Source organism: Cygnus atratus, chromosome 5, assembly GCF_013377495.2.
Source record: "Cygnus atratus isolate AKBS03 ecotype Queensland, Australia chromosome 5, CAtr_DNAZoo_HiC_assembly, whole genome shotgun sequence".
Classification (NCBI taxonomy): domain Eukaryota; kingdom Metazoa; phylum Chordata; class Aves; order Anseriformes; family Anatidae; genus Cygnus; species Cygnus atratus.
Window position 1 is genome coordinate 30434940 of NC_066366.1, and position 105533 is coordinate 30540472.

Below are 105533 nucleotides of genomic sequence, written 5' to 3' on the forward strand. Positions count from 1 at the left end.
CTGGGCTCTGCAAAAACATGCATCTATCCCCCTTAAATAACCAATCCATTCAATACCCATATTCTATACTTTGTGTACTCATAGCACCCAATACAAGCAGAATAAGGAAAAGCTCTTGTCTACAGAAAACTGCAGTGAACTTAAGCCTCAGAGATAATTTTTTCCCTCATTCTGGGAAAAAAAGAACCCACGTAATCCTCTCAACATTGTCTGGAAAAAGTAATGCCAAGCCTGCTGCAGGTTAAGCACAAAATAAGATTTTGTTTTGTCAAGCAACACTGTAAAAGAATCAGCTCCAGGATAATAAATCAAGAGTGGACTCTGCATACCAGCAGGCTGCTAAATTACTAAAGGTAGCATATACACTAAAAATGTTTAGACAATATTTTCACTTAGACTTCGTAGTAAATATGTCTGTGACAAGAAAAAAGTCAGACAAGGTGTTTAAACAGATGCCAAAGATTTTATACAAGGAATGTCATGGCTGTTTTCTTTGTGCATTAACATGATAGTAAAGCCTCATGCATAAACAGCACACAGGGTACAGCCTACAAACCAAGAACACATTGCTCACCTGTTAAAAAAAATAAAAAGACATTGAAGCACAGAGTTATGCTGGATGTGCAGAATGTCTTTTAAGAGAGGATTTCTACCTGCTCATGCCCACCCTTGGGCAACTGTCAGTTTATGGCAGACTTCGCGTATAAAAACATGAGATAGTCCCCAGCAAACTCGGCCAGAACAGAAGGTATCCTGGAATGTCTTCCAAGTCTACTTCCATGTGCAGGCTGGATGTAGTTGCGAAGGGGCAATCGCTTTGTGTGCTCTTTCAGAAACCAAGTGAGAACTACATGTTACAAGGAAAAAGTCGGTACACTTGCTCAGAAGATAAAGTCTTTTATAGTAGTTAATTTAATAATACAGTCCTAAAACAGGGTCTTGGGCACCCATCTACACAAGAGCACATTTAATAAGCTGGGGAAAAAAATACCACAGTTTCAGGACATTGCATCAAACTCCAAGAGGAGACAAGTCTCCTGTTGTGGAAGAATTCTTGTCTATGTAAGCCAACAAGGGAGAATTTTAGGCAGTTCAATCCACAATGGTCTCTTCTTACAACTGGAACCACAAGTCCACAGTACAAGGCAGTATTAGTTAGGTTAAGTGGTGGTTTTGATAATAAAAAAAATAAATCAATGAATTCAATGCAGTCCTTTAATAAAAGGATGAAGTCCAGTGAATGCCAGTTGCTAGGAGCAAAGAAGAAAGGTTCCCATTTTCCAGGTGGATTTGAAAGTTCTTATTATTAGAAAAAAAAAAGATACGTCAAATCTGTGCAGTTTCTACGCAACCACGTCTGAGAACACAGAGGCTCCATACACTCAGGGATCACTTAAAAAGTGGGAGAAAAGTCATCACAACCCAAGCAACTCAAACTTATCTCAGAATTGCCTACATAACTTGTCCTCTTGTTCTGCTCTGGACAAAACTTTTAATTGCAATAAGCTGGCAAAGGAAGCTGAAAAAAACCTGAGTACATGAGAACATTGCCAGGGAGATGAAGACCCTGTTGTTACCTTTTGATCTGGTATTGAACTTGAAATGGCAAACTCGGAATGCTTTGCCTTGTGCCATGATTTGCTTTACCTTTAAAAACTCTACTGGTCTCTCCCAGGGGGGTTATTTCAACTTAATACCTCTTGCACTGCAAGACCACCGTTCATATCACAGTTCAAACAAACTTGCTAAAGAATCTGAGTTTAATCTTCCATGGCCAGAAGTATGGCACCTCCAGATGCAGGGCTGCTCGAATTACCAGGTGTAATTCATATAACTGACACTGGAGAGGCCTGTCGTTTCCTGGCAGCACAGAGTCCAAACCTTCCTCACAGGACATCGTGATCAGCGAGACGTTCCAAAAGAAGAATCAGAAGGCCATAAGTCTGATCCAACATAGCAAAGAACAACACTATCCATCATTTGAACTAGGAATACTCAATGCTTCACTAGCCACCTGCATTCTTAATATACTGAATTATACACAGATATATATATAGAGATATATATATATATACTTAAATTGGACTAAAATACACTGGATTTTGGTTCACTCATTTACAAGGGAGTTCCCTCCCTTCTCCAGTTAATTTGAAATTAAAACCTCAAGGCTGAACTTAAGCTCATTCCCAGCGTTCCAAGATGGATATAACACGAGAGGAGGCCAGAAACTGGAAACATGCACTCTGGCTGCAACAGGTTAAGAGGTGAAAGGGAGACCAGATATTTTCATTTGTAACCCTGAGAACATAAGGAATTGCAAAGATTTGGAGAAGAGCCTGGGGTTAAAGGTCACCAGGCTTTTTATTGCAGTTAAAGCAAACTCGGACTGGGTGATCCCATCCACGAGAAGGAACCGCTCTGCGGTCATGTGAGCACTCGTCACAGAATCCCTGGCCACAGGCCCGACAGTGGTGTTTGGAGAGCTTGATGCTGAATTCCTTCCGGCAGTTGTGGCAGTGCAGGATTTCATGGTCTGGTACCCAGTATGCAGGTCGGGCAGCATCTTTTACCAGACCTATGGGGGAAGCGATGGGGCAGGGGGAGAAAGATGGAGAAGAAAATTTGTGAAAACGAGCATGTCAAGAACGTCTACATTCCTTCAAAATTCCTCCAAAGGTGGAAGGCCTCACACACTGCAAGCCGTAACACTGCCATTAAGGGGAAGACAACCTTCTGACAATACTTCAGTGTAACAGGCTGACAGAATGGATGAAATGGGTAATGACTTTCTCCCACATTCTGCCTCTCGTCAAAGGAACAGATTGTTTAAATTGGGGCATCTTCCCTTACTCATACTCTTCCAGAAGGTGAGTATGATGAGACAGTTGCTCTTCCCTACCTTCAGTTTCAGCTGTGGCCAAGAAAACACAGTCACCAAGCCAAACATTCAGGAACACTGAACTGAGGAAGAGATTTATTCTTCCTTTCATTAAGTTGGGCAACAAACAGCCCACAGAGGTGGTGGTGGGACACACTGTAGGCAAAGCAACAAAACAATGATCTGAGCAATGAGGAGTTCAACTCCAACAACAGAAGATTCAGACACAAAGCGTTTGCTGACATACCTGAACTACTACCCAGCACATGAAAGAGCAGTAACCTTTCCCTGTACTAAGCTCACCATTAAAGATGACATTACTGATCATTTTCCATCAAAACCAACTTGGACAGCTTCAGATTCTCAGCCCTTCCTTGCAGAAGTACCAAGTGCCAGCAGTCTCCATGAACATACTCAAATGCACTCAGCATCTCTGGGAGAAAACCAAGCCTGACAAAATGCTTTCTAATCGGCCAGTCCTGAGGGATCTTCAACTGGTAGGTCACTGAAGTGATGCATCAGGGCAGCATGAACTACTTGCAGTTTGGTGCACACAAGTTTGAGGAACAGGTAGAAAATACGGAGTGCAAAAATAGCATGCTGAAAATGAAGAGGAAACATCAGCTGCAGGGGGCTCTAGAACTCTCAAGTGGCATCATAGTGGAGTTAACAGTCTGTCGTACCACCTCTTGAAGTTCAGTCAGAAGTTCTGCCCTGTGAAATCAAAAACACCTCTAGACAAATCCATCAAAAGAGAGCACAGCTCACCTAAGGGAATGTCCATGGCTGTCACCACTGCTCCAAGAGTATTCTGTACAGCTTCCCCCACCTTCCTGGCAATAAGCGTCCCCCCTTCTTCGTCTGAAGGCAGCTCAGCCACATCTGCATGACACAAGAGTTAAGGACTCAACACCTATTTCCAGTACAATTTCTGCCAAATCTATTCTTTTGCATTAGTAAAAACCCAAAAGCAGCAAACCCAAAAGACAGATTGGGACCTCTCCCCAGCCTTTATCTCCCACGTCCCCAATCTTCAATTGCAGGGTTTTCACTTCATTTCAGAAATAAAGGACAAAACAAAGGTTGCTGAAACAGCAGCATCCCTGCTCTGATGCCAGCTCCACACCACCAACAGGTGTTGGGAAAAAAAGTAGAGATCCAATTAGAAAATAATCCTATCAGGGAGTCAGATATCTGTTAGCTCATTGCAATCTTCCTGCCAAAAAATACCAAGCTCTTGAGTTTCACTAGAAAAAAAACTCTAAACTGAAGCCCAACTTGAACATTGCTGTCTACACCCAGTGGGAATGGTTGCAATCCAGGAGCCAAGGACAAAGACTTCAGACTATTACCCAGGGATAATTCTGTCACAGTCAACTCGAAATTACCTAACTGGATGCCCCTGTTTTCATAGCAGTTGTCACACACGCGCACTGGTGCTGGTCCCCAGCCTCGCTCAGGCACAGGACGGGTCTTGGAAGAACAGCCATCACAGAAGCCCTCTCCACAGGCCCGGCAGTGATGTTTAGTGTCATTATCTTTAAAAGGCGTGTTGCACTTATTACAACTCTGATCAGGACAACGTAGAAAGAAAAACTGTTAGCTCGATCTTCCTTAATGGTCTCATAGCAGAAAAATAGAGCAGAATTCCAGGCTGGCATCACTCAGACTGAGATTGTGAAAACTATAGTTACACCTGAGACTTGGGTGATACCACCCCCATACCTTCACCCCAAGGAAGTGACTCAGGTAGGTGTGTATATAACTATACACAAATACGGGGGTTAAGCCAATGGATTGCTGTGATCCCTTCAGTCCCAATCACCAATAATTACAGCCACATCATGCAGGACTGAATGGTGGTTATTTGGTCTTGGTGGGGTTTAAGATTTCAGAAGGCTGCTTTCCCTAAAGAAGTATCTGTTTCCAGCAAGACATATGGAATTCTTTTCTAGTTCAATTGTTGGGTCTAGATTTTGGCATCTGGTATGAAACCAGAGTTAAATCTCTGTACCTATAAAAATACTACTATCAACCACAGAAACCAGACATAAGATGTAGATTCTTTGCTTCTAAGAGCAAGTTCATGGAAACCAGGATTTTCAGTGGTGATACTGCTGGGAGAAGAGGTAACAAGAAGCAGGGAGGGAACAGTCTATTTGGCAGGGCTGGGCAGAGTCTCTGTTCATTCTTACACTAAGTCAAGAATGGGAAAAGCTGAAAACCACTCAGTTTTGTCAAAATTGTAGGAGAAGGGCTTGCTGCAATAAAAGAAGAAGCATTTAGAGTCTGCAAAATCCTATATTACTTAAAGGGTGAGGAAAGATTTTTAGCTATGCAAAGCTTTTCTCTACAGTATGGAAGTACAGTAGCAGCTATTTACCAGGATCTGAGAGTTGGGTCTCCAGTAGGCTGGGGCGATCTGGTCCGTCAACCAGGAGGTCACAGCTTTTGTGGGTCCCAGGCTAAGTTCAGATACTGATTGCGCCATGAAATTCATGCCATCCAACAAACGCTGGGCTGCATTGTTGTTGTCTTTCAGAAATCCATCAGTCTGAAATAAAACGGGCATTCATTTGAGAATAAAAACAGGAAAACCTGATTTTTCAAAAGCAAATTGTTCTGTAACCCCACTGCTCTTTGTTAAACTTGTTAAACTGTTAAATTTCACCAGCCCTACTTTGAAACACAGGGGTAGCTTTCAGTGGTGTAATATTCACACAAAGATTTCATGAAATGGCTGAATTGCCAGTTTAAGAAAGCCAAAAGATGACCAAAAGCCCTTGCAAAAGTTCTTTTAAACAGCAGACAGGGGACCTGCTCGAATCAAAGTCAACCCATTTTCTCCATCAATGTCCAGAATAATTGACACTCTTGTGTGGATGCACACATACACAAGGACTATCCAGCAACCAGACTTACCCCTGGCCAGACGTGCTCAATTTCTGTCCTCACCACAGTGTTCACAGGATCTTGGTTGCCAAACCAGTACTGTCGGCTGCGGTACACCACCCCACAGTTGGGGCACTCAATCACATATCTGCAAGAGAGGATTAAAGGAAGACAGGTTGCCTCAGCGAGATGCTGGAAGTCCAGAACACTAGAAGCAATAGAGAACAGAACAAAGATCTTAGCTGCAGTACTCACCCTGACCAAGCGTATTTGGCAAGGCCCAGCCAAGGGGAGTCAGTGGAAGCAGAGGTTTTTGGCACCACACTGACCTCCATCCCTCGTTCATAACAGGCCTATAACACAGTAACACAAAGGATCAATTAAAAACACATTCTTGGGAATCCCAGGCTCCAGGTCTCGCAGCTGTTTGGTGACATAAAGCATGCAATTGGCATACAGTGGTCTCCACAGCAAAGAAGCCACTCATCAAAACCAAATAAAGAAACCACTACCAATAATTACATCTGGTAAATATTTCTACCATACTGAATACCATGACAGTGGCTGAAAATGTTCCTGTCTCCTGCACACACCCCATAGAAAAATCAGCTAATATCAAGCAATAGGCGTAGGCAAGTACAGAGAGTAACTGCATCCAGTATGTAGAAAGTCAACATCAGCCAAGTTAAGAGCAGCTGAGCTCACAGTTTAGCTAGCAAGTGACACACAGCCCGTAGTGGAGAGGACATCTCCAATCAAAAAATATAAGTTCAACAGGGATTAATTTTTCTTGCAAAGGCTAGAGCACCTCTCCCATTTGGGAAAAAAGCAACAAAACAGGCACATGCCTGTGATATTCCTCATTCATTGGGCCATCCTTTCCTTCTTCATTCTTCAGATCTTGTCCTGGTGTGTCTCTACTCACCTTGCAAGTATAGACTCTGTTATCATACTGGTGAGAATATCTGCATCGACTTTTGGATTCATGAGGAACTCCTTCCTTCGCATGATTCATGCTCTTCTTACAGCCACACCTGAGTACGCAAAAGCAAGCCATGAGCTGGTACTGTTAGATATGGGACAGATGTCACTAAGAGTTCATTTATGTTACTATCTTGCATTTGTGTAGGCGTTCTAACCCCAACAACTGTACATAAAGCAATGATGTGACCTATTACTGAAAGGCAGGCTCTTTGGAAAGAGTTGTAGCAGCTGTTTCATAGCACAAAGCAGCACTACAAAACAACTCAGTGTAGGAAGTGATCACTGTAGCCAATTTCAATTTCACAGAAAATTTTAAGTAGGACTAACCAAGCTTGGAAATTTGCCAGAACAGCGTTAACAGTGCAGCCTTTCCAAGAAGCTCATAGGAATTTTCTAACGAACATGAAAGAGCATGAACATAGCACTACAGCGTATTTGGGAGAGAACGTTTGCAGAAGCATAATCAGCCCTAACATCCTGCTGCTATAGTACTCTACAGACTCAGAGCACTTGCAGGCTCAATCTCTGGGCTCTTCCCACAGAGCTACAAACCAAGCTCTAATCAAACCTGGGGGTCTTCTTGGAACTAGTCACAGGGCACAGTCCGGGCCCATAACATGTGCTTTAGTACTGTTTATGTAATAAATACAGCAGGTAGATATCATCATAAAAGACTTCAGGCGATTTCCTTAGACATTCCCTTCTTCTAGCCCTGTCTGCAATTTTCAGCCAAGTTATTCATGAACCATCCAGGGAAAGGATATGGGCAGAACAGATTCACAGCAGTACACAAAAATAGAGTGGGCAAAGGCCACATATCTAGCTGGGACATGATAACAACAGCCATCCAATTCCACATAGGAGTCTAATTCCAAGAAAATTCTGCCTGGAAGTACTACCTGATGATAGATGTCAGGTGTCACGACATCACAAAAACTTTGTTTTACTGCTGTAGACCAGAGCAGCACTAACTTCGAGAAAGATGAGGGTACATTTCTCATCCACTTACCCACAACTGAGGCACACAGAGGAACATGTGAAATATTCATCTGGAAAGAAAGAGCTGTGAGCCATCTGGTCATCAGGGATCTCCCCACTAAACCGGTCACTTAGAGCCTGGGAAACAGAAAAGAATGAATTAACTGAGCGCAACGCAGACATTCTATGAAAGCTTTTCCAAGCAAAAGCATGGGTTCCTCTTCTGGAACCAGAGGCAGAAAGAGGACACACAACTAACAAACAGCATCTTGCAAACCTGGAAACCAAGACAAAGATTAGAAACTAAGTAAGACAGACAATCTTGCACTTGTATGGAAATGACCTGAATGCTTGTAAGATACTTACTTTTCTCCTCTCCTCCTGCCCCTGCCTCGAATTTTACAGCAGAAACAGGTGGTTGAATCTCTTTAGGCAACCTGTGCTCAGTCACCCTCACAGTGAAAAGGTGAGGTTTCCTGATGTTCAGATGAAACCCTGTGTTTCAGTTTGTGTCCATTGCCTCCTTAGCTAAGAGAGGGTTGTATTCTGGAAACCTCTAGAAGGAGAGTTGAAGAGCCATTTCACACAGTACACAAGGACACATTCTTTGCCCCTCATTCAGGAAGTGCTGCCAAGTGTTCCTCTGGCTGTGTGAACAATTGTTCTTCTCTACAGTGGTGAAACTGCAAGCCTGAGACAAAGGGTTTTGTTCCCTTTCCTGGGAGCATCTGTTCTTAGATCAATTCAGCCCTTAACCCTGGCACACTTAACTTTTTCAGTTTTTTGCGGTGTTACGGTAAAAACAATTAGATTGGTAACCTCTGAAACAAAGCACTTTTTTTTGGTGGAGATCTTTGAAGACATGAGGTCTATCTGAAACTCTTCCTGCAGTTGAACTAACTATAATTACTACCTTTGTCTCCTCCTTCCTTTTCCCTTCCAGGACAGGCGGGGGGAGGAAACATCTCTGCTGTCTGACAGGGATTGACAGTGCATATGCACACACATACAGATATCTCTCACCACAGCTTCTCTCAGTTAAGATGTCTACAAAAAAAATCTGATTTCACAGAGCTCCAAGGAAATTATCTTTAAGATATCTTTCAAGCTTGACTGATACTGGCCAATGGATTCAGAAGGCACATGGGATAGACAAAGGTGCCTAGCAAGCCCTAAGTCCCCAGCAAGAGAAGCTAAAATGTTAGTTTGTATCCAGTAGTGATCTGAACACAGCAACCACCTTACTGGAGGTGAGCTGATGTATAGTGGTAGCTGTATCTAAAACTTCCTTACTTAATTACTGTGGTAAGTGTGTGGAAATTAAACCTGAATTAACCACTCCAGCTGTTTCTCCCATGCTACCTGTCTGCTCCCAGTGCAAGGAACTGTGTACCCGCTACCCTGACACCTTCTTCTGGGCTTCAGTTACCCCAAATACAGAGCAGCTGGAGTCCTCTGTTCCAGTGGCTGTGACCAACATCAAGAAAGGCTGCTAACACTGCCACCTTCTGCAAATAAGCCCCTGCTTCCTGCTCCCGTAGTGAGACAGATGTTTTTCCAGGCCAATGAAAACACGCTGCTAATCAGGTAGTGGTAAGCAATGCATAGAAACTCAGAGGATGGACTGCAAATTTTTAAGACCTGAAAATCCCTCTGACATTCTGGTGAGGTGAAGCTTAAAAAATAAATCACCAGCTGCTCTCTCCACCAATTCCTTTTCATCAACCTTCTGATCTGATGCTGCACCTCTGAAATGATACATCATTTGGCTTGATCCCATCTGGTTCCCTAGCTACCAACACATCTCTTTCCTCCTTTTCACCTCATAGCCCTTTGGCTACACTATGCTCAATGTCAGGTTTGCCAACCATTAACTACCTCCAAGTCTTTTGCATTCCCTCCCCTTGCACTGAGGGGCCTCCTGTTTGTAAATCACTGTCATCAAGTGCTCACCACTCACAGCATTCATTATTTTTTCTTCCCCAGTCAGTTTCTTCCCAACTCACTTTTTTTTGTTCTGTTTTGCTCTTCAACTTTTCTTGACCTTGCAATATCTGTTAAGGTTGTTTTTTTTGTCTCCTTTTTTAAAGTAAAAATTATCCAGCTTACCCAGTTGTTACACAAAATCATTGTCTTTGCCAAAACTTGATTTATTTCCACATATCTGCAATTCTGCTCACTGGTTCACTTGCTCCAGCTTAGTTAGCCAGAATTGATAGTTGCTAGTAACAGATTGTACTGAACTGATCTCCAAACCAGAGGACTTACCTTTAGTGCTTTGTAGATAACCCCAGGCTGTCTAGGTGACCGAGTTGTATTGTTCTCCAGCTGCTGCTCTACAGCTCGCCTAAGTCCAGAGAAATCTGTTGGAGGATTGTATGTCCTTGTTCCCTTGTAGTGGATTGAGCTGAAAGCCTCAGGAAAACAGCTTAGCTTCCGAAAGCGATCCTGAATGAGCTTCTCAGGAACCTCTGAAGGATGATCTGTATGTAAGAGTATCAGGAAGTATATAAACAACTGATGGTTTAAAATAATATTTAAATTGCACACTGCTTTCATATGCCACTCTGTGCTAGTTTTCTTAATTCTTCTAATACATCCAAAATGCAGCTATCATTACATTTCACAAGCAAGGAAATAAAAACTTTTTCCAAGAGCAGTCTGGGGTTTTTTTTTTGTTATGCAGCTTTAGATCCTAATACCAAGTTTTGTAGAGACTGCAAATCCACAGGTAAAGCTGGAAACATGTAGGGTTGGAAATATAAAAACAATTTATAACATATGGCAACTCCATGTCAACACACTAGCTAGCTCTTCTCACCAGACCAGAACTTGGTATAGTTGTCCTAGCACCTGATAAGTGGAGGACACAAACCTTACATGGGCTGCTTACTCTGCATGCCAGCTCTGTAGCAAGGAAGACCGAGTCTGTTAATGCCTTGTACAAAGTGAAGCACTCTAACTGGCCACGTACATTTCAGAATTTCACGTACATTTCAGAATAACACAGGCCTCTTCTTCCCTGCCCTAAAACTACACAAATACACTCATCTCACAATTACCTCCCAAGAAGGGTGATTGCAACTTGATGCAAATCCACGTGCTAAAAGGTTTCTTCCCTATTCGTACCATGATCAGAAGGGATCATAAAACAGATTTTTTTACTACCCTGATTTTGCACACAGGCGCCAGTATCATTGTGGGTCACAATCTGACTTGCTGAAATAGCAAATTTCAACAGCTATAGGAAACTCTCCATTGCTAATCAGCAAATTGCTATGGAAGAAAAGGAACTGTCATGGCAGGTAAGTTAAAAGTAATTAAGAAGGCACTCTAATAAGCAGCATAAAGAATGCCAAGTTCTATTAGCTCAAGATCTCACCCATTAGAAAGGCAAAAAATGAAAATACGGGCCAACAGGGTGCTACCGTGGTATTACACAGAGGGCAGGACTGAACCTTACTTATTGCAGTCCATTCATTAGGGCTTTTGCTCATCAAAGAATCTGACAGAACGAAGGAAGATTTCATCATGCCTTTTGAAGCATGGAAAAAACAGGGCCAGGAAAGAAATTTACATCCTGTATAGCCAAAAACAAAATTTGCCTTGACTTCCATAGGACAGTGCATTTCACTCAGATGTGCAAATAAACCACACAATTTAAATTCGCATAATCCAGTATGACATGAGCCAAGTTAAAAGCATTGGCGAAGAACACTGGAAGTGATGGCAATAATACTGTGCCAGGCCCGCTGCTTTGTCTGCATCAAACCTGGGTGCAGAGAAAAGCAGTGTCAGCCCTGTTCCCCCCGAGTCTCAGTCCCAACCCCACACCAGCCTCAGAACAATCAGGTCTGCAGAAATTAGAAGAATAGCTTGAGGGTACTGTGAGCATTGATGTTCATCAGTTTCACTATTCTTGCTCTTCCTAGTTTCTACATATATTCTGTTTCTGTTTTTTGTTTGTTTTGCTTTGCTTCTCGCCTCCTCCCCCCTCTCTTTTTTTGCAACAGGACTCTCTATACCCCTGCCAAAATCCCATGGTGTCTCAGCTTTCACCTTCGTCTACCATATCGCCCATACTCATCATCCTGTACAGTGACCCTCCCTAAGGCTGGCACAACTCCCATGGTGACCACTCAGTGCCAACACCCAGCTGGCTAAGAGGATCATTCCAGCTGATCTAGAGTAGTCAGACCACCATCAGGGAATGCTCTGCTCCTTCCACAGCCTGGCTCACAGACTGGAACAAGCGAGAGCAAAACTCAAACCACATCTTTTACACAACAGCAAAGAACACTGAATATTCAATGCAGCCTGATAACCTGGAGACAGCAGTTACACATCAGTGAGCAGCTTTTACTGCCTACTTACCAGAGCCCAGTAGCTTGGTGTACACAGTCTCGTGGAAGATGATGACACCTGGACCCAAAGTTGACAAAGGAACATCTAGGCCGCATCGGGCTGTAGTAGCTTTTAGTTCCTTAGTGAAATGTTTTAAATAAGCCTCCGAGGCATCACCAAGGAATTTGAAGAGATCGTTGTGGAGCCTGTCAGCACGAGTACGGTAGATGACAAGGTCAGAGATGGCCAGGACCTTCAGCAGCAGCCGCGTTCTCTGGCTGAGGTTCACAGTGGCCCCCAGGAGGCCCTCTGTGTCGATCACCACCACTTTACGGACAGGGTCATATGCTGCCCAGACTCCGACTGTGCAGGACTCTTGTGCTGGAGATGTCTTGAAGACTTCTCGACCATAGAAGAAAGTGTGGTTAAGGGTGTGAGACTTGCCATCCCCCGTGTTCCCAAAGATGGACACCACCTTTAGATGCTGGTCAGGACTGCAGTCCAGTTTCTTGATAAATTCTTCCTCATTCCTTACCTTGAGGAAAAAGAAAAAAATAATAATATGACTATGCAACTGGAGTAGACAACTCAGAACACAGCTGGTTTCAGGATTCATAAGATTAATGAGAGCGATAACTTCCTGTTCAGATTTTTGCAATAAGTTTTTGAAGCACCAAGAAGTCCAAAGCAAAATATTAGAAAGCAGCTTTCTAACACATACACGTCAATGGGATGCAGGCTGGTCCATCACGTAGCTGTTTTTGGAAGCGATACCTCACTGTGATTATCTGTCCAGTGGAATCTCTTCTATAATGTTACCCAATTCACAGAGGCAATCTCTTTTAGAGAAGAGCGCAAAACCCTACTCATGTCTGCCAGAACAGCTACTTGGAGTGTGGCAGACACTCTCAGTAGCATTGGTCTCCCTGGCAAGTCTCTGAACTCAAGTGCAAAACAGGTGAGTGCTTTTGTCACCTTAACTTGCATCATGCACAGGGTCTGAGCACGTGCTCAGAGAAAGGCTCCTCTCTCCAGCAATGGTGCATCCATCCCACAGCAAGGGGCAGTCAGACACAGCCTGTCCTGGCGCACCTCAGGGGACAGAGAAGAAAATGCAAGGAGCCAAGTTATGTGCTGAAGTCAGGCGACTGAAGAAGGTCAAACTGCCTTTTACAGAAGTGCCACAACAACCTCAATGATTCATTTCATAATTTACTGTATTGTGCTTTCATTTAAAGAACAAAAAAACACCGCACACAACAACAAAAACAACTTCCCCCCCAAAACAAACACACACAGCCGAAAGACAGTAACAACCTTCAGCAGATCACCTTTCTTTGGCTTCACATAGATTAAGTGACAAGCATCATGCTATTTAGAATAGAGAATAGGGCATTTTCTGTTCAGATCCGAGAGCAACAGGGAACAGATACCAAGCAATGCAACAGGGTAAGGCTCTGCATGACAGCCTATCTTGCTTTCCTTGCAGAACGCAGCCTTGGCTATCAAATGTTTCATGCTTCTGGTTACGGTTGCTTATCACTCGGTTTTCTGTCTCCCAGCAAGCTTTTACCCCAGACGTTATGTGACAGAGTAAAACAGGACAGACACTTTTTGAGAATTAAATCCACTCCCTCCACCACGATCCCCTCCTTGCAGAATCCCTGAAGCCAAAAAGGAAGGGGGCTTCCTTTCCCTTTCGCCTGCCCCTCGGCGGCTCGAGGCAGCTTGGCTATTCACCCTCTGCTCCCCAGCAAGCACCGCTGGCAGGTCTCAGGATATAAGATCCAGAGAGGCCATGAGGTAGCAAATGACTTCTTCGAACAAGTTTATTCTTAGATCAGTAAATTAGTTTAAGGCTCATCCAGTCTCACTGGTCAAATCTATCAGCAGTCTCCAGACTTGGAAGGAAAATAAATAGCCAGTGCTCCGGGCTGTGGTTGGGAACAGTGCTCAGAAAGAAAGGCTGGGGACTGTGGGGCTGCAGTACCTACTCGCAGGCTCAAAGCATTCAAGGCAGCCTCACAGTGCGGAGAAAAACAGGAAATATAGAAATCAGAATGCTTTCAACAGAATCGTTTGTAGGAGACCGTCAAGACACACTCAAGATCTGTGCGCACAAGAAAGGGTCTGCCTTTCTGGTAGTTGTGATTATCAGTTTGTTGTCAGGAAGGTAGTTTAGATGACAGACTCAGTTTCAGTTAGTGCCTCTGGAGGCGAAAGCAAGTTCTTGGTTCATGGGATAGCAGCCACTGATTACATAATGATGTTGCACGTATGTAAACAAAAAGGAAAATGATTTTTTTCTCCAGATTGTTTTTCTTTATTCTACTGCCTCCCAAACTTCTTACCATAAGGGTAGCAGCAGACTCTTTGTCAAAGTAAGTGCCTGATCAGACCTAATCACTCCAGTTATGCACTCTTGACAGTGCAAGGAAGTATCAAACAGTTGCTCAAGTGTAGGCAGAGCAGCTAATAACTAAGATCGTTTAAGCAGCACTGCTTCATATTCTGGTATCAGTTTGGGAGAGCATCTGCAAGGGGCTGCGTCAGTATTGGCAGAAGATACAAAGGACAACAGGGAACACAGGGATAAGGGTAGCTCTGCAGTGCATTCCCACCAGTGAGAAACAGGAGTCAGCTCATACAAATTCCACTGCAGCTGAATTTGTCCCAGGCTGAGCTTCCCAGGTTGACAAACGTTCCTTTTGTTAAGGATGCTTGTAGCTCGTGAAGTGTTCCTTGCTCTTGTGCATTTATCTTCTTTAACTGCTGCTGAGCACAGGGATGATACACTCAAAGAACCATCCACAACAACCCCTCTATCAGTAGCCAAATTTACTTCCCTCAACCAAGTTTATTTAAGACAGTTAAAGACAGGCTGGGAGTAATAAGTGTGCTGAAGCACTAAACCACTTGGGGCTCATGTCCTGCTTCTTCCCCCCCATCTCTAAAGCAGTTTGTTTGGTACCGCCTTCTGCTGCACATGCAAAGGATTCACGTTTCGCCTTGTACGCTCCCATGCTGTCCAAGAGCTCCACATCTCTGACATGAATAGCAAAGGGCAGATATGAAACCTTCCTTAAATCACATCGCAGTGATGATTAAGAATGAATCTTCCCTAAGAGGCATATTTCTCCAGCTCCTCCTTTATTTCCCTGAAGTATTTTGTCATTTCTAGTATCAGAGACTCATTTACACTTTTGTTATAGATCTCAGAAAAAGAATTTCATCTAGAAGAATAGTTTTTATTCCACTGTAGGTTAGAATCCTGACTAGCCTAATTTTCCATTTTAAACTACATTTCTGTTAGCAATTGTCATGCACCCCTCCATACAGTCATTCCACTTGAGCTGAGCTGAACTGAAGGTGGAGGCTTTCAGCAGGAAGAACTAAAAGCTTTACAGCTAGAGTCCTCTCTAAAGAGGACACAAAAACTCACACCACACTGCTGTGGAATGCATGTAGATGTCCAGCCTCCTTGTCACTCATACTCTGAAACGTACCATACCTAACATAACAAGTTACCCAGATCCAAGCCATAATAAAAGTAGAATTGTTTAGGAAAAGTCTAGAAACAAGAACTGATAAAAATGACATTCCTGCCTATGAATTTCTTGGAAACAATGTTATTCAAACAATAACATATTAAAAGCTTAGAAACAAACCCCATAAAACAGAATGGAGTTTCCAACAAGCTGTACTCATACAACTTTAACTTCGCCTCCAGGCAAAACAAACACATTAAGTGAATCAGACATTTTTTAACCACAGTTTTCTTCTTTTAAAACTATCCATGAAACCTTTAAGGCTGGCTAGCATTCATGGAAGTGGTGCACAAAGCTAAAGCTGTGCCATGATGACAACAGCTGAAAAAAAAACCCCAAAGTGCTTGGCATAGGATTCCTCAGAGTGCTTTCATTTGTTAGTCTTACACCATCATTATGAGTTATGTTGGTACTTTTGTTGGTGTATTTTGAAATCTTACTCTTCGCTTAACCTAATTTTAACAGTGTTTTTAATAACAAAAATACATTTTCTGCAATGAAGAAATAAAGATATCATTATATTAATCATTAAATGTATGAGTCACTAGACTTGTCTGACCACCAGAACACCACAATATCTGATGTTTTGTATCACAATGTACACAGCCACTGTACACAGACATAACTCCAAGGGAACGCAAAGGAGCACAGCTGGCTTATCCCAGAAACTCAGGTGTGACAACGCTATTAAAAAAGCTGCTGGAAACAACCCACTTCTGCCTCAGAGAACCCTTTGCTGATATTCCCAAATGCTTCTTGCTACCAAGTGAGAAAAAGGACTGTGTGGCTCCCTGTGGGGAATCTACTGATGTTTCCTATGAAACATCAGTAGAGGCATGAGAAGCGCCTTAGACTGTCTTGACTCAAACCCTGTTTCCAGTACGATCCTAGACTAATTCAGGCTGGAAGAGGTCCCTGCAGCAAAGGATAGAGGCTCCCCACAGGGGAAGCCCACATCTATCATTTATAAAACTCTTTCCTGAAAGAGACAAAGAGATAAGAGTTGAATCCTGTTTATCAACCCTAGCTAGGGGGATAGACCCTATTTCAAAGGCTGTAAGACAGAATACACTGGGAGGGGTGGAACACAACATAGGTGGATGGGAGGTAATCTACTCTGAGCCCTCCCTAACCCAAGAGACAATATTGATTGAAATATTTTTATTAGCAGATAATCCACCCTTGTAGATGACAACCGAGCTGAATGAGATTGCTGAAAGCCAAAGACTAGACACCTCCCTAACCTGTTTGCTAGCTGAAGAATTACATTTTCCCCTCTTCCTTTTGCAAGATCTCAAAACTAACAGAGACTTCAAGGCATATGCAAGTATAGTTGTCCTGCTACTTTATTCTAAGGACAGAAAACCAGTGCACTGAATTGTAGGAGAGGGAACTGCAAAATTGGTAACAGAGTAGGATGGGAAGAATACTCAAAACTAGCAAAGCAGTAAGAAAAATAGTCCTGGAGTGTAAGACAGCAAAGTACTTTGGCAAGAAAACCTCTCTGAAGCACAAAGAGGAGGAAAACTCATCAACAGTACAGCAACAGAAATCAGGGACAGAAATTACAAACTCTGATCCAACAGACCACACTGACCTAAAAAAACCTTGGATGTTTCAACATTTCTTCTTCCTCCTTTATATCCATAGAAAATATACCAGCTGCAACTCTTCAGGCTACAGGGATATGAAATAAAATCCCAAGAAATTCACAGGAGGCAGTAAAAAAAAGCACAAAACAAAAACATTCTCCCAACACCAAGTCAAGCAAGAGCGTCATAGAAACTAGTAGTATTTGTTAGACAAATGCCTTTATTTTTTTTAAACTACAGAGGCAAGCAATGAAATTTAAGAGATTGTGATCTTCTCTTAGAAGACATGCATTAGCTAGCATTGACCCACAGAAATATTTAATTAGAAAAAGCATTCCTAGTGACTCTCCCTTCTCTCATCCCTAGACTTTGGCCAAGCTCAAGTCAGCAGGTAATAAAGAAAAAACCACAGCACTTTCATCAGGCTTACAGCAGAAGTGACAAAAGCAAAGCAGCTACCACTCCTGAAGAGTTATCACTCCGTGCACGTAACTTTTAAAAAGAGGTGACAGAGGAGGACACGTGGACTGTTACACTGTTAGAGGCTGCTTATCGCATCAAGTGGTCTACATTTCAATAAAGGCAGTGGGTCAGTCTCAGTCATCAACTGGCTGTGGAGCAGTATATACATAGATCCTGCTCAGTACTGGCTGAGCAGAAGAGCTTAATAATCCTTTAGATATCTAACCCTGCTATCAGGAATATAAAGAACGCAAGGAATGGGGCTGGGTTTAGGAAATGGAGATGTCTATTGGCAAAACAAAAAAAAGCCCTGCTAACCAACGAAAAACAGATCATAGTGGGTATCACAGTGGAGACACAGAAATAAATGTATGCCTCTCTCTCCCAAATTAAATTATACTGCTTGGGACATTCATTTTTGTACAGTGACTAGCTTCAGAGGAAAAAAAAAAAAAAACAACCTTTATTTTCTTCCTGTCTCCCTGGTAAGACAAGCTACAAAGTCAGTTCATTTTTATTTTTCTTTGAAACCCAGAGAATGGATAATTTCTTGTGACAGAGAAAGTTTCTGGTCAAATATCAGTGAATTCGAAGACAGACTTGTAACTATCAAGCATTTTCCCTGTCTGCTGGGGTAAGTGAAAGACTTCCTCCCCTTGCATAGATTCTAAGTGTTAAGTCCTCAATTACAGCTTTGGACAAAGTGTTATCACAGAAGCCACTGATGCCACTAAAGCGGAGTTCTGACCCTGTGGTAACCCTCAACATCTGGTCCCCAAGATAACAATATCAAATTGTGATGCCTTGTTAAGCATTTCTCCCCTACCTCAGAAGTAATAGTAAATAGAGTTCACCGTACAACTGATGGATAACTCTCCACTCCGCTGCAAAGGTTGCGTAACAACCAAGCAAAGATGGCTGCTGTTTTACAAACTGAATAAACATTAAGTACATGAAAATGCAAAGACAGATACAGACCAATGGAAAAATTCGAGAGAGAGTGAGAGAGTATCAGGACTCGAACCAACTATCCCAACCCTAGTCGTGCTTTCATTGGTGTGTTTTGGTATGTTTTTCTTCACAGATCCAAGAGTAAAGGAGAGTTTTAATGAGATCAATGAATTGTTCTCTAAATTCCTAAGAGAAGTGTCTTGCACATGCAAGGGACAGCACTAGTGATAGTACAATGGTGCTTCTTTGGAAATTCAGCAGGTTTGAGGTAGGAAAGGAAAGCTGACACCTTCTCAGAACAAGATCAGGAGATTCGGCTGGGGGATTTACATACATAACAAAAGAAGACAGTTTTGGGTTTTGGCCTACCATGGCAAAGAAGAGATGTGGAAGATTAATGACAGCAGTGACAAGACCAGAGCAACTGGCTGAGGAAATAATCCCCACAACATCATTCTCAGTAGAGATAAGCAACTAAGACAAATATATCAAAACCATTTAACAAACAAATGCTACTGTTATCAAGAACAATAATAGCTGATAGACAAGGCAAAAGTTTAATGTGCAAAGAAAAACTGTAAAACTATAACATAGCCTGAGAAAAAGGACCTAGAACGGGGTCTAAACTTCAGGTGATGCCAGCTTGTAAAACACCAGCAAGATTTTTTATTTTTATTTTTTCAGTCCTGGAAGAAGTGAAGGAAAAAAGTCTGTGGAGTAGGTCAGGATGGCTGGGGACTAAGCCACAAGACATCATGCTATTTGGTACGTGAGACAGCAGCAGTTGGAACTCCCTGAGGAACAACCTCTCTCTCTGCTTCTTCCACAGCCTTGCAGTGTGAGCTTGGATTTAACCTTTAGCAGCATTTTCTTAATATGAAATAACCTCTTTTTGAGGTGCTCAGATACAGTGCTGCAATGATGAACATCACAGAGAAGCCTGCATTTCACGGGGATGAGCTTAAGCTACTGTTGGTTCTCTACAAACAACTGCTGTACAAGTGGTGGCTTAAAATGGGACCTTTCCTAACTCCAGGAAAATCTGAAACAAGCCTAAGTCCTCAGCTTTTTGAGCTTATGGTTGGTTATGTCTGCAAAGGGCAAAAAGCTCCAAGCTAGCTCTGAGCAGGCCAGCACATGGCATAAAGACAATTATGAAGATTTCAGAATTACCATAGCTGTAACAGTGCAGTGCTGAGCCCAAGCTAAGAATCTCCACCTCTCAGCTAAACTAATTTGCTGAGGCACAGTTCCTTATGGACGAAGCTACACTGCTTCTGGATTTGAAGCTAGCTGCTGTTGCTTACACACTATAAACATCCTTGAGCTTCAGAACTACCAGCTCCTGAAGCCAACAGGAATTATGAGATGACACACAACAACCACACGAGCTGAACAACTCCAAGTTTCACGTGATAATAAAAAAGTCTTTGTCCCATATTCCCATCTCATTGTACTACTTCCAAGTCAGACGTTAGCAAGCCTGTATACATCAGCAAGCATCTTGATCCATAACTTTTGTTCAGCAGCATAACCTGTTCTGCCTAATTTTGTAGGACTAGCATTTAATATTGGTAGGGCTGAATGTGCCACTGACAGCAATTCAGCAGTTTTCTCTCTGATTTCCTAACCAAGATAACAATCTTCAAGTTCCAAAGGTCAGAAAACAGACGCTTAAGGATAGCTGCACTCTCTAACTCTGATTAAGCCTTCTCCTGGCTGCTCAAGCTTAAAAAGCCAAACCCCCTCAAACCCTGAATCTTCGCATTTCAGGTTATTACTGCTTTGGTATTTTTTTGGACAATGAGTCTGTTTAAATAAGGAACTAAAGATTTCTTCCTAAGTAATCAGAAATCATTTTGCTAATGATGAGCACAAAAGACTTAATCTTTCTTATAGCTGCATTGTCTGTTCAGTATTTATCAAGAGCAAAAGATGCTACAGAATGTCTTGAGAGCTCATAATCTGACAATGCTCTCTAAATAAAGGTTCTCATGCTCACTAGCAGAAATATCACCATAATAGCAAGAACTCTAAGTTTCAGCTGCCAGAACATACTGTAATTGAAAACTCTCAAACTGCTCTGAGACTGCCTGTGAGTTGTCAGGCAAGTAGTCAGCTATGAGGAAGAGAAAAATCACTTGAGATGGAAGAACTCTGACTCAAGCTCTCAATAAGAGGAAAGATCATTTTCAGAGAGCTTTTCCAACCGTGTTCAGATCAAATTGTTATGATCTGATAAAGGACCACTACAGTCCCAATAAGGAAGCTGGCTTTATTGCCCATGATATTTAAATAGTAATGCACTTGCTTGCAAGAGGCAGCCAAAAGTCTGCCCCAATAAGGCTTACAGATTCTAGAGTATAAAAATAACTTAAAACTGTACAAACACATGCAGGCACGGCTTGTGAATAGCCTTCTATGACAGCCATGTTCTGGAACACTTCAGAGCTTGCTCTAGTGGTCAGGTGAAGATTATTGAAGAGCCTGCATCTTACAGCAATAGTTGCATCTGCCATGCATTACATGGCAACACGTGTGCTGAAGGGAAGCATACAAATTTAGTACTGCTACCACACCTGAAACTGTGATGATAGTTCACAGTCACCATCATCCTTTCTCCCCTTTTGCCTCTGTACAACTCTTCTTTACCACTGGCAGCATGAATGTGTTACATTAGGGCAACCAGATATTGAGCCATCAGTTGATACACATTTTCTTCCACTATCTCCTGAATAAGATTTAACATGAAAGCTGCAAACTGGAAGCCCAATGATGAAACCAAGTTTTTAGTTGGATAACTAGTCTGCTTTGTGACTTTCACATGTTGCTGCTTTTGTATACACAGAATATTTTTACATTTGTGAAGTGCTTATGCTTACCAAATATAAAGGCCAGCAGAAAAGTTAAATAAATGCACGTACTGCATGCTAGACTCTAAAATCAAGTCTCCTGAGACGCTGTTCCTGGTCTGCAAGTATTTCTATCATTATTACCAGCAGACCTATCCCAAATTGATGGCCTATGTCCCCCTATCTTGGTAGAAGGCTAACATGGAACAATATCTGTGACTAGCAACACCGCATAACCATGGTGTCTGTAGGACCTGGATGGCATACGGTCACGATTCCTTAAAAAGCCCTTATTTCTACTTTATCCTATTCCTAAAAAATCATATGGATTTACTGGTGGTGAAGGAAGGTAGCAGGGGGCTTTAGTCTTCCCATTAGCACTGCTTGGTACAGTGCCCACTCCTGGTCATACGGTAGGAGATTGGCAGCCAGCACTCCCATTTGCAGGATACCTACTGCAATCCTCTCAGTTCAGCTTTGTTCAGGAATGATCAGCATCCCGTATACTGAGCTCTTATCTTGGTTGTGCGTGTCTCAGTACAGTTTATTCTTTCACCAGCTTCACTTACCAAGCCTCTGGGAGTAGGCTCTTGCCACACAAGAGGTCTTAGCGAACCTCCCCTTTGAGGAACTGGTGAGCAAGGCCAGTCTTAGTCACTGTGTCTTTTTGGCCCGAGATACTTATTTAGTGCTAAGAGTCCCTATTCTCAATTTGTTGCTGTCAGTTACACTTTAAGTGTCAATCATGCATCCCAGTAATATGTTAAACTAAGGCAGAAACTAAAGATCTCACCTGTCAAACAGGCCACAGCAGTTCTTACCTGAATCTCCTCAGTTTCATCCACCAAGAGGAAACTCTCAACTTTCTCTGTCATCTTCCTTCTCTTGGTCTCCTCATCCATCCCTTCCTCCTCTTCCTGCTCTTGGGCTTTGCCAGCATGGTACACGGTGACAGGGTGCTTCCTCCTGTTCCCCCCAGCATGTGTTCTCTTCTGACACTCCACACAGAGGTTGATTTTACACACCTGGCACCTCACCGCTGCTATCTGTCTTGACCCCGTCATGCTGGCATGCATTATATTCCCATTGGCACCTTTGCAGGAGTCACAGTAAGGGACATGGCCAGGTTTTATACGGGTCCGTTCGTGGTTCCGTAACCTTTCCGGCTGATGCAGCTCTTCTTCACAGCGCTGGCACTGTAGGCTCCTGCACTCGTCACACTCAAAGATTGCTTCATCTGTCCCACTGCAAACATAGCTTTCCTGGCACAGGAGTGTCGTGTTTTGCCCTTTCTCTGCAGTTTGTGTGTGGGCGCTCATCTTCAGATTTCTTTAAAGCAGTGTTTTTCCCTCCTGGTTGTGCTTTGACTAGCGATATGTGTAAAAGTTGGTTGCAAATTTAGTATTTTTCACAGGAGAAAGAAACACAACAGGAGTTCTGTCTATACAGAATTTTAAATAATTAATAGATGTCTCTGTAAAGTTTACACACTGACTTGCCTCCCTGACAGAGCCTTGCTAGCCGCAGATGAAGTTTTCTTTCTGTCACAGAAGCTTAAGCAATGTGGCTGGTTTCACTTATTGTTATACCCCAAGGCCGGCATCCATTCCTTCTCTGTTCAGCTGTGTGATGTGCTTTCAGTGATGAGAAGAAACCAGCCTGGTGTACTTCAGCAGCTTAGGGCACGTATTTTCCTAAAGCAGGGAACAGACGGAGACAGTTGGTAACCCAGCAGGCAAAGAGGCATCACAAGCACACGAGTGCTTATAGGCGTGCACACACACACACACACAGAGGATTGTGTCAATACTAGAAAATTCTCCGCTTTCACTCCGCGGCTAAGCTCCTCCTTCGGAGCTCGCGGTGTTTACTTGCGGGGAATTTCCGAGGGGCTCCGCCGGGTAAGCCGGACCGGCTCTGGCCGCACGCTCCTCGGGGCAGCGCCGAGCCGCCCCGCCCGGCCGGGCCCCTCTCCCCTGTCCCCCTTTCCCCCGTGCCCCACCCCGGACACACGACTCCCCCCGCACCCACCTCGGGCCGCGGCCGGGCGGCGCGGAGCAGCAGCCGCCGTTGACCTCCGGCGGGGCGGCGGCCGCAACAAAGGCGGCCCCGGGCCCGGCTCCGTGCCCAGGCCGGCGGCCGCCCGCCGCCCCTCCCTGCTGCCGGCACCGGTGGGTGACTCAGGGCTCGGGGCCCGGCCGCCGCCGCTCCCTCCGCCCCGCTCCGCTCCGCCTCGGCGGCCGGCCCGGCTCTCCTCCCGCGGGGCCCGACCGTGCAGGGCCGGGCCGGGGCCGCTCCGCCGCCCGCTGCCGCCGCTGCCGGCCGGGCCCAGCTGGGCGCCCCGGGGTTATTTGCTTACCGCGGAGCCGGGAAGGCGGCGGCGGGCGGGGCCGCGGGCACGCCGGGAGTTGTAGTCCGGGGGCGAGGCGCGCTCCTCGTCGCGGGGCCCGCTGGGAGCTGTAGTCTGCGGGGGCCGACATCTTGGGGCCGGTCTGGGGGGGGTGTTCAGCGCCTTTCTCTGTCCCCAGGAAAATAAATAAATAAATAAATAAATATTATTGTTTAAATAAATGTTTATTCTCCCTTTGCCTTATTTTCGTTCTCCACCCCAAGCTGGTGGCTCTCCTGGGTGGAAGGCATCCCAGAGGGGTGGAAACAGCCCCCAGCAGGTGTGTGAGGGACAAAACCCCACAGCAAAGCTCGCATCCCTGCCGTTTCTCGGGGAGCAAAGCTCTCGTCCTTTCCGCTTCTCGAAGAGCGATCGAGGGGCCATTTCTAGGCCTTGGAGGCCCATTTGGTCTGTCTGAGAGGGCTGGGTGCCGTGCTGGCCTGGGCCTGGTGCTCGCTGAGAATAAGGCCTGGCAAGGAGTGCCACCATTCATTATAATTATCAGCACCCTCTCTTTTATTTATTTATGATGGTAGTTACAGCCAATGTGTGAGCCGCCACCACTTATTTTAGTGGAAAGAGACCATGGATCCAAAACTGAGGCACGTGACTGCCAAAAAACAGCAGACAGGCAGTGAGAAACCAGAGCTGTGGTAAACAGGTGGTGTGGAGACTGTGCACAGGGTCGGAGCAAGAGGTCCCGCGGTGAGGTATTAACCTCAACCAGCCGTGTCCCTGCAAGCTTTTGCTTGGGGTGCTGGCTGGAAATGGCAGGGTGCTACACGGAAGCACGTCTTTCAGTTGCTGCATACTTACGGAAGGTATATGATTTAGGTAACACGCAGAATTATTTTTGTAGCAATATGGTCAGTGCACCAACAATTTCCCTTTCTCTTCTAAAAAATGTTTTTGGCTGGCTGGCTGGATCAAGTGCTAATGGCTATCTCACTGGGGGAAGACGTGCTGTTTCACTTCAGGGGGGTTACACATCAACAGCCATAGAAAGGCAGCTAGGAAGTGCTTTGATATTTGGTCCCCTGGTTTGGTTGTCTACCAATAACTTCAAGAAGGAGGCAAATTACTTAACTGAATATCTGCGAGATACCAGTGATAATGAATTTACCTTTTGTAAGGTGAAGTACCCTCATTTCACAAAACTAAGTCAGCAGGTCCAACTACCACTAAAAAAGAAGCATTCCTTAAGTTTCTAACACTAGGAATAGCCAAGGCCCTGTCAGAATTCAAGTGTATTGCTGAAGTATTTTTATTCTACTAGATTCTACTATGTATTTTTGTGTAGCTAGGCATATATATGGTTTATCTATTTCTCTTCTATGCAGTTTAGTGATGTGAATGAGTAAAGATTGGCATGGTGGCCGTCTTCCTTATTCCCAATCATACTGTTACAATGATGTATTTTTATTCAGTACTTTGCAGATAAGAGTAATCAAAAAGATTAAATAAACTGATGTCTGGAAGAATAAACTGTTGTGAGCCAAATGTCTTCATAGCGAAAAATTTCTAGATAGCGCATATAATCAATACACAGGAAGTAGAAACTTTTAAATCTCACAGTGCTATTCATGGGGAGCCAAGGAATCAAATCACTGAGAGTTTGGCATCCAAGGGATCTTCCTCAAAGTGTCTGTATTGAGACTGGTAATGTGAGAGAGATGGAGAGATTAAGTGGCACAAGGAAGAGAAGACAAAATGTAATTATTAGTTTGGCAGTATTAAGGAAAGTACGTTTGAAGGGCTACATTTATTTACAATACTACAAAAAGTAAGAAGTTATACAAAGTCACTTTGCACATTTTTAATGGTCTTTTAATGTCTACATGCTGGAAGTAGATCAGGAAAACTACCAGAAGTAGAGCTGGACCAGAATTCTGTTCCACCCATAAAACATTTAAAATGTTGCACACTCGAGAAACAATCTGACCTTTGTACCCTAAGATTCTGCCTAGCCTGTTTGGAATGATTTCTCACACTTGAAATGCAGAAAAACCTGCAGATGCAAAAAGTGCCTCAAAATGTTGGGCTTAATTTTAAAGGCCACAGACTGGACTTTTCTTGACTGACTTGAGCATGAAACTTTGGAGACAGCAGCAAGTAACTAAATCAGGTTAACTGGGATCAATGACTGGAAAGTAGCATCTCAGTTTCATAACTGAAGAGTAAAAAGAAAGCACAGACAGGTTCAGGGGTAGTTAATTCTAAAATTCAACAGCAGATGGAGTAAAGATGTGGAAGTAACTACTTTCACTGGATGTTTCTGATGTTATTCCTCCTTGATTAGGAAGGATATTGGAAGCTAAAGTTCAAGATTTGTATAAGGAGAATAAACGCAAAGTCCTCTTTGGCTAAACAAAACCAGATGAAGTTACATCAGGATAGCATTAGTGATTTTTCCTGTAAATAAAAGGGCTAGTTACCACAATATTAGTGACTCTAGATGTCACATTTCTTTTTTCAAGCAGGTAACAGTTTCAAGCTGAGAGAATTGCATAGGAACAGAAAACTCAGAAGATTTTTCTTTTTCCTTTTCCTTGTTTTTCCTCCAAGCCCCAAAATGAGTGCCATTTTTATCTACATAGGTATAAAGATTTATAAATTATTTGAAAGATTAACTGTAGTCAGTATTATAGAATAATAGAATGGCTCAGGTTGGAAGGGACCTTAAGATCATCTAGTTCCAACACCCTGCCATGGGCAGGGATGCCACCCACTACTAGTACTGTAGTTACTAAATTTGTATTAGTTGAAGTGAATAATGCAGGGTGTATGGAATGAATTGCAATTAATAGAACAAAGATACCGTTTCTTAAAGCAGAAGGAATTGCATTCTATCTTCAAGTACTCCCTAAATCTGCTACTACTAGAATACCCTTGCACATCAGCGTGTTGTACAGCAAGGTGATGAAAAGGACCTCAGTTCCAGCTCATTTGTTGACTGTTCAGTAACATATATGAATTCAGATAGGTAGATTTCATCTTCTTTGTATGGAGAAGTCAACAGTGTTTAATGTTTTTCTTTCCAATACAGGTGGCAGGGATTGTTTGCCATTAGACTGTGATCCTTTGAGTGTTTTTCTTTATACAGTGTATGTAAACATTGGAAAACGTGGCATAGGTAACAAGATTTTCTTCCCCTAGCTGATCCAAAATGTTCTAAACAGCTTTGTTCACATATGTTCACATCGTGGTCTCCACTGCAGTCATCTGCAAGACCACCTTTCTTCCACTCACAGCTACTTCCTCGTTCCATTTGCAACTGCTTCCCATCATTGTGGCAACTACAATTACTCTCTCATATGTAACCTGTAAGTATGGGGAGGGGGACCCATACACTTTAAACATTTTCTTTTAATGTAATCTAAATGCTGGAAGTAGACCAGGGAAACTACCAGCCATAGATCATGCCTAGACCCAGTTTCTATACATCACACATTTTTTTTTTTTTAAACTGAGGATGTGGCTGCCTAGAGCACTAGCGCTTCCTCTTTTTGTTCTGTAAATCCTTACAGATACAGTCTCCCACGTATCTTTATACCTACTAACTGCTTTTTGTTTGAGCTTTTCAGGCCCTTAACACTCGCCCAGCTGCAGCACACCCAGAGCCCCGCTCCCCCCCCGAGGAGCGGCCTGTTTTAGCGCAGCCGGCGCGCTCTCCACCGGGCCGGGGCCTGCACCTACCCCGTCACAGCTCGGGCACAGCCAGCAGGGCCCAGCAGAGCTGCGAAACGGCGGCGGGGGCAGCCGGGGTCCGGCAGCGACGGGAGAAGAGCCGAGGGGCTCCTCCGGCCCCCGCCGCCAGCACCTGGCCTCAAGATGGCGGAACCCCGCGCTGCCCCCACCAAAGATGGCGGCCGCCCACACTCCTTTTGCCTCACGCTGCCCTTCTAGCCGCCGCTCTATGGCCTGGCGCCTTATTGTCCGGGCGCGGGAGCTGGGGGGGGGGCGCTCTGGCCCTGCCACCTCTATGGTGAGGCGGCGCGGTGCACGCCGGGCCGCTGGCGGAAGGGGCGGCTCACGTGACCCCGCGCAGCGCGGCGGCGGCTCGGCTCGGTGCGGCGCGTTCGCGGCCTAGCGGCGCCTCGGGGCCTCCCCGCGCGGCCCCCGGCGGCCTCCCCCCGGCGCATCCCCGGCCCGCGCCCCCCGGACGGGCCGCGGCGGCGCTTCGGACGCGGCTCCCGGCCTGCAGCGAGCGACGGTGAGCGGCTGAGGGGCGGTGGGAGCGGGCGGGGAGGCGAGGCGCGGCGCCCGGGCCGCCCGCTGAGGGGAGGAGGCCGCGCCGCTCCGCCGAGGCCTCGCTCTCGGGGCCCGGCCCGGCGCGGGCGGCGGGGAGGCGGCGTGGGACGGGGGGCGGGCGGGCGGCCTCGGGGAGGCGCTCGCGGGGGCCTCCCGCTTCCTCCGCCGCCCGGCAGCCCCGGGGAGCGCCCGCTGCTGTCCCCCGGCCGCCGCCGCCTCGGCGGGGTTTTGTTGTCGCTGCCCGGCCGCTTACCGGCTGCTGGGCGGCCTCGGCGTGCTGCGGGGCGCTCGTCCCGAAACACGTGTGAGGGGGCAGCTTGCGCTCAGCGGTCGGCGTGATTCGTGTTGGCATGGCTTTCTCATGGTGTCTTTTCTTCCTTTATAGCCCAAGATTTTTGTCTGCCCGAAGGAAAACAGTTTCGCTGGATTTTATTTTTTACTTTAGGTACAGACCAGCGAGCATTGCGATCGCAACTAGCTTTTTTTCTTTCTTTTGTAGCATGCCTTACATAGGCTTGCAGAAACTACAGCCTAGAAGTTGTATAGTTCATTCTATTCCGGTTAAAATGTTTACTTACCGACTTTTAGTTTATTTTTTATTTTTTTTTTCGGGGTAGGAAAGCATTGCTCCAAGTATTGCATCAGCATTTACAGAAGGTGGTCCAGAACAGACTAGAACAAGGAAGCACTTGCCAGTCATACATTGCCTGTGAAGGAGTTGCCTCGTAGGTAGTGCTTCACATTTCTCACTTCTGTCTCTGGACATTCACTTAAATTTTGTAATGCCACAGCCTTGTTTGTGTTTTGAGAAGAGACAATAGCAAAGTTAGGGTGGAAAGCCTCTTATTTGACTGACTAGGGCTTTACATGGGCACAGAATTAGGAACAAAATCAAAGATCTTGAAGTCTTGGTACAAGTTTAGTAGAGCTGTAGATAAGGAGTTCTCAGGCTGAAGCTTTGGTTTGGATAAGGAAGTTGCTTTTTAGTTGCTATATTTTAATAATTTGGGATGCAACTTACTGGATAGCAGTTAGTGAGCTTTCTAGATCGTCTAAAAAAAACAGGCTTAAACATGTACTAGTTTTTTTCAGAAATATCTTTACAAAAATCTATTTTTTCTCTCCATGTGGCTGTTGTGTTTTCTACAGATGCCTTGCTTAGCTTGCAGGCTGTTTTGGAGAAAACTGTAGGGCTTTATATTTTGCATAAAATTTTCACGTAGAGGATCTATTGGCTTGAAGTAATAGAGACTTCTAGGGATCTGTGTATCTCCTTGTGAGATGCAGTATCTCCAAGGGGTGACTAACTGTAGGGTTAGTTTTATAGTGGAGTGGCTTAAAAGTCCATACACCATATGGAGACTGAGGTAAAAAGCCTATGTGACAGTAATGACTTCAGTAGGTTGGATTTTTGCATATGTTTTCTCCAGTTGTTTCTGAAAATGTTTGTGTTGCTCAGCTGCACCTGTCTTGACACAAAATACAAAATAATTTGTCATGAATTAGAGGCAATTATACCTAGGCAGCAACAAAGAGCGAGCACTAGACATTCTAACCAAATGCAAAAGCCTCATAAGACTAGTAATATGGGATACTCTCATCCTTAAAAAGCATTAGAAACATTAACTTTATTTATTAAGTGTGCAGGTTTTTCTGTAGGGAAGTTTCAGTGAAACATAGTAACACGGACATTCAAATCGTCTTCATCAAATGACTTAGTGTAACATCTCTTTAACTGGGGTGCTACTAAATAACATGATGTTACCTCCTCACAAGAGGCATGGATTTTGTTAGTTGTTTTGTACTCATCTAAAGAGTAAGATTATAGTCAAAGCTACATTTTAGTTAATTTTTTAAACATTTTTTGCTTAGTGCTCCCTAATTTGAGGGACTAGCCTGTGTAGCTACTTTGTACAACTGTCTAGAGTAAGTGTAATGATTTTCTTGTGGTGCAGAAGAATGGTATTAGGAAATGTAGGTGAGTTGATTTCAGACAAACTGAAATCAAGCTAGGTCAGTCATGCAGTTGCTGCTATGATACTACATGTATTTGTCCCTAAAATGCATTCAGTTTATGCATTAATCCTTCAGGATTTCTGCATTAATCGTAACTTTGGTTAGTTAACGGTACTTCGACAGTAAATATTGTCACTGTTTCATGGGGAACGAGAATGTTTTGGAAATCATTAAAACATTTTGCAGATTTTTAAATAAATGTTATAATTTGTAAACACAGTTATAAATACTAAGGAGATTAATTCTGTGGCTCGTAGGATGCTGCTCTGAGTAGGTGGTACAACTGTCAGTTGTACCTTTATTAAAAGTCACTGGTAACTTTATTAAAAGTCACTGGTAACTAGTGTTCTGTATAACTTATTTTTTCATACCTTTAATTTTTAAAAAAAGAGTAAATAAAAAATAGGCTGAAAGAATGCTATGGTGTAGCTTTTAAAAATTGCAGTTCCAGTGCAGTCATGCCAAACTATCTTCTCGTATGTGGGGAATTGTGGGAGTCAGAGATCATTCAGATACATGGGACAGTGGCGTCTGAACAACAGTGACTGTTGTTTCATGGCACTTCTGAGCTGTGGTGGTTCCAGGCACTGGGGTCCCGCTGTCCTCAGGCCTGCCCCGGACACTTGTTGAGTTTGGTGTCAGAGCTAGCACGCGGCTGGTGCACAGAGCTCAGGCCTGGGGGGATAGCACTGAGTCAGAATTAATAAGTCTCAGTGGAATTTGCCAAACCTTAGAGCCATGAGGGTAAGGTTGGTGCAGTCGATTCTGCTTGACGTTTGGTTCCACCAGCACTTATTAACTTGGAAGAGCAGTAAATGAAAGCAACCAAACTCCTCCTAGGCCAAAACTGAACCTGAAATATTAAAGCAACTGCTAGACAAGCATAGCTTTAGTTAATAGCTTGGGCAGGATTTGAGCTGGGTCTGCTTAGAGTAAGCTTAAAAGTTTTGCTATCCATGGCATTGTTAATCTGCAGCTTATAAAAATTGTCCAAGGGTAATAAAGTGTGCACCTCCGGTACTGTGTTAGTTCAGATCAGGACTGCGCAGCTGAAGCAAGTCTCGCAGTCATACCTGCTCAGGAAACTATTTCACGTTGGTTGTACTGCTGCACTGGATGAACTGGATTCCCTTCAGGTGAAAGCACTGAACATTTCCCTCCTTACCTGTAAATGGGCATTTGGACCACCGGAGTGCACCTCCTCAAGATGTGTAGTGTGGGCATCGGGCTCTCAGCTCCGTCAGACTTAACAGACCTGCTGCAGCTTGCTGACAGACACGAAAGTGACTGCACTTCCAGTCTGACGCAAGGCCGTCATTTGGGGTTTTGTAGATGCCATTATTTCAGTGTTTTTAATAGTGTCAGGCTAGATGCTCACTGTTTTTCTTATACCTGTATTTTTGTGGTCACTGTTAAATTCATACAAATGACTGCCTCCCTTAAAGTGCTGCTAGGTAAGCAGCATTCTTGATAGCTGTGTTATACATCTGACTTTGGGAGGGAATAATTATGTAAATCAAATGAGAATTTTAAAACATTGCAGGACTTTAGGTCCTTACTTGCACATTTGAATATTTTGGGGAAATTTGAAGATCACTGCATACAATGCTGAGACCACAGTGCGTACATCAGGCAATGATCGCTGAGTTGAACTTGTGGGGTTATAAGACAGTCTGTAGAGAAATTAGATGCTGTTTCTGAGATTTCTACAAGGGTATTTTCCATGGACCCAGCTTAGAATCTCTTAACTTCCCATATTCAGTGCCTGGTTTGTAATTGCTTATAAATTTGAGACCCCTCTGAGTGCTGGAAGAGCATGTACTTTTCTCATTCTCCAGCTGTTGACAGCAAAAATTGCTGTTTGGTTTCCTTCGTTGCAGCACCTTGGCTACTGCAAGGAACTGGAGGCATCTTCCTCTCTCATCTGGATCTCTCACTTCTACATTGAGCAGTTTGTTGGGCTCCCACCGATTCTCAAAGTTTTCATAACGGAAACAGGACTAAACTGCTTTCTCTGTTGGTTTCACACTTGTAGCTGCAATAGCAGGAAAGAGACCAAGGCTTTATTTACTGTCGATCTTCAGTGTCATAGACAGCAGAGGTACTAGTACTGGTTCATGCAAGAATAAGTCAGCAGCAGAGCAGCTTTCTAGCTGTTTTGCAAATAACTGTACAAGCATGGAAGAAAAAATGAGTGCCTCAAGTAAAAAAAAAAAGTTGTTGAAGCTCTGCAGGTAACAGTATGTTTCCATCTGACTAAAAGACAAAGACTAAATTTGGTCTCTTCTTACAAACTGCCTTGTTACTTTTATGCAGTAAGGATTACTTGACTGCTATTTTTTTTCAATCAAAAAAAACTTCAGTACATTTCAACACTTTTTAATTCAAGGAACTGTTTTACTTCTTAGTCCTTTTTTTTTTTTTTTTTTTCCTTTAAGCTTCCCCAAAATGGTGTCTCAGATGAAGTGCTTCTCAGAGCAAGAGGAGGGACTGCACCTACTGGCAGCCTGGAAAATTACTTCCCCAGTTCTTTTTTGTTTTACAGCTCACTCTTTAATGTCTTGTGGACCTCAGATTGTGTAATGCTGCTGTAGCCCCTCTGGAACCTTCTCAGAGTTAATTGTACCACAGGTTAATTGTGACATCCTGTCCCTAAACTGTTTTGAATTTTGTTTAGTTAGCTACCAGCGTGCAGTATACGTAAGGGCTGAGAGACTTATAGATTATAGATTCCTGATTCTGAGAGACTTAGATCCTGATCTTTCCTGGGACCCTTGGCTGGTTTGGTTTTTGTTGCTGTTGAAATGGTTTGGAGTAGTGGTACAGAGGTAGGTCAGGGAGTCCTGGTCTCGGATTCTAGAGGAACGTTGGCTGAGGTGCATGTAGTGCAAAGAGTCTATTAACAATGTTCCTCCAAATCAAAGCTTTTGGCAGTACACCTTTGCTGCTTTTGCTTGCCTATTCAGTTTAAAAAGTCAAGGATGACAGTAAGGAGATAGTGATTATAAAATACAAAAAGGCTTTCTGTTTGTTGTATTGTATAAAATCTTTATAGAACTGTTGGAGGAAAGCTTGCATTTGCTCTCTTGTGTCTACCACCAACCTAAGCTGGTGGGGTGGACCTTGTGTCCTTGTGACCCTGTGTCCCAGGAGTGTTTCTCTCTTCTCCTGGTGAGATGATGATGCTCTTTGGGCCCAATTAATGAATGCAGTCATCATGAACCTCTTGTAACTGATGTAATTGTAAATATGTCTTTGGGTGAATTATGCTATAGGATCATGTATCCGTTGTTACACTTGAATATGTAATTTCTGGAGTTCAGAGATATTACCAAATACATAGGGGTTTCCCTTTCATCCTCTCCAGTCCACTGTATGCATTTATCTCAGTTGTTTCCCCACTCCATGGGAATAAAGTTTTGTGCATGATTCTGTTATAATTTTTGAACTCTTTCAAATGCATCTACCGTTACGGCACAGTACTGATACCAGCTCTTAGCTCTAGTGTTTAAGACGGTCGTTACCTACTTGCTGTTGCACATATAAGGAAGGCACATCTCTCTCCAGCAAAGCTCGTTTCCTGTTCCAGTTGTGCTCGGTGCCAGGAAACCAGGGCATGCATCATCCAGTCTGCAGGTCTGTTTTAGTTGTTAGAATTTTATTCGTAATAATCCTTGTACTCAAGGCCTCGGATTTGACTTGCGGTTGCATGTTTGGAAAACAGCTGCAGTGAAGATGCAGACTGTGCAGTAACCTGTGGTACTGTACGGTCCTTTGAGAAGGGAACATGTCTGCACAGAAGGCTAACTTGGCACTCGTTGCTCTCTGATACTCGGTGTGATTTGTATCTGCATAAACCAGCGTGTTTGAAGTTCCTCTTGTGCTTCCTGTCTGCAGGATGAATGTACCTATGCGCTTGCGAGGAAATAACAGGTGTGCCAAGTTGCTACTGAGTAATTTAGTGTGTTTTCACAAGCCTAACTGCAAAGATTGAAGCTGGGTGTGACCAATTACATGCGTGTATTGGTAACCAGCACTCCATTTCCTCTTTAGAACTGAGGGCCAACCTTTTTTGAAGACATAACTGTGTAAGGTTGCTGTAAATATACTGGAAGCAAGAACGTTATTTTTGTTAAGAGTGATCTTGAATCTTATGAGGCAGTGTCTGTTACAGGGTCAGTAATATCTACATAACAATAACCATTTGAGCAGCAAATTACGTTAAAACAGCTCTTACTCTGTGATAGCATATTGACCCTTAGCTCATGGGCTATCATCTAATTTGAGCTCTAGAAGGTGTGTGAACTGGGATGTTAAAAATAGATCAGAGAACCCTCTTCTGAGTGTTTAACTGTCTCTGTGCTGGAGTCTGGGGGTTTCCCCCGTGTCTGTGTTACGATCCACAATTCCTGCCGGTGCTGAGCATGAGGATGTCCCAGTTCTTTCCCTCAAATTGTTCCAAAGTTAGATTGTGTGATCACTTCTTGTTCTGGAAAGCTACTTTATTGAAAAAAAGTTACCAAAATTAAATAGTTCTGTTTCCAGATACTGGAAAAAAAACCAGCTTCATTTTAAAGAAACTGCCAACTATCAAATGCTGTTTAATTCACATTCTTTGTAAAATATTGGTATGAAGAGTCAGGTATAGTTCTGTTTTTTAAGTTCCTTCTGAAACACTTTTGTAGAAGTACTATTTTTTCGTTGTGAGGGAAGATTTACTATGGAGGAAACTTAATGATCAGCTGGGGAAAGAGGAAATAAATATAGTTTTAATTTGTAGTTGAATGTCCATATAGAGGTTTAAAGTCATAGATACCTATAATTTGCACCCCTTTTGTAATATGTGTTTGGGAATTGACTAATGCAGTTTTCCTTTTCTATCTTTTTTGACAGATTACAACTGTAAGAATGTCTTTTCCACCTCATTTGAATCGCCCTCCTATGGGAATCCCAACACTTCCCCCTGGGATTCCACCTCCACAGTTCCCTGGCTTTCCTCCACCTGTGCCCCCTGGTAAGTTACGTTAGTACGTCAAACTGTTGTAGAAAGCAATTCCTCATTATTCTAAGCGGTGTTATTTATAAAAGTTACTGGGTATTAATGTATTTTAGTAACACTGATCCATGTACATTGCAATTGAGTTTCTAGTGCACCCATGCAGGAATTCATGTGAACAAACTGTTTGGTCTGCCAATAGCTGGTTACTTCTGACCAGAAATCAAACCATTAGAGACAATACCGGATTTTTTTTGTCCTTTCTTTCAAGACTGGACCTATGTAGTGATTTTGTTAATCTGAGGTATTTTAATAGCCACTGCTTTGACGCTAGACAGGTTTTAATTCCTTTCAAATAAACATTGTAATAGCCTTTGAAAAGACTTGTTTGCACTGATAATGTGTTGTGTGAAAATAGAGGAGCAGCTTTTGGAGAAGCTCTAACTTTTCACGTTGTTTTCTCTCTTTTTTTTTGTTTTTTTAAGTCCATCTCATCCCACTTTCTTTCATTCTACTTTTTACATGCTTTATTCCACATGTCTTGCTAACTTATTTTTCTCATTCTTTCTAATCTTCCCAAAACTAATTCCACCTTCTTTTTCCTTTCTTCATCTTTAAGCTTAGCCTCTGTTTTTGTGTTGAGACTTGAATTTGTCAGTCTGGAACCACCTTTTTTCTGTATATTGCCAGGATTGAAAGTGACTGGAGGCAGGAGATGACAGAGGGAGTGGGAGAGAGGAATACTTTAGAGAATTACCCCTTTAAAATTCATCTTAATTTTAGGGCTGCAGAAAATTTCTGACTGTATGGTCTTGAGCTGTGTTGTGCACAAGTATTTTGTAGACAATAAAGGCTTTCAAAAACCAGATAGCTGAACTCAGAAGTGGTTTGTGCACATCCATTCATCATGCTAAGCCTTACTTGTGGGTTCACTTTTCCCTCCCTCCCCCAAGATCCATGAGATGTTATCTCTACCTATGATCTTTACTAGTTATGATTTATGTAGACTTCTGTGAAAAGCACTAGATAATTTTAAAAATACCTTTCTGAAGAATATTTTAAAATGCCAGATACAAATTTCTGCTCTGAACACTTAATTCTTAACATGTACAACAAAGATCTTTTTGTGCTCTCACTGACTTTTTATAAAAATAGTCTTGTTTTAGTATTAGTAATCCAAATAGACGGTGGATTGGAGGAGCCTGGTGTTAGGAGAGAACAATTTTTCTCTGCACACTAGAAATATGATTTGCTTACATGTAGAGATAATATCTTATGGCCCTTTGATAAGGATCTCTCATTTCTCAGCCCAAGTGTGTGAATAGAGTTGAAAACGCCACAATGACCTTTTGAAAGTCTATTTTGAAGTTACTCCATGTTATAAGATCACAATTTTACTGGTTTAAATATTATCTTTACCTAGCTGTTTGGCAAAAAACGCATTCCAGTTATCCAGCCTCTATTTTTTTTTATTGAAGAATTTTGGCTAGAACAGTCTGCTTGTGTAAGAATTAAGTTAGGAAAAGTGTTTCACTTTGCTTAAAAATATGGCTGTTAAAATAAAAATTCTGGTGATTCTGGTATCTCCTGTCATTTCTGAAGAGTAATCAGATACCATTAAGATATAAAACTCAAATTAATTTTTATATGTAAGAAATGCTCTGTTAGGGTCAGATCAGCAGTCCATATAGCCTGATGTTTTGTCTGGGCAATGGGAATAGAAGATGATTTTTAGGGTGCACATTTACACCTAACTGCTTTCCAGGTCTGTTCCCTCATATAACTCTGGTTTCCACAGCTGATATGTTAAGGATGTGTTGTGATCTCCTGCACTTCCTTTTTTTCTTCTTAGGGACTTTATGATTCATGAGCATTTTAAACTTTTGAGCCTGCTGATACTGTTGCCACAGTCACCTGTTGCATCAGATTCTAGAATTTCATTACAATAACCATCATTTACTGTGAAGTGCTACTTTCTTATGTCAGTCTTTAAAACCCCCCGTCTCTCTGAATTCTGATGTGGGAGTTTGGCAGATGTCATTCAGTGGTCTTGTAGACCTCAGTCGGGTTCCATGCCTTGCAAACCTCCCCATTTGAAGAGTCTCAGTGTAAAGTCTTTCCTTGTAAGGCAGCTGCCTCAAAACTCAAGCTATGTAGTTGTCTTCTCTAAGGCTGCATGCTCTTCTTGCTTTGCAGAGTTTGGGTCTCTAGGCACTAGTCAAGATACAGGTGCACTGAGTTTTTATATAGCAGCAAAATGACTTCCATAGTCCTGACCGTCAGTGTTTTCCCTGATGATGCCCACCATTTTATTTTATTTTTTTCTATCAGCTGGCATGTAAAGGTAAACAGCCTTTATTATGACCGAATATTAGCTCATGTTATAGTACTTAAAGCCATCAGTGAATGTTGTAGTGGGAAGGAGGATATGGCATGACTTCACATGATTAAATACTGTTTTAAATTAAATTCTAAAGATTTCAAGTCAAGTGTTTAAAAAAGGTAGAGTGCTTCTGGATTGAGGTTTTCTATGCAACTTTATTAAGCTTTTTCATAAATAATAGGCATGCTATAAAGTTTCATGCTTTGGGACCTTGGCCCTAAACTGTATGCAGGATTGATTGTGCTATCAGAATTGAGCAAGTCAGGAATGATTATCATCTATAGGATTTCAGCTGTTTTTTTATCTATGGAATTTCCTGCCTCATTCATCACATAACTATCTTCTAGAGCAATACTATGGTTTCAATGTGCTTTGAAAATAAATTCATTTGAAGAGCAAATGTGAACATGCTAAAATTGATCAGGACATTCATGTTACGTTAGTGTGCTCAAACTGTGCTTGAATGCTTGGGGAATGACTGGTAATCAGTACACTAAAATTCTTGTGACCAAAATTGCTCACTGGTTTGAAAATCATGCATGCAATCAGTTCATTTGTATTCATCAGTAATCTCAACAGAACAGATTGATATCAATGTCTTATCTTTCTCAGGGACCCCTATGATTCCTGTGCCAATGGGCATTATGGCTCCTGCTCCAACTGTAAGTATTACAGTAGGGATGAGAGGCAATAAAATGAAAAGTAAAAATTTCATAGGTAGTAGATACCAACAGTATTTTTGTTTTATTTCATCAGAATTCATACCGTGAAAGGAAATACTTAGTTTTTATTGCTGCTGTTATGTTAATATGCTAATTAAAGTATGAAGGTTACTTCTTGATGTGAAGGTGAATTACCATTCCTATGATTTTGCATAACTGAAATCTCCCCAAAATACTGAATTTTTCATGATATTCATGATAATTGGTGTATTTAAGACAAACAAATACTGGAACAAATGCATTATTCACTTTCCTGATAAAATTATTTTTAGTAGAAGTGACGCTTCTTGAAGGGGTTTTGAGAAGAGATACTCAGTGCGTATTTACCATTAAATCCTAGGATTAATTTTAGGGTTTTGCTGCGGAGGTGCAGCAAAATGGAACAAATGACTGTGCCTAGCTCTGTACAGCCTATTTCACAAATGGTTGCTCCTTAACTGAAAGCAAGTGGCTAAGAGCTGTTTATTGACTGACTAAAACAGTAGCATTTATTCACTCCGTGAAAGCCTTAAGACCTGTTATTTGTCCATTGAAGCCTTTTGAGGTTTGAGTCAGAGTTACTTCTCTATTTGCAGCTTGTTGTTTTTTTTAAGAATACAGTACACTGTTAGGTGAGATGCTTCAACTTGCGGTGGCTCAAATGTTGCAAATGAGTAATTTGTAGAACAAGTAATACTTAATGTTACTGTATACTCAGCTTGAGGCCTTTGAGTAGCCATATTCAGGTACACCTTTTTTCTGCCTTTTTGCCAGAAAAAGGCATTCTCTTTGTGTTGTGTGAAGTATTAAAGTGTGAACTACTTATGTCTGGCTCCATAAGCCTAACTAAGGTTCATATGAAAAAATATTTTTCAAATATGTCTGCTCATTTTTTTTGGTTTTACAGATTTAAACACAGAAAAACACACACACTCCCTTTTCTCCTCTTTCTAGGTATTAGTTCCTACCACAGTGTCTATGGTTGGAAAACATTTAGGAGCCAGAAAAGATCACCCGGGCTTAAAGAACAAAGAAAATGATGAAAACAGCGGTCCCACTACCACCGTTTTTGTAGGCAACATTTCTGAGAAGGCCTCAGACATGCTCATACGGCAGCTTCTAGCAGTAAGTACAGTGGGCTGCTTGTTAAATTTCATCCCTGGCTAATGAATGAGGTTGTGACCCCCAAATAGTGAAATTGAAACTAAAAGCAGAATTGGTCCTACTGACTGGAATAACAGTCAATTAGGTTTGAGTTTAAAGTCAGTAATTTAATGAAGAGTAAATCTTTTTTTAGTTGTATGTGTCAGTGAATGTAGACATGTAGCTTATTTTTAGTAGTGGTTATTCTTTTTACCTGTCTTCCTTTGCAATGTATTATAGGTTTTGTAGGGTTTCAAACAGCAATATTTAATAAATATTTGAAAACAGTGATATTTAATAAATATTGAATATATCTAATACAGTAATAAAACGTGCTAATACATAATGAATATTAAATATAAATATTTAGTCAATTTTAATAATGGCAAAAGAAAAAGATCTGGGGGTGTTGGTCAGCGTTCACCTGGACATGAGCCAGCAGCGTACCCAGGTGGCCAAGAAGGCCAACGGCATCCTGGCTTGTATCAGGAATAGTGTAGCCAGCAGGACCAGGGAGGTGATCGTTCCTCTGTACTCTGCTCTGGTGAGGCCGCACCTCGAGTGCTGTGGTCAGCTTTGGGCCCCTCACTACAAGAAGGACATCGAGGCCCTGGAATGTGCCCAGAGAAGGGCTATGAAGCTGGTGAAGGGCCTGGAACACAAGTCCTATGAGGAGCGGCTGAGGGAGCTGGGGTTGCTTAGTCTGAAGAAGAGGAGGCTCAGGGCAGACCTTATTGCTCTGTACAGGGACCTGAAAGGAAGGTGTGGGGTGCTGGGGGTCGACCTCTTCTCGCAGATAACTAGTGATAGGACTAGAGGGAATGGCTTCAAGTTGAGCTAGGGGAGGTTTAGGTTGGAAATTCTGAGACATTTCTTCTCAGAAAGAGCAGTCAGGCATTGGAACGGGTTGCCCAGGGAGGTGGGGCGTCTGTCCCTGCCCCACTGTCCCTGGGGGTGTTCAAGGAAAGGTCGGATGTGGTGCTTAGGGACGTGGTTTACTGGGTGATATTGGTGGTAGGGGGCTGGTTGGACCAGATGATCTTGGAGGTCTTTTTCAACCTTAATGATTTGATGAAATTTATCTTTACTGCAGAAATGTGGCTTGGTTTTGAGTTGGAAGAGAGTACAAGGGGCATCCGGAAAACTTCAAGGTAAATGTTCATGCTTTTCAAAGTCTCTAGTCAGACTACTGTTTTTATTACTTGACAGATTTTCAAATGTCTGACGCATTGCTATCCTAATACTTAACATTTTAAGGTACTGTATACAATACTTAACTGATAAATGCTTCCTAATAAAGAGTTAGTATTTTCTGTCCTTGGAATCAGGACAGAAAAATAAATACAAAAGTTTATTTGGTGGACTAACATTGTTCACTTTTCTGTTCTGAGACTGACTCAAGAGTTTATAGACCATCCCCAAGAGATGTTTACTGGTCTGGACTTAACAGTGTTGCAAATTCGCTCTTTTGGACAGTAATTGTCTCTTCCATTACTGTTAAGGAGGTTTTCCTGATTTAAAATTTATCTTCTTTCCCTATCCCCAGATTGAAATGATTTATTTCTTCCCATAAACTTTCTCTAGTGGATACAGGAAATAACATTAACAGTGAAGCATAATAACAAAAATTGTCTTCCATAGGTTGTTTTTTATTAAGATGTAATTTTCTTCATCTGTGTCATATATCATTCTTCCTTTATTTTGCTCTCATAAGGTGTTTGTCTCACAACTTTATGTACTTGTTGTGAAGAACCTAGTTTGAAATACTCATTTAACAATGAAGTGTTGATTGACATCCTTGGTCCTCAGACAATTGCAAATCTACCTGAGACATGTCTTTATATAGATTGCATTCATTAGTTAAGGTCATGTCAAAAGCGATATAAACATAGTGTATTCATTGCTTACATTTTATTCACTGGGCCATTAATTATACCAAAGATTAATGCAATGAGTTATCTTGCTGACTTTTTTTTATGTGTATTCCTGGTTTTAAATAGAGAAATGCCTGTATTCAAAATGTATTGACTCAGAGCACATGGGTTGTTTGTTTATTTAAAGTGAATTACCTGAAGAGTTTTAATGCTTCTGCTTCTCATTTCAATCATTCATTTCAGCCTTTGGATTTTGTGAGTACAAAGAACCAGAATCCACACTACGGGCACTGAGACTACTCCATGACCTCCAGATTGGAGAGAAGAAGCTGCTAGTCAAAGTTGATGCAAAGACAAAGGCTCAGCTAGACGAATGGAAAGCGAAGAAAAAGGCCTCTAATGGGGTATGTATATAACGTATGATTTGTAGTATTTTGGCAGGAGGCCAAAGTAACATACTTGCTAGATCAGACTGTGAGCAGGTCTCCTGGTTTCCTTTTTTGTCTCTGCTGTTAATTCACTTTAGGTTTTGCCAGAATCACATAAATGAGTCTAAAGAAAAGTTGAAAGGCAGTGAAGTGTAAGCTCTTAGTTCAGCAGCACTCTTGAACAATTTCACTGTGTTTACTATAAATGTTTGAGTTACTCTGCATACATGGTTAATACGTTTTAAATAGCTCTATCTCTCCCATGTAAACTTACACAGCAGTGTAGATTTTAGAATGTCAGTGCACAAGTTAGCTTCATTTAACTTTTACAATCATAGAATCATAAAATACCCTGAGTAAGAAGGGACAGATGAAGATCGAGTCCAATTCCTGATTTTGCACAGGGCAACCTAAGAGTTAAACTATGTATCTACAAGTGTTGTCCAAATGCTTTTTCAACGCCAACAGGCTTGGGGCCATGAGCGCTTCCCTTGAGGAGTCTGTTCCAGTGCCTTACCCACCCTCTCAGTGAAGAACTTCCTTTCCTAGCATCCGATCTGAACTTTCCCTAATGCAGTTTTAAGCCATTCCCTTGCTGGTCACCAGCAAGAAAAGATACGTACCTTCTTCTTTTCTCCCACGTGTAAGAAAGTTGTAGACAGCAATGAGGTCACTCCTCAGGCTTCACTTCTCTAAGCTGAACAAACCAAGTATCCTCAGCTGCTCCTTCATAGCAATGCCCTCAAGTCTGTTCATCATCTTTGATACCATCCTTTGTACACATTCTACTATTTTCTATGTCTGTTCTATATGGTACAGAATAAAAGGGTGAACAGTACTCGAGGTAAGGCTGCACCAATGCTGATCATAGTGGGACAGTTGCTTCTTTTGATTGGTTAGCTAGACTGTGCTTAATGCACCCCAGGTTATGGTCGTCTCTTGGCTGCCAGGGCACATTGCTGATTATGACTGAAGCTTAATGTATTCAAACTTCTTTGTAAACTACTACTGGATATCTAGAATTAATTTCTAGTTCATTCTAAAGTTCAGTAATATGTGCCATACCTTATTGTGTTGCTTCAGTTTGGTTTAGAAACTCTTTAAAAGTTTATAAATGCTAGAATTAGTTACTCTTCCAGAATTCACAAAGTAGTTGTTTGTTCTTTCCCCTCTGCTGATGATCTTCTGGAACAAACTAATGAAAAGGAAAGAAGCACGTCATTCAGTAGAAGATGTAGTTACCAGGCAGTGGGCAGTCAACTGCCAAACTTGTGTTAAAATGAATTTTATCTATTTTTGCTAAAATAATGTATCGCACATCACAAGTTGTTGGGCTTGCTCTGGAACTATTTTAAAGTTCTATAGATGCGTTAAGGTATTCGGTACTTAAAATAATTACCAACTGTAAAACAAAAGTGAGAAGAGGCTCTTGTTAAGGAAACTGAAAATACTAATCACACTAGCAAGTCAATTTTTAGAAGTCTTAGACTTGCTTATAGTGGTGTGTAAAGTACAGTGTGAGCACGTGTACTTCCGTTTTCTTTTATTTAGCCAGAGCTAGAGGCATAGTGATGACTGGAAGCACTTGGTGCTTTTGCCCGTGTACCCAGCATATGGTATTAAATGCAGTACCTCAATAAAGGAGAGTACTAACTTCATGCATTTTGAATGGCTTAATATATTAGGTGTTATTCTAGATAGCGGTTTGGTTTGGCTGCAGGCTTCCTTTTTTCCTGTTGGCATCACTTCTAATACCGTGCTTCACAGCTGAAGCTTAAAGCACCAGTGAAGCTTTTTGTATGTTTCATGAACTTTGTTTTCTGTGAGCTTCTGGGAGTTGTTGGGCAATTGATGTAATAAAGTAGAGGGTACTGTTTGTGGCTTTGAAGTTGTATTTTGCAGAAGACATCAATGGATGGTGATTGTATGGAAATGTAGAATTAGAGTGAGATGAGCACCATCACCACCGAAGAGATATTTGGAGCCAGGAAAGGATGTGAATTGCTGAGGAATTTTGATAAATCGTGTATTTTAATCATGCTGCTTGTAGTTCCTTTCATACCATCATTAGTATCCTGCTGCCACACATCCAAAAGTTGCGACATTTTTCTTTAATTTTTTTTTTAAGAAATAAACGTATACGACAACGCGATTTCTTAGAAGCACACCAAGCAAACCTTTATCAAATTAATTCCTCCCTGTGATCACTTCTCCTTGGAGCTCTACAATTCCACACCCTGTCACTGCCTTCTAGCTCTTTTCAGCCTGCTCCTCCTTGGCCTGGCAGCCTCTTAAATACCAGCTGAACCCTCCCTTTCCCCTCATTCTTAGCTGCTGCTCTATCAGACCTTTCCCTTCCCCTCACTCCATCTACCACCTGTTGCTTGACAAGATACCCAGCTGGATTCTCAGGTGAGATTCCATTTTTTTTTTTGAAAGGTTGAAGGGATTGAGAGGTGGGTTACCTTACTTGGTATGCAGATCGCTGTTTTACCCTTTCAGATAACGTTTAGTGAAATGCATGTCTTGTTTGTTCCCTTTCCTTGCTACAAGGTGGAAAGGGTCAAAAAGATGAGAGGAACTATGAAGTAATTGATCAACAATACTAAGAAAATTATTTGCTGTGGAGGAATAGTTTCTCTAACAATGTTTCTTTGATATAGTTCTCCCTTTATAAGTTGCAATTAAAAAGTTATAGTTAGACATTTGTATTGCATGGCGCTTAAGTAGTAGGCATTGAGGAACTGCTATTGAAATGACTTAAAAGTTCTGAAGGAAACAAGGCAGAAACTTTTGATCAAGGGTTGGACTATAGTCGTTGCCTCTCTCTGTGCTCTCTTTTCCTGTCTTCCTCCTTAATCTGTTCTATTTTAGTAAGCAATCTTACAGTTGTTCTCTCCTGTCATTCCACATGTAAAACTGTGGTCCCTGTGTTACTGCTTTTGTGAAAATATCTGGGTAACATAATGCAATTGATAACTACTTGTAGAGTCCTTATTTAGTAAATGCTATAGGTGAACAAATAATGATGACCAAAGGTGAACTTCTGAAATAAAACTAGTATTATTCTTAATTTGTTGATTTCTGTTACTTTGCCGTTTTTCCTTAGAACTCCAGACCAGAGACCACAAATGATGATGATGAAGCACTGGATGAGGAAACGAAGAGAAGAGATCAGATAATTAAAGGGGCCATTGAAGTCTTAATACGAGAATATTCCAGCGAGCTCAATGCCCCCTCCCAGGAATCTGACTCTCACCCCAGGAAGAAGAAAAAGGAAAAGAAGGAGGACGTATGTGTTTTGATTTTGGACAAAACAGATTTTTCTTCAACTCACCTTTATATAATGGCCAAACCTTGTGCAAACACTTTAACCCTAAACTTCTGATGAGAAAACAAATCAACAAGCTTTGATGTCAGCAGCAGTTTCATGTTTTATGCTGAAAGCTAGTCAGTTATAGACACTATCCCTTTGGGATGGTTTAGGGATCTTAGCACCTAGACTTCTTGGACCGACAGGTTTGAATCTGGGCAGGTTTGAATCAACCTTTCATCCCTCTGAAGGTGGAAATGCTGAATTTAGTGCAGTTTAAACTGTATGTGCATGTAGGCTTTTTGGATGAGAACTTTTAAAAACAACTGTAAAAAGTTCCTGCATACCTTGTGTTTCCATTGAGAGATGCCAGGGCACTTTTGTAATGGCAGGGATTTGCTCTGGTAGTTTTTGATGAAATTCTTCCTCTCTTTGCTTATAGTGTGCATTCTTGTAGTGCGCCTTGATCCAACTGTCTGCAGCTGTCTCTCCAGATGTGGATGAACTTCATTAGCTGTATATATGTATGCCTCACAAACTCTGGAGGGATCCTTCAGGGATGAAAGGCATATTGCTATCTTCCTATTTTACAAAATTACTTTTACACGCATGTGTCAATTTGGCTGGATTTGATCATCTGGTTTTCCTATATTGTGTAATGCGGAAAAAAAAATGTTAAGCAGGAATGAATGTTCTGGTTTCGACCTGCTTCTGTGGATGACCTTTTTATGGATGAAAACAAACTCTGGAGAAGAGGGAGTAAGAATGAGCAAACTCAGACTTAGCTTTTCCAGCCAAATTTCTAACCGTGGGAAAATGGGCTCTGACACTTGCCATTTGCACCTAATATGAAAGATTGGAAAATTCTTTGACCAAGATATTTTCTTACTAAAGTCTTCTGCAAAGTACCTATTCGAAGGCAATAATTCAGTTTCAAATGCTTATGGGGTTTAAGCATGGTGCAAGAAGCAGTATCTCCCTTAGGGAGTGAGTATATCTGCCCCACAGCATTGTTAGCTATGGCTAACCTGAAGTACAGGAGTGCTGAGCTGAGAATTTGTCTTTCTTTTCTCTCCCTTCCTTTGGGAGAAGATGCTCTCTTGGTTGAGAACTTACAAATGAGTCGCTGTCTAATGATATCAGCTGTGTTTTTTGTTACAAGCATTGTTAAAATGTTTATTGTTCTGTGGGTACATATATGGCCATGAATAATGACAGATAGTTAAATACTGTAAGAGGCCATCACAGTCTTGAAAGAACTGAGTGCTGAGTATGTCACTGGGACGGAGAGAGTTTGTGCTAGCTCTGTGTGATGTAGAATTTGACCCATCTGAGCTAGTAAAGTAGACAAATAACGCTCTTAGCGAATGTGGGTTGCAATTATACCCCATCATCCCTCCCATATTGGGAAGGAGGGAAAGGAACTTGAAAGTTGCCATCTTTGGCCTGTGTGGACAGAGGTGGGACTGAAGAGATGGTGCTAGCTCATTGCTCTCTTGGCCATAATGGGGAGAGGAAGAGGAGGACTGAGGGGTGGGGGGAAAGGGAAGATGGATGCACATATATATGTATGTTAGGGGGGTGGAGAAGCTCGCTAGCTTTGGGGCTGTTGTCCCCTGAAGGGCTTGGGGGTGAAGAAGACTCCCAATGGTGTTAGCAACTGAGTCTATTGTTAGTTCTTCTGGATGAAGGCATGACTGATGTGGGGGAGTTGAAAATGCGTGTGGGGAACAGAGTGAGTGGAATCTGGTCTTCTATTTGAAGCACGGGGGAACCTCGCTAATTCGCACTATTAGTTAGTAGGTGCAATTTACCAAATTTTGCGAATTAGCGAGTAAATGAAATCAAGACTTAATGCACCACAAGTATCCTGATTGTTTATATTGGCAAGTGTAGCTTAGTCTTGTTTATAATGTTCTCATAGCATACTAATATCCTCTAGTATACTTCACAATTCAGTGAAGTCTTCCTAATATGAGACCTCACTATCTATTGAGGTAGTTCAGAGAAGGGAGAATTAGCGAGGTTCTTCTGTAATTTTGTTGAATCAAGAAATAAGATCACAGCAATACAATATTGCTTTATAGTACAAACATACAAAACATTGTTTTTCAGAGTAGTGTGCAATCTATTTTTAAAAAAAAAAATCTCCGTGGATTTTTCCGCAGATTTTCCGCAGATTTCCAGTGGCCCCACTGATACCTTATCCACTCATCACCAAGGTTCGTTTACATTGTAGGCTTTGACAATGACTATGTTTACTGCTAGTTGCCAGATTTGTGACTCTTGTCCATCTGATTTTTTTATTTTATTTTTTTTTCACTCATTAACATCAGACTGTCAGGTTTGGTACTGCAGAAGGACTTTATTTATCTCTTACAAGACTGGTTGAAAACTTCTAACCTTCAGCTTTTCTCTTGTTCTCCTATGTCTTTACAAATGGCTCTTAATGCTTTTCCTCCTGTCCCCCTTGTTTTTTAGGAGGATATAAATGCTATAGAAATGGAGGAAGACAAAAGAGACCTGATATCAAGAGAGATCAGTAAATTCAGAGACACACACAAGGTAGTATTCTTGTTTTTGCGCTTAATACAAATTAGGCTTTTTCAAAATCCAAAAAACCACTATTATAAAAATTTAGCCGTACGTTGCAATGTCACTTAAAATGATGTTTATATTAGGTTTAATATACATGTAGTTCTTTACCAGTCAAAAGACAAATACCACGTTAAAGTGGCCCTTGACATCTTTATGCTAAGACTTCTGATTGCTACTGATTATTTTGCAGTCTTCTCACTTTATCATGAATAAAGGCAACTTAAGTTTCTACACATACATTAAGTCAAGATATTTATAACTAAAGGCTAAACGGGGCTGCAGTATAAGACATACACTTGAGTGTGTTTCTGTAGGTAGATTTATAACATAATCCAAGATTTTATGAAGAATTGAAACTTGAATAAATTTAAGTCTTTTATTTTAATAGTTCTAAGTTTAAGAGTGGGGGAAGATTAAAACTAGGTCAGTGGTTACCAGACTTACCAAACTTTAGATGCATGGAAGAACTGTAAATTCCCATAAAGCTAATCTATTCATTGACCCCCACCATTATGATAGAGATCATATGGTGACTAATGCAAGATGAAACTCACAGCTTGGAAAGTAACATGGAATAGGATGTAAGTATGAGCTTCTGTTTTTTATTATACTTATGGATGCCCCCTCAGAAAAATATGCAAAGGGGTAACTGGCTTGGAAATGTTTGTGCACATCAAATCCCACCTCAGTTCCCACGTACAGAAGTTTCCATTAATGCTATTGCATCTGTGAATGTTTCTGCTACGGAAAATAGCACTTATAGGTAGTAAGGAAAATATGCATGTAATGTTCTTGTTTTAATGTTTAGCTTAAAGTTGGTATTATTTTTCCCCAACAAGACTGGAATGGTCCTTGGTGTAGGGAAATATCAACAGGCTCCTCTTTTGAGCACATGCTTTTATTTCAAAATATCCCTAAATCAACGTTAATGAAAACATTGAAGCTACAGCAAGGTGAAGTATGCCCGTGTTATTCAGCTTTACCACATGCAGTCACTGGGGATGGTACTGTGTTTTCACGCAACTTTATCCATGTAAACACAAGCGACTACACGTTGTTGGATGTATACATATTCAGTTTTTCACTTGACTGAAGTTGTTGGAGATGAAAATGTGGGGAAAAATTCTAGAAGAAATCATCTGGAGAAGCTCAGCAATTGAATGCAAAACTGGTTCATGGTGAAACTTCAGTAGAATTGTGTTAAATTCTAAGCCCTGGCAAGTCACTGGTATTAACATACAAACAAGTTATATGCTTAACAAAAACGAGCAAACAAAAACCCAAAACAACAACAAAACATGCTTCGTTGTTTCAGAAGCTTTTGGGCATTTTACTGCCTTTAATCTTTATTATTGGAGGGGCGTTTTGGGGTTTCTTAACATCAAAAAATCAACTGGAAGTAGTCATTGTGTATATTGGATATGTTTAAAAGGGGCTGAATCTTTAGCAGCTGGCTAGTGAGCACAGTGAACCTTTGCATGTTTTTGGTATGAGTTTATAAAACAATAACCACAGACTGTCAGGGTATCAGCATTGCAGGGGGCGTCCATTTACAGCACGGACGAGTCTGAAGAGAGCTCAAGGTAAGATTTATAATTCTTCTACCTGTTCATTTCTGTTCATTACTTCAATATATCTGATACTGTTCCCATCCCATTACCCTTTCAGATCCTCTTGTTTAGGCTGATAGAAGTTGATGAGGTCAGATTTTGATTACAAAGTAGACAATTTTCTTTTGATTGGATTTTAAGAAAGCGGGCCTACAAAATGGATTTTAATTCAGAACACTTTGTGTATTTACGCCTGTGTAAATATATTTTTTTAAAAGTAAAACAAACAAAAACAACCTCTCTTGAGAAATTCTTTTCTCACCACAAAGTTTTTGAGTGGCAAAAAAGCAGGAGTTCTACCAAAGAAATTTCTATTGGAACACCTAAGATAACCTGTAAGTATCAACGACTTCAGTATATAAACTTTTCTTTAAAAGTATTTGAAATTTGAGGTAAGTTGTATTTTTAAAAGTTGACAGCCTAGGTTAGTATCTGACCATATTGAGGTTTAATACCGTAAAGCTCCTGTAAAATACAGTCCTTTACAAATTGGTTTTCAGCCCCGTGTATCTTATAGAATCTAAGTTTTGTTTTTCATATCAGTTTTCTACCAATTTCCTACCATTTTTAGTCCCTTTTTCCTTTTGTGATTTCAATGTATCCAACATTGGTTTGCCTGTATTGTTCTATCAATGCAGTGTAGTTTCACTGGATACATTAATCACTAGTGAATTAGCTTTATTTCTGTAATCCTTTGTCGGTTCTCTGGTCCCTGTGCCTATGGCAGAAGAACGCTTATCAGGTAAGATTGCTTTTTAAAGTTGTCTTAAATGCTTTGTTTAAAAGAAAAGAAAAAAAAAAACAGAGAAAATGCTGTATGATTGTTCCAGTTTTTAATTTCATTTCAGTGGTGGTAAACGTGGAGCCAAAGGGGATAAACCTGTTTATTCTGCTCAATATTTGTTCAAAAAAAGTGGTATTCTGGCATCCGTCAGGTTGAAATTTGGTATATTTGGTTGTTATTTGGTATATTTGTGAACCGTGTACTTGCTCTTCCTCCCAGAAACATAGCTTATAGGCAAGGTTAATCCAGTGTTGGCGGTCCATGTCCTAGCACAGCATCTGTAAGTTAACACATAACAATTGCTTCCAAGGATGGATTTATCTATCATTCTGTTGATGTATTTTCTATTGTCTTATAGGAATTCTGGTCATAGGAACTGTTTCTAATTGAAAAAAAAGTTGCAATTTTGTACAATTTTTAGTAAAACTGTAGCAGGTAACCCTTTAGTTTCTGTGTTTAAAAAGAGCTATTTCCAACCTTTTTTTTGTAACTCTCTCCATCTTGCAGTGGTGGAAGTTAAGGATTCCATTCTGCAGAGTCCAGTTCTTACCAATGAACTGTTAGAACTTTTTTAGGGAGGGAAAAGGGGAAAGGTTGCAGCTCTCTTCACTGTTAAACCACATGCACCATGTGTAAGTGGATAAATTTCTTTACCCAACTTTTCATATAGGATGGTTTTGGTCTGCCAAGACTTTTTGCGAAAACAAAACAAAAAAAAAAAACCACACTGTCCAGTAAGCATTCCACTGAAATATACTTTTATAGATGAAAGTTCACTTCGTTTGTACCCCAGTGGCTTATAGGGCCAATGGAATCTGTGGCCCACTTGAATCATGACTGGCAGTGCACTGTGTATGTGCAGTTTAGTCAGCTTATAATATGAGGCCAGCCCTGCTCTGCTAAGGTTGGAGATTGCTGGTCTGTGTAGATCTATGCTTTTGCACGAAATCTAGTCTTGTGATTGCTGCATTTTGATTTCATACTTATGAGTTCCAAAAGATACCCACCAAACCCTATTTAATATTTTAAAATCAATGGGCGGTTTTGGTATTTCCATTACCAGCCTTGTGTGTTGCGCCGGGAAGATCCAGTTCCTATAACTGCGAAATTAACTATGAAAGTTCTCTTGTTGGTTTTTAGAAACTGGAGGAGGAAAAAGGCAAAAAGGAGAAAGAAAGACAGGAAATTGAAAAAGAACGCAGAGAAAGAGAAAGGGAACGAGAGCGTGAACGAGAAAGGAGGGAGCGTGAAAGAGAGAGGGAGCGTGAACGTGAACGTGAGAAGGAGAAGGAACGGGAGCGTGAACGGGAGCGAGATAGGGATCGTGACCGAACTAAAGACCGAGACAGAGACCGTGAACGGGACAGAGATCGGGACAGAGATCGTGAAAGGAGTTCAGATCGCAACAAGGATCGGAGCAGATCAAGGTAAATACGCTGGAATTGCTATCTATTTCAGTTTTTTTCCTAGTGCTCTTTTCTGAATGTATATAGTTCACGACATCAGCTGCCATTCAAAAAAAGAATGGTCCTTTTGGTGGAAGATCAGTGTAAAAAAGGAAATCAAAATTTTAGAAAATACTGTTTTTACACAAATCAGAATACTTTATTTCCTGTACAGCACAAGAATATAAGGATTGTAATGTGCCATAAACAACCCTTCAACCATGGCTTGTATGCTGGTTTTATCAAGAATTTTTTATCAAATTTTTTTTTCAATTTATCAAGATTTTTTTTAATCTCTTGGTGGGTAGTTTCATTTCTCCTTGAAGTTCTCCAGTGTCTTTACTTCACGTTTTTTAACCTTTTTCTTGGGTGTATTTAATGCAAGGGGATTCCTCTTTCAGTCTTAAACTATGTCTAATTGTGTTGGGCTCTAGATGCTGCTTTTTTTCCCTCTTCAGTGTAGGAAAAATAGCTGTTTCATGTTAAGTTTTCTTGTAGACAGGGTTCATGTTATCTGTAAGCTATGTAAATATGAAGGACTTGTTTAAGCGTACCCTTTTTGTGGTATTCGTAGCTGTTACTTGTTGTGGAGAACTACTAACATAATATGAGTTGCCATGTGCTCATGCTTAATTTCTGTAGATACTTGTATTTAATGGTTGCAGTGTTCAAGCAACTACGTTTAGATAAAAGAGGTACTGAATATATTAAAATATTGATCCGTGCCTATAGCTGTATTGGCTAATTATAATGTATAATTGCTCAAGACTGCTTGCAAGACTATATAAGTAGTGCATTATGCATTTGAAGAGGCATCATTAGATTGAGTGGACATTGAGGGCTCTGTACTTAAATTTGGACTTTTTGCTTCCTTCAGAGAAAAAAGCAGAGACAGGGAAAGAGAACGGGAGCGGGAAAGAGAACGAGAGCGGGAAAGGGAACGTGAGAGAGAACGGGAAAGAGAGCGAGAAAGAGAACGAGAGAAAGATAAAAAGAGAGACCGAGAAGAAGATGAAGAAGATGCCTATGAACGCCGAAAGCTAGAGAGGAAACTGCGGGAAAAAGAAGCTGCATATCAAGAGGTAGATTGAAATTTCTAAGATTCCTTAAGGAAAAAGAAACTTCTGCTGGGTGAAACTAACTGTTTTACTGTAAAATACGCCATTCCTTCTCTCTCTTCTTCTTAATACACTTTTAATCTCTTGACTGTATGAATTGGGGCAGGTGGGTCAGTTAATCAGAACAACATTGAACTTATTCTAGGGTCTTAGACTATAAATAACTAATTTTACCTATTTTTAATGTAAACGTTTCAAAACAATAATTCAAACTAACTTCAATGTAGTAGCGCTGTTTTTAATGTTCTTGAGACAAGAGTGTGTCTTTTTCTTCTGTTGTAGCGTCTTAAAAACTGGGAAATTAGAGAAAGGAAGAAAAGTAGAGAATATGAAAAAGAGGCTGAAAGAGAAGAAGAAAGGAGGAGGGAAATGGTAAGGCTTGGTTTTACCTGTGATTTTTTTTCTCCTTGTTCTTTGTGTCCTGTTTAGAATAGAACAGTCTACTGCTATCTTTATGGATAGTGGTAGAGCTTCAATTCTGTATACATGCATGTATGTTTTTTTATACAAAAATATCAGTTACACTTGAAAAAGATGTCAAACTGAAGCGGGGAGTACTGTTGAGAGTCTAGAAAACAAAACCTAGCAGCTTGATCTTATGAAGGCAAAAGAATAAGAAGTAGGCAGCTGAAAATGCTATGGTTTGATCATCATGTACTACTCCATTTGTAACCTTTATTTTTGTCAGATTTTTAGCAAAACCTACTAGAAAACCTACTATATTTTCTATGCCATACCAATGGAACTAGAACAGTCATCTTATTTCCAACCTGCTCATGTGCCTGAACCTTCTATAATATTTAAGTACTGCTAAATTTATGGATTTAGTTAATTAGTTGTGAAATTACCACAGTTACCAATGTAATATTTGAAAGTCTAGTCTGAACTGACAGCTTTAAAAAATAGATGCTTCCACAGGCTAACAGTTTTTTGCTGAAGAAATTATTTTAAATGACGGTGTTAACATTTCACTTCATAATTCTTCTAGAGAAAGAGAGAAGATACGAGAGAGTTCTAAGTAGGAGGTGGAGTGGGAATTGCTGCAAAGCAGAAATTGGAAAGGGATGTGGGAAAGAATAAAACAAAAATGAGAAAAAAAGACATTAGGTTTACATAGAATTTAACTTTTTCCTCCTAAAAGCTTGGGAGGTGTTCTGTTTTAACCCCAGAAGGCAGCTAAGCCCCACACAGCTGCTTGCTCCTTCCCTCCCAGTGGGATGGAGAAGAGAATTGGTAGGGTAAAAGTGAGAAAACTCATGGTTTGAGATAAAGACAATTTAATATATAAAGCAAAAACTGCACAAGCAAGCAAAATAAGGAATTAATTTGCTGCTTCCCAGTGATAGGCAAGTATTTAGCATTTTCCAGGGAAGTTAGGCTTCATCATGCATAGCAGCTACTTGGAAGACAAATGCCGTAACTCCAAAGGTTCCCCCCACTTTACTCCCAGCTTTTAATGTTGATCATGATGTCATATGGTGTTTCCATGTCTGGAAAACTCTGTACTTTGAAGCATGGCAGATAATATTAGTAAGTTAATTTATTACTAGATTTTAAACCAGAAATAACATTACTTAATGCTTCAATTTGTTGCAGGCAAAAGAAGCCAAACGGTTAAAAGAATTCTTAGAAGATTATGATGATGACAGAGATGATCCAAAATACTACAGGTATGTCTTTGTATAGATTCCAGGCAAAAAAATATTAATTGACCATTTTAACAAAATTGTGGGTTTTGTTGGCAGAGGTTCATGAAGCTTACATTTGAGTGATTAGGTGGTGATGTAAGGGGCATGAATTATTTCGGCATTACTTGATTAAGTGGCAGAGGGAAAAGGAAAAGACCTTTTATTGCTACTTGCTAATGCTTGGGAGCAGCTGCTCCTTCCTGTCACTTCAGTGATCAATTACAAAATAAGGTGGAGGGGGCAGGAAGAATAGATGAAACATGTCTCTAAATAGTTCACTACAAGGAAGCTGTGAGTTGTATCAAGAACAAGTATATTAAGGATGGGGAAAATCCTTCAGCATGGTACTAACTAAAAACTTGGATCAAACTAGTCTTACAGATATGTACTTGTCAAATACAGATTCTGATAAATTCGATTCTTTTCCTGAGGAGACTGGCAGTCACATTTTCTGTTTAATATGATGAGGTAAATTCCATATAGTAATGCAGGGAACTTGTATTTTTCTGTTGCAAAAATACAGGACAGTAGATGCTCTTACAACTCTTGTTTTTAGTGGAAGACCTTTGTATCGGGCGTTTCTTGCATTGTCATACAAGGTTCACATTTGGAATGTTCTTTGAAATGTAAATTCTGTATCTTTTGTAGGGGTAGTGCTCTTCAGAAGAGGCTACGAGACAGGGAGAAAGAGATGGAAGCAGATGAACGGGATAGGAAAAGGGAAAAGGAAGAACTAGAAGAAATTAGGCAGCGCCTTCTGGCAGAAGGACACCCAGATCCAGATGCAGAACTCCAGAGGGTAAGTAGCTGTTGGTCTGACAGGGGAAAACATCCCTTAGTATTCTGCTGGTATTCAGTAAAATCAAAATGTATTTAGCAAGCAAAAATTTGTAAGAGAGTTGATGGTTAATATTTGTTCTATTTTCTTTCTTTAAAAAAAAAAATCCAGGTAAGCAGTAAGAATATTGGAAATGAAAAGTAACTTCAGATCTGTGCTTAGATGGAGCTCAAAAACAAATGTGGATTGACCAGTTTGGTTTTCTTGTTTGTTTTTCTTTTTTACTAAAATGGCAGTAGTTGCATATATTTGTTATTAACAAACTGCCTGGGAAGCAGTGGGCTTCTAGATTCTCTTTAAACAGTGCTGGTTTTGAGAGTTTTTTTTCCTAATTCTGTTTCATTGTAGATGGAGCAGGAGGCTGAGCGGCGTAGGCAGCCACAAATCAAACAAGAGCCAGAGTCTGAGGAGGAAGAGGAGGAAAAGGCAGAAAAAGAAGAAAAAAGAGAAGAGCCAGAGGAAGAGGAGGAGGAGCCTGAACAAAAGCCCTGCCTTAAACCAACTTTACGACCAATCAGTTCTGCCCCATCTGTTTCTTCTGCTAGTGGAAATGCAACTCCTAACACACCCGGTGATGAATCTCCCTGTGGCATTATTATCCCTCATGAAAATTCACCTGATCAACAACAGCCGGAGGAGCATCGTCCCAAAATAGGACTTAGCCTCAAACTGGGCAAGTTTACATATTATTTTGATGTTCTGTATGGGTTCACAATTTAAAAAAAAAAAAAAAAAAAAAAGCCAAAATAAGCAGCCACACAGTTTTCTAAATATACTGAACATTTTGACGTATTCTATCAAGTTGTTGTTATCCAGATAATCTGATTGATTTCTACTATTCAGTAGATACCTTTTATGGATCACTCTCCCAAAATCTAGGGGTGGGGGAAGAGAGAGGGAAGTTCTGTCATCCTCAAGCCTTACTATTTTTTTTAGGAATGCTCTGAGCTGGGATTAATAATTCCACGTGAAAGCTCTTTGCTACTTTTCATTGATGCAAGTATATGTTAATTAAGCCCTAGGTACTTCCTCTATTTATTCACAAATACTATTGACCAGTTTTCAAAGAAGAAAACTGAAAATGAGGTTTTTCACCTCTTAAAGTGGAATTGATGGCAATTGCAAATAGAGCATGAGTGTGGAGTTTCTTAGCACTTCAGCAATTTTCCAGTGTTTTGAAAAAAAAAATAAAAATTGTTCTGAGTAGCAGAATTAATGATATTTATTTCAGAAAGCTTGTGCATTTATGGTTTATTATTTTGATTGAACGGTATCAGGGCTGCACTTTGAGCTCACGCTTAAATCTTGAATGAAAAGAGACTCTGTGCTCTTGGGCTGACAGATTAACACTTTTCCTAACATTGGATTCAGAGTAACCTTTCATTTCTGTGCTTTGCCTCTGGTAGAGTTTGAGCTCATGCTGTAGTCCCTTTCTCTCAGTTAGGGATGCTAATTGGTTTCAGGGTAGAAAAGAGCAACCTGTTTTTCCTGAAACCTTGAAGAGAATGCCAGTTTGAGCTTGGCATTTTTATAACAAATTTTGAGAGATTAAAATTTTTGGTGGCATTCATAGACACTTATATAACACAGCTACTCCTTGAGAAATACGTGAAGAACAAACTAGCTTCAGTTGAATTTTATGAATATGTAATTCTGTCTTATGGTTTGTAGGTGCCTGCAATAGTCCTAATCAGCCCAACGCTGTGAAAAGGAAGAAGCTTGCTGTGGATAGTGTTTTCAATAAATTTGATGATGAAGACAGTGATGATGTGCCCCGGAAAAGGAAACTTGTCCCCCTGGATTATGGAGATGAAGATAAAAGCAATATTAAAGGCAGTGTCAATACAGAAGAAAAACGCAAACATATTAAGAGTCTTATTGAGAAGATTCCCACAGCAAAACCAGAGCTCTTTGCATATCCTCTTGACTGGTCAATTGTGGATTCAGTAAGTTGATTTGTTTTAATAATTTGCAAGAAGCATATTTTTTTCCAAACAAACTTTTGAATTGCATAGAAACACATCGTTCCTGGGACTGCAGTGGATTAAGTAGCACCATCAAATGGAATCAGACTTGAGTACTATATTTCTTTTCCATGTTTAATACTTATTCTGGGCATGCCTGCTTATTTTTTCGGTCTCTCCTGAATTGTTATAAATTGTCTAGTAGTGTTTTAGAAGGTGAGTGTGTGTGTGTGTGGGGGGGGTCATCTAGAAACATTTCTGAACGGATGTCAGAAATACTGATTCCAAATCACTATGGGTTCTTTCTAAGCTAATAGCAAAAGGTATCTTTCACTAAATAGTTAGGTTTGTTCTAGCTGCCTTCCTGCCAGTATTGTTTCAGGGAAGTAAAACTTATGGAAATTACGGTATGCTTTTTCTTCCAGACACTAATGGAACGTCGAATTAGACCGTGGATAAACAAGAAAATAATAGAATATATTGGTGAAGAAGAAGCCACGCTAGTTGACTTTGTTTGTTCAAAGGTTAGTATCTTCTTGGTCCATTGTTCGCATTTTAAGCTACAGCAATGATGGCAATACCTGTTTTTGAAGGCAGTCTGTTATCTTCTCTATAAATATATAATATTGTGTGCAGAAATGGTCAACATACTTGAAGTTAGTATGTACTCTGTTTTACAGATTACCTCCTTTAATGCTTGCATACAATTTGTACGTGTCAAATGCTGTTTTCTTAGATAAACATATGGACTAGACTGGATTGATGAAATAAAAGTAGCTGTTATACCTGATAGTTTGACCATTAGATTTCAGAGTTAATAATTCATTGGCTGTTAACACTTTTAACTTAAAAAAACAAGATGCCTGAATTCAGGGAAAGCCAGTAGGCTGACTTTGCATAATTTTTAGGTTAACTAGATGAATTTCTTAAAAAGTTTTTTAGATACTCTGTTTCTTCAGTAGTAAACAAATACTGAGGATTTAGACTTAAAATTAGATGTCATTCTGCCATACATTTTAGCCATTACATGATTTGTTTAAACTAAACTCTTCGGAGATTATTCCATCAAGTTAGAAACTAAAAGTCTAGTAACTTGCTTTCTTATATCTGTCACAACAACTTTATTGCTGTTTCATAAATAGGGAATTTCAAAAACCACTTTTGTAGCATGGGTGGTTAGTAGAAAGTGAAAAGCAGAAGCTGAATATTTGCAAAATTTTAAGTTATATTCAAAAGAAACATAAAAATAGAATGTTTTATAGTCTTAAATATATATTATGATTCTGAAAAATAAAAATACTATGAAATACTTCAAAAGACTGATTTAAAATTCAGTTATAAAGAGTGATACAGGGAGAATTTTGCTCAAGATTTTGCTTTAGTGTTCTATCAGGAATGTACTGTTGGATAAAGGGGAGCTTACTTAAATTAGGAGAGCTTAACTGATGCACAAATAGCCAGCAAGTAGAGGTCCTGTTGAATCTCTGAAGCTTGCTGTAATATAATCCTCAGTAATGAGCAATAAACTAGTAATCACTATGATTGAATCTGATGTAGTTTAATATTAATCTTGCCCTGGCTAATACTAGAAACTAAAAAATTGGAAACACTTTCTCATGTACAAAGTATTCAAAATCCTTGAGAAGTAGAGTGATTTTTTTTTTTTCCCCCCAAAGATGTTCATATAGTTTGATTTGAGTTTTCAAACTAAAAATATTTGTTCCTTTCAGGTTATGGCTCACAGCTCACCACAAAGCATACTGGATGATGTTGCCATGGTAAGCAAAAATTGTACAACCAAGACACCTTCTGCATAGCACAGAAGCTAGTAGTCAGTTGTGTGAATTAGTAGAAATCCATAAAAGAAATATTTGGTGTTCATAGAATGTGCATATTGTAGGGAATTATGAAAGCTGTTTTGATTAAACAGGTAATGCTAAAACAGACATGACTTTGTAGTTCTGGCATCTAAATACAAAATACTGATCTCTGGTGAGGACTTCTTCATATTTGGGAATGTGGAAATTCTGTCCCTAACTGTAGAGGTAAGATTTGACAATAACAGAGCTGTACCAGAAACCTGAACTTTTATTTATTCTCATTCTTGTAACTATATTTTTATAATTAGTGTTATAGTAGGTTTACTCCTAATTAATGAGTAAAAGGTGATCTGCAGACTATGAAAACTTGTGGGTTTTTTTGTTTGTTTTTTGCTCGGTGTTAGAAAGAGGAAGCTTTATGAAATAAGGCTACTGCTTCACCTTGTCTTCATAGATTGAAAGGTGATTAAGTACTGATTGTTTCCTCTCTTCTGGAAAGAAGATTTAGAGGCGTCAAGTTGGTAGGAGTCAGATTCACAGCACAAGTCAGTAGGTGGTTTTTGGTGTGACATGAGAAACTTCCTGAGAGGTTTTGTGTGTATAAATTCTGTAAGTACTCAAAAGAAGCCTGGATAGTAAGCTCAAGGAAGAGAAATCCATCAAGGGATTACTTAATAAATAAAATAGGATCCAAGGAAGTTCCAAGCTGAAAATGAGCAGAGACTTGGAGAGAATTAATAGCAAATTCCACGTGTGTCCATTTTTTTAAACATTCTTCCCAGGCTTGTTATTCCTCTGCTTTTTCTCAAGCCATTATTAGAAACTCATTATTGGTGCTTATATATCTTTGTGCTCAAAGCTGCCTTATACAAGTATATAATTAGTCATATTAAAGTATGAAGTATATAAGGTATATACTGAAGTCAAGCCAGGTGATAAATGCAGGACAGATGAAATGAATAAAATTTATCCAATGCCTCACTCAAATGCTTAACTTTGATTTGATTAGCTCTACTTTGATAGAAAATGGTATTGTCATCTTTCTTTTGACTATAAATGGCAGACTTTGATATGTCTACTAGGACTAATCTTGATTACTAGAATGCCTAACCTAAAAAATAATCTATAAAATATGTATTTCCTACAGGTACTAGATGAAGAAGCTGAAGTTTTCATAGTCAAAATGTGGAGGTTGTTGATATACGAGACAGAAGCCAAGAAGATTGGTCTAGTGAAATAAAGCACTCTCCTTGCTTCTAGGGTTCCATTTTTCAATTTTTTTTTCCATTGTTCAAAGACTTTGAATTTTCTCTGTTCTCAGAGACTTGAGACCTGTATTTTTTTATGTAGAAAATGTGAATTTTTTTGTCCTCTGCTTTGAGGCCCCCTTTACCCTTCTCAGTTAGTTATATGAAATCCTGCATTGGTTCTCTTTATAATTCACCAGGTACAATTACCGGTATGTTTTATAAGCTGCAGCTACTGTACACGCTCTCTGGTAATCTTGTTATGTTACTTTGATTCTTGTAAATATTAGAGAAAAAAAAAGGCCCATTTTGCAAAACACTTGCACTTAATGTGGAACTATTATCAGTTACGTACGAAGACAGATGATTTTACTGCTTTTTTCTCCTACTCTCCCTATTTTTATTTAAGGAATGATCAGAACACAATTCAAAAATAAGCGGTTTGAGCTGCTTTCACAGAACAGCTTTGTGTGTTCTTCTGGTCCTTTACCTGCCTCTGGAAAAGAAGTTCCCTTGTACTTCTGATTCTGATGTGAACCAGAAGCAGTCTTGGTACTTCGTTGCCCATTTAGAGTTACTAGTAAAGCTGGGAAGTTAATCTCCTGCAGATGCTCTGCTTCTTTCCTAGAAAGTGCAAATTGCAGGAAGTTTTTTATTCTCGGCTCAGTTAAAACAAGAGCAGGACTGTAATTCAATAAGTGCTATTTAATTTTTTTTAAACCTAGCTTATTTTCTGCTGAATTTCATTTTATCCCTTCTCTATTATCCCTTCTGTCTCCAAAGTAATCAGATTTTTTTAAAGTTATTTTTAAAAACTTTTTTTTAGAACTTAAAGAAGAAAAAACACCTGCTTGGGAAGCTTCAGAGATGTAACTGAGTGTAGTAGTTGACAAAAACTAAACCATAAATTTTTCAAACAAAATTGAAGTCTTGTTTTTATCCATACTGTTAAAACAAGCCCTGACTTTTGTTTTCTACTGTGAGCAGTCTATTGTCCACAAAGAGGGTGATATTTTCCTGCATTGTTTGTATGGATTTTTATAAATAGGCTGATGTGATACAAATGATGAGATGTACTGTAAACTGCATTTTTTATCTCATACCCAGGTAAGAAGACAAATCAATAATGTGCTATGAGCTGTCTTGATTGCAGGAGGACTGTATTCCAGGGAGCAAACTGTCAAACATTTTTAATTTTTAAACACAATTCTTAATAGCAAACAAATTAAGTAAAGGTGTTCCAGTATCTCTGTATTGTATTTAACTGAAGGATACAGGTTGACCTGTTCAGAAAACATAACTGTGACCTTGAGTTACTAGTTCTTTGTATCTGGAGAGGACACTTGAAAACACTGTTCTTAACAAATGGGATCGTGTAAAGGTTCCACCATGTAAATATTTCAGATATTAAAAATGTATATATTTGATTTAAGGACTGATGTTTTTTTGAGTCTTGTGCAGTGCAGCATGCAATTTTAATTAATGTTTGCTTTCTGAATCTAATGAATCAAGAAGTGTTCACAAATTAGGGGTGTTTCTTTTAAACTTGCCACTTCAGGTCACTAGAAGCCTGCAAACACAGATGTGATCCCAGTGTGTTCTTTCTCATCCCTGCAACAGACTGCTCTTTACCTTGAAGTCTAATGCTTGGATGTTACCTTTATGTTATGCTTAAGTTTGCATGAAGCTTACACACGTGCTGCAGTCTTCCTTTTTTTTTTTTTTGCTGTAACTTCCCCATTCTCTCAATAGTTTTGGATCAGTATTTACCAAAAAACATGCCAAATTCTAAAGTAGTTCAAAATTTGTTCTGTTTTTAGTACACATAGAGGAGAGGTGAACTTCATGGGTGCTTTTTGTTCTAATACAGCATTCTCTGTCATGATTAGTGTTTAAACAGGCAAAAGACAGCAGATGCCTTGTAATGCTACTGTGAGACAGGTTGCCTGATGTGCTTGTTGAGATTCTTCAGGGAAAGATCAAGTTACGAAACTTCAGCTTATTGTCTTTTGCCCTACATTAAAGCTGTATTTCTATCTTCTACTTTTATTTATGAACTGGACATAAGCTTGTAAAGCTTGTAATCTTCTTAAGGAGACCAAAGGAGGAATCTCTGAGGAAGACATCTAAAATTTAAACTGGAATATTAAATGTCCTGTTGCAACATACTAAAAAATTAATTTTATAGAAGTTGAGGCTTTCATCTATAATGGAAGGAAGAAGGAACAGTCATTACACTGTCTGGTTTTTGCAAGTACTTCAACAAGGTTTTCCTCTTTTCTAATGCAAGCTGTTGCTTTAAAAAATTACCTCTGGTGTCACATATTACTCAAATTAGTGTTACTGCTTCCCATTGATAACAATATATTGCGTGTGTGTGTGATGCTGCAGGGTAGATCACAAATCTGCATACTGCTGAGAGGTTCTTCAAGTAACTTCCCTTTAAGTGTTTTTTCTTTCAACACACAGGAACAGAATTATTTCAAGATTAAGTTGCAAAAAAAAATCAGGAGAAGACTCTAAATTACAACACTTCACTGCCTGAATACGCAATTTAGTATTGCTAGTATGTTAATGCGCAGAATAATAGCGGTATAGTGAAAAGAAGCCATTTGGAAATTATGTGTATTCAGTGCAATATGCCACAGTGGATTCATTGCATGATAGAAATTAAGTACCTCAAAACGTAATGTATAGAGGGGGAAAATAGCAGTTTCCACAACAGAACTAGATATGTGCTGGTCATTGATCTGGACTTCATCGTGGAGCTGGGCTTGGGGTTTATACTGTAACTGAAGTTGTCTCATAATCACGCTGTGCAACTGCCCTTCTGCGTACTACATATTCTAAGCAATGGTATGTCATTAAAGTACTGTTTCCATTAGCATGCACTGAAATGAAGTGAAGAAACCTTGTTCAAGAAACATTAATTACCAAGAATGATATATTTTTACATTACTGCTGTTATTTTGAGACTTTTTTTTTGTTCCTAGAATATTTAACATGTTCATACAGTCTTTTTACGTTTCTAATTTAGGGCTTCCTGTCTTCTCTCTGAACAGGAGCCTGCAGTAAAAATCATCTAGCTAGACCATTGTGGCTCTAAATGTGGGCAGGAGGAAGGCCCCAAACCCTAAGTTTAGTTTCCCATTTAATTTCTATTTCTCACTACTAGTACTTTCCTATTACTAAGAGAGAGAAGAATTGGATTTATTTTTTTTTATCCCTTTATTAAATGGAGTTGCTAGATAGCTGATTACAGGAGCATAGCTTGCTTGTAGGTGGATACACTTACAATGGGAAGCTCTTGGCTTACACTGGGGTCACACTTCTCAATATTCTGTATATTTTCCTATGCAGGAGCATAGGATGTCATACATGCAAACTTACAAATTAGTATGTAGTCATGTAGCATAACCAATGTAAGGTGTTGGTAATAGGCATTTCATCTTAGGTCTAAACAATATTAATAACAAACAGAGACTTGTGTGGTGCAGTTGAATGCCCACGATACTTTTGTTGAAGTTGGAAGTTTTATTCAGTATTCAGTTAAGGGATAGTATTGCACAATTCTAATGTGCGATGCTTTTGCCACCTCATTTTCCTGTAGATCTTCCCCGAATGTGGTTGAATAATACAGCAGTTTTAAACATGCACAATTCACCATGGTCTCTTGATAGACGTTACTCTTTTACATTTGGAGTGATTACGCAGATCATAGCATTTCCTATATGTGTTAGTCACTCGGTGAGGTTATGTGTATCCAAAAATGAGGTGTGGATTACTTGTCAAGTTCCAGGGATAGCAAGGTAAGTTTCAAGGTTGGAGATGTCTGTTTCTTCCATGAGTGAGTCACAACTCTACTGCTGCCTTTGTGGAAAAGATGACATGTAGCTTAAACAAACGAAATAAACTAGTGTTTGTATTTTGAGGTGCAAAGTACATTTTTTTTTCATAATGCTTTTATTGTGGGAGCATACTAAAAACAGCCTCCCTAGTTTATGACTTGACTGGGTGCTGGGGGGGGGATTCTCCCTTGAAACCCCCGTTTATTTGCATCCCGTGATCACGAAGGCCAAGCTTGCACTGGGCAATCAAGCTGAGCTGTAGCCTCCTCGAAGAGGAATTAATGCACGGACGCACCCTGCGCACCGTGAGGAAAACAAGCCCAGCCGGAGGGGCAGGACCGCCAGCCCTAGCTGCCTCCGCCCGGGGCCCGGCGGGCTCGGCCCGAACTCCCCTCAGCGTCCAGACGCAGTCGCGGAGCGAGGCCGCCCCTCAGCCAGCGGCTCCCCCGGTGCGGGCGGGCCGCGGCGCTGCGGCCCTGGGGCGGCGGACGTGAGGTGGCGGCGAAAGGCGGCGCCTGGGCCGGAAGCGAGCGGGGCCGGGCTGCGGGGCGGCGAGGAGCCGGTGGCGGGGCCCGCGGGGGAGCGGCGCCCTCCAGGTGCGGCCGGCGGCGGGGACGGGGTCGGGGCAGCGGCGAGAGGCGGGAGGAGAGCGGGGCGGCTGCCGGCGCTCGCGTACGTCGGGGGCTGTTGGGCCGGGGCCGGCTCGGGAGGCCCCTCACGGCCGCCTGTTGCGTGCCGGGAGGCGAGAAGGGGGGCGGTGGCCCCCGAGCGGTTGGCGGCTGGTGCTGCTCCTGACCCGGCTTGAGGGGCCGCCGGCGGCTGGGGGTGATGAGCACGGGGAAACCGCGGCGCTGGGAAGGGGAAGGGAAGCGAGAAGGAACTTTTTTAGGCAGGCTGTCTTTAAATCACAGCTTCATTAGAGAATTAAATGTTTTTGAGAGTCTCTTCTGAGGTAAAGGTCGTTAAAAACTCGATTTGCTCCTGCTTACGCGCAGCTTGTTTGTAGGTTTTGTTCGTTCGTAGTTAAATTTCAAACTTCGGGGCATTCATTCATTTAAAAAAAAAAAAGTGTTTGAAGATGTCCTGAATGCAATTTCTGAGTTCTTGAGTTTTAAAAAGGGATCATTTTAGCACACTATAATTTTTGATATCTCTAAGACACTGCTATTGAAGCTGCAGTGTCCCTGTCGTGTCAGTTACCTCAGGCGTTCCTCACTTTCTCTCAGCCCCTCAGTTCCTGGTTTCGTTGGATGGGTTTGTGGTGGTTTTCTTTACTGGCCTTTAAGCAGGATCCTGTGGTGGCGTTTCTTGTTGTTGTTTTCTTTTTCGATTTTTTTTTTGCCCAGTTTATTTAGGATTTTGATATGATGCTGTGGGGAAGTCTCATTTTGCTAATCCACATTTGGATAAAAAATACTTGGAACTTTTTTCTCTGTAGCTGCCCTGTCACTGAGGGTTTTCACAGATGGCAGCCTTAAAGCAGCATCGTGTATGTTCTGTAGTCCAACTAAAGGATTAGAGCAAAAACTTTAAAATAAGAGCAACATAATACCTATTTATTTTCTTTTAGTCTTATATTTCATTATGTTTTAAACTAGACGTTCTGTTTTTAATTAGAAGCACAGAAGAGAGCCATTCTCCTAGCGAATGCTATGTTGCCTTTCCAGACGGGTAGGATGCTCCCACTAGACCTGTTAAATTGGTGTTGCCTCCTAATGGCCCTTCAGCGTAAGCTGCATCCCTGCAGAAGTTAGTAAGCACTGCAAACTAATCTTGTAAGAGACTTACTTATTAGTCGGTGAAGAAACAGCTTCTGCATCTTCGTATGTATGAAACTGAGCTTATCTCCTGTTTTAAGTAAGATGCTGTCTCGTGGCTTGTTGCTGTCAAAAGTGAGAGGCCTTGCTTTGCGCAGTGTCTGCATGTCCTTCATTAATATGTTTTTTTAGATCCCTCCAAACACTGGTTGAATGTACAGCAGCACAAGAAGATTGTGTTCTTTTCCTGGGTTTGCTTTCTTCCATTTTATTGAGTTAAACATACTACAAAGAGGACTGATGAGTGCTGGAGTTGGCACAAGGTAGGAGCGGGAGCATCTTGGCGTGGAAGTGGGGACTGGCACTTCCCTCTTAGCAGCAGTGGCTGTTAATTCAGTTCGCTGCGTTTTGTGCAACCAAGCCAGTGATTTATGCAGGCCTACTCATTGTTTCTTTAAACTACTTTTTTTTTCTGAAACCTGCGCTTACATCATTCTTCTTCCTTTTTCTCCTATAATTGTTTGTTCTCCTTTGTTACAGAGCAGCTGCTTAGTTCTGGTTTATTCATATTTGCTTAGGAAAATATTAGTAAGCAACTTTTTTGTGTAAGGACACTTGAAGCTATTAAAGCATAAGGAATTTTAGGTACATTTAGCTCATACATAAAACCTACTGCCAGGGGAATGCATATTAGTTCTTGAGGCTCAGCTGAAATACTGTTTTGTATAGCTCTAGGTCCCTTTTTGGGTATTACAGTGGTAAGCATGTGTCATGTCCAGATTTTAAACGATCAAGTGTAACTTGATCATCCTTGCTTGAAGATTGTGCTTGTTCATCCAAAAATGAATGACTTGGAGCAATTGGACTCTGAGATAAAGACATACAAAGTGTGCTCTGAGCAAGTGCACAATACTTCTCATTTATTGCACAAGACAGAATGGAGAACTGTTTGAATCTTTGGTTTGTTGCTGACTGACTTCCGTGGTTGATGAACTATTTTGATAACACCCAGACACTCTTATTTTTGTGCTGGAAAATCCCTGTTACGACCTCTCAGTAAACACGTGATACGGTTTGGTGTCATTGTGAAGAGAGAAAATGGTTATCTTTGGTTATCTATCTGTGTGAACTCTAAGAATTGGGGTAGGGAGGGGATAGCGAATTTGCTCATAAAAGAAAAAAGACTATTCACACATATTTTTCCTTCCAGCATCTCAAGAGGAAAGATCCATTTTGTGTAGAAACAAGTGATTTCCAGAGGACAGCCTCAATGACAGAACTGTCTGCACATTTACCCCAGTTTCAGCATGGGCAGCTGACAGAAAACTTCCCTGATAACCACCTCAGCAACACCGTATGTAATAAACAATTTTCTTACCCGATAGCAGTTAAATTGGGATGAATAACCAGCGTGGATGAAAATACACTTCAGAACTATAGAAATCTGTTCGGGAGTAGATTTCTCCATCTGACTGTTGTGATAAGCAGTGCTGAAAGAAATACTCTGTAAATTATCTAATATCCTAAACTCATTTTTATATATGGGTAGACTTCTCCCTGTTTAAAGGGATGCTGGAGTGACTAGGCCCTCTAGAAAAAAATTAAAAAAAATAAAAAAAATGAGGTGGGATATTCCCATAACAAACTTTGATTTCCAGGTGATTTTTTGAACTCCGGCCACGGTCTGCTTGATTCAGGGGGTTCAGTCATGGAGTTAACTTCAGTCTAGGTAGAGCTTGGGTTTTGTCGTTGTTGTTACCAGCGTACTACTGCTGTGCAGAAGGAGCAGCACTGTCTTGTCCTAATTTTGAATAATTGTTGGGGTGTTCACAAAGTTCTTGAGGTTTGGGGTGGGGGGAAAAAACCCAAACCCTAAATCATTCCTTAGAAAGAGGTAATTGTGTAATTATTGCTAATACTATGCTTATTTTAGCGCTTGTGTTTTGATAAAACCAAGTTTAGTTGGTCTACTTGGGTGTGGTGCTCAGGCTCTTGGATTTGTCATGCCCAGTTCTTTGTTCCTGTAATAACTGTTGAGTATCAGGTTTCCTTATGACATAGAAATGATCCTGGGAGATTGAGCCACTAGTAGCTGTGTTTATAGCAGTGATTGAAGACAATGTTTTGATCCCTGTTCTAATTCCACTATGCAATCCAACAGGTTAAATAGAATTTTGAAAAATTCTTGTATTTATCTCAGGTCAACATTCTGCTAAAAAGCAAAAATACAGAACATTTGAAAATTATCTTTGGAATTTAGAAGTTAGACTGATTTAAGACCTTACTGATTATAGAAACTGTTGCTAAAAATAAAAAAAAGTGGAAGCTTTCCTGCTGCATACTTTATGCTTTTACTTCAGAGGGAATGAAAAAAGTTTCATCTTGGACAGGTGGGAGATTAACCTTTATTGAACGCTTCTGCCAGATTAAAAAGGCAGAGCTCTATGATTAGCTCTGGGCTCACTGTCCTTGCAGAAAGCTTACCGGTGCTACTTCCCAGCAATGGGGGACAGACTGTTTTATTTACTTCTCACTGACAGACTGTACTACTGCTTTTTCTTTCAAGTGTAATTCTAGGGGTAGCTTCTATACTTAGGTGTAGTGATTCTTCTCCCCTACATATGTCCGCTGTTTTTGTACAGGGGTATGAAGATTCTTTCCTGCTTAGGTAATACCTAGCTTCTGTCAGCTAGCACTCAGCATGAGAAATCACTAATCACTAGTATGGTTTGCAGTCTCTTCTGGTTACATACCAAGAGTTCAGACCAGTCTTCAGTGCCCTGTCACTGTATAACAACCTTTAAACATAAATGTTGTATGTGAGAACTGACGAAGAAGCCTATGCCCACTGTCAGGGTCTGCTAATAATGCATCAATTTGCATTCAATAGGTAAAAATATTTTATCAAATATGCTGGGTTTTTTTATCTGTTGATTCAGGGGCTTTGCTCTGGGTTTGCTATTAACTATTTTCCTGATAGGAAAGAAACCTATCAGTTGCTTTTGATGTTGCTTATTCACCTGAAAGCGCGTAGTTCATAACTTACGTTTGCTTACGGTGTTACAACAGGTGTTACTGACTTTTTAGCTTCAGAATTTTCACTTTTAACTATGTCTGAGGAAAGTGAAGAGTCTGTTCCTTTGCTTCCACTTCAGCAAGAGTCCATGGCCTCTGCTCTCTTTAATACTGATCAGGTAGGATATGAGTGTACTTTGTTCTTTTAAGCAGAGGGGCACATGCATGTCACGTTTAGCTACACTTTAGTTCACTAGACTGACAGTACAACTTTTTTCTATTTTTAAGTGAGTGAGAGATTAATTCTTACAATATCTTACAGTATTTCTTGATGCTGTTCTGATTTTCATGCACTGTGCTTTAATATGTAAAGACATTTTGTGATTGTGTCTTTGTCCCTAACTAGTGCAGGAAAAAGAGTGGCACACACTGGTCTAATTTCTTCAGTTTTTCTTTGTGTTAAATTTTGCAGTTTGTCTGTAGTGATGTGCTTAGTTAATCAGGCTTTTTCTTTGGGTGTTTTTATGTTTTCATTGCAAAATTGTAGATTTTGATTTTAGTTTTTGTATTTCTGTGCCTGAGAGGGGTAAGTGCTCCCTCATGTAGAACTGCTTTTACCACAGAGAAAGAGCAAAATGTTCCACAGGTGTGCAGAAACCTACGTACTAGGTCTGCTTTACTTGTGAACTGTTGTAAGATTCTCATAATCTCTTGTGTAATGTTACTTATGGTCATCTTAGGCACTTTAGATAGATAGATAAGCTTATTGTTGTCTTGTAGGCTGAGAGGAAATGGAGCGCCTTCACTAAGAAAGTGAAAAATGTTACATTTGAGCTATAATCTGTACAGAAAGAAGTCCAGATGCATGCAGCCTTTACAGAATATTTAAAGTTTCAGAACACTGCATTCTCCAATATTCCTGTTTCTATCTGGCTTTCGGTAATTGTATGTGAGGACTTTATACAAAATACACCAAGTAATTTATAATGAATCTTTCATTTAGTAAGAAATAATCTTGAATCTGAAATCTTTCTTAGGGCATGTATTAAGTTTATCATACTAAATTCAATTTAAGGCTAAAATTGAATTCTAAAAATCTGGTTGCCTGCTATTCTTATTTGCTTAAGACAATTTTAGATTTTTTTTTCTTCCCCCTATACTCAGTTTCCTCTTTGAAAAAGTAAAAAAAAAAAAAAAAAAAAAAGCAAATTTTCTTAGAGGACAGTTCTTGAAACCCTACTGAGCCTGATTCTGAGGATACCACAAAGAAAGAAGTAAATAGGTAAAGGGTTTGGTATTTATTGGTAGTATGTAAAGTTGTGTGAAAGTAGCTTTTTCATGAGTTAGGGAAGCTGTAAAGCATCAACCAGGATTTTAGCAGTGTCAGTGTTTGCAGTTCGAAGTCCAGGGACTTGTACTCCTTAATCACTTAAGTGCTTTTGAAACTATGAGTTCCTGACTGTGTGTTTAATGTCTTATCTTTTCTGAGGGTGGGGCTGAGACAATTCTGTGTAAAGAATCTCCGAAAGGACTATGAATTTATCAAAAAACTTCAGTGAGTTAATTGGACACAGGCTAGCAGTTATGTTTGAAAATGCTATTAAGAACAGGTAATGGGACTTTAACGTAGCATGTTTAAGGAAAAAATTCAAACCTGTGTAACAGTGCTCAAGTAGAAATACATTCGGTTATTTTTAATGTCTTTTCCAATGTCTAAAGCAATTTTACTAAGTGGTATTTTAAGGCATTACAGTTTTGCCAATATTAAGCTGTTCTAGTGCACTTACTCAAGCTGAACTGTTTGTAAATGAAGTAATTCTGAAGTCCTAAGATTCGTTTTGCAATGAATTAAGTCTTTGTATTACATCTCATAGAATCATAGAATATCCCGAGTTGGAAGGGACCCATAAGGATCATCAAGTCAAACTTCTGGCACCGCACAGGTCTACCCAAAATTTTAGACCATGTGACTAAGTGCACAGTCCAATCACTTCTTAAATTCAGACAGACTTGGTGCAGTGACTACTTCACTGGGGAGCCTGTTCCAGTGTGCAACCACCCTCTCGGTGAAGAACCTCTTCCTGATGTCCAGGATGTCTCATTTATGTTGACCCCCTTGGGTGGAGTGACGGGGAACAGTACAGCATTGACTTGGACATGATAATAGAGTGGGGAAAAAAAGACTAATCTGTATAAACTTTTGCATTTTGTGGCTTGTTTAGAGTGACTGAGAAACATAAAATAATTCTGTTGCTATGTGGTCCAGAACAGGTGAAACGTAGCTTATTCTGCTGCTATGTTCTCTATATGTGCACACAACACAAAATGTTAAATGCCCCCTGTTACAGAATGCAGGCTTGATCATTTACTCATAGACAGTATTTTAGCTCATAATTTTGTAAAAGCTGAGTTCCTAGATTGTTTTTGCTTGTGGTTAATCTTAATTCCTTTGAGGGAGATATGGAAAATCTACCTCTATCCTTGTGTTTGAATTATAGCCTTGATGTTTCACTTAGTATCAGGAAGGCCAGGAGGCTCTTTTATATTTGTTGACAGGGGTGGTGGAATTTCTTCAGCATCAGCAAAAGGACGTGGCTGTAGCATCCTTGAGAGAGGAGAAGAGGAATCTGCATGCTTAACTCATCACAGTAAAACTTTAAGATCAAGTCTCAGTGTAACGAGTGAGAATTATCTGAGTTTGATCACTGTTTCTATGTCATTCTTCTTGCTAAAAATGTGTGAACAATACTTGGTGAAACTCAATTTTAATATATATTCTAGTTAGCGTACTGTAGTGGGAGTAACATGGTAAGGAAAATAGAAATATTCTTTGGATTTTCAGGGAATTAGGCTAATAAATGTCTCTGGCATTATTTCTGGAAGGAGACAGTTAATTGTCAAGCTATGAGTAATCTACTATCATGCACCCCTGTATCAACTGTAGTTTGGAAAAAGAGAATAAGCTGTCTTTTTTTACTTAGCTTTTTCTTCTGTTTGTAGAAAAGATGGCATAGCAATGTTGGTTGCATCTAACAGCCTGCTGCTGTTTTTAATATAAATGCTTCTAACATAACCCTGTGCTCCTACTCTTTTGATGACTATGTGAAACAATTAATGACTCCTGTTCAGGTCCTCAGTGTGAAAAATGTTTTTGACCGTAAATATTACCTTACACGTGCCCCCCTCAAGACCATCTTAATACACAAGAATATGATTATGGATGGTTTCTAATGAAAGTGTTTTATATATTGCAGAATGATAACAGTGAAAGACGGCGTCATGATAACAGTGAGCGCAGAAGAAATGACAATCCTGGGTCTGAAACCAATGGACAGCCACAGAACAACATTCAGCAGGTGGTGGAAGATGAAGAAGAAGATGAGGAGCTGACACTGAAATATGGGGCAAAACATGTGATTATGTTGTTTGTACCTGTCACACTTTGCATGGTGGTCGTTGTTGCAACCATCAAGTCTGTCAGCTTTTATACACGCAAGGATGGACAGCTGTATGTATCAAATTTTTCCCCTGTCTTTTCAATGGACCCACTTAGATCATTTTCTTTAATCTCCATTTCTTCAGGATTTTAATTGAAACAGTGAACTTCCTCGTCTCCCTTTTCCCCTTCACCAGCCCAAAGATAGCTTTATTTTATTACTTCGGAAACCAAAGTCTCCGTCATGGTACTATTCACATTCGTTTTATGTCTGACAGCCAGTCTGGATGACATCTTACTTGTTACTACTTGATTCAAATCCTGATCCTCGCTTTAACACTGTGTGCTCTCTGGTATTCATAAAATAAATTCAATCAAAATATTTTTGGCAAGATGCTAATATTGCCAAAAAATAACAATATCAATGAAAGCTGATTTAGGAGAAAGGAGACAAAGAAAGAACACTGAGCCTGTCAGAACCTGAAGCAAATCAGTCTAAATGTACCCCCATAAAAACATTTAGACAAAATGGTTCAAAGTGTGTTTGGCTTTGAAATGTTTGTGTAATGTAAGAATGTCATAAAACGGTAGTGAAAAGGAACTTTGTGTTTTGATGAAACAAAGTTGTTGATCAAAAATGATTTTTCTTGGGATTTGATTTATGGTATTTTCTTTTTTTCCTGTCGTGTAATGAAGTGCTTTTTTCTTCCCAGCTTGTTTTATTGCTGTAAGAAAGTTGAGCTCATGCGCTGTTTTTGTTGGAATCACTGGGGGACACTTCATTGTAAATCCACTAGATGGTGTGATTATAAAGGTCTAGCTGTAATAATAGTCTAAGACTGAGTCATAGCATGTGAGCAAGTTCATCAAACAACCTAGATTTCTTTGTTGTTTGTTTTACAAAGTGGAAAATAGCTGTAATCTAAGAATATAGGAAATGCAGGTCTTCTAAGGAAGAATAATAATTTTTTATTAAAGTTTGTCTGGTAGGATACTGTGCTGCCTTTCAGGTTTTGGCTAAGTAGAAAATAGCTGTCACTTTTATATCTCTGAATTGAAAGATTACTGCAATTTCATTTCATGTTGGCCTTGCATATCACAAACATTTGTGGACTCTACAGTGGCATTTCAGTTGACTCTTTGTTGTTTTAGCATCTACACTCCCTTCACAGAAGAGACAGAGACAATTGGACAACGGGCCCTGAATTCAATTCTCAATGCTGCTATCATGATCAGTGTCATCATTGTCATGACCATACTCCTGGTTGTGCTTTACAAATACAGGTGCTACAAGGTGAGTGTAATTGACTTGAGTAATTGTGCTAGTTTTGTTTATTAGTACTGATTATCAAGGATGGAACAAAGTGAAGGATTATCAAGGATGAGTGAGAAAAAGTTGCAGGATCGGTGATTTTAAGTGTTTCAAATTTGTAGCTTCTATTTCTTTCACAAAATAGGGAGACAGTAACCCCATGCTAACATTGCTGGCTGTTTTATCAGCTAGAATTAGGGTGGCATTGCTTCTTATTCCTTTGAAATGTGCTATGTACTGAAGTCTTCCTGTGGTCAACAATACAAAGCACAGGCATAGTCCTACAACTGGAAAGCTGTTCAAGGCTTCAGGGGCTCTTCAAGGGCTCTGCTCTCCCCAACCCTACCCGCAAGTATAGAAGTCTCCCAAGACTGATGTGTGCATGGCTGTACATGCTAGGTGATATCCTTATGGCAAACACAGAGACTCAAAGGCTCTTTTGTGAAAGACTTCAGTCATATAATGATGTAACCTAGGCAAGTCCAGGCTTAGAATAAATGATTGCAATGTCACCTACCTGGGAGCTATTCATGAGAATTTGTGGTTGTCTTTTGGTCTTAATGACCAATTTGATAAAGCTTGACATAACAGAATTTCCCCGTGTACAGTGAATCTGTTTAATAGTAATAAAGCAGGCTGTGGGATCCATGCACTGGCACAAACCTTTTTTTTTCTTTCAAGAGTGGGAAAATGTCTTTCGTGGCTGTGGGTGAAACCCCTGTACAGTTTCTGTGGAATGACTGGGGCAGTGATTTTTGCCTGAATCTGTATATGGCCTAGAATAGTGTACTTTAAGGTACAGAGTACCATTCTTATCACAGTATGGTATTAACTCTGAATCGACTATGTTTTCTTTATAAATTGTCAGGTTTGATCATTCTAACAAAGTCAGATAACTGATGTGCTTCAGCTCAGTTCCTTGGCTGCTACTCAGTTCTCCTCAGGTGCTGAAAGCATCAAATTTGTTTATATTTAATTTATATTTGTTTATATTTATAAGTTTTTCACACTTATGGCTTCCCTCTTGACCTCACAAAGCATGGGAGATTCTTTTTAGAAAAATAATTACTGTACTTAAAAATTAGCATGATTAAACAACAGAATTTCTTGTAGTTATATTTTATGCTAATTAAAAGAAACCATTACATTTTTATTTTTAAAATTGCTAAAAGGGTATGTTTTTATACCAGAATGCTGTAAAATCTAGTTACCTGTGCAATTTTGTCATATTAAATTAAAGGGATTATGTGTAAAGATTATTGGTAGAGGATATAGAAATCCTAATATAGTCATTCATCAGTGAATTTATAATTCTAGTAGATAAACACTGAAGATTTTCTATGTTTTAATATTTAATGCTGTAACTGTGTTCTGAAAATTGTGTGGAATGAGAGCAGTGGTTTTATTAGCACAGAAATGAACCATGTTTTCCATCTGTGTTAATGCTGTATATTTCTGCCATATTACAATGCCATTGTTTTCAAAGTGTCCTAAAAATACACAAAAAATAGTTTGCATTCTATAGAACCTCTGGTGAAAGACCACAAAGCACTTAAAATCCGTAAGTGTATAAGCTGTGCTAAATTTGAACTTAGCAACAACCAAAGAGAGAGGGATCTGAGTATCAATTTTCCCGCTTTAATCAAGAGGGAAAGTAGCATTTAAAGCACATTTAAGTAGGTATTAACTTTAAAATATGAAACCTTAAATAAAGTCTGTGTTGATATCTGTTTTTCCAGGTGATCCATGGTTGGCTTATCATTTCTTCTCTTTTGCTGCTCTTCTTTTTTTCATTCATCTACCTGGGGTAAGAGAACTAAGCATTAATGTTATTTTTCATGTATGATGTTATTTGTGTTTGTTTTAGAACTAGCCCTTGAATCTTAACAAAGATGATACTGAGGAAGCTATTGCTAGTGAGGTAGAATTTTTAGTTTTATATAGTTTCATAGAGAGGTTTATGGCTGAAGAACAGCTGTTTACATCGTGGCTTTGGAGGTGGGCTTTATATGCAAAGGCTGTTTGTATGGGAGTAGAAAAGAATCAACTGAAAAGAATCCTCTCTGTCACCAGAATATACCTCCACTACATGTTTTAGTGTTCTTTTTCAAATTCTGAAACATGCCAATAGCCAGACTTAAAGAAAAGTTGTACATATTACTCAGAGTTCTCTAAAACAAGCAACCTGACCAGGGCTTGTAACTAGAGTTATGCAGCGAAATTATTGTAGCGCATGTATTTTTGTACCACTTGATAACAGATACGCTTCTCTTTGAGGAATCTTTTTTAATTTGGTCTCCAGGGATAGAAAATGGGGTTCTTTCAGTCACTAATTTTTACCAGAAGTGGCCTATGGTGCTTTTTTGGTTAGTGTTTTCTTCTAACCTTAAGACTTTCCTCTAACTTCACTAACCAGGCAATGTGTGCTGCTCAAAGGCAGTGTAGACTGGGTGGAGGCAAGTTGCTAGGCTCACTTCCTTTGGGTTTGTGTTGGCGCTGGCACTCTCCAGTGAGCATGTGTGAGCAGAGGGACTGAGGGCTTTTCTGGCCCTCTGCTTTCCTTCATCTGTCTCTGCCACCTCACAGTGCTTCTGGTTTCCTTTTGCAGAGGACCAGTGAGGGGGGAGTTTGTAGACCAATTATAGGTGATGGCAATAAGGGCCATCATGCTAACACTGTACATCTCAAAGGCTAGCTAACGGCTAGGTAAGAAAAAATTCCTGGAGGAAAGCATCATGCAAATTATGCAAGGTTCTTGGTGGCTTGATGAGGTGGTAGTAGCAGAATTTGCAAACAGCCATTGCAACCACTTCTCCCTTGGGTCAGTGAAAATCACCTGTGTCTTGGTGACAACATATTTCTCTGTTTTGGTTTATTACTTACTGAAGGTCTTAACTGGTTTATAATATTGGTGTGACAGAGTGGCATGGTTTATCTTAAAAGCAAGGGTTTTGCTTCACTGTTTTTGTCAAAGAATAGAATAGAATGATGATATATATTATACTTAGGAATTAGCGAAGTGTTTCCATTCCATGGGATACAGGTAAGTAAGGAAAGATCTGTTTGTATGGCTTTAAAGATTCTTTATAACCTCACAAATTTTTATTCTGACTTTTAGAAATCATGAACATGATAAAAATGACTGTTTACACAGTAAAGTCCTCTCCTGTCAATTTCTGATTAGATTGACAATGCAAATAAAAATTTGCACAAGGATGAAATAGTTAGTATGAAGTAAACATCAGTAAAACTGTCTCCTTTGTGAACAGTTTTTTTAATTAAATACTGATTGGAGATAAACTTTACATTTGGGCCACTACATTGAGCAGTAAGATGTAAAAAAAAAAAAAAAATAAATAAATCTGAAGGTTGCATCTGTGACTTGTTTCCATTGTTTTAAGCAAATGCAGTCCATAGTTGTTTTCTTTTTTTTTTTTTTTTTTTTTTTTTTTAGCGAGGTTTTTAAGACGTATAACGTTGCCATGGACTACATTACGGTAGCACTCATGATCTGGAACTTCGGTGTTGTGGGAATGATTTGTATTCATTGGAAGGGCCCGCTCCGGCTCCAGCAGGCATATCTCATTATGATAAGCGCTCTCATGGCGTTGGTGTTCATTAAGTATCTTCCTGAATGGACTGCGTGGCTTATCCTGGCTGTCATTTCAGTGTATGGTAAGGTCTGGGGCAAGCAACAGAAATTATGGCAGGAATTTCTTCTGTTTCCTGATTACTTGTTTTCCACTGGTCTGACTAGACCTTAAAAAAAGAAGTGTGTGTGTGTGAGGGGGGAGGTCATACAAAGTAGTGGATAAGGTGATTACAGATTCAGAAATAGGATAATTACCTAAACTAAAATAAGTGACCTGCAGCTAAGTACATTGTGTGACTGTGTGATGCCATCTTCCTTTGCCATTTCTGGACTTCCTAGATTCTTTGGGGAGGAAGAAAGGTTAGAATTGAAGTAATTCAAGAAAGGAGGAGATAAGAGACCTATGTTGCCGTCTTGATCTCTTCTATGAATGTGGAGAGACTTTGTGCTTCCCATTTTCCTCAAGAATCCTTGGAAACCTACATACAGTGTATGTTCAGAACTTAGGACTTTGTTCTTTGGCTACAGTCCTGTGTAGGTCTGCCCAGCCTACAAATTACTTCAAATTTGAAGACATAACACCCTCACCGTGATCCATGTCTAATAATGAGTACGAATCAAGGCAGGATTCAAGGCAATTTTTATTCATTTTCAGAATGCTCAGTCATTTTCCATATAGAAGGTTATAATTTAGAGATCTGTTTCCTTGTTCTTAAAACAAAAATAAAATTAATCTGAATTATTGCATATTGATTTTTCTTTCAGAATAGTGACTGAAATACAGGTATCTAGATGTAGTTTTTTTATAGAGCTTTAGAGGGCACTGGACACTTGAAAAAAGCTGCTGGTTTTGTTTTTTGCTATACTAAATGTGCTTTCAACATCTCTCATCTATGCAAACACAGCTTTTTCTTCTGCCAAGCTTCATATGCCAGGTTTTTTCCTTTTCACTCTCACACTCACATTTTTTCTTTGAGTGGGAATAAATCGGCAGTTGATTCTAATCCACAGAAGTTATGTAAGCCCCACTTACCTGTTGTCTTACAATTTGGTTTAACATTAAACTTGGGTTAAGAAAAATCTTTGGCAATAGAAAGTAAGCTTGGTTATTTCCAGTGTGTAAACTGAATACTATTTTTTGTGAATTATTTTTCTTTCAACTTGCAAGTTGACATAGCGACACAGCAACATTTGCAGTTGCATAACATCTTAAGCGAGGAACTTTATATTTTATTATTTGTATATTACAATAATATGTAAAATCGGTTCTACAACTACAAATATTAATAAGTTCTTGGTTTCATACTGTTGGTGTAAGACTCCCTAAATTTCCTCCTCTGATTAGTATGCATCTGATTGAAGTAATGAAATTGTGCAAATGGCTGTTTGTTGTATGCTTTCTTGAAGTTGGTAAACTTTTTTGCAGAGAAAGCCTTTGAAAATCAAAGAATGAGCATCACAGCAGTGATATTTTTGAGTGTTCCTCATGATTACTGAAGCCAATATTGTCAAGTTATACATTCTAAGAAACTGAAATACTTAATCTTCTCCTCAATGAATTTTATCTGTAAACTTCATGGAGGGTGATGGAGTAATAACATTCCGTGATAAGGTGGTGTTTTTTTTATTTGGCCTGAAGAAGATTCGTTCAGAGTTTTGTGGTCTGCAAAAGTGTGTTCTGTCTTGGAAGAAAATGCTGAGGCTTGTTGAGGTGATCCAAGCTCATGAGGACTTGCATGTAATGAAATATCAAACTAAATGTCTGTAGTGTGGCTTCTAGGTTTCAGTATGCCACTGAACTACTTACTACTTGGGAGAAAGACCAAGTATTTAAGAAAAGGTCAGCATACCCAGAGGACACGAACAGGACCAGATAAATTAATTTATCACCTGACGTTTTATATGGTAGTCTTTGTCTGCCTGGTCTCCAGGCATTATAGGTGTGCAAGATGTAAGACTAGGCGGATATTCAGGTGTTGGTAACATATTGCCATGCAGTTAGGAAGGGAGAAAAGAGCTGAAAAGAGAGCTGAAGAAGGGGTCTGAAGAGTAACAGTGGTCTGCAATGACATATGTATGCTTAAACACTTGGTCTAAAAGTCAGATTGAGGGAAAAATTTAACTTTCTATAGGATACTGACCTGTGACTGATTAGTGTCTCTCTCAGAAGTCTCTGTTCAGGGTAGCATTTTACCTTATTACTGGTCTCTGCAAGTGTTACATAAAAAAAAAAAAAAAAACCTTCTTCAAAGCATGTCTACAGTGATATAAGATCTGTTTACTTTTCCTTCCAGATTTGGTTGCTGTCTTATGTCCTAAAGGTCCTCTTCGTATGCTAGTTGAAACAGCTCAAGAGAGAAATGAAACGCTCTTTCCAGCACTTATTTACTCCTGTAAGTATATTCTATTAAATACTTTAAACTTACAATCACCCACTCAGCTGAAGTGATTTTCTCATTTTTCTTTTTTAACATGTTGCTTGCCAGCTGGAATTCCCAGTCTGTTCATTTGGGTCTCAGTTTTCCTTTTGCTGTTGACTCAAAAATGTGAAACGTCTTCTGGCTAAGATTTTCAAGATAAAAACCAGCATGTTTTGTTCTTACAAAATAGGAACAGAAAAAAAAATGGTAATACACCAAAGCAAATGTCATTAGGCTGTGAATCAAGCATTTCAAAAGGAATACTTTTTCAGAAAATACTTATCAGCTTTCTATGCTTAAATATCCTTAAATATTCAGTGTTACTGAAAGGAAAGGGAGAAATTGCCACAAAGAGATTCATTTGCAGAACTATTTTCTCCAGGGCTTGTCTTTTTTTGATATGTTTCTTCTTTCAGTTGCAAAAAATAACCTACTGAATGCATGTTGCTGTTATGACCTGTGTATCAATCAGTAGATAATTCCACTAGAATAAAATTCTAGAATTCCACAAGAATAAAACTTGTGTTCATCAAATTTTGTATATGCATGTTGTAGCTGGTACTGGCTTTGTTCCAGATATTACTGTGTTTTAAGGAGAGTAAAATTGCCTTGTGCAATTACCGAAGTTCCATGTAGCTAGTTAGAAACACATGGATAACAGTGAAATGGGTTAATCATAAATCATTATGCTGCTGGTGCTGAGGAAAGGCCTGTGTCTGAAAGAATGAAGTATGTCGTGTTGCAGACTCCACAACTCTTAGGGGATAAGATTACAGTGGAGAAAGGGCAGGGTCTTCTTTATCTTTCACTCTTGCTATGTTTTACTGATACTACTCGTAGTTGCTTGACTGTCTTTTTTGAGGGAGGAGAGGCTAATGCTGAGAAACCACAAATTGAATTAAAATATACCATTTAAGTGTGACAACATTTAATTATCTCAAGACTGGAGAATTCTTTGTGGTGGTGGTGGGGGATACAGAACAATTAACTTTGATGCAGATGCTGCCTCTCTTTTGAAGTTACCTTTGCACCAGTCTTAATAGACCTTTTCACTTGTAGATAAAAGAACTGCTTAATGGAAAAAAAGTAAAGAAATCATTGATTCAGACTTTCAGAGTGGGCTTCATATGTAGAAGTAATTTCTCTAAAGCTATACACAGCTGCTGCCATTTTTTCCAACATCCAATAAAAATAAAACTCGTGTTCATCAAATTCTGTATGTGCATGTTGTAGCTGGTACTGACTGTGTTCCAGATATTACTGTGATTTAATGAGAGTAAAATTGCCTCATGCGAAAGATAGCTGTACAGAAAGAACATAAAAATAATGGATTGATGCCAACACTAGCTCAGAATTGCATGCATTTGAAGATAACATTAGCTATGCTGTTTGTTTTTAACAGCAACAATGGTATGGCTGGTGAACATGGCTGAGGAAGATCCAGAAGCCCAAAGGAAAGCTTCTAAAAACTCCACCTATGATAAACAAGGTAAGTTTTTCTTTGACAAGTTTTTTTTTTTTACATAATTGTCATTTTATTGGAATACATGTTTATGAAAACATGTTTTTTTAGCTTTTTAAGTGTACTGGCTACTGTAGAAGAGTGAAAGAGTATAAACCTTATTAGGAAAGATGGCTGAAAAAAATCCATGGAGACTGAAAAGAATTCCTCACTGTGCAATTAGTGTTCTTGCATTCATTATTCTGGAATACAGGATATTGGTGGTGAAATGACTCTTGGTAGACAACTATTGACTGAGCTCAATTGGTTGTCAAATTGGGTTAATGTTATATAGTGTCAACTCACATTTATATTGGTATCACATGGAAATGTGTCTAGCCCTCTTAGCTATGCAGCTAGTGTTTAAAAATATGGTTTTGTTTGTTTACATATATATCTCAGAAGAGCAGAGTTTCTGAATTTGCCATGCTTGGAGGGGGTGTATGTATAATATGTAATTTTCAATAAAATTTTCTGTTTTACTGGAAAATTAAACTATCAATAATTTTCTGACTAGATGAGCTAATACTAGATGGGAGTTAAATCTTTAAATTAGGTCACCACACCATTCTGTTTCATCAAGGTACTCTTGAATACTAGGACTTGAGTGCAACATGTAGTTGCAGCAACTGCAGAGTGCATGTTGGCTCCCAAGTGTTTAAAAAAGGTATTAAAATGGTAAGTGAGAATCTCTTGTAATGGTGTGTGCCAATATTAGATGTTGCTAAATAGTACAGAATACCTTTTTCTATCACTCTTCTATGATATTATATGTGGAGAGAGTGTCATTTGTTAGATGTATTTTTTTAAAGTAGATTTTAAATATTTTAAATGCCTGTATTATTCCAGCAAACCAGACTCAGAATGAAGATGCTGAACCAGATGACGGTGGCTTTAGTCAGGAATGGCAGCAACAAAGAGACAATAGAATAGGACCCATTGAATCAACGCCTGAATCACGAGCTGCTGTTCAGGCTTTACCCAGTAACTCTCAAACCAGTGAAGACCCTGAAGAACGTGAGTATGGAGTACTCTTTGAAAGACTCAATAAGTCTGAAGCTAGTTAATCTTAGTCATTCTGGCTGCACAGATACGCTATGCTGTGAGCTAAGAGCAAGCTGAAGAGTACTCTTGATCAATACTGACATGCTTTACAGAAATAGGTTTTGGTTTTGTTGCAAGAGTAATATTGGCCAAATTGATCTCCCATTTGATACATAGATTCAAAACTTCAACTGCACAAACTGTCAAGCTGTTTTCAGACCATTATGCAGTCAGTTGCATTAGCTTCTGTCTCTTTCATGCAATGTTCTGGCATCTATCAGCCCTTTTGGATCTGGGGCTGTGTAAATGCAGTCACTAATGTTTTTTGCTTCAAGAGTAAATGACTACAGTCCACTCTGGACAAAGCAGTGTTTAAAGACCAGTTTGGGGACTGAAATGAATTCAGAATGCCACAGGCTTGAGTATTTTTCTCCAGCACCTTGCTGAAGTTCGGTATCTTTGGAGCACACGTGACATCAATACTCAGATACTGGTTTTAACAGACTTATGATTTCCAGTTCGAGTTTAAGCTGGCATTAGATTTGAAGAGCTCTAAATAAATTACGATCTGCCTGTCTAATGAACTGTTCTCCTTATGTGATGCTACCATATTTAGCAGGTGCTCCTGCTTCCTCTGATTCCTAGGTGTTTCTTTGTTTAAAAATCTAGGCATCTACTTTAAGAAAACTTCCAATTTTTGAATTTACCTCAAAAATTCCAAATTTGTTTCAGCAATTAAACAGTATTGTATTTCTTAACAGCTTTCAGTGAATGCACTGTCACAAAATGGATATTGGAGGCCTGCTGAAAGAGAGTAGGATTGCATTTGTTTGTTTATTAAATGACATAACCCTCTGCTTTGATGCTGAGTTCCTTGCAGAACTCTAAAGAGTGAGTTTGGGGCTGGACTGTAATCAGGTGACAAAGCAAATGATAGGCTAAATGAAAACAGCTGGTGACCTGATGTTTGCCCTCTCTAGCTTAATATCTTGGACTAAAAGCTCAGAAACTGAAGTGGTGTTCAGGAAATTATAATTCTTTTGTTTACAGAAATAATTGAATATTGTGCTTTCAGAGTTGTTGCTATGGTGGCAATTACTATTTAAAAAATAACACATTAGCTCATGAGTTTTAGTAAGACTCATATCTTAGACTAAATGTGTCCTTTTTGGCTCTAATTTGCTCTGTAATTTTATGCAAGTGCTTTTTAGAACTACTTTAGTAAGACTTCTGTAGGAAAATTGGTAAGGAGGTGGAGTATTTTGCTGGATATAGATTTCTAACTGACAAACACAACATAATCTGCAAGTGACTCATTTGTTTTCCCCCTCTAATGACCAGCTTGAAGGAATTATATTTCCATGTTCTGCCGAAGGACTATGACACAACAATCTGAAGTGGGAAAGAGAACCCTACAAAATGTAATAAAAAGTTCTGAGTTTGTATATACTGCATTTGTATTTACAGTAGACTAGGAATACAGAAAAAATCTTATTACAGGATAAATTGAGTGGTTTAATGTTCCTCAGCCACCTTGTTTCATAAGAGTTTTTCTTTATCACTTGATTCAGGAGTGGTATTATTTTTGAAATTTTTTTTTTTTTTTATTAGTAAGTTTGGGTACTTAACGTAGATCTGTCTTATCCTCTGACAGTTACTGATACTTGACAATATTAGATTGTGTGATGCTTAATTCTGCCATACATTCACTTTTGCAGGAGGAGTAAAACTTGGTTTAGGAGACTTCATTTTCTACAGTGTCCTGGTTGGCAAAGCCTCAGCAACAGCAAGTGGGGACTGGAATACAACTTTAGCGTGTTTTGTAGCCATATTAATTGTAAGTATAATGACAAGATGATAGCGATCATTTCTTATGTTCATCAGGGACAGAATCATAGTCATAACTGCTGGGATTTTTTGTTTGTTTGCTTTTTAATTTGGAATTTGTTTATTTGATGGTCTGACTAAAAACTGATGAGAGTTTCAGCTGTGATTCGCATTGGCTGTGCATCCATCACACCTTTTAGTTTAGGAAGACATTAAAATTCCTTGTATTTCTGTGGGATTAGTGCTTATATATTATAATCTTTTGCATGTCGGAGTTCCATAATTTCTCCCTATCTTTTTTTTTTTTTTCCCCTCAGGGTCTGTGCCTTACACTTCTGCTTCTTGCCATCTTTAAGAAGGCCTTACCAGCTCTTCCAATCTCCATAACTTTTGGGCTAGTTTTTTACTTTGCTACAGATAACTTGGTGCAGCCCTTTATGGACCAGCTAGCATTCCATCAGTTTTATATCTAGCACACTTGATGCTCACATTCTATGGATATTTGTATTTGTAGCAAATCTGGGAGGAGGAAATACTTTTTCCCTCAGTTTTCAAGTGAAACTGAAGCTTAATACTCAAGATTCCAAGCCTGAATCATTACAGCTTCCTCCATTTTTTTTTTCTGAGACAACTGCTGCACTGGGCACCATATGAATTTTCCTGTTTGAAAGTGGTTTCTTCCTGATGGCTGACCTAAATTGTGTGCTGTTATATCAGAGGTAATCTGATATACATATCTCTGGTAAGGACCACCTGTGTGAAAATTGCTAACGCTTCCACCAGCAATGTGATCTCTTAGCACAGGTTGATTATTTCGAAGCATTAAGGGTGCTCAGGATTTCCTTCATATTGACAGAGGAAGCTGACAAATCAAATGGAACTTGTCCCTGTAAGCCATTTGAAGAGAGAGAACCCAATCCAAACTTCTTCAACAGTGATTCTTTTGACAGCTGAATACGACTCTGCTTTGTGTAAGGAAAAAGGACTTTGTAGCAATTCAACAAAGGGAGAAAGTACTGTCACTCTTACAGAGTGCTCTACCACTTCATAGCCTCTGTGCCTGAGTGTGCTTGGTTTAGTCAGTTTAAAAGCTTTTTTTTCCACACTGGAACTAGAGCCTCTTCTGACTTTTAATACTTGGTATTCTCAAGCATGGAGTGCACCTTCTGTGCACCTACTCCAGTTTATGTAGCTACTTAGACTTGGACTGAATTACATGGCATAAGGGATCATGAAGTCCCAATTCGGACCTAAGATTCTAAAAGGTTGGTAAACTACACTAAAAGGCAGTTTTAGGTCTTACTCTTTGTGCTCTTGCAAATGGTTTTGTTAGAACACCACTTCAAACCCTGCATTTGAGAACAGCCACTAACAGCATAGACTGCATTATTACTATATATTCATTTTGTTTAAGTTTTCATAAATAAGTAGACGTTCACAACAGTCCCAGATGGATTTTAGCCTGCCAGATCTAGAGGCCGAAGTACTATCAGTAGCACTTGTAATGTTTCACTGAAATTTTTCTCTTCAAAAATTTGCTTTTCAGTTCTGTTGACCTGAAGTGTTGGTCTTTCAACCATCTAAGACCTAAGCAGGGATTTTTTTTTTGGTGTGGCTACTGAAGTTAGGTGAGATATTACTTAATGTTACAAAGGAAAAAGATCTGTGGCCCTCTTCAATTTAATTACCTCTCCTGTGAGGAACAGAAGACTGGAGAAATGAAATACAACTCAAAATCACTGAAAAGAAGAAACAAGATCTTGAACTTCTTTCTTACAAGATAAAGAATTGATTCTAACCTTCAAACTGCTACACTCTATTTTGTTCTTCATTTGAAAGAACTTATTTATGCGTAATTGCTTGGAAATGAGATTTGTATGAGATTACATTGTTTTTGCTGTAGGCTTTTAACTCTGTACAAGTCTTTTCTGAGGGAAGCGTAGGGGGTGGATACTCTTGATGGGCATTCCGTTTTACTTGCATCTTGATACTGGAGTCCTTGCCGAGTAGGACAACTGTCAAAATCCCGACCCAAACTCTTTTTGCCGTTTTTTCTGTGCCTATAGATTCAAAGGACGGAGACACCACAGATGCTCACCAACCATTGCCCATGTAAGGGAAGAAAGACTGTGATGTATAAATTTGTTTTAAAACCAAGAAAGGTTTGCTTTCTTTGATTGTCCTTGACAAAAACATCTGTCTCATTCAGTATGAGTTGCTAACTGTGATGTTAGCACTTATGTTTGCATAAAATATATTGTTGTCTCCTCTAAAGTACTTTTATTCATCTCATTTGTGTGCTTATTCATCATGGATAGTGTTAATAAAGTAACCATATCAAAATTCCTTACACTGACTTTTCAAAGCAAACTTGCTTGTGTTTTCTAACATAAATCACTATTCCATGTTTTGCTGAAATGAAGCCTGACTTAAAACAGGCTTTTTTTCCACTTACTGAGACTCCGAGGTTTTTTATACTATTGTAATTTGTTCTTTTCCCAAGCATTTTATCTAAGAAAATTTCCCTTGTATGTTTTATTGGGGATCCTAACTAATTTTATTGTATAGAATAGGTTTGCTAAGAGTCAACACCACTAGCATCTGTTTGCATATCTGAGACAAGTCTCAGTTAAGAGTTGTTGTTGAAACGCAGCAGTTGTCTTCACTGTTTGTTTTTATGGCTTAAATATGTACCATTGGAGTACTGACTCCAGTAAGAGTTGCTTTAGAATCCATAGAAGTATGCAAAGGCCTTCCCACATACTTGAATGGGAGTTAGATGTACAACCCAAGGAAGAGCTCAGACTCTTCAAATGCTAAATTACAGTCTTCCTCTCCCTAGAACTGTTTTTCCTATCCTGAAATTTTAATTTCTGAGCTAGTGTGACATTACAGTGCTGGAGACTAGAAAATGTGTTTTTACAGAAACTGTTGTTCAAGTTTATGTATTTGAATTTCAAATTAAAAAGGGAAATCTGCTATTCAAGCCAAGGCCAATGTATGTTACAGTACACAGCTTATTAGCAAGTCTTATGTACACCTTCAAAAACAGCAACATCAAAAAACGGTTGACACTTTCATCCTCTTACACTGAGTCCTGGTACCTTGTGTTCCAAACGAGATCTTGCAACTAAAGATCATCTCAAGTACTTGGGTCCATAAGGTGCACTTAAGAAAAGTGATTGGTTGCATTTGGATTGTTTCTACGTAAGTGTGAAGGTTGTATAACTTCTCTCTCCTTTGTCTTAAAACACCTATCTAATTTGAGGTTGTGAACCATTTCAACTTGGTTAGCTTGGTTTAAATGAAAGAGTTCTGATATATGTAGTCTGCATTTTTTGAGAGGGTTTTTCTCTATTATTAAATTAGTATGTTGATGACAGCACATTAGGCTGCAGCTCTCAGTGAACTATTGCGTAGCCCCAGTAGCTAGATTCATCTCTTTTGTGCCCCAGGTAGACTAACTGGTAACTGTTGTGTGACTTCTTTCAGTAGTCATACTTTGAAACTGGCTATCTTGATAGCTTTCTCTCCCCTTTCAGCTTAAATTAATGATTAGTCTCCTTTAGCTACGCTTCTGTAAATAAAAAAAACATAGTACTGAGTTACAGATTTGACCAAAAAAACCAACTGCTTTAATTTCTCCTTTTTTAGTGTTGAGGATTTAATACAGCAAAAAAACCCACAAGAGATCCCCAGAAACTGTTCCTGGTAGCAAAGGTGTATGACACTGTCATATCTAAGTATGGCTATTAAGGTGGCACTCAAATTCAAGTGTGATTAATGTGAGGTGAGTCTGGAAGGTGTGCACTTGTATATTGCAACACATTCAGAATAGTTCTGACTAGGCAGATAATTTTTACTTTGAACCAAATATTCAAGGGCTGTGCTCCAATAAAAATGGCTGATCTCCTCAAGGTACAAAGCAGACTCTGGCTTTTTCAGGCATAGGAGACTGGTGCTTCTTGGATATATAGATACATACCTGTACTTATAGTGATAAATATTGTATGCACTCTGGACCTTTAGATAACAACTGTTCTGCCATTATTGCAGTGAAGAATTAAATATGCTGGAGTATATTTTGGGTGGACGGTACTGTATGAAGAAACTTCTCAAAATGCTTTATTTAAAAAAAAGTATTACTTTTGGTAGTGATGTTATTGGAAATGAGTATAAAAGACTGTGGAACATGTCTGCACTGTGATTGCATCTCAGTGGTAACATAGTCATTGGGAGCGCTGAAACATGAGCTAGAATGGAATTCTTTTACACTCAAAGCATTTGCAGTTTTCATTTTTACAAACACTGGTTTGTACATAATCTGAATTGAATGTGAATGTTTTTTAAACACCTTTCCGGTTCTTGATAAGATACATTTTTGATAGATTATTGCAAAATTTCCTGTATTTGTCTAATTATTAAAATAAAAATTGCATGGATCTTGACTTACCTTGATTTTACTATATTATTTTAAAGCCATCATTTAATGCTATTAGAGGCCTAAATGCTGTAACCATTTAAGAAGTAAGATTTCTGTCTTAATACAGTTAGGTAGCTTCTTTATCTCCCAGTGGAATATCTTTTTAAAACTGATTTCTATAGAAGTACTTCCTGCTAAATGCTAATTTTCAAGTTAAAAGAGTTGGTCAAAACCTGTTGCAAAAGCAGCCATAAATAAGTTATAATTAAGGCATGAAAAAGCTGTATGAGATTATATTCAAACGCTACCTTGCACAATGAAACGTAGTGTTACCTAGGAAAATGCATAGGTTTTTCAGACAGAAAACACTTCATGAACTGTATTGTTATTTCAGTGCTGATTTCATACCAACACTATAGGAAAAAGTTCTTTACCTTAGAAGAATTTTTTGTTTTCTTTGGAGAAATACTCACTACAAAGTTAAATTTGTCATAGCTGACTGACCACTGTTGAAGGTATTTCTCTGGGGATTGCCTTGTCTCTGTGTAGAAGATCAGCATGGAAGACCTCAAGGTCCATCTTGAAAAGCAGAAAATCAAGCACAGGAGGCCTGCAGGGATGAGCAAGGAGCTCCTAACTGAACTGAAACATAAAAAGGAAGTGTACAAGAAGTGGAAGCAGGGGCAGATGACCCAGGAGGAGCACAGAGTTGCTCTCTGGTCTTGCAGCAATAGGGTTAAGAAAGCCAAGGCTGATCTGGAGTTGAATCTGGCAAGAAATGTGACAGGCAACAAGGAAGGATTCTACAGCTATGTAAGTAACAGCATAAGAAAGACTGAAAGGGAAAAGAGGTGGGCCCCATGATGAATGGGTCTGGGGAACTAGTGACAAATGACACCAAGATGGCCGCGTCAATTCCTTTGCTTCAGTCTTTGTTGGTAAGACTGGCCTTAAGGAATCCCATGCCACTGAGACCACAGGGAAAGTCTGGAAGAAGGTAGACCTACAGTCGGTGGAGGAGGAGGACCAGTTACTGGATGTGCAGTCTGAGGCCTGGCAGGTTGCATGCAGGAATGCTGAGGGAGCTGGCTGACATCACTGCAAGGCCACTCTATAGTCTTGGAATTGTCTTGGCAGCTGGAAGAGGTTCCTGAAGACTGGAGACAGCAAATATCAATTCTATCTTCAACAAGGGCAAGAGGGAAGATTTGACAAGCTACAGGCCAGTCAGCCTCTCCTCAGTCCCTGGGAAGGTGATGGAGAAAATGATTTTGTAAAGCATTTCCAAACACTCGAAGGGCAAGAAGTTGACTGGGAGTAGTTAGTATGGACTTCAAAGGACAAATGTTGCTTGAGTAATGTCATTGCCTTATACAGTGTGGTGGCTAGCTGCTGGATGATGGGAGAGCAGTTCATGTTGTTAGCTTTGACTTCAGTAAAGCTTTTGATGCTGTATTCCCATAACATCATCACCAGGCAAGCAGACAGTGGTTTAGGTAAGTGGATAGTGAGATGGACTGAAAACTGGCAGAACATCCAGGTCCAGAGGGGTGCGATCAGCAGCACAAAGCCAACTGGAGGTAAGCCACTGATGGTATAACCCAGGGCTTGATACGGGGGTCAGTACTGTTAAACGTCTGTATTAATGATCTGGACAATGGAATGGAGTGCACCCTCAGCAAGTTAGCAGATGATACAAAACAGAGGAGTGGCTGATACACCAGATGACTGTGCTGCCATTTAGAGGGACCTCAACAGGCTGGAGACATGGGCCAAAAGGTATCTCCTGAAATTCAGCAAGGGGAGTTGCAAAGCCCTGCACCTGGAGAGGAGTAATCCCAGGCACCAGTACCTGCTGGAGACTGACCAGCTGGAAAGCAGCTCACAGAGAAGGGCCTTGGGGTCATGGTGGACAGCAAGCTGACCATGAGTCTGCAGTGCACCCTTATAGCAAAGGTGTCCAATAGCATCCTGGGCACTGCATTAGGAAGAATGTTGTCAACAGGTCAGTGGAGGTGAGCCTTCCCATCTGCTCAGCACTGCTAGGCTGCATCTGGAGTGTCCAGTTCTGGATTCCCCTGTACAAGAAAGATAGAACTTACTGGATTGAATCCAGTACAGGGCCACAAAAACGGTTAAGGAGCTGGAACATCTTTAATTTTAGGAGAGTCTAAATGCTGGGACTGTTTAGCGTGGAGAAGAGAAGGCTCAGGGGGATCTTACCAGTGCATATTAACACCTGCTGGGTGGTCAAGGGAAGTCAAGGGAACCAGGCTCTTCTCAGTAGTGCCCACAAAAGGCCCTAACAAAAGGCAATAACAAATTGCCCTAACAAATTTTGCCCTAATAAATTTGCCCTAACAAAAGGCAATAGGCACAAATTTTAAAAAAATTAAAAAAATCTGAGCATAAGAAAACAAATTTTTTATTTTTTTTTTTAACTTGGAGTGTTGTCAAACACTGGAACAGATTGCCTGGAGTGGTTGTGGAGTCTCTGTGGAGGTGCTCAAAACCCAAGTGGACACAGTCCTGGACAACCTGCAGTAGCTTGACCCTGCTTGAGCAGGTAAGTTGGACTAAGTGATCTCAAGAGCTCCCTTCCAACCTAAACAAATCTGTGATTCTGCATAAACACAAAATTTCCATTATATGATAACACGAACAGAACAAATAATTGTGAATCACCTGTCATGAACAGAAGAAGGAAGCTTGTAGTTTTTAAAATTGCATGAAGAAAAGTATTCAGTAAAGATCTGCACTATTTAGATTGTTTCCTCAAGTCAAGCAAGCGCTCAACAATTTGCTGATGCAACTGCCTTTGTTGGGCACTTTGTTCTAGGGAATAGATAAACCCTAAAAGATTTTAAAAAATACATTGATTTTAAGTGGTTTCCTCCTTTAGTTACTGTAAATTTTAAATGCATAGTGGTTGAAGGACACAACTGCAGTTGGATTGCAGTGCCAGAATACATGGATTGCTTAATTTATCTTACTGAGGTTAACATTGAACTTCGAGATATAATTCTAATATTCTAACTTAATTACCAATTTATTTTCTTACTTCATTACATTTTTAATGTAATCTTTTAGGGATAGGTAAGTAAGTTTCTTTTATTGACAGTATTGGCTTGCATGGAGAATTCAGCTTGGTCTGAGTAGTAGTATTTTTAAATTACCTAAAATTTGCAATTGAAAGTGTGTTTAAGGACAAATTCTGGTCTATAAATGTCAAGAATTTGTGAACTCTGGGGAGAAAAGAACCAGCCTTCATTGACTGGAGCTAGCAACTGTTTTTTCAATAAGAAAACGATTAATTGCTTCCTGAGTCTTAAAACCTGAATTTGGTCTGCTTTTTTTTAAAGTTTTATTTGCTGTAGGAAATTGGATTAGACTTGCTTTTTCTTTGTTTTGAAATATGTTTTTAATCCAAACTGTCTAGAGTAATGAATAGGCTTCTGTATTCATATTAATTTTCTGATTTCAGTTGTTTTAGATAAGGGTTACCCACTTTGATCCGGGTAGTGTTGCAATCAGAATTAAGCACTGTACTTATCGTTTCATTGTACAAGTCAGCATGAACGTACTTGGAGAATGCCTCAGAGCTCAGCTGGATGTTCATCATATGTAGTAGCTGCATATCCAATTGAATCAAAACTTTATTTAGCCATGCCCAACAATAAAATGCTAATTACTGATAGAATAGCATACTCAAATGGAGGCCATCCTGGTACCATCAGGTTATTGTTAGACTTAAGCCCCCGGCACAAACTATTTGAGAACGAACAAATTCTCCATTCCGTTGTAACCCCTGAGGAGGAGCTAATTTAACATGAGATGCAGCAGAATACCTGCAGATGTCAAGGGGAGGATGTGTAAGAAGCTCAGAAATGGCTGGTATCTGGCAACACCAAGCATGTGGGCTGTTTGGTCCCGGATGTGTTCTGGTCAGTAAGGGGCTGGGTACAGTCAGAGCAAGAAACAAACACTGCATTGGAGCAGAAGTGGGAGCGCAGTGCTTCTCCTCCTGGTGTCTACAGCAATAGCACTTCTAAAAGTGTGATCACAGCCACATGGCAGCACAGTGCCTTTTTTACCACTTTCTATTCTTAGCGTTCGGAACAACGGATTAAAGAGCACGATAAAAATATATGTTTAAAAAAAAGTAGGCTGTTATAAAATATGATTTCCTTTTGGAAGACTGTACTTAGTACATGATGAATCCGACAGGGGAGACGTACACACTTCCAGTCACTGCTAAGGTTTTAAAACTATTTTAAGAACAGTGGGACCTGGCTGTTGTCATAGTAGCAATAAACCTTTTAATCCCACTTCCTGTGGAGATGAAGCTGTTGTGGACGTAATCTACTTAAAGATGGTCACGGCTGTTTGTATGACAGGGAACTAGGGATGCAGCACTGAAAAGATGCTGCTTTTTCTCAGAAAGTTTAGTGCTTTTGTCTATTTTGATAGTGTTCGATTACGATTTGCTGAGAGGTAGATCTCATGATAAGCTAACAGGAGGACTGTCACCTGGGAAGCTAGCCCTCATTTATACCAGTTTTTGGCACCAACACCTTGTCTTGGTGGCTAAATGAAAGTGTTCCTAGGTTGTTCTGGGCAAGAGCTTGCCACTCTCATGGATCTCCCATAGTTTGAAAGCATCCTTTTTAAGAAAGCCCTTTCAACCTGAATGCTTCTATTCCTTAGAGTCTCTGAGGCTTTACAAGCAGTGCTGAGTCATTTCTGTATACTGCTGTAAAGTCTGTAGCCCTTGAAAAGGTAATGCAATTAAAAATTTCCTGAAGTATTTGGATAATACAAACTGATTTATTCTTAAATGCACAATTAGTAGTGGTGTCAAGAGAAACCTGTGGAAAACTGACAAATTCTTCAACTTTTTGAAAGTCATTTTAGCTAGGTAGAGAGAATTTTAAATGTCATGTCAAAATAATCATTATAATAGAATTTTGTATTTGAAACCAAAAATGATGTGAAAGTGTTCATATGTATCTAGAACTAAACGAGACCTTCCTTCTCACCAGATCAGATTTCCCAGTAATTACTGAAATCTCTTCCATTGCTGATTTATTTGGTTTAGTCTGGCTACAATACTGGATTGCATAACCTCACCTCCTAAAATAAGAAGCAATATGCATGTTCTGTTTGAACAAGTATTTTGATTCGTATGTACTGAATAATGGCAACTGTTTGGAGATTTTTGTTTGTTTTCCTAAAGTACACATGTTCTGGCTAGATGGACCCTCAGTATTTAGGACAAATTAGATGGCAGAGTAAATAAAAGAAGGTTCGTTAGTTGCAAGTTTAAAAGAATAAGTATTTGATTGCTTCTCTACAAAGTTTTGATCATGGATAATAGGCTTTTGCTCCTTGCCATTTCTTCAGCAGCCCGTACTTCAACATGACGTGGAAAGATGTGTTTAGACAAACCATTGACTGTTACTCCTGTTCCTCTGTCTGTGGCAAACAGTCAATGTAATTATATAGCTTTGGAGGTGCTGGCTGGCCCCCATGCACACTGAGGCATGGAGGAAGATGGTTCCTTCCTCTTTTCCCTGCCTTTTCACAGTGTTGGCCTCAGGCGCTGCGGGGAGGGAGCAGTGAGCACTTCCCAGCTGGGGCACATGCCATGAAGCCTGGTGTGGTGCTGTTTGTGGGGATGAAATCCCCTCAGCTGTTTTCGTGTGGTCCCTGGCCTAGCCTTGCACTCCCAGCCTCTGCAGGATCCCACAGCATTTCCCACAGGCCCCATGCACTCTCCAACCTCTTCTCCTATACCTGCCTCCCTGGCCTCATCAGAGCTGGCTGAGCGTGGTCACCAGCAGCATATAATTTGGTTTGGTTTGTCCTCCTGCCTGTGGGTTAGGGTAGCCAAAAGAGCAGCTGGAGATCAGTTTCTGAGAGGTGCTGTGGGTGATCTCAGGTTGAAGGCTGAGGCATGCAGGGGTCAGCACTGGCCTTCACGGAGATGAAGTCTGCTGAAGATTACAACTGGGTTTTTATTTTTTTTTTTCATGAAGAGGATTTATCCAAGCTTCTTGTAAAGTACTGGGCAATTGGGTATCCGAATATCCCTCTCCAATGGCTGTGCAGAGTCAGAGCAGAAGGCTGGCTTGCTGAATGTGTAATGTCCTTGCCAGAAGACTGTTTGGGTGGGATGGAAGATGTCTTCCCACCAGAACTGTTTGGAGGGGCTATGGAACCCTTCCAATTTGACATTCTGAAGAAAATATTTAATTTAAAGCAGCTTTTATTTTGAAACATTCTTAACATATTCAAAAAAAAAAAGTAATTCACATTTTTCAGTGTTTCATTTAATCTGAAGGTTTCAACACTTTGACCCAATTCGGATTTTTTTCCAAAAAAAATCTTCAATAGGTTTTTGGCATGATGTGACTTTCTTCCTCTTCTTAGATGGTAAAAATACTGGTAGAGTGGGGTTCTCTACAGTTTATAAAAGCAACCTGTCATTGTTAGGTATTTATTTACATTACCCAGTTGATTTCTCAGACATGCCAGTTTGGGGATAGCTCTGTTAAAGGCATCAGTTTTTCTTTACTCAGCCATATTATGCTAAATTGAATCTTAAATGTTTTGTTCTGACTGGTGAGTAGATGGGGGTTGAATGGAAAAAAGTCCTTCTGTATTCAGTAAATCTGCTCTACAGACAGTTGTAATATTGAGGCATCCTATTCTAATTTTTGTCAAGCATTTTGGTCAGAATTTTGGGTGGGTATACATTTAGTACAGTGTTTTAAACCAAAGTCTGTAAATCATGTAATTTTACATCAAGCTCAGCTCAAACTCTGCCAAATACTGTGAGATATGATTAATACTTATAATAGTAGCTAAAATTAAATCTCATGCTTTAATAAGAAAGCAGATTTTCTCAACAGCCTTTAAGCTCTGCAGGGTGAGATCATCGTTGTATCAGTCTTGCACAGTGAATATTTTGACACATGCAGTAATGGTGTTTTTCTTTTCTTAGAAACAAACAGAGCAGCTGGGTACAAATGTCTCCCACTCTGTTACAGGAATGGTCAGTGCCTCCAGGTGCTACTTGGTGTTTATTGTTGTTGTGTTTTTTTTTTTAATGGTTTTACTATAATTATAGAGAGGATAGCTCTTTATACTTAATCTTGTAATGAGTTTGTTTGCGTAATGCATTTACCCAAGTGGACTTCCTAGGTGGTGAAGCACAGAGCTTACGCATACTGCACTGGCTGTGAGACAGGTTGCTAGGGATAAACCAGGGATAAGTGAAAAGGCTGCATGGGAAAACAGCATTGAGAGCTCTAACCCTATCACTAGAGCTAGTGATATGCTGAATGGATAAATAAAAACTGCTAAAATAGTGATCATTACTAGCTGGGGATGATAAGCTTAAACCAGGTACTATGAGGCAGTAAATTGCTGTCTCGCATTGCAGCTCTGTGAATGTTGCATTGTTGTCTGGGGCTGATAAAAACTAGAAGCAGAAAGAGTATTATAAGGGTGTGCCTGAGAAGATGAGATGTTGGTTTGTAGCTGTACTTCTTATTCCTCAGGGTTTATACTGAGTGGTTTGCTTTGTCAGCCTGAACAGACGTTTAAAAGCCTTCCTTGTTGGGGTTAGCAGTTTTTTCTTCCCATTAAAAAATCTAGGTTAGTGAGTTGTGTCCCCCTTATGTTGCTGAGAAAACCCTGGAGAGTGAGTAAGATAGGTTACTGATTTGTTCCACAAATGTTCCCAGAAACCTCTCTAAAATAAGCTAGAAACTGGAATGTCTGCGGTCTGATTTCAAACAGATATTTAAAGTGTATGCATTTTGCATCTCCTCCTCAGAGTCTCTCAGAGGTATGCACATGATAGGAACCTGCATTTCTGGCTTGTGCCTGCCTCTGGGTAACAGGAATGGTTGGTTCTCTGGCCCAGAGACCTGTGAAGAAGACACAAACATGCCTCGTGTGAACCATGCTCAGCTTGGCAACTTCATATTCTCACTTGCTTCTAGTGCTAAAAGCAGCATAGTTAAGTGTGGTATTGCAGTCAGATGTGGTAGCTCCCAGCCCTTATGGGAAAGCACCACCGTGCTTTCTACAATTTTCCTGCCCACAGTAGCAGGAGTGTTCCAAATGGTTGATCGCTTATTTTGTTCTGAATTATCTCTGCCTTTCCTGCTTTTGTATATCCATGTGCATGAGGGAATAGTGGAGTAGAGGAAAACATGCAAGAGAGGGCCAATAGTTTTTAGGAATGGTGTCTCTCAATGTTGGTCTATACTGTAATGAGAGGTTTAACAGTAAGTTTTCCTGATTTAACATGAATCTGAAATAACCAGACAGGCACCATTTGACTGAGTGCATAGAAGTCACTGGTGCTTTGATAGTGCTGAGTGCACAGTCAGGCCCTTAATAATTACAGAAGCATTCTTTCAGTGGAGCTATCTTCCCTAGAATATGCAGAGAACCTGGGCATGACTGGAAAACTGTCCTGGAAATATCTTGCCATGAAGTTTCCAATCCTTCCTAAACCTGTTTCCTAGCATCCCCTGATTTTTTGAAATCAGCATCTCCTCTCGTCACTTGTCTCAGTTTCAAACTGTGTTGTTGTCCCTTATAATAAGATGTCCAGAATGGAACATTAAATTTCCCCTCCAGTGGGGCAGAGGGAGGGAGGAGATGATGGGACTTCCACCCCTTATGGTGCAATGCCTCTGTATAATAGAGTCTAGCAGTGCTTTATTATTTTTCCCTGATATGTTATATCATGAATTACCATCTAACGTGTTATTTCCCCCTACACTCCTAACTCTGCTGTTTGCTGTGTGTGTCCTTATGCACTGAATTCTTGTGGTTTGAATTGTTTTTCCCAGGTATGCTGTTCTGCGTTTTTCCCAGATGAATCCACTTATTGATGTTTGCCTCTGCCTCCAGTTCTTCTGCAAGAGTTGAGTCCAGCATTGACTAAAGGTAAAAAAACAAACAAACAAAAAAAAACAACACTGTAGTTAGAATCTCATTGCTGTATTTCTCTAGCTCTAGTGATTTTTACATTGTTCTCCCATTGCAATTTACATGAGCATGTTTTTAATTCCTGTTCTTCCTTCATCAAAGAATATTTGAATCACACCAATTGTAATAACGATTTCCATCTTTCTTCATTAGAAACTCCTCTCATGCTACTCCTTGTTTTCACGTTACATTGTTATTTTGGTAGTGTCTCGTACCCAGATTCTGTTGCCAAGATTCTGTCTGTATCCAAGGCAACTTAAATAATTTTGAGAGTAATATAGTGAGAGGTGATGTATCAATTACTAATGTCCAAGTAAATTATCTCTGTGGCACTCCCTTTATACATCATTGTAATTCTGCTTGATTTAAAATGTTTGGGTGCCATGCGTACAGTTGTGTAGACAGGGAAAATTCTTCACTAATGAAGACCTGCTGTTTTGTAATGCTGCAACGTGTTCCAGCCTGTTCCAGTGCCATGTGCATCACGTGGGACCTGGGCTGACAGCCAGTGCAAATGTTTCTTCAAGGACTTTAGGACATACTCTAATTACGTTTAGAATCTTCCACTCTCTTTTCATCTGAAGGATGTCACTCTTTCTGCTCATTTCAAAGTGCAGTGCAAAGCACTCCATCTGCCATTACGAGAGGGCCCCACTGGTGCGCTTGTGTGAGAGGCAGTAGGATGGCTGGCTTTGTGAGTGACTCTTTAACCTCCAGCTGTGAGAAGTCCCAGGCCTTTGAATGCTGTCAGAGCTGGCCAGTGTCCAGCAGTGCTTTCATCCAGTGCTGGAGATGTAAAATTCCCGGGAAGAAATAGCTTCATTTCTCTGAGCCTGGCAGGGGACAAGGAAGGAATGAGTTGTGGGATGAAGCATCTGAAGGTCTCTATACTTGGAAAAAAAAAAAACAGTTTTGTGGCTAAATGCTAAAGACTGGAGGAAACGGGTATTTGTGGGAGCTATGTATGTGAACATGTGTATTCAAACTAGTATTGAGTGTATGTGATTGGACTACAGGATCTTACCTAGGGATCTTTTTTAAGGGAATTGCCTGCAAATGTGTATGAAAGAATAAAGGCCCTCATGCAATACTGTGCACTGGACTGCAACTCCTGCGAGGTGAGGACAGGTCTGTGTTTATGTGTAATATATGGCAAATGAGACTGCATTTCTGTGTGTATGTAGAACAGGCTGAGGGCTTTTGAAAAGATGTAGGCTCAGCCTGGAGTAAATGTTCCTGATGTGGGGAGGAAGGAGAGAGCCATTCTTGTCTGGCCTTCCTTAGGCTTGCCCTTGGACAACTTGCTGTCCTCTTGTCTTTGCTGTGGTCTGCGCCCTCCGTGCTTAATTGCATGGGTTCTGTCTTGGAGAGCCACACACAATAACACCTTCTTTTCAACTGAACTAATTGTTCAAGAATAGTGTTGTTACATCAGATCTCTGATGAATTAATGAGTCTTATTGTCTAGGCACAGTGCATTAATTAAGTGAATACAGAAGAAAGTCTGGGTCAAACTTCAGAAAGTCAGACAGACGTTCTCAATCCCTTGTGGCTGCTGGGATCATCCTGATGCCTGGTATGACCTGAGTAATCAGTGTACTGTGGGGCTGGCGTAGCTCAGTCCTAATTCTCACAGGTTCACAGAGCAGTGTTCAACAGCAGTTTGAGACCTGTGGGTGACGTGTGTCCAGGAACAAATTTGTGTGTGTTCAGGCAGCACCCGGCAATGTCTTGGAAGTAGCTTGGGAGGCCTCTTGTTAGGTCACTTAGCATGCCACCTCAGGGGCTAGGGTCACTGATAAAGCTGAAATGACTTCAGAAGAGGAATGAAACCAGAGTTTATTATTTCTAGCCTGCTTGACATTAAAGGAATACAAGTCACCTTGAAGTGGTACATGGCCCAGCTACTGATGATAATGGTAACTGGGGTAGCCACTGATTGTGATAACTGCAAAAATAAAGTTCATGAACTCCTTCAATAAAAGGTTGGATACAGCCGATTGTGGAGTTACTTGTTGGACTGAGCTTCTTCTGAAAGAAAGGAAGACCGTTTTTTTCCTTCCATCTCCTTCAAATGTAGGATTAGGAGCGAGGAAAAGAAACTGATGCTAATTCTCTTCTTTGCCTACACTTGGCTTATATTGCTGTAAGCTTGCTTATCTCAATATATGTAAGATGAAAGTCAGGCTGTACTCTTGGGACTGACTGTGCAGGACTGGAGTAGGTGTCTGGCTTGAAGAGTTCTCTTTGTACTTTAATGGGCACTACAAGGGCTTCCCAAGAGAATTCTTCAGATGAAAGCTGTTTTTCTATGGCAGGCTGCGTAGAGTCTCATTATTGCTCTGGCTTTTGCTGCACAGCACATATGTTACTGCGGGGTTGTCAGCCGTTCTCCAGCGCAATAAAAATAAGTAGATTAACGAAGCAAAGAAGATTAGAGACACTTTGGGGAAGGGAAGGGAGGAGCGGGAGGGAGTATAAAAAGAGAGCACAAGACTGAGTGCTAGGCTTCCCCGGTGCATGTTACACAGGGTGGCTATTTTTGTCCCTTTTGGGTTTGGGTTAGGCCGACCGAATAGGACTGATCCTGACACCATGTCCAAAGAGAAGCTGGAGTCACTGGTCAAGAACATGGAGATCATGCTCTCTGAGGTAGAACAGCTGAAGATCCACTGCACCAAGCAGACGGAGGAGGTGAACCAGGTGGTGCAGGAACTGCGCCGAGAGAACAAGGAGTTGACAGAGAAGTACGAGCACATCTGTCAGGACCTGAAGGAAGCCAAGGAGGCTATTGCCCAGTTGCAGGACACCAAGTTTGCCTTTGAGGCAAAGGAGCGGCAAGCACAGAAGCTCAACCGACAGCTGTGAAGCAGCAGGAGAGAGAAGGAAGAGATTTCTTAACCTGGTCTAAGAATAAACAGAAACCTTTGACTGCTGCAACCAAAAATCCCTGGACTGGTATTTTAAAGCAACCCTTTCCCTTCCTCCTCAGACTAAACCTGTGCGCAGGGAAAAAAAAAAATCTTTGTGGAGGCAAGATCTCAGACACAGCTGGAATTCTGCCCCAGAAGGCTCTTTGTTAATGACTAAATACCTCATTATGCTGGGAGGGAAATCTCATTCCAGAATCCCTTGTCAGAAAAATGAGCCATAGGCGTACAGCAACAGCCGCCAGGATCTGGGCACCTTCTCATGCCCCGTGGGGGTTGCACAAGGACAGAACCTGGGAAAAGAACTGTCTCTGCCTTGAGCCACTGAAGAGCTGTGCTGTGAGTGTCTGTCAAGACAGAGAGAAGGATCATCATCATCTTGACAGCCCCCGTTGCTCTATTTCGTTGCTAGCTTTTCTCTGTGCACAGCCAGGCTGTGATGCTGCCCTTAGCTGGGTGTCAGCTTCCTTGCTGTCTGACACTGGAAGACCTCGATGAGAGCTAACATTGTGCCTCGTGCTTCCAAGTTCTTTCTAGCACGGGCATGTTGGTCCAGAGGATATTTTAATGCTATTACAGTCAGTCCTATCGTCTTACAATTCCAAAGTGAAGTATAAGAACTGGAAAGGTTTCTGTCTCAATTTCCATTTCAATAGAGCTAAATCTTAATGACTCCATGTTTAGCATGCTAGAGTTAAACCTCTGCTGAATATAATACTTTTTTGACCAAAGAACATGTTTTGGCACTGGAATTACTTTCTTAAGCAGAAATAATGTGTATAAATGGACTGGGAATTAGAAGGATAAATGTATTTGGGGCATGGGGGTGGGAATTGCTTGTCAGAAGTTTTGCTTTCAACTTTTCTCTCCTGTCTCTCCTAAATGGCATTTGGGGTAGTCAGTGCCAAGCCCAGCTAAGAGCAGGTGACTTTTGACTGCACAGTGAATAGCAGGAGATCTCTGGGGGGAATCTGGAGAGATTGCTGCGAGAAAAAAGCCTGAATATTTAAACAGAGAAGAGCTGGAATAGTTCCAGGAGGATCTTTCTTCATGTTAGCTGTGATGTAGTCAGCTTCCTTCTTCCCTTCAAAGCTTTGCTGTATTGTTATCTCTTCCTGGCAAGCTCCCTCCCCCAGCAAGGGCCGAAGTTTGGGAGAAGCAGGGATGCTGTTTCTATTTTTGAGGGACTCGGGGTCTGTGTTTCATCAGGAACACAGGCACACTGTGCTGGAGAGGGGCAGGCTAACCATACTGAGAGCAGGGAGTCATCACCAGGGGGAAAGGGAAGCCTGGCTGCTTTGGTTACCCTGTAGAGCTTCAGGCAAGGGCAGAACAGTTTAGCAAGACATTTTAGGATTCAGTCCACCACTGGAGAAAATATATATAATTTTGTCATTGATTATAAGACCAAGATCGGGCCTAGAATTAGTTAGTTATTGTTCCTTCTCTGCTCTGCCCTCTGCCACTTCAGTCTGGGCCTGATCCAAAGCTTTTGAAAATGAAAATCTTCACATTAATTTGGCTGAGCTCTGGGCCAGACCTAAGTAGAGGGCTGCTATTTGTTTGGCAATCAGAGCACTGGGACATCCATGGGGAACAGCTTTCTCTGTGAATCACTGTAAGTAGGAGCTGTGACAATGTAATTTGTTACATCTGTGTACTCTAAACTTCAATTTTTGCTTTTTTGGGTGAAGCAGATTGGAATATCTAGAAAACATTTGGGAGATCAGAGTCTGTCCTTTATGTTTCCAAATCTAATCTGAATATAAATGATCAGCCTTGACCCTTTGCTCCTTGCTCACCAGTGACAGCTTGGGGAGCACACAAAATAATTCATCACTCTGTTTGTTTGTATAAGAACTAAAAATGTTTTCTCTGGAAATTAATTTTCTAGCCCATATCTTTTTACCACCTGTGCTTTCTTCTACTTTTTATATATAATTAACATGTAAAATCAACAATAAAAAGAAAACAAACAGCTGAGGGAGCGTCTGTTCTGGATAAGGCATTGTCTCAATTAATGCATGTATGTGTTATTTTACGTGTGCATGTGTATGCTTGCTAAATATAATTATTCCAGTTTAAATCCTCTGCAGCAAGGAGTGGACTAATGAAGACCCTCCAGATCTCTCTGTCCTCAGGTTAATCTCTCTAAATGAGATTCTCTGTGTGACTGCCAAGTTCGCCCTACACAATATTTAAATCCATGATACAGAAAAAGAAAATGGGATTACAGTGGCCTTCTAATGAGTTTCTTAGTAATTAGCAATGTTCTAAGTGTCTAATTTCCTAAATATCCGAAGATTTGAGGTGAGACTTCGGAAAAACAGAGGATGCATTATCCAATGATAGAAAAAATAATATAACCCTGTACACCCTTCCAATAGACTCAGTTGTATCCTGGATTTGCTTACACTGGTTAAACTTGGGAGTGGTCGGGCTGGTTTGAAATCAGTCTAAGTTCCATTATGTGTAGGCCCTCTGTTTTTTATATGCAAATCTTTGTGTATCCAAGTACAGTCTTAGCAATGGACCAGTGCCTTTGCTTGGATCCTGAGGTGCAGCGTATTGGAGTGTCTCTCAAAATGAAGTTTGTGTAGAATTAGTCACAGCACATGGAAGCTGTTTTCTTTTTGAACACCAATGTTATCAGTCTGTGCTTCTTTTCTTCTTTAAATGGCCTAAGGATGAAGAGCTGGAATGTGTGTGTACCATCATCAGCTTATTCAGAAAGTTGGCCTGAATAGAAGCCTTGCCTGATTTGGATGAGAATAAAACATAAATATGAAGTGACAGGCTTACCATTTCCTTCATCTTGGAAAAGGATGAAGAGAGGTGCCTCATTCTTTGAATTCAAAAAGCCAATTTATCTGAAGTCGGTCTTGGAGAGCACAGAACAGTAATTGGCTTAGTTGTCAGGAAGGGACTAAGAGAAGGGCACCCATCAGGCCAAGTGTCTGTGATCAAGTGTTGGTCTGTTCCTGGAACAGATTATAGCAAAATACTTATGACTGCATTGGTTTTCACTGTTCTGGGCTGTATTAAATGGAAGTGCCCAGGAAGGGTGGCTGGATAGGAATGAAGCTGGTACCTTAATTACAGGAAATCTCTGACAAGGTGAGTGACAAAGTGGCTTGGAGAGAGTGTACTTGGGTGAGGGGGAGGGAGTTGGATGATTCACACGAGCACATAAACTGATAGATGGGAATCCTGGGCTAGTAGCTCACACTGAACAAAAAACCATGTTGCTGAATAAAAATCAAAAGCTAGAGGTAACCTGGGATTTTTAAGGTGTACAAATAAAGAGGAGCACAAACGTGTTGGGGAGTACTCTCTTACTGACCCTTAGGGCAAAGAAAAGTGTGCTTCTTCCTGGAAAACATGAGGAAAATCTCTCAAAAGTCACCTAGAAGTCCCCAAAACTTCACAAAAGCACAGCTCTAAGACCTTTGTATGAAAGAGGTGAAAGAGCCCTGTATGATACTTATTTTGTTACATATCAGCACTTCATGAAAACCTGCCTTTGGAAAGATCTCCAGATTTCAGAAATACAGTGTCTCCAGCAGAACTTGTGCAGAACTGAATGCTGGCAAACAACAACAAAATTATTTCTGCTAGTAGCAGTACCTGTACTGAAGATGTACTGGATAACTGCTCTACAAAGTCCTCAGAACTTGAAGAGTTCTTGGTCTCTGGAGGGGAGAGAGGGAGCAGTGCAAGAGTTACTGCAAGGGGATAACAGGCTTTGATGCAGCTGAGTTGTACAGCAGAGCTGATTGGTGTGTAGCCTTGTAATGTACTTTCTGGCTTTCCTGTAAGGACTTCGCAGTGTCTCTTGGACATGAAATTGAGCCTTCTTTCCTGAAGGATTAGCAAGGGTTTTCATTCTATGTACCGAGAGGCTGTGATTGAGAGGGTTAAATGACATGCCTATCCTGTGATAGTGAGTAGGAGGCTGGGAAGAACTGAGTTACTGGTGCTCTATTCAAATTTGAAGAAAGTTCAGATTGAATCAAATTTGTCTATTCTGCCTTTTCTTTAAAATGTAAGAAGAAAAGAATTTAGTATGTCAAGAGATGCTTGCTTTTCAGAGTGAGCTGAAGCCTCTTGTTTTCAGCCCCCCGTGCACCTGATAGAAGGAGTGATGTGCTGCAGTGTCCCTGGTAGCAGTGGACTTGGTTTGACATCCCTTTGTCATTCAGGCATCAGCACGCTTACCTGGAATGTCAGATTACAGCTTAGTGGTATTACGTGCTCAAAAGAATTTGAAGATATGTCCTGAATGAAATGCCCTAAAGCACTAGGCCAAAGCATGTGAATGGCTGTCAGTTTCCTTTGGTTAGGCTACAGCACTTACCTGAGAAACTGGATGTTAATTTGAAATCAAAGTGGAAGCAAACATCCCATTTCTAAGCGTGTGACCTAACATAACCATAACATCACAGATCCTTTCTCTTTGGCTAAAGGGCTAAAGGAGAGATCAAGAAAAACAGTTTGTAATGTGTCTCTATGCCATGGTTTCCTGATCACAGTAGTGTCCTGAAAGGTTCAGATCTCCTAAACAAACTGAACACAGATCCTTCACTTCCTGGGGAGAATGCCCAAGCCACTGTGATGAGCTTCTCTTCTGGAGGCTTTGTGAGTCTCATCTGAATTTCTTGGATGCCAGTGCTTTAAAGCCAGCCTGAACTGAAATCACATTATCTCATTGAGAACCAGCTTCTCTGAAAAATATTTTGCCCGGTAAGTTATGGGATACCTGAGAATGGAACCTAAATTTCCTGACTTGAACCCTACTGGGTTTCTAGTTGAAAAAGCAGAAATAATGCTGCTTGCAGATAAAAATAAAACAGATGATGCTGTAAAAGTGCTAGACAGCCTTAACTAGTTAGAGAGGAGCTGTGTCCAGTAAAGCAAGCAAATCTTTAGATATTCTTTGAAAACGGCCTCCGGCAGTAAGGAATGTTGGTGGTTTCTTTCTGTGAAAGGTAATTCTGGAGTACAATAAAAGAAAGCAGAAGTCTTACTGCTGACCTCTGTGTAACTGTTGAAATCCCAGCATCACAACTGCTGTAGAGGTTGCTTCTTGCCAGAAGCACTTCACTGATGGGCTTAGGAGGGATATTTTGTTCAGCAACACCTATTTACTGTGCATTCACCTTAACTGATTCTTCTGGATGATCTCATCCATAACACCCAGATGCCATTGCCTCTGGGCTACCCACTGACTAGAGCTAGTGGCAAGAAGGAAATGCCTTTGGTCCTGACTGTGTTCACTCCATAGTGAATTGTGGGTGTCTTATCAATTATCAAGGGACAAGAATGGTCC

At 40.2% G+C, this 105533-nt stretch overlaps 3 protein-coding genes across 10 annotated transcripts; 2 read left to right on the top strand and 1 right to left on the bottom strand.

The window, feature by feature from the left end:
* Window positions 1-884: 884 nt before the first annotated feature.
* ZFYVE1 (zinc finger FYVE-type containing 1) lies at window positions 885-23966 on the bottom strand. Of its 2 annotated transcripts, none has more exons than XM_035539355.2 (12): window positions 23841-23966; window positions 22303-23175; window positions 12107-12611; window positions 10001-10215; window positions 7764-7870; window positions 6696-6804; window positions 6026-6123; window positions 5801-5918; window positions 5262-5432; window positions 4267-4447; window positions 3647-3760; window positions 885-2575 (listed from the first exon to the last, which is right to left on the bottom strand). In XM_035539355.2, the coding sequence occupies exons 2-12, from the start codon at window positions 22798-22800 to the stop codon at window positions 2343-2345; spliced, it is 2349 nt and encodes a 782-aa protein (XP_035395248.1). In that variant the 5' UTR covers window positions 22801-23175; window positions 23841-23966; the 3' UTR covers window positions 885-2342. The 2 variants fall into 2 exon arrangements, with proteins under 2 accessions (XP_035395248.1, XP_035395247.1); XM_035539354.2 differs by lacking the exon at window positions 23841-23966 and adding an exon at window positions 23513-23645.
* Window positions 23967-27899: 3933 nt separating this feature from the next.
* Window positions 27900-60394, top strand: RBM25 (RNA binding motif protein 25). 2 transcript variants are annotated; one of them, XM_035539358.2, is made up of 19 exons: window positions 27901-28083; window positions 35031-35151; window positions 38129-38178; window positions 39172-39342; window positions 40454-40511; window positions 41478-41638; window positions 44772-44954; window positions 47144-47197; window positions 47457-47540; window positions 51108-51394; window positions 52290-52494; window positions 52813-52902; window positions 54127-54200; window positions 54867-55017; window positions 55405-55729; window positions 56728-57002; window positions 57446-57544; window positions 58751-58798; window positions 59988-60394. In XM_035539358.2, the coding sequence occupies exons 2-19, from the start codon at window positions 35046-35048 to the stop codon at window positions 60078-60080; spliced, it is 2514 nt and encodes an 837-aa protein (XP_035395251.1). In that variant the 5' UTR covers window positions 27901-28083; window positions 35031-35045; the 3' UTR covers window positions 60081-60394. The 2 variants fall into 2 exon arrangements, with proteins under 2 accessions (XP_035395252.1, XP_035395251.1); XM_035539359.2 differs by lacking the exon at window positions 47144-47197 and having other exon boundaries at window positions 27900-28083.
* A 4051-nt stretch (window positions 60395-64445) lies between these two features.
* Window positions 64446-88296, top strand: PSEN1 (presenilin 1). 6 transcript variants are annotated; one of them, XM_050710904.1, is made up of 12 exons: window positions 64464-64531; window positions 65885-66015; window positions 66903-67046; window positions 71962-72215; window positions 73296-73437; window positions 75195-75262; window positions 76910-77130; window positions 79342-79440; window positions 80870-80956; window positions 81818-81985; window positions 83731-83849; window positions 84157-88296. In XM_050710904.1, exons 3-12 carry the CDS (start codon window positions 66963-66965, stop codon window positions 84310-84312), a joined length of 1398 nt encoding a protein of 465 aa, XP_050566861.1. In that variant the 5' UTR covers window positions 64464-64531; window positions 65885-66015; window positions 66903-66962; the 3' UTR covers window positions 84313-88296. The 6 variants fall into 6 exon arrangements, with proteins under 6 accessions (XP_035396131.1, XP_035396137.1, XP_050566861.1 ...); XM_050710905.1 differs by having other exon boundaries at window positions 64476-64531; window positions 85906-88281; XM_035540238.2 differs by lacking the exon at window positions 65885-66015 and having other exon boundaries at window positions 64446-64531.
* Window positions 88297-105533: the final 17237 nt, after the last annotated feature.

What these genes read in the sequence shown, in the direction of transcription:
- PSEN1 (XM_035540238.2), top strand. Translation starts at nt 66,963, where the DNA reads ATGACAGAACTGTCTGCACATTTACCCCAGTTTCAGCATGGGCAGCTG. An exon ending in ACAAATACAGGTGCTACAAG is followed by an intron (nt 73,438 to 75,194) that starts GTGAGTGTAATT and finishes CTGTTTTTCCAG; the next exon opens with GTGATCCATGGTTGGCTTAT. An exon ending in TCCAGCACTTATTTACTCCT is followed by an intron (nt 79,441 to 80,869) that starts GTAAGTATATTC and finishes TGTTTTTAACAG; the next exon opens with CAACAATGGTATGGCTGGTG.
- RBM25 (XM_035539358.2), top strand. Translation starts at nt 35,046, where the DNA reads ATGTCTTTTCCACCTCATTTGAATCGCCCTCCTATGGGAATCCCAACA. An exon ending in AAGGATCGGAGCAGATCAAG is followed by an intron (nt 51,395 to 52,289) that starts GTAAATACGCTG and finishes TGCTTCCTTCAG; the next exon opens with AGAAAAAAGCAGAGACAGGG. An exon ending in CAGATGCAGAACTCCAGAGG is followed by an intron (nt 55,018 to 55,404) that starts GTAAGTAGCTGT and finishes GTTTCATTGTAG; the next exon opens with ATGGAGCAGGAGGCTGAGCG.
- ZFYVE1 (XM_035539355.2), bottom strand. Translation starts at nt 22,800, where the DNA reads ATGAGCGCCCACACACAAACTGCAGAGAAAGGGCAAAACACGACACTC. An exon ending in CACCAAGCTACTGGGCTCTG is followed by an intron (nt 10,216 to 12,106) that starts GTAAGTAGGCAG and finishes TCTTACATACAG; the next exon opens with ATCATCCTTCAGAGGTTCCT. An exon ending in TTGAGCACGTCTGGCCAGGG is followed by an intron (nt 5,433 to 5,800) that starts GTAAGTCTGGTT and finishes GTTTTATTTCAG; the next exon opens with ACTGATGGATTTCTGAAAGA.